This window comes from Echeneis naucrates, chromosome 4 (assembly GCF_900963305.1).
Source record: "Echeneis naucrates chromosome 4, fEcheNa1.1, whole genome shotgun sequence".
In the NCBI taxonomy this organism is placed as follows: Eukaryota; Metazoa; Chordata; class Actinopteri; order Carangiformes; family Echeneidae; genus Echeneis; species Echeneis naucrates.
This window is the reverse complement of record NC_042514.1, coordinates 3,724,216-3,863,916: the sequence shown is the minus strand read 5'-3', so window position 1 is coordinate 3,863,916 and position 139,701 is coordinate 3,724,216. Positions and strand designations below refer to the sequence as shown.

The window sequence follows — 139,701 nt, the reverse complement described above, 5'->3', positions numbered from 1 at the left end:
TTCCAATTTCAGTTCGAGTGACTTCTTCTATGCCCTGTCCTCACACACACACACACACACACACACATCTAGTAAGGGTGGAAGTGTCAAACTGATCGGTTTCAACAAAATGGCAGTCAAAAAGAAAGGCTGCATTTGATGAAGATACACATCACATTTACCTCTTTAACTGTCTCAGAGATTGTTCCTAACTTCTTCTTGAGAACCTCAGAGGTCTTCACTGTTTCAGACTCTATACTTTTCTGGGAAAGATAAAATAGGAGAGGACTGTTATAATGTGTAATTAAAACAAAGAAGCACAAACACAATGTTGTGTCTTCAGTGTGGTCATGTGCTCACATATTTTCGTCGTGCTTGTTTCAGCGCGTCTGACTCCTCCAGTTTTTTGGCCTCCTCACGGAACTTCTTGATGTTTTCTTTCATTTCCTTGTTCTTATTTAACTCGTGCCTAATGTTGTCCAAAAACTCCCCCAAGAAACCTTTTCTTCCGCCACCTCTCTCCCCTGACAAATACCTTTTTTGATGAGGGGATGGCCAAGGCACCTGGGTAATATGAAAAAAGAAAATCAAAGTATGTCTGGACCAGTGAAATATAGCTTGTTTTTATGTTCATAACGTTGGTTATGGGCTCAAGAAACCTAAATGTAATAACCATTAAAGAAAATGGGACCCACTTTGAATGACAAATATGCAGCATGGTTGACTTTATTCCAAGGTTTTCTGTTTACGCTAATAGGGCTGTACCATTTATTGAAAACTGCAATATGGCCAAGTGCACTATCCAAATCACAGGCGCTGCAATTTTTGATGAAGGCGAAATGTATCTCAACGTTGTTATGCATTCTGCACTACCATCATATTGTGGTACAACAGAAACACCCCAGCTACAAATCCTTCTCTCCAGAGGTGATGGGAAATGCTTGTTCGTTAGAATGCCCAATCATTGCAACTGAAAAGTAATCACATCATTCAGTCCTGTTTTCTGGATCAAAACAGAAAGGAACTCGACATGTCTTTTTAAAGCAGAACAAAACATAATGTGGTGCGCTTCGCCTCAGACAAAGGCAGACATTAATGGTCTTAAGTAATATATTTGTACCTGAAAAGAGCTTGCGAGGAAACTGTGTATCCTGAAGACATTGGGTCTATTGTAATGTAGGAGGTGAGAAGAAGGAAAGGCCACCAAGCCTCTTCTTACATTTATCTGGAAAGAGACACAAAAACTCATCTTCAAATTTACAGCCGGGTTTACAGAATCCCAGTCACCCTCATGACATTGATCATTTCTACAATGGGCCTTTTGTCATTTGTGGATTAAAGGCCAGCTGATAGTTGAGTTGCTTGTGAAGGAGCAAATTTATATGTTGTACGTGAAAACACAGCTCACAAGATGAAACACGTAGCTAAAGAGTTGAGGCTTTACGTGATAAAAATTCAGTTTGCCGTCGGTGTGTGGAGCCAGAGACCAAACACCATCTGGATGTGTTAACAGTCGGCTAACTTAGCTAGCCAACGTCACGTTAGTCGACTTGTTTGTGAAACCGTAAACGTCATTTTTCATTCAGCAAACACAAACGTATGAAATCCAGTTCGTGGATTAATTGTTTTGTTATTTCGTGTCTCTCTAAGCGCTGAAATTGAAAAGAAAATGTGTCAACCACTCACCCGGTAACACTGACGAAAGGGGGCCGCCATCTTGGATGTAGTGCCTGTGACCTTCTTCCGGTGGTGACCTCCATGTCCGTGAGGGGAGGGGTTTCAGGGTCACGTGACACCACACACACCTCCGCGTGTCTGAGTTTCAGTCATTTACATTTATTAAAAACTTTTTTTTTTTAACTGACGAGATCGGCGACCAAGAAAAGTGCAACGACACAAAAGTCAGAAAAGCGTTTCAAAGACTGAGGTTTATTTATCAAAACACCTTATAGAACAAAGGCAATGACAGGTGAAGGAACACAAAAGAAAATTTAAAATTTGGTCTCTAAAAAGAAAAAGAAAAAAGTAAAAATCTTCAAGAACTAAAACACTTTCACTGTTACAGATTACCAACTAAAAAGAAAAACATTTGTACTGTTACAAATACCTAACAATCCACATGTGTGTGATTCAGGACAAGCAGATGACATAGTGTGTGGACATGACTAAATGAAATGCCAGATGTAGTAGACAAATAACTTATGCATTCCTATCAATCCTAACATCAATCTCTCTTCCGTTCAGCCGGTAGCCGTTCATTGTCCGGCAGGCGCGCTCAGCAGTTTCAGGGTTGTCAAAGCGGACCACACCACAGCCCTTGGACTTGCCGTTCTCCATCTTAATATCAGCATACTGGACCATGCCTACAGCAGGAAGAATACAGGGTTAGAAGTTAGCTGGATATTAAATAAAAGACTCATTGTCTTATGTTTACAAACAACAACCAACCACTCTTACCGCATGTATTGAAAGTATCCTTCAGCATCTTCCAGGTGAAGTCAAATGGCAGCTAAAAACAAAATTGGAAAGGGATTTAAAAAAAAAAATAATAATCAAATCACATGAAAGATTTTAGGCTATATTCACAATATTACCTGTAAGTAAACACTTACATTTCTGACAAAGATCTGGCATCCCTTCCTGATATTGGTACCCCCGGTTCCAGGCCCTCCGGCTCCAGTTCCTCCAAAGGAATTACCACCAAATCCTCGATCCATGTCACCGGAGCGATCGAACTGGCCACCGACACCTCCAGATCCCATCCGGTCCATGCCAGAGGTCATGCGGTCAAGGCCACCTGAGGGGAAACGGTCGAGCCCTCCAGTGGAGCCCATGCGGTCAAAGCTGCTGGCCATTCTGTCAAGCCCGGTGTTGCCCATGCGCTCCATACTCATCGGGGAACTGAAGTCCATGCCAGAACCCATGCGATCCAAACCAGATGGACCTAAGCGATCAAACCCAGCTGGGCCGAGGCGGTCCATGTTGGAGCTCATACGGTCCAGGCCAGGCCCAAGCCTGTCCATACTGGGGCCCAGCCGGTCCATCCCTGAGCCCATCCGGTCGAAGCCAGAACCCAGCCTGTCCAGGTCAGACACGCGGTCCATCCTGTCCATGCCCATGCGATCCATCCCCGTCATGCGGTCCATGCTGCCTCCCAGCCGGTCCATTCCAGAGTTCATGCGGTCCATACCCAGCGAGTTTCCTGTAAGAGATAAAACACAAGAGGAAGTTAAGAAAGGTTACATTGAACGTTGCTGCTGAAACGGACATCAAAGCTGATGAGACTCATTGGAGTTCTTAGAGGAATTTCAAACAAAATCCTGAAAATACGAACCCATTCCTCTTTCAAAGGAGTCTCCAAAATTATTGCGAGACATTCCCATTTCATTTCGCCCAAACTCCCTGTCAAAAGCACCACCAATCCCACGGTCCATCTCTGACAACGCAAGAGATGAAACCATTAGAAGTGTCCAGCAAAACGTGAAAGGTATTCACGCTTGCTTTGGAGTGCTTCGCACATCTCAAAATATCTCCTTACCGTTCATTCTGCCCATCCCAGAAGATCCGAAACGCTCCATGTTGTTCATTCCTCCAAAGTTGTCCATTCCTATAAAACAGGAGGGGAAGTCTTAGTGCAAGAAGACGGCAGAACTGTAAGCTGCATGTAATGAGATTATTACATGGGAAAGGCAACAGCCACTTGTGAACATACCTCCTCCCATACGTCCTCCCATGTTGCCAAAGCCCATTCCCTCCATTCCTGGAAGTGAGAGGAGGGATGATAAATCCCTAGTTTCAATTTTGTCTTTTAATCATGCGTTTAATTATTATTATTATTATTTTTTTATTTTTTTTTTATAAACGGTAGCAGGGTACCTCCAGGGCCCATGTTGTTCATTCCTGCAGTGCCTCCTCTGTTGAGCTGGGTCGCATCAATGGGCTGGCCGCCAGGTCCCAGGCCCAGACCAACACCACTTAGACCACCTGGGAGAAAACAGATACAATACTTTGTGTTTCCAGAAACATACTTATTCAGAGCATTACTCTTCTTCAGTAAAGAGAGACTATGAAATATGTGATACTGAAGTTCTGCACTAAATTGATATTAATTTAACTGGCATAGGACGCTATGGTTGGTTCCATTAGCAGTGAAGGTGACTGTTAAATACAGACCCAGAACAAAAGTCATTTCAGGTACAATCTATTAATCTTTCCTTTTTTTTTTTTTTTTTTTTTTTAAATTGTACACTTACGGGGAAGAGCAGCTGCTCTGTCAGGTGGTCCAAAATCTTTGGGCAGAGACTTCTCATCCTGAGGAGGGGGAAGAGAAAAAAAAAAAAAGACATTCAGCATATACTCACGTGATAATGTGATATAATGTATAGAAAGGTTTAGACAACATACCAGCTTCACATGCATGACCCTGTTGAACAACAGCTGCCCGTTGAACATAGCTGTGAAATCATTAAGGAAATTGTACCAAGGCACTTTGAAACAATGTTATCATACCAACCAAACATTCAGTTTGTTTTCCTAATTAGCCAACATTTTTCAAAAAGATACAGACAGCTTGGACGGCTTCGATGGGCATATCAAAAGTTACTGTGCCCATGCCTCTGCTTTTCCCATCCTTGTCCTCCAGAATGTCAGCTCTCACCACCATACCCGCCATGCTGAACACTTCTTTCAGCTTCTTCCAGCCCACTTTGTAGTCAAGCTAGAAGCACAAGGAACAATGAGATTATATTGTCACTGACTCCCCACAGAAGAGGAAAATGTTCCAATAATTAATCTCTCAGGTGATTGTTATTCCACGAGGGGAAAAAACTAATAATCTGCTGATTACAGTTTGTTCCCTTTTCATACACCTGTTTTGAGACAATACAAACACCCAACAATGGCAAATATGCGAAAGCCTCACATTAGCCACAAAGACTGTACTGCCAATCCTGCCAGCCTGGAGTCCATGGATGATCTCATTGGGGATGTTGGGGTTATTCATCAGGCTGGGAGGAATGTTGACCATGGGGCCATTTGGTCCAGGGCCCATTCGATCCATGTTCATGCGATCCATTCCACCCATTCCCCCCATACCACCCATTCCTCCCATTCCTCCATGGCCTCCGGGAGGTCCTTGACCCTGAGCCTTGTTGATTTCCCTCTGAGCAATCACACCGTCGGGGTCCTAATGTAGCATATGAAAACACAACTTAAGCAACCTACAATCACATGAAGGGACACTGAGGGGAAAGTTCAGTATTCTTGCTGATGCCTACCTCCTTCACTTTAAGCGGCCGTCCATTGAGGTTATGCTTGTTTACTTTCTCCACAGCTTTTTTCATCAGCTCTTCAGTCCTAAACTCAACGACACTGACAAACATGTCCCATTAGTACAGGAACACTCCTTGGTCTGTCGATCTAAGAGGTATGATCAAATGTAAATACATGTAATACTTACGCACAACCCTTTGTTGATTGAAGACGACAGAACAGACCACACCGAAAGGAGTGAAGAACAACTCAAATTACTTTAGTTCAGATAGGCATTTTAGAAGTTATTAAATTTTATTCAAAGAAAACATTTTTCATGCACAATCAAAAGTCCAACACCACACAAGCCTAGAGCCTTGGCCACAGCCCTGTGCTTCCAAATAAAATTACATTAATTAAGTGTCACATTATTCCCCATCTCTAACACAATGCAGACAAGTCTGGTGAATATAAATTTTTTTTCCAACATCCAAAGGGCAGAAAATCCACAGTGAGATAGGATTCCCGACTAAGATATTGGAAGTGACTGTCCTGGTAAAGCAGTTCTACAAAATGAGTTTTAATTAACAACCATCTAACAGCCTGCTAACAACCTCTTTCAGACAAGATCCCTTTAGTTCACAAGGAGCAAATCCAGCAACCAAAAGGGACACTGTCAGCTACTTCGATCCCACAGGATTAGCTACAAAGAAAACTGAAGACCTGTTTTAAGAGCATCAACCCTCCGGATGGCCTCAAGACATTGCCACAGACGACAGAATAAAACATGCCTCTGGCATGTTACCATCTCACACACTCCACCAGATTTCTGAATCTGAACAATTCCCAACAATGAAAATAAAGAAACCAAAGCTGACAAACACAGGTTTGTCTAGGATTATTCATTTTTTTTTTATTTGTATGTATTTGCACTTACCCTCGATTTGCCTTCTGCGTCCATTAAGTGTTCCACGTACGTTACCTCACCCACTACAAATCAGATTCCAGAGACGACACACACCAAGGGGAGAGAAGCCGAGAGAACAATGGGGGTTTAGAGCAGACACACAAGTAGGGCGGCCGGTGGCAGTGAGCTCGGACTGCCAGTCCTGAGTCTTCCCCCAGCACCGCAGCAGCACAATATGGTACAGGTCTACAAAAAATAAGCTTGGGTCTTATTAGAAAAAAAAATATATAGATTCTTAGCCTGTCCTTGTTTGACTTCTCCCGAAACACCAAAAGCAATAGACTGAGGACAACAACTGTTGAAATGGCCTTCAGCCTTCCTATTTGGATATAACGGCATCACACCACCTTCTATATAAAGAGAATTAACCAAAGAATTCATCAAAACCCATTCAATGCCTCGGCTCATTTCATTGCAAACCTGCACATACTTGGTCAAATGTCGCCATTTTAAACCTCAGGCTAATGCATCTCTACATTTTCGCATCAACTGAGCCTAAGAAGAAACTCTACGACTAGAAAGGTAACCATAATGTGAATGATGACAAGCTCTTATTGGACAGAAACTTCTCTAACTACAAACATGTTTGTGAGGTGGACCTGTACCTAGGACTCACAATATCAGAATTTTGATTTAGCTTCGCTCACAGCCACGGTTTCATTTCAGGTCACGTTTCTGTTCAACGTATGGGCATCCGTGACGAAGCCTCTAGAGACAAGGACAGTGCATAAGAAGTTGCTTAATTTTGTAGACCTGTACCCCAAAGACATCCCCAACGCATAGCTGTGTTTGGCACAACATGGAGATCTTCTGAGAAAACATTTGCTTGTCAAGGTTAAACCTAAAAAAGAAAATGCAATTTAACTCCACAGTCAGTTGAGATAAAACAAACACCAGGCACTCAGAGAGGACTGCACCCGGCTTCACACATGCTTTGGCTTTAAATACCAATTTGGTTACTTATGATTCATCATAACCTTTCCAATGTCCCATCAAACAACCACTTTCACATGAATAACAGCACATTAAAATCCATAATGAACTTTTAAAGGAAAACATTAAGCTAATGCCAGCTGAAAGTTGCTGCATTACAGATGATTTTCTTGGACTCGGCTCCAAAATTTTGACCAAAATTTAAATTATGGTTTGATTTGTAACAGGTTGTAACTAAACAACTTGCTTCTAGGAAAAATAATTACACTGCAGCAAACTACAGTATAACCTGTCATGCATTTCTTGGAGAAACGCATCTCATTTTGCCCTTTATAATCACACCACTGGACTTTCACATTAGTGCACAGGCTTAACATGTGTACACGTGCAACCCTCACTTCACAGAACCCCCCCAACAAAAGGTTATAGTAGTCTCAAAGGAGAATAAATGTTCAGTATAACATCCAGGTTTGCAGCACTTACTCAAGTCTGCAGCAATTCCTTTGTTGGCGGACAAATGGGGGGGCCTCATCCAAAACCTTTTCCCAAATTACTACCACAAAATCTCAAGCAACTTTGTACAACTTATGTACCTGCACAAATTCCCAAAAGCCCTTCAAAGCTGCAGTGGTCAACAAAATGACCCAGGATCTATTTTGTAAAGTTGATTTAGTCAATCACCGATCCAGACACCTTACCTTTTTCTTTCATCAGGTCTTTGAGAGCTTGCCATTTCACATCATATGGGATGTTGCTAACAAAGACACGGTATCTTTTGTTTGCATTTCCGTAGGGTTCGTAGCGCCCGCCTCCCCCTCTCTTCTGGGGCCTCTCCTTCCTGCTTTGATTGGGCTCATGCTTAACTTTCCCATTCACCTCTCTGTGTAAAGAGATCGATACCATTAAAAGATGTGAGGAACAACAAAAAAATAAATAAAATAAAAATTCATGAGAGCATTTCCTATGAACCTGACTAAAACCATAACGACAAGATGAAAATTAAATTAATTATACTTTAAAAAAAAAAAAGGAAATTGCAGCAACAGAACACAATTGCTGATATGTGCAAACAAAGTTTGTTCACTCCTTGATGGCCTTTGTTCGTTAGTGGTGGCCAAAATGAGGCCACGATTGTACCTCAATCCAATTATGAAAGGCTCTTTGTTCTGCAAACGCTATAAACGTCCTGGCCTAGATTCACGGTTACAAAAAAAGAAAATAATAAATATCAGATAATTATTCAATATTAATAAAATGTGAGAAGTTTAATTTAGATGTGCTGCTGTTTGAACTGCTGGTCTAATCATTCAATACAAGCTCGCTTTAGCGACGAGGAAACTTGGGTCGCATGGCAAGGCCGCTGTTCAGGCGCACCGGGCCTTTGTTAGGCTAACGTTCACAAAATTTGCACGTCTGAAGAGAATTTGCGAAATCTTAATAAGGAGGAAATTGCATGATCAAACTGCTTTGTCAGCAAAAAGCTGAAGCGACCCTACTTTATGATTAAATGTTGTCGTTACGTAAAATGCGGCGCTCCCCCTCTTCGAAGAGACGGGCCGCCATAACTGCTGTAATCCGACGAAAATTGAAACGTAGCACGGTCGGTGACGTTTGTCTCCCGCCAATAAACACGGCTATTATAGCCTTTTTCGTCACATTATGGTTGGAGTAAGGGACTCCTGAGGGATTGGGGTATTTTTTAAGGCTGAAGAGCCAACAAAGGGCCTCTGATGAACGCACTTACCCCTGCTGCTGCTGCTGCGGTTGCTGTTGCTGCTGCTGCTGCGGCGGCGGCTGAGTCTGCGGTGGCGGCTGTTGCTGCTGCTGCTGCTGCTGGCCTGTTTTCTCGGTGGCAATTTCGGCCTGCTCGTTGGACATCTTTTCGCAGAATTCAGTATCTAGCCACCCCTCCAAAAAAAAACACCAAAAGAGTTTTAAGCTGCCTAAAAACCAGATATAAACAGCGATGTGAATGGCTGCGCCGACGACTCCTGCGACACAAGCTAACGAAAATGGCGGACGATGCGGCTCTGTCCGCCCAACGGATGATGGGAATTTGAAAAGTAGCTGTGACGCAACTGCCTACTTCCGATGTCGTCTTAGAAAATAAAGCTCATAAATAAAGGATTTTCAAAATAAGAATGCCTATGATGCAGACCGATATACAAAAAAAGAAGAAGAAAGAATATATAGTTGATCTATCTATTTATCAATTTGTCCTTTCAAATTCTGTTAAAAAATCAACATTCCTATGTTCACAATTCATATCAGTGTTGTCTAAAGCAGATAAAAAAAAAGTTAACAGGCTTGTAGATTTCACACCCCTCATGGCATGCATGGCAATCCCTTATAGCTGTATGTACATTATTTAAAAACAACAACAACAACAACAACTAACTCCAATCATTGTTTTGGGAGCACATCTTAATTTCTCTCCTTCCACCTGTTGCTACTTTCTTTCAGTTTTAGCACAATTATTTTGATCATAAAATATTATGACTTCGATTCCCTATGTTATCTATACCAATGGATGGTTGGAATTGATGAGGGAAAACATTGCTAAAGCTTTATAGTCCTTTGTGATCTAACATTTTCAGTTCTTCAAATGTATTTTTGTGTATTTGTTCATAATAACAATAATAAAATTAGGCGTTTTTTTTTTTTTTAATTTCCTCGGAACGGAAATAGATATTTTCTGCGGGGCGCTGCCGGACCGCACGGGGGCGACACACAGACGGCAGCTCGGCCGGAAATGGTCTCTGTTCCGGTGGCTAACGCTCCAGCTAGCCTTCACAATAGCTTGGGAACATTATTTAAAAACGTGTCCCGTTTGTTTTCAGCTGTAGTAAAGTCGTCCGCCGTAATGTTTCGTAAGAGTCATAGTAAGGTCTTTATGTGCCTGTTTGTCACTCTGTGAAAAGTAGGCGTAGTTTAAAAATGATAACGTTAGCGTTAGCCTGTAGCTAATTGTGTCTTCGCTGGCTAACACCGCGTTACTGAGTGAGCAGCTTTGAATGAACCAACAGTATTTTAGGTTAAAAGGCTGCAACAGTTAAATAACAAGTTATTGAGTCATGGCTACTGGTGCTGATGTTAGGGATATTCTGGAGTTGACCGGAGGAGACAATGATGGTCCCATCAGCAAGAAAGACCTCATCAATTCTGACAAGGTGGGCATGTATAAGAAAAGATATTCTGAAATGTATTGTTTGAATTTTCAATTTACCCAACGGATTTTCTTTTCAATACTTAGTTATCTTTGGATTAACGATGTCCCAAAAATTTAATGTGCTCTAAACATGTAATTATTGACCCTAAACTTTAAGGTGATATCGCATGTGAGAATAATATCACACTGTCATTTGCTTTCTGTAACTTTGATCCTGAATTTAAAGAGTCACGCCTGCTGAGTGTGTCAAAAACAAATCTGTGCCTGTCCCTAAGGAGGAAATTAAAAAAGAGTGTGTGAAGAAAAAATTTATTTTGTGCTGGAATAACCTTTTTCTTCATCACCTGTCTCAGAAAAAAAGCAAGAAAGCGGCAGAAACACTGACCTTCAAGAGACCAGAGGGAATGCACAGAGAGGTCTATGCTCTGCTCTACTCAGATAAAAAGTATGTGTTCTGGTTTAGATATTGTTACAGTTTTGCCTGGAACTAAATTCTTAAGTTTTGGATTCACATCATGTGTTAATCGATTGAGCCCTCCGATTTTGCATCTGGCAACGGTTTTTGCTATATGATGTCCTTTTGTCACTGTCTGTCTACTGAATATCCCTCATGATCCGGGTGGATTAGGAACAGATTAAAAAGATATTCTTTTGGGTACCAACTTGTTCTTCCTGTTGATTTCCAGAGATGCGCCACCTCTACTTCCGAGTGATACCACTCAAGGCTACAGGACAGTGAAAGCCAAACTGGGTTGTAAAAAGGTTCGTCCTTGGAAGTGGATGCCCTTCACTAATCCTGCTCGTAGGGATGGAGCCATATTTCACCACTGGAGGCGTGTGGCAGAGGAGGGCAAGGACTACCCTTTTGCTCGCTTCAACAAGGTTTGGATTCCTACAATGTCCCTCTCAATCTAATCTCTCATACATTCAAGCATAAACAACGGATGGATTTTCAGGGCTCTCATCACCTTTTCTTTGGATTTGCACTTTTCAGTTCTTCAGAATGATTTTGTGTGTTTTCTCTGTAATTTCATAGACAGTGCAGGTACCGGTGTACTCAGAGCAGGAGTATCAGATGCATTTGCATGACGACGGCTGGACTAAAGCAGAAACGGACCACCTGTTTGATCTCTGCAAGCGCTTTGACCTGCGCTTCATAGTTGTCCACGACCGTTATGACCACCAGCAATACAGAGTAATCAATTATTTACTTCCGGAGTATATTTTGCACAAAGCATTATGCTGAGAGTTGAAGCGTATATTAATCATAACATTCTTCTTTTTATGCTTTTCAGAAACGTTCTGTAGAGGATCTGAAAGAACGCTATTACAGTATTTGTGGTAAGCTCACAAAGGTCCGTGCACCTTCAGGGACAGAGCCCAAGATTTATATCTTTGATGCAGGCCATGAAAGGCGTCGCAAAGAGCAGCTGGAGAAGCTCTTCAACCGCACACCTGAACAAGTTAGTAATTGAATCATTTGATTTTGATTCTTAATGCAGTTCTTGAGGCTTGTTAACATAAATTGTACCCAGTCAAGCCATTAAAACACTACATATATTAACTCATTTATGGTTTTGTAAAAAATCACAGAATTCTAGATATATTTATATATAAAATGATTCTAGCCTTTTAACTATATTGCACTGCTTTCTTTTTATACTAGTACAGCTTTCTTTTCTTTAATGTTCAAAATAACCTTTTAAATCCAAATCAGATCAAAATTCAATCAACTATTAAGGTTGCACTTCCCTGGATTTTCCTGCAGGTGGCAGAAGAGGAATATCTTATACAGGAGCTGAGGAAGATCGAGACCAGGAAGAAAGAGCGAGAAAAGAAAGCTCAGGATCTGCAGAAACTCATTAAAGCAGCTGATACAACCACAGAATTGAGGCGAGCTGAAAAGAGGGTTTCCAAGAAGAAGCTCCCACAAAAAAGAGAAACAGAAAAACCCGTACGTTATCCCTTTGTACAAAAGGAGCAAAGTAAAGCATTAAGCAACCAAGTGTGTAGAGTAATGAAAACCATTAGGATTCTTTTGGTTTTTATTATAATTTTTTATAATTTTTATTTCTAATATAATTGCATGATATTGGTTATTTTAACATAGTGACACCTAAATAATTAAGATTAAGCTTGGTCTCAATTTTTTTTTTCTTACCTCAGAATAACTGGGAGCTCTTTGTCTTCATCTAAAATCAGTTATGACTTTTTCTTCAGGCTGTTCCAGAGACAGCCGGCATTAAGTTCCCTGACTTCAAATCAGCAGGAGTGACTCTGCGAAGTCAGAGGGTGAGTATAGCTGGTTCCTATTTGGCTCTGAAATGAACAAAAAGGATATTCTAAAACACACGTCCAACTTAAAACTGCACTCATACCCCCAAATTCTAGAAGGAAACTAAACACGGATCTGAAACAACAGCAGACAATACAATCTCATTAGTTATCAGGATATAATGATAGTCTATACTGTGCTGTGGAATTGATGTGAAAACATTAAAAAGCTTGAATTGGCTGAATTTTTTGGAACTATTAACATCAAAAGAATTCCAGCAAAGCCTGAACCTGCAGTTGATGGATGTGATAAACCCGAGACTCTGACTTGAGTTAGCTATCTCTCATTAGCACTGTGATGATTAATTCTGTTGGTGACTGGCTAATATCTGTAAGATCTATCCAGGGAACTCTTATTTATCTTCAAGACTGATGAGGAGCTGCAGCTCTCTATGGAAAATGCATTAGTGTGGCTAAAGAAGTGGAATGCCCCTCTAGCTAATCAGTCAGACAGAGTTCAGTGGATAAAGACATTTTGATCTGGCCTACTGAAGTGCATTTCATACGAATTAAAAGCCCTTAGGTGGAGCTGTTTATCCTAATATCCCCAGCACCTTATATCACACGTGTGTGTGTGTGTTCCCTTGTGTGTCTGTGTGTTATACAGATGAAACTGCCAAGCTCTGTGGGCCAGAAGAAGATCAAGGCCATTGAGCAGATCCTCATAGAGCAAGGAGTGGGTGAGTGTGAATAAGTATATGCTATCTGCTAAGATTTTAAAGTTGTTTTTTTGTTTTTGTTTTTTTTTTTTCTTTTTATGTTCAACTCTCCTCTGTACTGACTCACAATATATAGACCCTGAACTGTTTCTGTAAAATAGAGAAGTGTGTTCACAACAGTACATTTTTACTTGATTATTCCACTTGTACTAAGGAGTTGCAGAGAATTTGTTGTCAGGGATCTGATGACATAGGAGTGTCATTAAAGATATGGCTTCTCATTTGTATTAATCAGACCAAAGGTATGATTACCCACTGTACATCTACTGGGATAAGCTCACTAGTGTGATTTTATTTATTTATTTATTTTAATAAATAATCATCCTTACCCTTCTGTCTGTCTGTGGATCCAGATCTTAACCCCATGCCCACAGAGGAGATTGTACAGATGTTCAATGAGCTGCGCAGTGACCTGGTGCTGCTGTATGAGCTCAAGCAGGCCCACAGCAACTGTGAATATGAGCAACAGATGCTGCGTCATCGCTACGAGGCTCTACTGAAGGCCGGCAGCGGAGGAGGGTGTGGGACGACAGGGGCAGGGCTAGTTACCACACCGCACGGCGGGGAGCTCAATGCCACCAACAGCACTGCAGCATCTACCCCAGGGGGTGAAGTTCAGTCCTGGCCCAGTGTGGATGACATTAAGGTGGAAGCCAAGGAGCAGATCATTGATGTTGTAGGAGCACCCCTTACCCCAAACTCAGTAAGTCCACATAGCTTAGCTCCAAAACTCACCAAAGTTTATGTTGTACATCCATTTATCAATTATATTGTTTTAAACAGTTTTATTAAAGAAGCCACAATATTTATTTTTTACATGAGACAATCTAGCCTACAATTTTCAATTTGATTCAATTTGAAGGGCAGGACATGTTCACTGGGAAGACACAACCATGTATAACTACTCAAGTAACCTAGAATGCTGATAAAGGAAATCAGACACAGCATGGCTGTTCTCTAAAAGTGTAGGGGAGCACTACATTAACTATACTTGAATTATAACTAAAATTATTGGTCCATGAAGCCAGTTGATCGCTTGCATCACTTCACGTAAGTCATTTTACAAAGTACATTTAATGCAGATGAGGTACAAATATAAATAAAAATAGATTAATCAGGCAACTCTTGTCTGTACTTGATTCTCTTTCACATATCATCAAGCATTGTTAATGGAAGACACTTAAGTGATAGTTTTATTTTAAATTGCCTTTGGTTTGACAGTACGCTGTCATAATACAGATCTGTCTGCTAGATTAAAACAAGTAGCTGGTGACTTTAATTGTATTTGTTGAAGACAAACTATCAGAAACAAAATTTCCGCCACAAAACATAGTTACCTGATTTTTGTGAATTATGTTGCAGCGCAAACGGAGAGAATCAGCATCCAGTTCATCCTCAGTGAAAAAGGTGAAGAAGCCCTGATGACCATGTGAGTGGCAACTGGCACATGGTGGAGTTACTCTGATCACAGTGGAGATGCACAAGTTTTATGGTTGGACACAAAAGAGACATGGAAGTGGGACATCATATCTCTGTTCTTCCACTTAAAATCACCAGACTACTTACACAAACAAACATACACTCAGCTTTACACCTTCTAACCAGACCTCTTCCCCTCCCAATGTGGCTCGCCCACCATCTTTGTGACAAAGGCAACAACTGAGTGACATTTCATTACATTACTGCTTGTCTCCTTGCCTCGACCATTGCTCGGCTTTAGCTGAGGAAAGATCAACTGTAAATTGCTAGGCTGAGCTAATCAGGACATGGGGAAGAAGGTGGGAATAACTGGATAATTGAAATGAATTGGAATGAAAGAAGAGACTGCGAGTGGGAGGACCTCAACCCGCAATGCTCATTTGACCCATCTGAGGGTTTTTTGTAGCTTAATCATGCCGTAGTGTTTACTGGAAACGTGTTTTGCTTTAGCCTGTAGTACCAGCTCCCTGTTCACCCCAGGAAGAGCTGCCACTTCCATCTGCTGCCTGTGTTTTAGGTTGGACTCGCGGGACTGATTTGTGTTTGTGTGTCCTCAGGTGACCTTGAGGATGCATTAGTCAATGATTCAATAAACCTCTGTATTTTTTTTTTCCTACTCTGTTTCATCCATGTTTATGCCGTAGTTGTCCCTTTTACATTTCAAGCAGTTTCTCAGATGAGATCTTTACTTGGAGGTAATTAGTGATGAATACACATTTGCAGAGGAAATTGTAAGATCATGACATTCTTACCTGTCATTTAACTTAAGTGACAACTAATGACTTCATTAATATGATAATCAAGCAGTGATCATTCTTCGCTTGGCACAGCCACTGAAACTTCATTAGATCCCGTCCCTGTAATATTGCTAATTGCATGTCAATTATGTTGTTTAGCCTACTTAGTCATTAATTTCTATGCAAATTTTGAATAGTATTTCCCAGACAAGGGTTGCACTGTAGTCTGGGCATATAGATTTATGCTACACAAAATTTCATTTATTTATATATAAGTACTGCAATCTGTGAGAAAACACCCTCTTTCCAATGTTTTATATAAACGTTAATTTAGCAAAAAAGGAAGGAAAAAAAAACTGAAAATGGAAAGACTTTACTATGGTGTCTCACCTTTTTTTTAAGTCCTTCAGTTTTACAAGGGCTCTCATTTGCTCCTCGTTGTTGGAGGTGAAATCGCTGTACAACGCAGACTCTGAAAGTTATTCATCACATCACCACAATCAAAACCTCTTCATTATCAGCTCCAATCAGTGCTGCTAAGGTTACTGGAATGAACCTGTCTACACACTGTAGGCTGTTTGATTGAGAGAGAGTGAGTGTCTAAGAGAGAAAAAGTGAGAGAAGGCAAGTAAACATGGGTAAAATGGATTCTCCATGTCTATATTTCATGTTGAAAATTGGCTCATAAATCCAGTGGTTTGATCTATGGAACCCGTCGCTGCTTGAAAAAACCTCCGTAAATGTGTAATTTCTCCCTTGACAGAACACAGCCGAAAGGCTATCTTTCTTTTCCTTCCTCCTCCCCTCTCTCCTCCCTTTTTTCTCTGTCTCTCATTCTTGCTCCCTCTCCACCGGCCTGGTGTTGGATTAATGCTTTGCTCCCTTCCCCTCTCTCCTTTCATGCTCCTCTGATATCTTCTTTTCATCACTGCTCATCCATTTATCAAAACTGGGGCTCCGCTCTGCCTCTCGATCTCTCAGCATCTAAGTCAGTCTTAAGTTATATGGCAGGTATCTTGTAAGATTGGCTTCAAGAAGGCGGAGGTTATTAATAAATAATAATCCAAATTGAAAATAGGTAGGCCGGGATGCAACACCAGCCACGTGTGAATGATAAAGACCCCCAGCAGCCGCTTAGGGCCGTCTGCCATGAGCTCCACCCGGGCTACAGTGTACGTTCTGCAACACTGATGTGAAAAGCATGAAGCAGAACACCAGCATCTTGCAGTGTCTTATAATACGGTTGTGATGGCACCGAGATGGGATCTCTTTATCAAGGCGGGGCTCAGGCTTTAATCACGGCCTAAGAGGTGTGCTGGCTGTTTATCATAATTGAACTGTATCCAGGCTAATCGCTGGCATACGTCACTGTCGACAGGTCGCTTGGCCGGACCGGCAGGCGAGCTGGTGTTGGTGATTGAACACACAGTTAAGAGAAAAGATGTGTACTGAGGGACATAAGGCAGGAAGAGGCAGGTAATGGCAGATGTGATAGAACCCTCTTCAAATACATCACACCTTGAGGTAATCGCTGATGTGACAATGATTAGATTGGCGCTGCCTCCTTTATGTGGCAGAGTGCTTTATACCCATCATGTCACATACAATCACTGATTACTACAAGGGAAAGAGACAGGGATGGTGCAACGGGAGTGTGAGGAAAGGGTTTGGATAATTTCCTCTCTGGGCTCAGGAGTGAGTGCTTTCTATATGGACCATAGCAAATGTCCAAAACAGAGTTTCACCTCCATGTCCCTCTCTCAGCTCCATGTCTCTCTCTTTGACTTTTACCTCCTTCAGTATTTAGGTCACCTTGAGCCAGAAAAACTTTTAATCATTGTTCCACATCAAATTCACCTGTGCCCTCTGGGATGCTGAGCTGCAACAAAGAGGAGGAGAGTCAAAACCGCAGGTTGGCAAATCAGAAATGCCCACAGGCCCTGACAGTGGAAGTCATTTCCACTGGATTTTTTTGCTGTGGGGTTGGGGGGAGACCTGCTACGACACAAACCCAATCACTAGTGCCAAGCAGTGCTTACAGCTAGGCATTAACCCCACTGTCCACTCTTCACATTGAAGCCCCGGGGAGGCAGAAGAGAGTGGAGTGGAGTAGAGCACAGAGAGTGGGACTAAATCGGGAGTTCCTATTCACCCAGGACTGTGTTGCTCTCGGGAACATCTCCGGTCAGGTTTCTTTTCCTTTCAAGGTGTCCTACCTTGAAAGGGAGGAACAGTGATGTCTAAAGATGGAAGTCATTTCAGGAGGAGAGCAGCCCCCATATATCATCGCATGCGCAGATAAAATATCCAATTCATAGTTCCAGTCCATATTGCAGCTACAACTACAACTACTACTAAGCTGTATTTACACATACTTAACAAAGACATTGTTTAGATATAATCTTGGCTATGTTGTTAGATGACAATGTTTATCTATTACAAGAGCTCAGCACACTGCAGCTTAGGAAAACACACACACATACACAAAACACCATCATTTTGACAACACATGCTACAAATACAGGTGTTTCCAGGAGACGCTAAGAAGAGACGAACCTGGTTGAGACGCTGTTGTTCAACTATTTGTGACTTTTAAAGGTAAAAAATTTAACATGATTATGCTAAGATACATCCATACAAGTGTTTCCCAGCTGGGTTCACCACCATTTTGAAATTTTTGTCCAAATAGTATCAGTAAAGTCAGTGAGAAGGAGGAAGACCAGCCCCTTCAGGTCGGACTCTTCTTCAGTTAGCAGATGAACCCCACTTCTTGCCTGTTCTGTTTCCTCTGCTGGTAACACTTCTGTTGTTTTGTGTTTTTGCAGCAGCTCTGTTGTCGGTATTGTTGTGAATATTTGCAGCATGAGTTGTGAGTTTGTTGTGTTTTTTTTTTCTTTTTTCTTTTTTTTATTTGCTCGCATTTTGTCCATTTATTGAGCTCTCAGGGCCTGGACTGTTAATTATGTCAACATTCACGGTCTCCGAAAAGGAAAACCACATTCTATGTTCTTATTAATTTGAACACAGAAGGTGCATATGTGCAGGGTTATATACGTTTTAATGTGTGTTATACGTCACTGTCTGCCTCTGTGCATGAACAGGGTGAGCAGAGTGCGGCCTGTTTAGGTCAGAGCGGTGATTGCATGTTGACAGGACCGAGTTGGACAGATCAGCCTCACTCTGTTCTGCCACCAGGCCTCAGAAACAAAGTGCTTTGATTTGATTTGTCAATGAGAGATAGAGTCGCCCCTGGACAATATGTGACAGAGTTACCTCACCAAAGCAGAGCGGCGAATGTCTCTCCCTCTCTTTACCTGGCCAAGCACAATTCTAACAAAGCAGGGAAAAATCCAATTTACCATGCGGATCCACAGCTGTCACGGCAAGGGAATTAAACATTACCCATAACTCACTGGGGGTTGCAGTGCAGGTCAGCGGATGGCAGGGATGGTAACATCACTCTGGGGTGCAATAACAAAGGATTTTAACCTCTGACTCCTTCACTTGGGCTGCAGGCTGATCATCCTCCTCACCAACAACAGCTTTCATTAAGATAGTTAACAATCTGTTCGAGCTGACAGCCCAACTTACCAACACACGCCTTACTACTCAATTTTATTGCTCAGTTTTATACCCAACAATAACAGGGAGACGTGGGGAAATGTCAGCATAAATGCAATGTTTTTTTTCCACCCTGCTGGGTCCTAGAGAAGTTCCCGTAACGCTCCATAGAGGGTTGCTGGGATCCTGGAGCTGCAAGAGTCCTGGTGTCATCACCCGCGCAGGCTGACTGCTTGCCTGGCTGGCCCGCCACCACCAGAGCCTCAATTACCTGACTGACGTTTCATTAGCGCCTGCAGCTGATCCCATGGCTGGGAGGCAGTGGGGCGCAGAGGAGCATAGAGTGAGCAAGAGAAGGAGGCTTCAACGGATTACATTCTCCTGCGCTGTCAGTGTCAGCTCCGACTACAGCCACACCACCACTCATTACATTGCAGTCATTTAGTACATGCTCTTATTGGGCTGGACTGTGTATACTAAAATAGAGCCAGCTGGGTTTTATCAGGTGACAACAGCTCTGAGCTGAGACTCGCATACCTGACATGGATTGTTGGAGCAGCTGAGAAGTGTGAGAGATTGTAGGTTGATGAGTGTGGGCACTTTGATACGAGGTTGCAGCTCAGGGCCAAATCAGTCCAATGCAGTGCACTGATCAGAGGTTTGTATCTTCTCTGTGTTGCTCTGTGTGTAATCTCACATCTGTGGCGCCATATATTTCTGGTTACGTGTCCTGTATACATACCTGGGTTTTGATGTGTGTGGCCTCTCCATCCTAGGGGTTAGTGCAGGCCATGTCAGAGATGATCCAGGGCGGAGCTGAGGGGGCTTAGCGAGGGCCCCGGCCTGAGCCTCTCCACAGAGCCCACGCTTGGCTGGCCTCTCCTTCCCATTTGTCATCCTGGGCCAGTAAGACCCCCGGAGAGATTAGGGCAGAGCAGAGAGACTGGAGGAGTAGCAGGAATAAGAGGATCAGTTAAGCTATAAACACAGACAAGTTTGTGCCTCTCACCCACTGTGGCGCAGTGACAGTTTGTAATGGATGTCAAAAGTTGGTTCTGTGCTGTACATCTTCCCTTAAAGGACAGTGCAGTGCCTGAATGTCACATAGCTCTTGCTTGGGCAAACAGAGCAAGCATAGCAGCTCCTGTCAGTTTGGCCAAATGCAGTGCGCGGGCCCAACTTGGACATGAAACTGAAGAGTTAACTGTATTGACCCGTAATGACCCAAACTAATGAACCTCGACCCAATGCAGAACAAAAAATGCAAAGGTTTGCCTATAATTAGAATTACGTGGCACAAAGACCATTAGTCAAATCCTGAAAGCTCCTTCATTTCCATATTTTTGAATATTCTACTTAATTATGCAAAGGGTAGAGTGAGGTAGATGAGAAGTTTTAAGAAAGCCTCATAAAGTCCTTATTAAGAGCAGAGGGGATTAATGACAGTTAATATGAGGGCAATCAAACATTTAATGCAAGGCTCTCCTGCAGGCAAACAGTATTTAAATGAGTCAATTAGACATTCATTATCTACAAGCCTATAAGTGGAGTCAGATCTGCATAAATGTTGGTGCAGAGAATCACTCCCCTCTAAAAGGGAACTAATGAAATATTAAAAAAGTTAACAAGTTAGACATGAGGAATGCACAAATATTTATTGCTGGAGGGCTGGTTACATGTTGTCGTCAAATCAGGGCGAATGTGCGATATCCACTGGAGATTATCTCATAAATCATAATTATTGAGTTAGCATGATCTCTCCTCCCAATTAGCCGTGTAGCATTGTTGAAGTAGAATGAAAGAGGGGAAAAGGGAAAGCCCTCCAATTGTCCATTTAAAAAAATAAATAAATAAAAGACAACCCACCAAATCCGGCATGTGAATTTCTGCACTTTTAACTGCAACTGCCGCGAAGTTATTGTCATGCTAACAAACTACCTTAAAATAAGAGGACATAGACAAAAACATACATATTCTGCAGAGGATGGCTTGAATAATGTACCAAACTATGCAGATATATCATTGTCAGGACCTCCTCCCTCCTCCTCCTCCTTATCCTTCTTTCTTTCCCTCTCTCCATGTCTGAGCCACCACTCTTGTCAGTTGCTCCAGCACACAATTACTGTGTGTGATTGCTATCAGGCGGGACGGTTGGGGAGGCTCCCAAATTAGGGACTAAATAGGATTTCCTACATGGCGAAGGGCACAGGCCTGGACATGGTAATGAAAGCCTATACATCACAATCAGGCCGACAATCCTATTCATACTGCAACACATTACTCTCACTCCTCATAATTATAGAGGGGTGACAGACGGGCCTGTGAGGCATGGTGGAGGAGGCGCAAGAGTGAGGAGGAGGAGGAGGCGATGGCGGGGAGTGGGGGATCTGGGAAGGGGTCTGAGGTGACTGTCAGTTAGTTTCAAGTGGTTTCTTCTCGCCACTTATGTGATCTCTTGATACCAAGTATGACCAGATTAGGTGGGAGTCCACTGGATGCAATTCTACATAGTTCCAGCGTGGGATCCCGCCACCTATAGATCTGTGTAATTACAGAAAAGAGCTCTAATTTGGGGCATTTCGTCCCGGTTGGAAGATTCTTCCAATGGGACACTGACCACGTCTTCCATCAGACTGACTGACACAGGCACCACCTCACACACAAACACAAAGAAACAAACGCACTCCCCCACACAGAGCAATGTGATGAGATGTGAGGGGGACAGCTTTGCGATCAATACCATGAGCAGGAATCAGCGATGGGGAGAATAAGACAATGGCCTATCAGATTGAGGTTGACTTCTCCTTGTATGTGCGGTAGGGCTGTGACAATAGATTGGCCCAGAAATCCGATGGCACTCGCCGAAAGAGGAGGGAAAAAAAAAAGAGGAGACAGATGAAAAGAAAGATTGCTAATGCTCTCCAAGCAGGCATTTTAATCTGTGACAGAGGAGGGATTTGGTGAAAGCCATTATCACACAGCAACCCCCCTCCAACCTCTCTTCCTCCCTCCCCATTCGTTTCTGATAAGACAACCTTATCAGACTGCTCGTGGGGAGAATGTGTGTGTGTGTGAATGTGTCCTCACCTTTGCATGTGTTTGTGTTGCAAAATGGGATATTCCAAATGCGATTGAGCGGACTCGAGGAAGCCCGACTAACAATGTAAATCACCTTAAGAGCTCAGTCGGACTGCAACCAACGCAGAGTGGATTGCGATCACAATAACCCACTTCACCGGGCAAAGAAACACCCCCGACAAGGAGGCTACACGAGGCACATCGTTACGTCTGTATGCCGCCGAGCCTCTGGGGAAACAACCACCTTCATTTTGTGTGTGTTTTTGTGTGTCTCAGTTCCAGCTGTCGAGACGACTCTCATCTCGTGATCGCATCACAAGAGAGATGAGATGATGATGGTGTCTGCCCACTCAGGTCACATATTCACCTCTGTTCTGTCAGATAGGCCAGGTGCTGGAGGTTCAGAAGTGCATGTGTGTGTGCATGCACTTGAGGCAGCAGATGGAGAGATGTCTTCGCGATGACTCCTCCTGATGTAATGGACTGACAGAGGTTAACTGCATGTCGCCGAGATGACAGCGTGTCTGAATGAACATAACTGTGCTGTATATGCGTTTCCGTGTCTGTGAATGTCTGTGTTTGTGTGCATGCACACATTTGCATGTCTTTGTGCATGTAGGACAGCAGACTCTATCACCACTTAATGTGTGTACGTGTGCGTGTGTGTGTGTCAACATAGTGTCCCTTCTGTGATCAGGACAATCCATCAGACCTTGATGCTCATTAATCACCAGACAGACACACACATGCACTTACACACCCAGACAGACACACACATGCACACCTTTGGGATCAGGGCAGGCAGTGATGAACAGTAGCGTTAGTTTAGTGCAGCACTAACAGCTGCACCACAGAGAGCTGAAACATGAGTCTTTAGACTTGACCATGACCTCAGAGAGTTTCCCAAAGACCATAATTTTTTATCCCAATTCATCTGTTTTTAATTTCAGTCATTTTTTTTTCTCCTATGTCAGCATATGATGGAACACGTGCTTTGCTTCTTCAACGGACGGTACTCGTCATTCCCTCAGACTTCACAGGTGCCGTGCTTTGTCACTGGAATCTGTACATATTATGATTTAGGGGATTTGCTGGAAGGACTTGTCAATTTTCTTGTGAGAAAAAAAGTCATGGTGCTCTATATACAAAGTTTCTTGAGGGGATCAATATGAGCGGGTGCCACCCTTCTGACCCTGAAGTCCTTTTTTTTTGCCTCTGCACTCGTGTCGAGTGTCCACTCACAGCCTTTTACTATGGATCATCAGATCAGAGCAGAGTGGGCCTCCATAGAAGCAGCGTACTGGCTAATTCACTATTGATCCTATCCTATAGACCAATTTCCACTTGTGTTTGGTTTGGGACTACAGTTTCGGTCACGCTCTGTCTCTCCCTTAGGGGCCAGGGAGGAGCCCCTGCCACTCTCTTATCAAGCAGAGAGCACACACACAGTGTGTGGGATGGAGAGACGGGGAATGAAAGGCGAGAGCGGGAGCGTTACTCGCTTGCAGAGAAACGGAGAGAGGTCATTAGTGGATGGTGATGAGTTCCAGAGTTTGAGAGAAAGCAGAAAGGCACTGGCTTTGTGCGAGGTTGCAGTGGGTTCTGTAGCTGTGTGACTTTTCGAGGACTGGCCACCTCTGATTTCTTTCTGAGAGGATCTTTGTGCCGGGAAAAATAGGAACGAGTCGAAATTCAAGACAAAGATAAATGAGGAATACGGAGCTGTCCATGGTGCTGAAAAGCATTCACATGTTTAAAGGCGGTCTTTTTCTATTTCTTTCCTTCACCATTCTATATTCAAGATTTCTTTATTTGTCACTGTCAGTGTTTTGCATACACAAGAGAATAACATATTATTTCTCAAGCAGCATCTGCAGTGCAAATAAAAAAATGTCTCACTGAAAACAATAGATAAACAGGTAGAAACTGAATAAAGCAGCGTAGATAAAAACATTTAAAGTTACTCAGCCACTCTTACTCAGGTGCTTAGGTAGAGCATACACTAACGACTTTGTTCCCTTTCTCTACTCTCTCTGCTCTCCAGACACTGAGGGCAGTTATACCACGAGGTCACTTGCGGTGGGTGTGTGTGTGATGGGGTGATATGACTGGGGAGATTCATTACGATTGTGTCACTAAGTAAATGTGTGTTGACCCAGGCCACTGACAGACAGACGAGCCCTCCCCCCAACAATACGACGCTACAAGCCAATCTCCTGAACACACACGCACACACACACACCAAGGGGATCCTTCAGAGATCAAACCTGTCCGTGCCTCACATTCCTCTTTTACCTTCCTCCATCTACTCACCCTTCACTCTCCATTGCTGCTGTCTCCACATCTCTTCCCACATCCCCGCAAACACACCTCTGTTCTTTATCTACCCACCTCTCACTCTCCATCTATCCACCCTTTCCCTCCCTCTTTTCCCATACCTGTCCATCGCACCTCCCCCCCGGTTCCCCGCTGTCTCTCTTTTCCTTTCTCCCAGTAACAACATTCCCAGGACTAATTGCAATTCTGTCAGCAGGTAAATGCTTTGTGACCAGTCACTGACAGTCACACCAGCCAGCCCCTGACAGTCATTGTGGGGCAGCCAGGACAGCTTCGGCAGCGCTGGCAGTCAGTTAGCAGGCAGTGTATATGGCTGTAGCCTCTTAGCTGAACACTGAGACTCCAACTGTCTGCTAGTGTGTGACACTCCCATTACCCCTCCACAGAAAAGGTAGACAGCCCCAGAACAGCTGGATAATGGTGTCTGGCTGACGATACACTCTAGCTCTCACACACTGCTTCTCACCTCGTCTGCAGGCCTATGACAATGCCATCTTGATACTGTCAAGTAAGGAGGCAGCAAGTGTGACATGTCAACGCTCACACAGGTGACTCCTGATGTACAATATTAAAGCAAGCACAAAGGAGGCTGGCTCTGTGGGGGAGAGGATTGATGATGAATGATGGATACAGCTGTAACACTCATTTTTCTGCACACAGTTGCAACATCTGTCATGATTGAATTATATTGTATCATCACATTGTGCACAGCGTGTTTCTAATAAACAGCTTTTTGAATGTGGACTCAGCCTGAACGTAGCTCCCTGATGACCAGGCTTAGCTAATTAAAGGAGGCTGCTGACAGTTGTCACAGTGACCCTTTGCACAGTGCCCCCCTCCCCGGGCGGCCTGTTAGCATGCTAATGCTAATCCCCAGTGACGGGGGACAGGGCAGGGCTGTCCCCTGCAGCTCCTGCTGTTGTGACCATAGGATGTGTCAGGACAGGCACAGTGATGTGCTAACATGGAGACGTCCCCATGTGCATGTCACACATCTGTAATTAGAAAAGAGGCAGGCAGCGGGAGGGCTGCAGGGGACAGATGTTGTGGGATCACTTGATCTATGTTTGCGACACGGCTTGGAAAAGAGCAGTCTGCGCCTAAAACGGGCTTACGAAAGAGCAACTGGTTTCACAGGCTTTAATGCGACAATTTGCCCCGTGCGAGCTCGGGAGGCATGTTTGAGATTTGATGTGAACGTATTCAGAGAGAAGAGTACAACGTGAAGGAACGCAAGGGTGCACAAAACACAGCCACAAACCAGTTAGCGTTACTGCTGAGAGAGAGGGGGGGGGGCACTTGTCTGTCAGTCTAACTGTCTTTCTCTCCCTTCTCCTCTCCAAGGGAAGGTCAAGGACACATGCATATTCATGGAGGAGCCTGGCACAGGATCGATGGCTTTTAATTGTTTTCTCTTGGTTGGTGGAGGGATGTGCCAGTGTCTATTGATCTGTTTGAGCAGAGGCCACTCACAGTGCACGACTGGGAGACCTTTACCTGACTGAACACCAATAGACTGTGTGTGTGTGTGTGTGTGTGTGGAGAGAAAGACTGAGGACTATGTGGTGATTAGGATTTTGACACACAAAACCACAGGCAGCATGAAAAGGCCCCGTGGGGCTCGGAGGCAGATAGACATGCACAAAGGTGACACACCACAGCAGAGGTGGTAAAGAATAGGGAGACATACTTCTCGGTTTGGTAGCTGGGGGAGTGAAAGATGCTCTGACAACAACTGAAAAAATGCAGAGGAGGAATGAATGAGTACATTTTAAGTCATGTATTTTTCTACCTTTACTGCAAACTGAGAGCTGTAGGACTCAAACATGGGACGTGGCACTTCATGGTTGTCATCCAAACTCCCAAACCACAGGGACTTTATTTTATAGGAAATGTACTGATACTGTAAAACATTATTTCGTTTTCAGGAGAAGATTTGACTTTAAACATGCTCAATCTATAAAATATAATCCATTGTAACAGATTGAACAAACCAACAGTGCATAAAATTCATTAAATTATCTTTACCTTAACCAGCTACTTACAAACTGAAGCATTAATTTGATTTATATATTCATCTATGATTTATATTTATTAATATCTCTGGAGCCATGTCTACAATAAGATTTTACACCCATTTTCAGGAAAACCATGACTTAATTAATCATTAATCATGACTTAATTTAAAGTACAATATGGGGGGGGGGGGACTGACCTTGTGAAAAGCCTAATCAAAAACTCCAGTCTGTATCGTGAATGTTTGAGGCCGGAGCATGAATACGCCGCTGTCCTTCATATTTTTCTACCAATATTGGCGCAGTTTTGACTTGCATATGATATTTTTTCATGCTTTTGAAAAACATTTACATCCGAGTGTTTGTATTGTGAATAGCAGATGAATGTGTTCACCTGTCTGTCTCCCAGTCAGCCAGATCTTTCCCTCCCGCAAAGATTATCCCCTTCAGAGGTCTCTTCGCGCTCTTTCATTTATTCTTTTGTAGCTGGTTGAATTTGTCAATTTGAACAGGCAAAGTTGGGAGATTGGCAGCAAGTGTGGAGTAAAAAAAGGTGGGTGCACGGAGTGGAATAGAGAGAGCAGGGGGGAGGAGAGAGGAAGATAAAAAGATTGTGACAGTCATCCATTTGACCCAGGCTGTTGAGTGAGAGCAGTCTGGCTTGTCAAATCTCTGTGCTAACAGTGAATAGCCATATCTGTGCAGAGCATAGAAGGGTGTCATGCACTATGGTTTCATGGTTCAGGATAAGGCTGGATAAAGCCATTGGCTGGATGACACACAGACAGACACATTTTCACTTTCCCTCTAACTCCCTGTCTTGCGCTCTCTACTACCGTCTTGACCTAAGAACGAGGAGCGGGAAGACTTATTTCAATCAAGTCCGCCTATTTATGTGAAATGAAAACCCTGCGCTGTATGTCTCAACAGAGGAAACAGTTTCTTGCTCACAGATTAAACCTTGCACCCTCTGATTATTGAACAATGAGAAACCTCAACCCCCCCGCCCCACTCCACCCGTGCCCTCCTACTCTTCTCGCCACTACACTGTAATATCCTCCTCATCCGCACACACACACACACACACACACACACACACGTGCATGCACACAGGACCTATTACTGGCTCATTAGCCTGAATCATACAAGAATTAGACTGCAGCCGGCTGACAATAGCTCAGAGAACGGGCCGTTTTTTGCTCAGGAGTCAGGGGTTAAGTTACCAATCAAAATAGCCAGGCAGATGTATTCAGACATTTTAATATTGGCCATTGTGGAAGCTCTAAAAATTTTAATCTCTCACTGGCACGGCTGCCCCCCAAGGCAACTCTAATAACAGTCTTCAGGAGGGGGGTTGGTGTTCGAAGAATTGATGTACCCTGTGGCATTTGGATAATTGTGTTGGAATTGCTGCCAGCTTGAACAGTTTTCATCCTTGCCGCCTCGTCGTCGTCGTCTTCTTCTCGTCTCATCGCTTATCTGGACCATCTGATGTATTCACTTCCTCCTCAGTGTCAGTCCAGCATCTGCTCTGCTTTAAATCCCTTCAAACCACCAAGCAGCTTCTGATAGAAATCCGAAGGACAGTTAGAGAGAGCCCTTACACAGACTGTGTCAGCACTCTCCGTGTGTTGGTTCCTGGACCAATTGGGCCAGATGTTGCTGCTGTCCCACAGTTAATATAACGTAAACCACCAGAGGGGGCCAATGATGAAGATCGGCCCCAAAGAATCAGCTCCAGCACAGTTTGGCACGTGAGCCCAGCAGCACTGTTTTACATGTTTTACAACTGCTAAGCTGATTATTCACATCTCACCTGTCAGGTCCCCCTTCCTCCTCTTCATTTCCTTCCCTCTACACATGATATGGCCTTCCTCACCACCCCCCCCCCCCCACCCCCCCTCGGTGGTCCTGTCCTCTCCCAGGGTTCAGACTAATGACTAGTGACAGTCCACTGAGGGGAGCGAGCTGTTTGCAGTCAGCAGTGCGTTTGTTGGTAATTATTTTCCAGGGTGTCACATTAGTGTCAGCCTCATGGCGGTGAGAGAGGAGAGAGGACGGGGGCCTCGGCTGGCTGGATGGGTGAGGCGGGGAGCGAGGGGGAGGGGAGGGGAGGGGACGGGGTGTGATGTTCGGTGGTGGGGAGTGTTGTGTTTGTGTGTGTGTGTATGCATGTGTGTGGATTGAAGTGGGTGCAGTGGGTTGAGGACACAGGCTGTCACTGCTCTTTACTGACTGTTCGCCTCGTGGCTACACAAGACTAAAGATTAAGGAAGAAAAGGAAGTGTTGTACAGTTTTCCTGCTTGTTTTCACATCTGTGTCTGTCTCTCATAGACACTGCAGGCTTCGGCGTCTGACTTAGACAATAAGTCTGGGCAATAAGGCCAACATTTTTCTGAATGTTAACACATTCTAAATGAAAAGGACAAAACCAACGATGAGAACCATGAAATTATTCTAACAAGTATATTTTATTCAAAAAGTTAAAAATCTCAAGTGAGCCAGAACTTTTGAATTGAAATGAATTTTTAGTCAGTCCAACACACAACATAAATGTCACTCTTTAGAGTATCAGGTGGGCACTAATGCAGGACTGGCAATAGTCACATAGTGACCCAATACAATGAAAAAAATCTACATCACTGTGAGCAAGTCAGCGCTCACATGAGTAGCTTGCACTTCAACATATTTTATTTCTTTCCTTTATTTTTTGTATCAGTATCATCTGAAAGTAGCCTTGCTTCTTACACCCCACAGAAAACAGTAGTCCCTCACCCTCACCATCCTCAGAGCTGTGCTGCATGAGCCAATGTCCTTAACCTCCTGCAAATGTGAAGAATGCACTTTTATGATGCCCATTCATGTCTTCGGGAGGAGCAAATAGATTTGGAGCTGAGAGCCTCAGACAGGAGTTGGAAAGTGTTGTAAAAGAGCTAATGTAACCGGACAGTATGTTCCCTGAACTCACGCGCTCTGCGACGCTTGTTCTTGTTCCCCCGTTAAATAGTTTGCCTCTCGTAAAACCACTTAAATCCACAGCGTTCTCATTAAAGGACCTCTAGTTCTTCAAATAACTTCAGCAGTTTAGAAACAAAGTTGAGTACATGCAAACTGTATTGGCCCGTTGACGTGGGGTGTGCGTTGAATGTGAAAACATACCAGGTGTGTGTGTGTGTGTGTGTGTGCAGTGAAGGGGGGGGGGCAGTCACTGGTCCCCTCGGGAGGAAGCGATCAATGATTGAGACCATAATGCACCTCTCTGTATTCCTCCTCACATTCACGCTCTCTGGCTGCTTTGGGGAGCTGTCACACACACACACATTGTCACATGTTCGACAGCTCATCTCTCACACGTTCCCTTCCACTCCATCTTGTAGCTGTCTGGTCGATGGGCTCTCCCTCTGTCTCACTTCCACTGCTCAGTCTTTGGCAGACTGCTCTGCTCTGGCGCTGCCTCTCCCTATGTTAATATAGTAGCTAACCTCTCTCTCCATAGCACTGCTACCAGACAGTCTCTATGTTGATATACTGAGGCGAGGGTAGCACTCCGCCGTGCAGCTACTACCCAACTGACTCCAGAGAACTGAGCACTCTTCATCTCCCCCACTGTTACTGCCACGGCGAGGGATCTGCAGGGGCAGCCCGCCGTCCCGTGCGCTTACTGTCGTAACTGCAGAGTCTGACGCGCCTCACTTTAGCTTTACCAGCATGTGCAGTCATTTAAAAGAAGAGACAGAAAACAATTTTCAGTTGTGCCTGTCTTTTTGCTTTTGATTAGGGAAAATTGTCAGAATTTTGAAGGCAATTTAGAGTTAGTGGAGTTTGTGTGTCTCACAGCAAAAAGGTAATTATCACTAATTGGTCTGTGGAAATGATTGCAGCAGTAACTTAGTTTAAACCTCCCCCACCCCCCGCAAAAAAAAAAACAAGATCTGGGAATACAGGCGAAGAGTACAAAATAAAGGCATGACTATTTACTGCTCAACACTCCAATTACACACACAGAAAGTTAAAAGACTCCGCCGATGACCTCTGGCATCGTAATAAAAGAAGTGGAGGACTCTCATCACGTTGATTTCATTTGCTTCAACTCATCTCTTATTTGTTGGAGAATTGCAGAGCACAGAAACCGCGCTGCAAATCTTACAAGTTATTATGATTGCATGAAAATGATTCCAAACTGTATTTAACGTCAAAAAAAAAAAAAAAAACAACCAATCCTGAGAGACGAGACGTGCGGAAGATGTGCAGCAGACGCAGAAAGAGCCTCAATCAAAGCCTGAACTGTGCGCATTAAGACGTTGATGCTGTGTGTGTGAACATTTGTGTGTGTGTGTGTGTGTGTGTGTGTGTGGCAGTCAAGAAGACGACCAAGTGACTCACCTCCTGCCAGAAAATGAACACATACAATTAACATCACATCCCATCATCCTCAGCTGAGCGAGCAGGCCTGTAATTGGCTGGCTGACCAGCCTGCGTGGCTCCGGGTGGCAATTTATTCTAGGAGCCATGCAGTTTACCCAGGGCGGCTAACGGCCCCTGTGCCATAACCTGGCTGAGGCAGCGGGCACATCATTAACACTTCACTGGGCCTGCAGGACACACACCCATCATCCACTATACACCACCCACAGCCACTAGCACACGGGGCAAATTGGAGGAACAGGGTAGAAATAATAATCATGATGTCAACCGAGCCACTCCAAGTCAGGTTGTTCACTGATCAGTTGGAAAATCTGGATATTTTTGGCGCTTCCCGGTAAAATAATAGAATATAAGTTACCCAAAAGACCTGAGAGACCGTCGATGACCTTTGATCGTTGATGTGTAGTGAAACAAAGCTTTTTCTCCCCCGTGAGCGGATTGGATTTGGGAATCTCAGTCCAGTCTTGTCCAACCCTGACCTGTCAGATTAGCTGGTTTGACTGTGTGCCTGCATCTGTGTGTGTGTGTGTGTGTGTGTGTGTGTGTGTGTGTGTGTGTGTGTGTGGTGGCATGCGGTTGTCTAACCCCAAAACAATGCGTGAGGGAGTGGGTGCTCCCTAAATGGAGTAATGACCTTGCCTTGTCACACTTCCGTATTGGTCTGATAGCAGGACTGTTAGTCAGTCTGGACTCTGGTTTATGTGTCCTTTAAAGGTCTACATCTGCTGTCTGGCCCTCCACCTCCCCAACAACTGGCCGCCTTTCAGCGTGAGAGCAGCATGGAGGTCTCCATCTCAGGGACCACTTAAAGGATGTGACGGACAAATCAACTGTCTGGGCTAAATCATGGTCCTTCTCCGTCGCAGAGAAACTAGACACGAGAGTCAATATTTATTTTTATTTTCCAATTATCCGGTGTGTTTTCAGGCGAGTTAGCACCCACTGATATCCAGCTACGTCTCCCCACAAGCCTCCTGTGGAGGCTGTGTCTTGGCTGTGATATTCCCCATTCGCTCATTTCCTATTTCAGGACTCTCTCTCACTCTGATTACACACACACACACACACACACACACAGGCTCACAGCCAAATGGCTGTTCATTAAAGACAGGGACCTGAGGGGAAGCAATCGTCTGAGAGACGGAAATTGCGTGTCACATTAGATTAGCGGTGTAAAGCCTCTGGATTGGCTCCGGGGAATAAGGAATTATTTCAATTACATTATTTCAAAAAGTCTTTAAGCAATACCAATACCGATAAAAACAAATTAAGAGTGATTTGGGCTGATTTGTGGCGCTCTGAGCTGTGCTTTCTGACAATGTGCTGGAAATCAGATATGAATAATGTAGATATTACGCTGGGTGTAATGTGTGGAAGTTGAAAGCAGATTATCTGTGACAAATAACACCGTTGGTTTGCATTGTGTCTCATCAAAAGGGAATGTCTCCAAGTGTCAGTCACACAGAGCAGAGACTGTGTGTAGAAGGAGAGGACGAATCCCATCACCTGCCATTCACAGGCATGACACCAACACACACACACACACACACACAAAAGTGACTCCACTGGGAGAACTTATTTAACTAATGCACTGAATTCAGGCTTTAAATGTGAAAAAATGTAGAGTGTGTGTGTGTGTGTGTGTTGTTGGGGGGGGGCTCCACATCTGCAGGTGTAAAGTTTATCACTGGAGACCAAAAAGGTTTTGAAGGATTTAGTTTCTTTTACAGATTCAGATTTTCTGTTTTGTGATCTGCCACAAGGTTGTCTTCACTTTTTTTTTTTTGTTTTTTTTTGTTTGTTTTTGTTTGTTTACTTTTGTTCTGCGACCAAACTGAAAACTGAATTTTTCTCTTGACTCAGTTTCATTCTTTACCGAGGGGCAAGAATTTGAATGTGTCCACCTCAGGCAGCGCGTCGCAAAGGAAGGATGGAGGTGGAGGAGGTGGAGGAGGTGGAGAGGAGGGGGCAACAGAGAAAGAGGGCAGGGGGTGGGGGGACTGTCACACGGAGCGCATGAAGGGAAGACCAACAGAGGCAGCTAGTCCAGTCCCCGATGCCCCCCGATCCTGCCCACAACACAACACAACACAACACAACACACCACCTGGAGAGGCTGCACAAACCTCAACACATCTGGAGGAGAAACCGGCCGAAGGCTGCTCGCTCCGCAGCTGCGCGTCTTTTCCCTTTTCTCCCTTCCTTCTTCTTTTCCTCCTCCTCTTCCTCCTTCTTCTGCGCCACCAGGAGAAAGTGTCCGCTTCCTTGAAATCAGAAGTTGGAGGAGAGGAAGAAAGAAAGAGGGAGAGAGAGAGAGAGAGAGAGTTGCTTCGCGGCGGAATAAATCTCGCTCCGAGTCCTTCATCACGGTAAGTGGCGGCTGATGCTGCTGATGATCGGGCTTTCATTTGTTTTAATTGGTTTAATTGCTTGTGTGATTGCCGTGTGCTCCTTTGGGTGCCAGGCTTGTTTCTAGTTTTTTTTTCTTCTTCTTGTTATTTCCTGCGGGGTGAAGGGAAAACTTGTTCGCCGACGCTTTTTTTTTTTTTTGAGAAAAGGTTGTTTCTTTACGCACGAATGCGTCAAATGTTGACTTTCTTTTCCCCTTTGCGCTTTTAAGATGTGCGCCAAAGAAAGTCTCTTGATTGTCACCGAGTAGCAAAAGTAGAAGGCATAAATATAGATGTATACAGTTTATTGATTGAAAAAGGGTCGATTAAAGTCTGTCGGAGCTGCAGAAACTTTCATTCTCACTCCTTTGAGTTATTCAGCTGGAGATGTTTAGGTTTATAGACCGAGAAAAAAAAATCCTGATGCAACTTTTAAAAAAGTGAATCAATGAACCAAAACATGACTTTCATATTTTGTCCTCCTTTTTTTCTGGATGAATTTCACGTGTTTGTGTTCAGATAAAAAAAAAAATTGCAACGGTGCGATCGCAAACGAGATTCCGCCTTTTTTCCGATTGAAAAATATAATTGTTTAGCTTATAATTAGAAAAAAATGCAATTACTTTCGTTGAACTCGTGGAGCGGGTTTTAACAGACTGTTGTTTCCGATTTTTGGAGCTGAAATGTTGAGAAACTTTTACACCGAGATCGTTATTCTGCTTTAAAAAAGACCCACGATTGAATTTATTTTTATTGGCCACAATCAGCACCATTTACATCTTTATTGATTTACCGAGACAATTAATTCTTTGTATAGGGGGGAAAAAAAAGCAACAACAAAAAACAAATAAAAAAGGAGAAAAAAAACAACCAAACAAAAAAGATTAGATTAGAAGATTAAAAGATTTTCCCCTAATCCAATTTCTTATACCTCACTATTAAATTTCTCTTTCGCAGGCTTTGCCTACATGTGTGTTTTATTGCCAATTTATTCCGTTGTAATTATTTACAGGCACAGTAGGCCTCCTCCAACTCTTTCAAATGCAATGAAATTAGTCCAAAACTTTAATTGTAAAAATGCCTCTGGAGTTTTAACTGGGTGTGTTTTGATGAAATGAAGAGATGAAGATTTTTTGGCTTTGGGATCATAAAACAAATTTCCTTTGAAGTGAACAAAATGTATGGAATATTCTCTTTCAGCTGAAGTGATCTTATTTCTTCGTGTAAAAAGCTGAATTAATTTAAGTAACGGTGAGAGGGAAATCGCTGCTTCTTGTTTGTCACCTAAATAGAGGAAGAAGATTCTTTCGTGTCCTGTTGTGGCTCCACCTCATCGCTCCTCTCCCTCTCCCTCTCCTCAGGACCGCTAACAGGGAGGTGAATGGACCTTCACCGCCCCTTCAAGATGGACAGCCCCTCCTACCTGCCAGCTCCACTGGCCTCCCCCGCCCTGATGGTCCTCGCCACCACCGCCGAGGCCGGCCGAGACGCCTCCGTCCCCTGCCAGGCGCCCCGGCCCTTCGGCGTCCCTGCTTCTGTGGAGAAGGACCTCCACCTTCCCTTCCCCTCGGCCTCCTACTCCTTCACCTCCATGTATCAGCGGCAGGGCCCCATGTCAGGCACCTTCCCCTCCCGAGACTTCCCAGCATCCCTGCTCCACCTGCACCCCCAGTTCACGCCACCCAACCTGGACTGCTCCACCCTTGGTATGCTCAACCACAGCGGCGTGGGCGCCTTTCGGCCTTTCTCCTCCCCGCCAGAGGAGAGGGAGTCCGGGGGCTACCAGTCGGCTTTTACCCCCGCCAAGAGGCTGAAAAACTGCTTCCCAGAGGTGGAGGGGAAGGAGTTTGACTTTGGCCCCTCAGGAGGCTCCCTCAAAGCAGGGGAGGACTCGGGGAGGAAGCTGTTCTCCATGTCCGGCCTGCTGTCCGACGGCGAGGCTTCGTCCAGCCCGGAGGAGCGCAAAGAGCACAGTGAGTATTCACCCAGCTCCGCAGAAACCACGACTTCCTCAGATGCATGTTCTGGTATGTGAACGCACGCACACATCTGAAGCTCAGAGTCGCTCATCTCACCTCTTTTTATGCATATTTCACATATGCAGAGTTTAATTGAGCACATCAGGAGCTCGCTCACGCCGACATGACAGGGCAGATGAGTTTACATACCATCCACAGCTGCATCGACTAAAAGGTTACAAATTGAAAGGAGCCTTTATGACTGAAGACGCAGCTGAAAATATTTTCCTTTCTTCCCTCTAGTCTTTATCGTCTAGTTGGGCAAAGTGTTTACTGCGGCTGGCTGTGACTGACTTTGACACAAATAAATTGAACAGTGTCACTTATTCATCTTAGTGATCATTAGCCACATATGACCAGTAGGCCTATTGGAAGTGAGACTTTTCTTGGCGGCTGAGAAACACAAATACACGGGAGCGTATGGAGGGTTGACACAGGAGGAGTAAGAGTTGGAACGAATGACACCCTGTCAGAGATAACGAGGTGGCAGAGATAGAGAGGAAAGGATGGAGGAGGAGAGAGAAAGAGAGAGAGAGACGTGGCGATGCGTCTCAGCCTGAGCTTCCCAGCGACAACCCTCAGCTCAATATGGCCGCCCACACCAGCCGTCTGATTTGTTGACAAATGAGTGGGAGAGGTGTCAGTCAGCTCGCCGCGGAGGGAGAGACGCTCCTCATTACTCCCGGGGATAATTGCCCAACGACGCGGGGGCACAACACTCGCCTCACAGGGAGAGGAGAAAGGGAGGGGGAGTCAGGGAGGCAATGCTAGGCATGATGGGAAATCAAACCTCCTCAGCAGCGGCCGCCAAGGGGAGCGCCTGACAGATGAAAGGGACCAGACAAAGACAGAGAGAGAGAGAGAGAGAGAAGGAGAGAGGAGAGAGAGCACCCAAAGGCTCGGCAGATCAGAGAGGGACACCATCGAAAATAATGACAATGAGAAGGGAGGGGGGGCAGAGAAGAGATGGAGAGAGGCGAAGGCAAGAGGGGGAGACGCCGATACACGCTCTCATACATATCACCTAAAGAAAACTTTCATCCCACACATAAAGGGCGGGAGCAGGGACGAGTTGTCTTAAGAAAAGTTTGGAATTGTGTGCCGTGTGTGCCTCTTGTGCATATGTGTGTGTCTTTGTTGAAACTTCCTGATTTTGTCGCCGGTTGGTGGCTGAGTGACAGGGCCAGGGAGGCGGAGTGGCAGGAAGGAATCTCAATATGGGATTTTAATAAGGACGGGAAAGGGAGAGACGGCAGCCATCCACAGTGGTGTGAGAGGTGTGTCTGTCTGACAATGTTTGCTCTGTGCACTCGTGCGTGCGTGCACCCCTCACCTCCTGATTTTGGGAATCTCATTTGGGGAATGTTGACAAGGACAAAAGACGAGATGGAACAGAACATGGGGAACATCTCTCCTCCCTCCATTTCGCCCTCCCCAACCCCGTGTAAAAAAAAAAAAAATGGGGGGTAAGAAATGAATTCGAACACACTGGCACATTGGAAGCTGCTTTCCCAGCTTTATCCAATTAGATTGGAGCTCAGGCAAACTAAGAGCTTTAATGCAATTGAGCTACCAGCACTTTTCTAAGTCTGACATACACTTGTTCCTCTTGACTGGCCAACAGACAGTCACTTTAGGACCAGAAGTCTTAAGCTTGAAATCTTCTCGGGGTTTGAGAGCGCCGGCTGCTCTCAGACTGCAGCGGCGACGTCAATGCAAATTGTCACTGAGCCACAAAGTAGACCATAAAAATCCTACTTTCATACTTTTTGAGTTTTCTTCATTAGTATTTGTCTAATGCTTTGGAGGGCCATGCCCCCCCCCCCCCCCCCAAACCCCACCACCACCACCACCTCCAGGTCAGCAGCGAACTTTCCTCCACCTGAGAGTGGAGTGATAATGCTTTTCTCAGCTTTCCTCTGAATAAATAAAAAAGACTTTGTAGAAAAATTAAGACAATCTTCATTTTCTGTTGAGGACGTTTAGGAGATCACTGCTGTCTAGTGTTAGCAAAAGACAGCGGGATGCGTAGGAATGTGAGTGTACTCACAGTAGCACACACTGCGGTATGAAGAGCGCAGATGACCGAGCGCTGGACGTCAGCTTTTGTCTGTTTTGCTTTTTTCTCCCCCCCCCCCCCAGACTTGCTTCTGTTTTATCAGAGAAGGTCTGAGACACACGGTGTACTCTGACAGCTGTTCAAACAGCCATGCTCGCTTTCAAAGGGCAGATGTCTTCACTGGAGCGAGTCATGCTTATTTTCCTCGGGGAGATGCTTTCCGCTGCAGGCCCGAGCTGGAACTGAAACGGCCTTTTACCAGAAACTCCAGTTGGAGGAAACCAGAGGAGCGGAGTGGCAAAACACACCATCATGGCCAAACGCTGACAGGGTGGTGTGTATGTGCTGAGTGAGACCTGTGATAACTGGAGGCAGATGTTTGAGAGCCCCTGTGTTGTGGTACTTGTAACATGTCAAACAAACTGGATGTGGCTGTCAGAAAACTGAAAATTGTCTCCTGCACAGTGGACAAGAAAACGATGAAGGCCAACAAAACAACAGCTCAGCGGATTGATCTGTACATCAGCTCCTCTTACACTCAGAGTGCAAACGCTGACAGCTTGTCATGGTTTTTTTTTTTTTTTTTTTTTTGGCCCCCTGTAAACTGACATCCACTCGTGCACAGGCCATTGGAAGCTTGGCATTTGTTGTGGCACAGCAGTATGAACAGGGAAGGACGCGAGTAGCTTTTCACGAGTCGCAACTCGCGGCCGTTGGCAGCACATCCACATGTGTAAGTTGACTGTATCGCCTGTAAGAGTCAGTCTGCGTATTTTCCCTCCAACAAACTCATCAATTCATAATGTGCTGAATCTGGATGAAAATGTGAACATCAGGCCTTCAAATCAGACACAGGCTGTCGAAGTCCTCTCCTCTCGGGACGAGGAGGCAGCGAGAGACTCGTCGAATCTTCACCTGAGTGAAAAGAAATCCCAAAGGAAGTTAATAGAGGGCAAACATTTAAGCGTAACACACACTTAGGGTTCTCTGCCAGATGCGCTCAGTGTGTAAGTGTCCTCCACGGTCGGTTATTCATGGGTTGTTAGCGGACTAGTGCAGCGCCCGGACAGAATCAATATTACATAGATTCATCATAGATTTGGCACATGGATTATCTTGGCGGTGAAGTTTGATGGGTTTCAGCGTGTTCCTCACACAGCTTGCATGCTCTGTGTATAAAGATGCGACTCTGATTCTTAGAATACCGCTGTTGTCAGGTGAAAGCCATTTATCTCCAAATGATCTATTTTTCCTTTTAAGGGAAGCCGTGTTGTTCTCATCTGAGCCGCCGTAACAGTTTTAATCTCCCCAAATTGCTTATTCATTAGGCCAAATATTGCAGAACGACCTTCAGGAGAAGCTTGTGGCCGCTCGGTCATTAAATTCTAAAACAGTAATTAAACATATTCACACCAATAACTGTTTGTGTATATTTTACATACATTTACTAGCACACACAAGTTTGTGGTGTAACTTGACACCTCCCTCTTTCATACAACACACACGCACACACACACAGGCAACAGACTCTGGCTGTGTGTGCAGATTTGATCAGTGTCCGCTCGCTGTGTTTTCTGTGAAGCAGTTGTTGACGGCTGCTCGTATCGAGCGGCGCTTCCTGTTGAAAGACACAGTGTTTACATCCCACTGGCAGACCGCAGGAGATCAATAGCAACCACTCGATGCTCATGCATACACATATAGTATCTGCTGCCCATTATTATTCCCAGGGTTCATACGCCTTTTCAGGTGGGCTTGCGTGTGCATGAACAGTTGTACTAACCATATGCTTGCATGTAGTTGGTTGTTGGTTTTTTTTTTTTTTTTTTTTTTTTGGTCATGCATTTCTACGTTGTTGTCGTGATTCGTCTCAAACAGGCTCCAACAGTAAGAAGACTGCTGTAAAGTAGCAATAAGAAGATGTAAAGAGGCTGAACACAAAGAAAAAATTGTCACGATGTGTAAAATCTGCTCGCTACAGATCTTGGTCTCGAGCTTTGAGACATACATCAGCGTCTTTTCCAATAAAGCATCATCCCCAAATAGAGTGACATCTGCTGCCGGCTCCATAACTGACCACACCGGCTGTCTTGATTCGAAACACCCAGAGAGGAAGCATTTCAATATTAATGGTGGTTGTGTTTGATGTGAGTGCACGCCGCGGTTGACTGTTCCCCCTCCTGTTGTGATGGTAGTTTGTCCTCCTAATGTTCTCCCAAGTAAAAGAGGCTTTCATCCTGGCAGGAGGGAAAACTCCTCTTGGATTTTTTTACGTCCTTCCCTTCATCTTATGAGGACTGGAGAGAGGGAATGTGGAAGGTTTTTCGCTCACGTATTTTGATTCAGGCGTTGTCTGTGTGGTCCGATATGTGTCTGTGTGTGTCTGTGTGATGTAGTTCCCATACAGGCATCTTCAGAGCTTTCAGACTGGACCACACGGCTTGTTGGAGACAGACAGGATTTCTATAAGTCTGGCACTGGGCTTTTACAGTAGCAGGGGGAAATCTGTGTGTGTGTGTGCATGAAACCTTTTTTTTTTTTTTTTTGTAATGACCATCAGCACCTGTTAGATGGCCGACATGAGTCATATCTCCTCCATCTCTGACTGTGACTGGCCGACACGCACAGCGCTGCTTCAGTGTAGAGAGGACGGCTGGTGTAGACAAGAGAGCCGGAGGAAAAGGGAAAGAAAGAAAGAGACAGAGATGGAGGGGGGGGGTCATAATGAGTTGCAGGGCCCAGGGGTCGTTAAAACAACAGCCATGTTTTAACAGAGGCCATCTTTCCTTCTGCCCTGCTCTCCGTTTTTTCCCTCTTTCTGCTTCTCTGTCGGTGCACCTGATCGACCTGCATCTCGGCTGCCTCTGATCTCACATCAAAGACCGTGTGTGTGTGTGTGTGTGTGTGTGTGTGGAGAAGCTTGGGGTAAAGGCAGAGGGGGTTTTTTCTGTAGATTGGATTGCATATGCGTAAGAAGTAAAACGCACACACACACACACACACACACACACACACACACACACATGCACAGGCATGCACACGCGCAGGCAAACTCACATCCTCCGTCCTCTCCCCAGAGTCTAACAAATCAGTCAGGCAGATAGCGGGGGCACAAAGGCCAAATGCTGGGGTTAAACACATGCTGCTGAGGAGACAGACAGCCAGACCACACCAACCCTGCACGCCTGGAAGGCAGCCAAAACCATCCACACATCAGAAATGTATACATGCACAATATATATACGCACATATTCAAGATGTGTGTGTGATTGCCGGGTGCCACACATAGATCTCATTACAGCATGTCACTGGTGCTCGTTGCGGCTCCCCCAGCTGTGGAGAAGCTTGACAAAAGCCAATACGTGGAAGACAGGCGTGATCGCTTCCGTTCCCAAATACATGACGGCCTGACATCATTCAGCAGCTTTATAAGCAGGAATCTCTGCCATTGTAGCTAATGTGCATAAAGATTGTTTTTTTTTTTTTTGCCTCTCTTTTCGCAAAGTTTGACTGAGAGTGAGACACTTCAGGGAGCAGCATAATGTCGTGGTGTCGATATAAGAGTTTCCTCTATAGTGAGCTGTAAATTTTTGATTTAAGTAGTGTACATGCTACGGACACTTCTGTTTCCATTCCACTGTGGGAATATTTTAGGGGCCCATAAATGTCAATGTCAGAATTCAGACACTCAGGACGGTGGAATATATATAGTGCGCTACATGGCGGCCTTACAGAGAAAGTTAATATTTGCTGGGTTATATAACCATGTCCATGTGACAGTTTAAACACAGATTACTTACACATGCATCCTAAAGACCCTCTGATTGATTGATTCACATCTAGTGCTGCTGAGCTGTTTGCCAAACTCCCATCAGCGCCATCACACCCCTGCCTTAAAGGTCAAAGTTTGCCGGGATTGACCTCTCACCCCTCTGTGTAGGGGTGTAAACACTCCCCCAATTCTCCTCAGAGAATAGCATTGAGTCTGGGCCATAAATCACAGGCCTGATAATTGGTAGGAAAACAGCAGTCCAGCAGTATATAACCTTTTACGTGTCGTCTCAACTCTTTATTATGGTGCTAATGAGTGGCCGTGGATCAGGGTTAGAACCGCAAGCAGAGCGGGTGGAGGGGCCTCGGCAAAATGCAGGCTACCGGCTACTTACACACTCACACACACACACACACACACACACACACACACACACACACAAGAAGTCAGTGTGTACACACATGCAGCCACACAGCCGAAGGCAGGCATATTCTCAGCTACACACAGGAAGGCACTTGCGCGGAAGAATATGCGCGTATGCAAACATTCCCTCACACACATGCATATGCAAACACACACACACACACACACACACACAGTGGCTGGCAGGCTCAGCAGTGTCCATTACTGACTACCATTAGTATGGAGATTGTGCTAATTGTCCCCACGGACCACACAGGCAGGGCTCGGCAGGCCTCGCCGTCAGTCTGTGAGGCTGAGTAAGAGCAGGGACTCCTCTTTACACATCCTATTGTCTCGGTCGTGACCCTATTAGTGCAATTACAAATCAATCACTGAATGATTGTGGGATACTTGCTGTGGATTGTTTCCATGCAAATGACTCCATAATAGAGCGTGAGGTGGCTCCGCTACTGTACTGAGCCGAGCTTCACTTCAGAGAAGTCGCGCAGCTCAGAGCAAGTCCAGATATCGTCCACTGGGGTCAGGCCACCGTTGTAACCTTTGTGAGGGCAGCAGGTGCAGTCACAGAAACTCTGAAATGGTTTCAATACAACAACTGTTTGTAATTGTTGATTGAGTTGTGTTAAGGCTTATATTTCAAAGGTCAGACCTCGACTTGTTTATCATCGTCTGCGGCGCTGACACCCATTCTGATCCGAACATACATTCATGTGTATCTGCTTTTTAAAGCGTGTCAGATGTATCTCTCTCTTTATTCTGTAACTCTTCACCGTATTGTCTCCGAGCAATTATGGCTTTTGATTAGACTTGACCTGAATTCCAATTGGAAATAGCAGCGTGGACTTTGTGGACTCCTCTGCTCTGGGTGAGCTGGTTCAGGGTCCTGCAGCCTGGAGAGGGTCCATTCTCATTAGCAGCGGCTCAAAGCTCCCGATCAGTCAAGTAGAGGACATTGAACCGTGAGCGGCTCCTGTGTGACCCTGCTGAGCGAGAACACAGGGGAGAAGATCTATACCCACTGGCGCTGCCACAGGCCTCTTTGTTCTCCTGTGTCTCCTGTGTTTGCTGGGGGGGGGGCGGGCGTATCGATGTGGGCTCACACTGTGCTGCGCTCACCAGGGCTGCACAGCAGTGTGTGTGTAGATGACGCACACACATTTCTGCACCTCTTTCTCACACACTAAACCATTGCAATGTGTGCTTATTCACACACACACACACACACACACTTATACACAACTGAACCATCAGCTAAAAGCAAATTTACAGGCTGTTGTCGAAGGTCATCTGTCCACTTAGTGTTACATTAAATCTCAATGCATCTTTTTCTCAACAAGGTATTAAAGTTAGGAGCGACACGTCTGCCTGGTGCTGGGAAACCAGACACAGCACACAGGGATTTATTTTATCCTCCAAAGAGAGCAACAACTTTAAAGGCGTTATTTATCGCTGACATTTATTTGCAGTTTAATGCTCGAACCGCAACAGATTTCAACAGTTTGGCAAAACATGCGCTAATTAGATTTGTCATGCAAAATTGCAGAGAGGGAATTTCGCTGAATGTGAACAAATGTGCAACAAATGTTTACACATTTATATTTCTAGCAGTCGACCAAAATGAAAAAATATGCAAAGTATAATGAGAATGAATTGTATTTACGCAGGTAATTAACTGCATATTGAAAAGTTTTCTTCACCCTTACAAGGATTATTCCTGTTTTTTTGCTTTGAGTGTGAGTCATTGAAGATTGGCTGCTCAAATCACCTCGATCTCTGTCTATTTGAAGATAAAACCGTCATCATCTGCCGTAATTGTTTGCTCATCCAGGCAGACACAATAACATCCTTTAGGAAGTGTGACTAACCCAAACACAGATGTATCACATAGCGCCAGGTGCTTGTGTTCTTTTCATACCAGCGGCAGTCAACACCGTGTTTCTGACAGTATCAGATGTTATCTGGAGGTGGGATGGGCTTGTCTCTAATAACGCCCCGCTGATGTGGGTCAAAGGAGGGATGCTGTGGAGGTGCTACAAAAACTCTGAGCAAGTTCTGACTGGCGACCTACTAAGACTGTGTCCGAGGCCCGATGTGGGAGTTTTTCTTTTGGGTTTGTTTGTTTTGTTGTTTTTTTGCAGTGTAGAAGGATTTCTGCTGCTCGCCCGAACAAAGTGTGAAACAAAGTGTTTGGTCAGAAATGACCACCTGAAAAGGAAAAGCTAACAAACATGTTCACTGCTCAATAACAGCGGTGAATTCTTTGCATTATTTGACTTATTGCCTTTGTCTTCTTTTTTTTTTTTTAATGATGTAATAATAATCCGTAGCTGAACATCTGTATCTCAGATTCAGGAAATTTGCATTCCCGCTGTATCGGTGGCCTCAAAGTTTCTTTAACTTTATGAGCTCTTCCTATCTTCCCTTCATCGTTCTGCGTCTTTAAAGGAAGCTTGTTTGTTTTGGTTTTTTTTTAAACTTGCTTCAGTCGCTCTGTGGAAAGTGCTGGGTCACATTTAGGAAGTGCCCCAAAATAACTTCTGCTGTAAACAAATAAAAACTTTCTCAGGGTCTTATCAGATTAGCTATGATTGCTTTCTACCATCTCTTCTTAGTTTTCCTTCCATCCATCCATCGTCCTTGTCCAAATGGGGTCGCTGTGGGGTGATCACAGCCCGGACAGTTCAGCCGTCAATCACGCGGAAACAAATAACCATTCACACTCAGGAAATTTTAGATTCACCAATGAAACATGCAAACCTCGACACAGAAAGGTCCTGGGTCTGAACCTAGGACCCTCATGCTGAGGTGACAGACTAACCACGGCCTCGCCATGCCGCCCGCTGTTCAGCCTTCTCATTAGTCATGTCGCTCTTGTATATCTAGACGCTGCGATACAGCATGTGGCAGCTTTTACCTAGCTGGTTTGGAACCCACCAATAAAGAGGAAGAAAAGAAAAAAAAGAAGAAAAATACAACTCGCGTCGTGAACTGCAGGACATCTGTTCGGCGTGACTGTACGCATGCATGTGATTGTTTTTGCCATTTGCCCCCCCCCCCCCCCCATTATGCATTAAACTCTTACACAACTCCTGCCTCAGTTTTCCATGACACACAGTCAACAGAACGCACAACATAGCGAAATGAACACAACGCATTCTTCTACTCAGCTTAGTATAATATCTTTTTCTTTTTTCTTTTTTTTTTTTTGGCTACATGTTACAGCTATGCTGATAGCTATGTTTTAAATCTGTCACCACCATCTGGAAGCCCCATCTAGATCTCTGAGTAATAATATAGAAAATCCACGGTACGCAGCTGCTGAAAAACCAGTGTCGGAGAATGATCGTGTTGGGTGGATGTGTCACTTCACTACAGCTGCCTCCTTTGGGGAAATATTTATTTTAAAAAAAGCATCAAGTTTACCCCCTGTGGCGGCTCCTGTGATGAAAACGCTGAAAGCCGGTTTGAGCCTTTGGGAAGAAGCTCGCTTTAATGGCCTCTTTGGTTGTTGTTCATTCCTGGCATAATTAAACTCTTCAGTGAGTTTTACACGCACTGACACAGTGTTTGTCCGGCACTATTTAGGAAAGTTGATGTGAGTAACAGCGCGATCCTCTCATTTTCTCCCTATTAACCACTAATTGAGAGAAAGAGCGAGGGGGGAGAAAAGAAAATGAGGGAAATGATGAGGAGACAATGGAATAATAATAGAGAGAGAGAGAGTATTAATGTGTATTAACCAGTGGTGCAAGTTACAGTGATCTGTAGTTTTAGGGCCAATCTAATTACCCCATAACGAGGGATTGTGATCGTCTATTTGTTTCTTCGTTTTCTCACACACACGCTGCGATGGTCATGGCAAGCTATCGATTTGAATGAATGGCTTCGAATCACAGTAAAAAGGAAATAAAATATACTGCAGCAATCACACCAGTACATAAAATATAAATACCTCACAGCGGGTTTTCACATTTTCCAGAGTTACTCACTAACTTAATGTTTTTGCTGCCAATTTCTTCCATTGCTGCTAAAAAAATGCCAACAAGCATGGCGCTGCAGTTTCTTTGAGCTGCAGAACGGCGACGTTTTTGGCAGGATAACCAGTCCGCAGACGCAGCCTTCAACGGTGTCGTCATTTTCTAGGTGAAAGGTGTTTATTTGTCCCACTTAGATTAAGTTGAACAGAATCCTGACGGTTGGATCTTCGCCTGGTGCAGAATGAGTGACAGGCCGCCGGTGAGCCGCTCTGTATCGGTGTCCGCTGTCAGCGGCTTCTTGATCCAGTGCGACTGCTCTGACTTTGACGGACAGCAGTCAGCAGCTGGATCTGGCATTTTGCCGCTCCCAGTATGACCTCGAATACATCTGCAGTCTTGGATTGCGGATCATAAACTTTGAGTTTCACATCTGCCTTTTCTTTTTTGGACGTTTTTGGCTTTGAAGAGGTCCTGACAGCAGATAGACCTGAATTGAGGGGGATTTTGGGCCTGATTTGGCTAGACATGGTGACCTTATCCAAAATGCTCAAAGTTAACGGGGAGAAAACAATAATTTTGTCACTGCTGTGAAATTACTTGCATGAAATACGCTTGTAAATTTTTTATGCATGCATTTCTTTTCATCTTCCTCATTTTTCATGATCTCCCTTTTAGGAACTTATTCATTTTTTTTATCTATTTTCTTTCTGATTTTCCAGTTTGCCTAGATCTGCTCTAGAGGCAGAAATATTGACACAGAGATCCCCAACTTATAGGAAAAGAACTGAACCTTTTATTATAAAAGCAGTTTTTCCTACGAGCTGGCTTGTAAGTAGCCTCATATGGGCACAAGGACAGGCCGAACCCCCTCCTCCCCCCATTCGACTTCCATTCCCTCTTTCTAATCTGTAAGTCACTATCAAAGATCATTGGGCCATGCATCTCAATGAGGATCAGATTGATTGGTAGAAGCGGAGCAGAGGCAGGGTTCGATCTTTGCCCTCAGGTCCTGAAGAGGGAAATATGGTCACAGGGACGCCGTCGCACATCCACCCGGTCCGCTCTCCATCAATGACATGATTGGACACAGACATGCTGAGCCACGCCTGCACCTGATGGAGCAATTGCAGTGACTAATGGAGACAATGAGAGAGAGAAAGAGCGAGTAGGTAGAGGAATTGGGGGTTTGTGTGCTGATTGACTTGTGGTCAGAGAGGTTATGTCCATTGATCCGCAGGGCAGAAGAAAAGGGCTTCGGCCTGAGGTGCTTCAGAATGAGTCTATTTGGAGTTTAGGATTCCTGTCCATTCCCGACAGGAGCTTTTTCATCATCTGACTCCCCGGGACTCACAGCTGCCGTCTCCTGTTGTCCACGTAATGCACCGAGCACTGCAGAGGCCAAAGGCCAATCAATGTTCTACAAGAGGTTGATACAGATCTTATTAGTCAATGAATGATCATTAGCAGTCTAACGAGGCATTGATTTGTGCAAGGGCCTAAGGTTGCGGTGGTTGTGGTGAGTGTCTTTAATACATTAAACACAATTGATTGCAGAGTAGGGAAGGATATTTTTGAAGGATGCTAGAATTGGATCGGACAGCGAGAGATTTGAGGTCAAGCCAGGAGAGGAAGTGTACCTTCATCAGCCACTGAATGTGGTTAGAATCGAATGCGGGGTCTTGCAGCAGATTTGTCTTTTTGTATATTACCGGTGTAGCAATTCTTCAATTAATAAAAAGCAGATATCTATAAGTACTCAGTCAAAGGCAACTGGACTTGCTGTTTCAAAGGGTGGAGCAGCAGCCTTTGAAAGCTGAGGAAATGACTCTGCTCATAGCAGATGTGTTACTACAGGGCCTATTATGTTGCTCATTAAATACCCAACCTCTCAATAGGCCATTATTTCCCCAATAAAAAACAAACGGCGGCCTGCATACTTTCCCCTCTCCCCCCTCTGCTTCAGAGGTTAGCTCTACCTCACAGACGGCGAAAAACCCTGACTAATATCCTGCATGTGACGCTTTTAAATAGGAAGCAGGCCGCGGGATAGGGTGGGGTACAGGTGTGGCAGGAGCCAATGGCTTTTATGGCCCTCCATCTCCTCTGAAAGTGTGCCAAGGACCTGCCTGCACAACCCACCGCTGCAGCGTTAGCCGCCAAGCGTTAACTTTACTCCCCCCGCCAATCTCTACATGCCCACTGGTTATATAGAGTCTGTGCTTGTTATGGCTTTATAGAGGGATTTCTGATGTGCTTAGAGAATTGTTTGATGATTGGGATAATGATGCCAGTTGGAGTGAGTTGTCTCAGCACTTTATCGCCAATGAACGCAGAATAAGAAAGGAAGGGGGGAAAAATTACAGACAAACAGACCCAAACCGACCTCCACATCCTCCCCTGGATGCTCGCTCATATGTCCCCTGCCATTCAAAGCCGTCCAGTCCTCCTCACGTCAATCAGAATTATACCACGTCCACAGGTTTGTCACCGGGGGGACATTCGTCACCACGTCTCCCCCTGCAGAACAGCCTTTTCATGCCCCGGCATAATGTCAGCGGGTGACATCCAGGCCTGATGTGATGTGGCATTCACTAAAGGTCACGTTAGGCATCTCCGCTCCGTCTGCATCAGCAGAACTGGCAGCCGTCATATGGGCGCTGGCATCGGCCATTACCCGAGCCCTCGGGGGAGCTCCACGCTTTTGAGGATTTGTCAGCGGGATTCTGATCTCTCTGTTTCTGTGCCGAGCGCTGAAGCCAGGACAGTCACAGTCCACGTCTTGATGCAGAACAACAGAAACCGGACTCGACCATCAATCGCACAAGGGGAGAATGATGACACACACACATATAAAATGAACTTCACAATGTCACGACGGTCGTGGTAGTGAGGAGAGTGCAGAGACTTCAATTTGTGCCGAGATGAGATTATATTCACGTGTGTTTGCCCTCGCTTATTTTTCTGATTCTTTCCTGCGCTAATTGTCCAAAAAAGGATTTACTATCCATGCCAGTCCACATGTAAACTAATTACCGAAATAGCCCAGTCTATTTTAAAGTGACCACAAAGTAGGGTTAAAAATGAAACTGTGTCATTCCCATCCTCGCGTTTTGTTTCATAGGAACACAGCTTAAATATATCCATATCTGGGAGTAGAGCAAATGGCAGCTGGCTAAAAAAACCAAGCGGTCAGGAAAAGGAGGTCGAGACACAAAGAGAGAGAAAGAGGAGACAATCAGAGACAGAGACACGGTGAATCCATTAGGAGATGGGCCAGTCCGGTTCAGCGCAGGCCGGTGAGAGAAGGCCAATCCCTGTGAGCCAGTTGCCGTAGTGAGCGAACAGTTAACAAGCCCCACAGGCAGGTTTTACAGCCCCCTGTTGTTTGTCTGAGACCCCCCAGGGTGAAAAGGGGCTGACGCTGACTGATACTGACAGGGTTTATGTGGGCAGGGGGCGGAGAGCAGCGGGGGGATGGAGATGTGTTTAAAAAAAAAAAAAAAAAAGGTGGTCATGAACCAACAACTGTCACTTACGAGAGCTCAGCGCAAGCTCTGAGACAGGCCGCCAACAAACACGCACAAAGACACAACACGGCCGTGCATGCAACCACATCCATTAAATCTGATGTTTGTCTGGAGCAGAGGTGAACGGTGGGGGCAAGGCTGCAGTCAGAAGAGCATGTGAGGGGTGGGGGGGGGGGCGCTTATCCCAAAAAAGTGGACCAATAAAACACCTGAAAATCAAATCCCATTGCTCTTATCGCGGCGCCATTCAGAGACGCTATCTGTGCAGGTAATGTAGTTATAAATTCAATTTCAGCCCAGAGATTTCATTGTTTACTGACGCCTGCATGTTCCGGGCGGCAGAGCGCCGAAAGCTCAGGAACGCTCGATGCGTGTCGAGAAAAGTCATTTAGGCCTCCGCGAGGGGATGCAAAAAAGGCGGGAGAGAGAAAGAAGGCGGGGAGGGGAGTCGGGTTGAAACCAGTAGAGCTGTCACTCTCCCAAGGACACCTGACTCCACTTTCTATTTTCCACCCCATGTTTTATTTAGAGGCCATTTTGTCCTATTTGGTTTCTCATTAGGTGGGCTCATAGCTCGACTGATGTCAGCGGCGGCGGCCAGCGGTGGACGATCTTGTCGTGTCGCCGGACATGTGGAGCGGAGTCGGCTTTGTGTAAAAGGAACTTCAGTCCGCTGAGCTCAGATACTGCCAGAGACATTAACCTGTTTGTGATGTTCTGCCACTTGTTTTCTCTCCACTGTGGTGATGGCAAATTAGGTGCGTCTTGCCTACTAGCTCTCTGCGCGTGATTGATGGCTTTCAGGAGTAAATCACCTCATCTACTAGGTAAAATCTTGATATAGTAGAGCTCCTCGGGCTCCCAGCTGGCTGCTTATGGCAGTAATCCATCAGTGGGGCCCAATGGGCCGAGTGGCCCTCCTGGGTAATGTTCCTATTGACAGCCTATGATGTCAACACACTGACAGCAGGGGGCCGGTGCAGTGTGTCGTGTGTTTATATATATATATGTGTGTGTGTGTGTGTGTGTGTGTGTGTGTGTGTGTAACCTCACTCACACTCCTACTGTCGGTCAATTATACAGAGAGGTCTACTGAACACACACTCACAAAGACACAGCTACACAATTTAGAGCGTTTGCATTTTCACAAATGGTGGAGTGAAATCTCACCGCAGGTGTGTTTACTTTATTTTCTATTTAATGGGAGTTTTTTTTTTTTTTTTTTTTTAATTCCATCTAAAAGCTTTGCTGTCATTACTTTTTGGTAACTATTTAGCGGTGCGATTGCAACAGTAAACACTGGATTGTCAAAAAGTCCACAAAGCTCAGAAACGATCAACGTTTGTCCGACAGCTTTTCCAGGATCCCTTAAAGTCTTTCATTTCCCTTAAAAACCTTTTTAATGCTGCTATTTGTTTTAATATGATGTCCTGGTTTACTGATTGAATCTAATTCTTGACGATTCCTGCCCTTGATTAGCATTTTGTGACTGATTTTGAAAAACGCTCGTGAAAAAAATTGTTCCAATACATGATTATAGAATATATATTTATAAAACACTGTTTACATTTTACAGGTAATACAGAAGTTTGACTCAAGGAAAAAAAATAAAAACTTTCATTCCTGATAGTTATAACCTTTTTCAGTGAAGTTTCTGCAAACCTCTCACTGTCAACAGTCTCTTCTACTTCTTCTTCTACTCTTGTTTTGTAAATTTGTCCAGATATCTGCAGAACAATGTTTGTTGGGAAAAAAAAACAAAACAGCCGGTACATTTTTGTGCTGTAAGAGCCGGGGAGACCAAAGCGATCTGAATCTGATCCCGACACATCTTCAGTCAGCTCCTGTAAAAGTTTCATTCCTCCTCCGTCCAGTTAAGGTGAAGAGCCTCTACGACGCTCAGGCGCCGATGTGCCCGGTCTGCCAGGCCGTTCTGAGACCAGGAGAGCTTCAGGAGCACATGGAGCAGGAGTTAACCAAACTGGCCCAGCTGCAAATCAGGTATCCGCCTCACATCTTCCACTCCTCCCATTTATCCACGTGTCACTTTCTTCCCGTTTCGCACTCCAGATTTTCTATTCTGTTCAGCTCTTGGAAGAAAATGAATGTTGACCGTCTTCTCTGTCACCTGCGTGCAGTGTTTACACGCTGCATCATCCTTCCATACATATTTCATATTGCAGCCTGCAGCCTCAAGGCAACAGCTCAAACAGCGGGGGAATAATGTCCCACTAATGGCTGCTTTGAGGCCGACACACGCACAACACACATTCACAGTCTGCAACATACACAGAAAGAGCAGTTGTGCGCGCGCACACAGACACACACCCACACACACATTACCTGCTGCTTAGACCAGAAGAATGATTCCTCCAATAAAGACATTACACTCCAAATCTGCTTAACGACCGCTCCGTGGACAGTAATGGTTTCAAATTGAACTTGGCCCACGGGGACACAGTGTGTGTGTGTGTGTGTGTGTGTGTGTGTGTGTAAGTGTAACAGTTACATGAAGTGAGGAGTGAAATGTGGTTATACCTTGTCTCCCTTACAAATTCACACGAGGTAAAAGCAAAATTGATTTACAAGGTAACATTTAAAACATAAAATTCTGTTTGCATGTTGCAGAAGAACATGTGCAGCTGATTTATGTGTGTGCGTGTGTTCTTCTTGTTGTTGTTTGTCTGTGTTACTGTCGATCTCATTTGACACACAAGCCTCTTTTCTCGACAGTGCCGCTCCGGTTCAGCATGATCACCTCATAAGGACGCCAAAGGTAAACACAACTGTCACATGCAGCAAAAAGAAAACACAAAAAATATACGCACCATCATCATCATCCTGCATCTGACTCTTCTCTCTCTCTCTCGTTGTCCAGTCTCTCTCTCTTTCTCTGCACATAAAGCGTGAAGGGGGTTCTCCCTCTTCGCCCCCTCGACCTGCTGAGGACGCCCACTCTGACCGATATCAGGTGGGATTCATATTTAGTCTCATATTTATCAAGAGATTCACAGAGAAACATTTAAAATTCGTACAAATTTCGAGTTTAGACTTGAATGTAATGAAAAAATAACATTTTCTTACTCCCGTGATTCAGAAAAGAAAAAAGTAACAGAGGAGCAATTACATTATGAAGAAGTGGATTAAGAAAATGAAATGTGAACTAAAAACCACATGTAATATGAAGATGGTGTCAGTTTGGCAGTCACTTCTTCTTCTTTGGTCAAATAGTGAAGATTACTGTGTTACATCCATAAATCACACTTTACATTTACTGACACATCGACCAAACTGTTGTTTTTTTTTTTCTTGTGTTTCAATAAAAATAGCATTAAAAGAAATGCAAAAGTGTACAAACTGACCAAAATCTGAAAAACGTCCTGATGTCAATCTTCTGTTTGCTTACAGACGTTCCTCCGTGTGCGGGCCAACAGACACACACGACTAAACGGTACGTTGACGCACGCAGAGCGAGCATGTTGTGTTTGGTTGCTGCTGACTCAGTTCGGTACAGTCCAGTCAGTCACGTCTGCAGTTTTAAATGAAAAACAAATAAGAAGGCGGCAGAAGTAAAAGAAATAAAAAAAATAAATAAATAACGTTCTAGTCTCCTTTGTTCACACTGATGCGCCCAAGTTGTGTGTTTCATCCAACCACCCCTCCTTCCCTCCCCTCCCCCACCAGCCGTTTGGATATCACCCTTTTTCCCACACCATCTCCACCGGCCTAGCGCCCACACGAGCAGAGGAGCTATTAACCTTTCAACTTTGACCTCTTGATATGTTAACAGTCGATGACCTCTGCTGGTGCAGGTGCTACGTCAAATCTGCCCCATTACGCCCCCACAGCGCAGGAGCGCACCTAGACTGCACACAAGCCGGTAAGCTGGTTTTTTTCATCCCCACACTCTGATGCACGAGGAGACACGGTTGTCTCGCGAATCACGAAAGTGACGCTTCGCTGTTTTTAATAAGGAAAATGATTCATAAATATTAGTGAGCAATGTTTTTTAATGACACGTTTAATTATTCAGTGTGTGATATTTTATACGCCGTCAGATATTATACTTTATATTAATATTTATCTAATCTTTCATCGTTACAGTAATATAAGTCTTATCCATCAGTTAGGAGCCACTAATAACTTTGAATATTCCACCTGTGCCCCCGTGGATCTAAAATAAGTCTCTGCCGTTACGTCGCAGTTGGTTGTTGTGATCACCTGACAGTGTCCCTGCGCTGACGTACAGAACGCTGCTGTTATTATTGCTGCAGAGACTCTCTGGCTCTTAGCTGCCTCTTGAAACTGCCACTGCTGTCGAGGTCTGTTAGCCTTTATTGGGCCCTATAACAGGACAGCATAATGAGCTTCTAAATACACGTCAGGAAGGAAAAAGAAGAAGAGGACGGGGGGGGGGTCCTCTGTTGATTAATCAACCTCTCTCTCTCTCTCTCTCTCTCTGTTTGATGAGGTCTTCCTCATCTATGACCGTCTCTTTAACCCTCATTATGTTCGCTGGGATGGCAGCGATCGGGTCACGGCCACCAGCTATCTGAGTCCCCCCACTCCCTCCTTCCTCCTCCCCTCACCACCACCACCTGGGGGCCACTGTCATCCACCAGGAATTAGAGGGCCCTAAAACTTAATGTCCCCTTATGCAATCTGCAGTCAGTCAGGTCAGAGTGGGAGAAGAGGTGCAGTTAGTGTTCTGCCATGTTAACTTTTATATTAGGGAGGAAAGTGAGGGGCAGGGGCGGGGGCGTGACAGGATGGAGATGGGAGGAAGGTTTTGCCCCAAATCCTGCAGTTGTTGTGTATATGGAGCCTCATGCTTCGGTGTCATTGTCCACATACACACTAAAAAGAGCTGCGGCTGTGCCGTACATCAGCGGTCATCCTCCACAGTCCTGTCAGACAAACTCAAGCTTCATTAACACCCACAAATGTGTCCTCCTACTATAATTATTATTATTGTACCAGTATTATATTATCCTATAAGATATATTGGTCCTGGGGGTCAGTGTTGGTGCTTTTTTTTTTTTCTAAACGACATAAAAAGTGAATTTTTGGAAAACACGGCAGATCTTGAATGTAGATCAGACGCCCACTGCAGGGGTGTTAATATTATCTTTGAACCGTCTTCATGGATGAAAAACTACAGAACCTTTCCCGGAGTGTTTTAAAATAAAACTGGTACAACTTTAATTGAATTTAAAATCTTGACACGGACATTAAAGTGAGTTTTGCACAGAGACAAAAGTGCCATCTCCTGCACCTTTTGATGCATCTATTAAATAAGCTATCTTAAATATTTTAGAGTGAGAAAAGCATAAAAGACCTTTTCCCTCATAAATAAAGTCAAACTGAAAGGGAAATGTCAGCAATGTCTATTTTTTTTTTTCTTAGTTTTATCTGTGTGACAGACGGACAGAAAAAAAAAACAGCTGCTCATGATGTGATTTTAAAAAGGAAGTGACTGCGGCCTTTCAGTAACTGTATCACTGTCTTGTGCTTTTCTTCTGTCTGTTCTCAGTCCGGATCGGGAAGCTGAAGAGGAGGAAACCGGAGGAGGGACAGGTGTGTGTTTGTCTCCCCGACATTTGTCCTGTAATCAGAACTGAAAAACATAAAAAGGCGGAGGGCAGGTTGTGAGAATGTTGGCGGTCTGAATCTCCCCGACGCCGCTGACTGCCGTCGTTCACGTAGCATCAGGATCACTGTCGGTCCGGAGTGTGTATCCGTGTGAACGCGCTGCAGGCGACGGTTCACAGCTGTGACAACACAGAAGCAGATATACAGCTCAGGGCTACAGCAGGCGTACAGACATATTCATCCAGACAGCCAACTTGTGTTCTTAATGTGTACATATATATGTGTGTGTCTGTGTGTTTTAGGAGGGTTCAGCGGACTTGGTGCCATTAGAGGACGAGTGGAACGAGAGGAGAAGGATACAGATGACGTCTATAGTCGGGGGGTTTAAAGGTAATCATAAATCTGTGTGTGCGTTTGTGTGTGTGTGTGTGCGCCATCGAGGTACCCATGTGTGTGATCTTTTTCAGTGGAGTGTGAATAATGTGACTGAGTGGCAGTTGAAAACCACTGAACTTTTCAGTCCAGATTACGGCGGGGCAGGATGCCTTCAAGGTTAGCTCAAAAGTACCAGTTTAGTTTACCCAAGGAGAAGAAGAAGAAGAACTGCAGCTTGGTTCATTCGTTGCACTGACAGGAATTTTCATTCATTCATTCATTCATTCATTCATTCATCTTCTTCCTCTCACTCGTTTTTCCGGGTTGTGGGGGAGACCAACAACCACTCACACTCAGACCTACGGACAGATTAGAGACACCTATCAACCCAAACATGATGTCACTGGACGGTGGGAGGAAACCCACGCAGGCACGGGGAGAACATGCTAACTGCAGACAGGAAGGCCCCAGGCTGGGAATCAAACCTGTGACCTTCTTGTTGTTGTGAAGCAACAGCGCTAACCACTATCCTGCCGTGCCGCCCACCTGATACGAGCAAACAATCTTAAATTTCAGCCTCATAATGACCTTAGAAATAAGAATCTCTGCCTCATCCAGCGTCTTCATGCAGTTTAGTAGTTGTTTTATATTTTTTTATCCTTCAGGTGCGATGCTGGTGAGCACGACTTCTAAGGATTGTCGAGACAGCGACGCCGACCTGGACGTGGACGGAGACGACACTCTGGAGTACGGCAGAGCACAGTATCCTTCAACAACACAACGTTTACGCTGTCAGGTGATAGATAAGAAATCCTAATTAACGTTTAGTAATCCATCATGATGTCTCGAAATGCCGAGCTTAAAGAGACGTTTCAGGTCAGACTTTAGGTTGTCCGCTCCCTCCGTAATGTTTCTCCTTAGTTTTACTCTCAGATACACGGAGACAGATGTGATTCCCTGCTCGGGAGAAAGCTCCAAGGAAACGACTGTGAAGTAGGCGTCACATCGGAAATCGTTAATCGGTTAACTCTGCACAGATCTTTGAAATTTTCTCGCCTCTCTGACCGTTTTCTTTCCTTATTCTGCAGCAGCAGCAGCACGTTGACTGACTCCAGAGTAACCCTCGACTTTTCCAAATGGGTAAATGATGGTGAGTGAAGTGAACTCTGTATGAATGAAGTGATGAAATAAGGAAGAAGGGAGGAAATTGCTTTGGAGAATTGATAAGAACGTTTGTTTTTTTCTTTTTGTGTGTTTGGTTTTTTTTTTTTTTTTTTTCAGGTAGATCTTTCTGAGCTTTTTCAGTTTATTCCATTATTTGTCATTTGTTCGCTCACTCAGGGAGTCCATCAACCAGCAGTGGAGAAAAAGTGGACGGCAACGTAGCTGCTCTGCCCAAAACCTGCAAAAACACCGAGATTGAGACGTAAGTTTCCGGTTTTATCCAGTTTTATCTGAAGTGAAACCCAAAATAAGGAGGTGATTCTGTTTTTTCATGTTTCAAAGAAGCAGCTCAAACCTTCCTGATGTGTTTGCTTTGAATTTGTTATATTAAGGCAACACAAAACTAAGACGCTCCATTGGTCAGCCAGTTAGACTTGGCATGTTGTGTTTGAGATGAAGCGTTTTTACGGTTGTTACCTGTAAAATGAGACTATTTGGCCCTCAGAAGTAAAAATTTGAGGACGAGACGGGAGCGTCTTTCCTGAGCCCACAAATAAAAAAGGCCAGAAAAAATGAAAAGTCAGTCATATCACTGGTGTGGAGAATTGTTTGTCCAAGGATACCCCCCCACCAGGCTACCTGCCCCGGCTCCCACCAGCATGATACACAACACTATATCAATGTGATGATCTCATCAATCAAGGTCGTAGCAGGCGACGCAGCCTTAATGTGCTGTGGCCCGTCGGCCTCCATGTACAGTATGTTTGCACGTGAAGTCTGTCCGGTAATCGTGAGAGTGTGTGTCTGTGTATATCTCTGTGAGGATCCTGACACCTCACCCAAACCCCGGCTCCCTCCTCCCGCTGCCTCACCTCGACCCCCCCCCCCCACACACACACACACACACACGCACACTTATGATAAATGAGACAGCGAATGCAGGCAATGTGATTGCTGCTAAATTTCATGCTCAGTGTCCATGTTGGCCAGCGAATAATTTAATCTGTCTTCGATTTATAAATGACTCTCCAGTGTCTGCCTAACTCACGCGTCCTCCCCCCTCCCCTCCTGTTTCCATCCATCCGTGTGTGTGTGTGTGTGTGTGTGTGTGTGTGTGTGTGCATGCGCAGACTCTCAGAGGACTCCGCACTGACAACTCTGGATGCACTTAAAGCCCGGATACGGGATTTGGAGAAACAGTTGTCTAAAGGAGACAGATTTAAATGTCTCATCTGCATGGTGAGTACGAAGGCAAATTAAAGCGACAGAGCGGACACACAAAATGGAGATAACAGCGCAGTAATGCAGAGACGGATGATATTCCTTCAGGGATCTGTGTTTCGAGCAGGGCAATAAGTCAGGATCTTTTTTTTTTTTTTCACGGGAATATGAGAGTGACGTTATTCAAAATCGTCCCAAAATGGAGACCCTCAGCAGGATTGCAGTTGACTTGAATTGTGATTTTTGTGGTTTCAAATTATTAACGCGTGCAAGACAAATCTTGATCTTTAAATCTGGCTCTGACTTTTCCCTCCCAGTTGGTCAATCAATCAAACAGTTACTCTCCAGAAAATGTATCTTCACCTTCACTTAATCACTTAAATAATTTAATAACAGAAATGTCGCTCACGTAATCCTTTAATCTTCTAATGCGAGAAAATTAACAGTTTTCCTTTTGTTAAAAAAAAAAAAAACTATCCAAAGACATTTAAATATTTTCACTGGCCTTTTTTTTTTTGCACTTTATAGTTTTATTTAGAATGAATTTAAACTGAAAAAGGTCTATAATTTATGTTTTTATGATTATTTATTATTTTATCTGCTGATGTACGGGTACGTCACTTCAGGGACAGTTGATTCGTTTTCGTTTGTGATTCGTTTCACATGAACGTCTAGCAACTTTTCGTACTGCAGGAAGGAAATCCTCACCCGCATCATCTCGTTCATCTCTCTGCAGGACACGTACACGACGCCGCTCACTTCCATCCAGTGCTGGCACGTCCACTGTGAGGAGTGTTGGCTGCGAACGCTGGTAAAACATCAGAAACAAGTCTGAAGTGATGAAAATGAGGCAAAAACACTTTTTTTTTTTTTATAAACGTGACTTTGTGTTTGTTTTTATCTCCACAGGGAGCAAAGAAGTTGTGTCCTCAGTGCAACACCATCACCTCACCTGGAGACCTGAGGCGGGTTTACCTGTGACCCGTGGGAGGGGCTTCTCCCTTTTTAGCCAATCAGGGGTGGACTTGTGGGCAGCTGGCCTGTCATAGACTCCCACCCTCCCTTTCCTCCTCACGGCTTCCTGGTTCGTTCTTAACGTCAGTGCACTCCCAAGCTCCACGTTGAAACAGACAGCAAACGTGACCTTTGACCTTCCTTTAACAGCCCTGTACAAAATCTGCGTTCCTGCTGCAACCGGAGCTGAAGAAACATTTAATCCAACCGAGAGCTCAGGCACTCAAAAACACAAATATTGGGACTATATTATCCATTTTGTGACCCCTTTGGTCCGCTTTACGAGGGAAGAACAGTAATGTGTACATACTTTTGTGTATGTTTGGATCGGTGTGTGTATATGATGGTGACTAGCAGAACAACTTGACTGTATTTACTGTACAGAGTCTTTGATCAGGCCATTTATTATTTAGTTTGGCTCCAGCCGGTTCATCAGCGGTAATCTCATAACATTCAGGCTCATTTTTTTTGTCTCTGTCATTGACGTCTTTCTTTGTACAGTAAATCTAATTTTATCAATGTTACTAAAATAAAACGTTCGTCTAAAAACGTGGTGTGATGCCGATATTCACCTGTTGAATGTGCAGCTCTCGGGCAGAAAGCGAGCATCCGGCCTTGTTGTATCACCCGTACGTGCTGCGTTCACACTTTAAGAAGTGGGTCGCTGCAGGATTAGCCAGGCAGAGCCCAATCGCAGCTCATCTGGAGCGGAGGGACGCTAAACCCTGCTATTCTGAGCTCAACCCGGACTGTGTGAATCGTAAAATGCAGAACAGATGCTCCCTTTGTTTCCACCCCCTGTGTGCTCTTGAACAAGCACTCTAACCTTTAACTGACAGGCAGCTCCCATCTTTGAAAGTGTGCAACCTCCCGAGAGATAACAGGCGTCATGGAAACGGTCCTGGATAAATAAAGAGTTTCCTTCACTTCTAATTAAGGTGTAAAAAAAAAAAATGTTCTTTGGGTTTTTTAAATCGTACAACAAAGAAATATCTGTGGTAATAATTTACTTCCCAAAGTTTTGGAAGCGTGTCTCCGGAGGCGCGGTGGAAGTTACCTCACAGGGTGAATCTGTCTCAGTCTTTCAAACAGTGACACAATCGTTTGTTGATGAAGATCTTCTCATCTTGTGACGTGCACAAGGTGAGGCCTGCGTGGAGGGAGTGGAGGAAAACAAGCCAGCGTGCTCATGTGTGATTGGTCGCTGAGCTGAAGGGAGGCGGTGATAATTCAGATTGACAGTGAGCTGCTTCAGTGAATCACTGTGACTGACACACACACACACACACACACACACACACACACACACACACACACACACACACAGCCCATTAAGGAGCCCTGCTGCAGAATCATCTGTTATTGAACGCCTCCCAGACACAGACGAAACAGGCTCAGGGAGAAAAGGTAAGGCGGAGTTTTGACCTGTTATATATTATATATATTAAATATATTCATTGACAGAATAATTTCTCATTAGTTTAGGAAACTTAGTTGAGTTCTGGTGCAAACCTCAACTAAAAACTTAAAGAAAGGTCTGTTGCACTGTACAGAGCTCCGCTACACTATTTTTTATCTCATTAGGGAGAGGAGAAAACGTCTGTTGAAGATCAGAACTTGTATAATTTTAATAGAATATATTCTTAAATGATTAATTTAAAAGCCATCTTTAACTTTATTATTGTACATATCAGTATATTATTTGTGTACTAGCATTTTCTAACGTTAACAAACAATAAGATTTCAGACTCAGTTTTTCTGTGATCAGTACGACGAGGAGCAAATATAAACTGTTACCTGCCACAGTTTGTGTGCTTCTGCTTCCCTCGTACAGACTCTTGTGTTGATGAGAGATTTTAAAACATCCCTGAAACATGTCGGATGTTCAGGCGCAGCCGGGAACTGGGCCACCTGTCCAGGACTCCGTGTGCTGCCTGGCCCACATCCAATTAATCCTGCTGACTGACCTGCCACGACTTCATTAGGAGGCGTTCTTAACATTAACCCCGGGGCCTCTGGCTGTCCAACAAGTCAGCAATTAGGACGTGGATGTGTTTTAATATTTTAATTAAGGAAGTAGAAAGTATGAGTGGAAATGAAGGCCACGTTAATACGGGAGCAAAGGCCTGCTGTTAACCCTCCACAGCGCGGGCCTGTCGGGAGCCTTCTCCCGGTTTAGAGGATCAGGATCAGGATCAGGATCTTCTTTTAATCCGCTCTCTCCCTGTCTGTCTCCGTCAGGACGATGTCAGGACTGAGGCCCGTGGTGCTGAGCGGCCCCTCCGGAGCCGGGAAGAGCACTCTGATGAAGAGGCTGATGGAGGATCACCAGGGCGTCTTTGGGTTCAGCGTGTCACGTACGTTGGCGTGCCAACTCCTCCGAGGATGAGGCGCCACATTTCATGCCGCTCTGGCCTTCAGATCTGTGTTACATCAGGAAAACTCTGTACTTTATCTCTGGATTGGTTTTAATGTGGAAATCCTTCTTCTTACAGATACAACAAGAAACCCTCGACCAGGAGAGGAAGATGGCAAAGGTACAGCAGCTCCGTCTCAGAACAGAGAGGTGGCCTTCCCCGAGCTTGGATTTTAAAGCGTATTTTATGAACTAGAGTGTTTGTTTCCTTTTACTTCCCCTACCTGCTTGGTCCGCAGTAACACCCGCAGCACTTTACTCCCAAGTTTACTCCCAAGTGAACTGCACAAATGGTTTTGTCCCCGCTGTACAGCTCCTTCGATGCGAAGGGATCAACCTTCTGTCTGTGCCTGTTTTGCTTTCTCCGTAGGGCTGAACAAACTCCCCATGCTTCTGGGGGCTACTTTACTGCCCGTAGCAGACGTCTTTTCCTCTGAGGACTTAGAAATGTCCAGCTCATTTTCGTGTCCAAACGAATCAGAAACCACAGATGAAGGTGACCTCAAGTGTGATTCCTGATCACAGTTGTTTATTTTATTTTATTTCATTTTATTTTTAAGACAGAGGGAAGGGGGTTACTTTCATCATCCTGGCACGCTCTTATTGGATCCATAGGAATAAGTTTAAAAAAAAATAATAATGATAATCGAAACAATATTACAAAAAAAAAAAAAAAAAAAAATCTCAGGAATTAGGATCAGTACGGTTTACACTTTGGAGTAAAAAGCTTTTTGAAAATAGCCCCCTGTGGTGCCTCAGTAGTGTCCCCATCTCCTGTCCAGTGATGTCCCGTTTCCCACTGCGGCCAGCAGAGCACTGATGATTAGCATCCAGCCATGAGCATCACAGCACGATGACTCATTTATAGATGAATACATGTATTTAAATATCTACAGGGTCCATCTGACCTTTTCAAACGTTGCTGTCAGAACCGTTTGATGTGTTCAGTCGTTATTTAATATCTGTGTTTCTGGTAATCCATAATCCACATTATGTCTCAGGATTTGAGGAACACAATAATGAATCTCTCACACTTTTGAGACCAAAATGAAGTTCTGATCTCGATCGTGTGCTCATGACTGTTGCTCTCACGGTGGCTGCTCCTGGTTTTAGTGGCAGAAGGAACCTGTTCGTTTCTCGAGTTTTCCATGTTGGTAACATTCTGGCCTGTAGATGTGGTTCGGATAATAAGATTTGACTTTTCTTCAGAAAATATCTGACAAACATGTCTGTTGTTCTCACTGCCTGTGCTCGCCCCTTCTGCTGTCCAAACTTTAATATCAGAGGTAGCTTTTATTCTTAACTGCTTCTTACAGACTACCACTTCACAACAAGAGAGGCCATAGAGGAAGGAATCAGCAAGGGCGAATTCATTGAGAATGCAGAGTTTTCCGGCAACATGTACGGAACAAGGTAAATATTTGCATCTCTGTGTGAATGTCACATTAATATCCATGTAATCAATCAATGGCATCTACATTGGCCAAACATGAATTAGATGAACATTTCCATACAAAATCAGCTGCGTATTTGATTGTTTCTTAAATATTCAATTTAAGCGTCTCAGTTCCAAACGTATCTGATTCTATGATTTAATTTCTCGGTTTTTTTAAAGGCCTAAATGTTTTCCATCCAACTGCTGTTACAACGGAAAAACAATATACAGCTATCACTCAAACTTGACTTAAAAGTTTGTAAGAGAAGACTCAGGCTGGGCCAGAAGGATGAAGAGGCTATATAACAGCCTGGTGACAGACAGAGCTTTAACGGCCATTAGGTCAGAAAGAGCAGCGTCGCAGCTCAGCACCTCGTGTGTCACATTTAATCTCTTGTTCTTATTCTGAAGATAAGACGCTCGCTGCAGAGCGGCCCGGATCAATGCAGCGATCCTCTTACCTCAGCCACTACGTGTGGGGGAGCGCTAAGATGAACTGGTTGCTCTTTCAGTTGTGGGACTCACCTCTGGGTGCTGTAACGCTGCTCTGCTTGTTGTGTAGTAAAGCCGCCGTTGAAGACGTTCTGGCCAAGAACCTGATCTGCATCCTGGATGTGGACATCCAGGGAGTGAAGAGGATTAAAGAGACTGACCTGAACCCCATCTACATCTCCATCCAGCCTCCTTCCATGGAGATCCTGGTAACTGGTTTAGATATTGGACTAACATGTGCTCTGTTTTTCATTTCATTTCAAACAGCAACAGTCTTGGCATTATTTCAGATTACTGCTGCTTTGTCGAAGTTGACATCTTGTGTTGTTTTTTTGTTTTTGCAGGAAAAACGTCTGAGGGACCGGCAGACAGAAACAGAGGAGAGCTTACAGAAACGTCTGGAGGCAGCACGCATCGATATGGAGCTCAGTAAGTTTCTCTGACATTCTGCTGCAACGCGACGCTGGAATAAAGACGGACGTCGCAGCTGATTTGTGCCTTTGTTCTTCCCAGGCAAGGAGCCGGGAGTGTTCGACATTGTCATCGTCAACGATGACTTAGATAAGGCCTACGAGCAACTCAAAGATATCCTAAATGAGGTGAGTGAGAAGAATAGAGTTTTATTCAAACAAATACTTTCCTTTCACCGTCTGTCGAACACTTATGCTCATTGTTCCTCATTTTGGTTTTCTGCAGGAAATCAAAAAAGTTGAAGAGTCCAAATCATAAGATGGAACCAGGAAAAGGGTTTTCTTCTTTAACCCTCCGTGGGATTAATATGCTCAGACAGGAGCGACTGAGTTGAAAGGTTTTGTTTTCTCACCTCAGAAAACAAGGAGGAGGGGGTGTTGTGTTAGATTTAGATGAATTAACGGTCAGTATCTAGGTAAGAAAATCCTTCCCCATATTATTTCTGCCTACAGACTGAGCTACATGTAAAAGACAAACAATAGAAACAACCTGCCAAAGCCACAACAGCATCAGCAGCTGTTAGACAGTGGATGGAAAACTATGACACTTTTTATTTGTTCTTTTAAATTCTAACATAGTGGAAAGAAATTGACTAATAATGTAGTGTAAAACAGAAATCTTGATTTATATTGAACCATTTAACTATTTAAAAAGTCGATGTTGTGTATTACTCAAACTTTACCTGAAGAGAATCACGGTGTGTAATTTGTGTATATATTTAGGGAATGATGAACACATTCAAAGCATGCGTGTGTGTGTGTGTGTGTGTGTGTGTGAGAGAGAGAGATCGAATAAAGAATTTGAGGACAATCATCAACCACTTTTGTGCCATTTAATTAAACTTTCAGTCACTAACTCATTCAGGCGGGTTGCCGACCCAACACATTATTAATATGAAACTCATCAAGCAGCCAATAAAACCTTTCAAACTAATCAATTTCCCCATTTATACATTTCATTCTAAAGGTAGAACAATGAGATACTGTCTATAACTCTGAAATATGCTTTCTGTTTGGAGCAAAAAAAGGTACAGGAGAGACTTTTTTTAGTAATGTCAGACCAAACATGTACAACTGTGTGATACTGAGGCGACAAACAGTGAACACTGGAAGCGTAGACCATATCCCTGATCTGTTTCAAACAAAATGCACCGCACTCTCATGTACAAGCTAAAAGACAAAAGTACAATTTGGATACTCTTTAAGACGCATCAAATTTTTTCATCTTTGGAGGACAAAGTGGTTTCATAAAATCTAACCACACAGCTGAAATGTGCTGGGTGTAAAGCGGCGAAAGGTAAAAAAAAAAAACAAAACAAAAACCTGCTGGTGAAAAGAAAATCCTTTTTTTTTTTTTCTTCTTCTTCCCCCGACCTTACTGGAAGAAGGGACTCTGCAGCTTGGTGTGGACCAGCTCTCGCTTCTCCTCCTTCTGCTTGAGAAAAGCTTTCAGCTTGTCTGTGGAGAAACACACTTTGGACGGTCGGGCTTTGTGCGCCCCACGATGAGCTCGCAGCCACGGATTCTGGAGACACTCGGCCGCAGTCGGTCTCCCCCTGGAAATTTTCATTTTTAACATTTTATCATATTTGAATATACACATATCTGTTAATGCAACTTTCAACCTTAGTAATTCTTGTCTTGAACTTAAAAGCGTGGACGGTAAGTTTTCGGTTTGTATGTTGTACACTGACCAGGATTTATGGTTCAGGCTGCTCTTCATGAAGTTTAAGGCTCCTTCTGACAAACCGGGGTAACAGCGTCCAAACTGGATCTTCCCTTTCTTGATATTTTTGTCTTGTTCCCAGCCGAGCTCTGCGTGGAACGGGCTGTCAGCACTCAACCTGGTCAGGAAATCAACCATCCAAATAAATACACAGTACTATAAATAAATTATAGTATTGTTTCACATCAAATAACTATAAACATTCTTGTTCACAAGAAAGTCATCAGTTCTCATCACTTATGGCTTCTGCTGACACTTTCCATTGTGCTGTATTTGTGAAATATGCTGTCACACTGATGAAGATACACAACACCGCTATTTCTCCTGCACACACGTACTTACATGATGAACGACAGAAATCCAATAGCCCAAATATCAGTTTCGGGTCCGACACCCTGACCCTCCAGGATTTCCGGAGCTTTAGGAAGGACAATATAAACTGACAAAATAGACAAACAAGGGACAAACAATTGTTCATAAAGAGTTGTGCTCTTACTGTGGCTGTGCCACATTCAATCACATGCACAATTCCACATTAGAAAAATGAAAATGATTAAAAATGAGAAAAAATATTAAAAAAGATACTAAATGGACTTTGGTTTGTTAGGTTATGGTAGCTAGGATCAGCTGAGGTTATTTCCATCCGTGAGTCCGTCCTCCTTTAAAGAAAATGTACCTTTGCCACGGCAGTCTGTTGAAGGCCACGACAGTCAAAAGTTTAGTTCATTAGAAGGATGGAAAACAAGGCAAGCTTCATTTCAGTTTTGCCCTTTAAACGGGAAGTAAAACAGTACCTTTGCTCTCCGACAGGCCCTGGATGTGCTCGATGGTGAGCGGCTGTCCGGGTGTGTAGGACTGAGCTGAACCGAAGTCTACGATCTTCACGTGGTCTCCATCATCCACCAGCATGTTGTCGGACTTCAGGTCCAGGTGGATGACTCGACGGCTGTGAAGGTAGTCGACTGCACTCAGGATCTGGACCAGCAGCTCTGTGACGTGAGTCTCTGCGTACAGATCTCTAAGAGGACGAAGACGTCTTAAAGTTAATGACAGTATTTACATATTATAGTGCATTATAGCACACCTTCAGGTCTTATTAGCAGAATCTTTAGACTCATGACAAACATTAATAACAAATGCATAAATCTTTGCATTCTGCTTGTGAGCCTTCTCGCACCTCGCAGCCAAACTGTAGAGCAGCTCCTTTCCGGGACAGAGCTCCTCCACTAACACCAGGTAGCAGGAGGTGAGGTAGACTGTGTGCAGCTGCACCAGGTGCGGATGATGGAGCCTCCTCAGCAGCTGGTACTCCCTGAGCACCAGCTGCCTTTGCTCCGGCTGGTAAGGGGTGATCTTGGCTGCAAACACTTGGCTGGTCTCGACATCTCTGCACAGGGTTATTACGCTGAAACGGCCCCTGAGAGAGGAGAGAACATATCGTAACATGATCATGTGCCATTGACATGAATTGAAATAAATATACTAAAGTTTCACAGGCTCAACGAGATGAATGCTCTTCTTACAAGATATTTACTTTTTCTCCTTTCTTCAAATTTTAGATATTAGTTTTTAAATTTGATTTCCAAATTGGCTACAGAAAAAAAGCTGTATTAGTATATTTGTATGATTATGACTCACATGCATTTAATTCAGAATCCCACCTGTTGATCTCAGAGAGGAATCTGAAATTCCTTTGTCTTGGTTGTTGTTCTGATCCGGTGACCTTTGACCCCGGTGTCTCCGTCAGGATGAGGGAGACGTGAGTCTCTATACAACAAAGTAAACAGAGACGAAAAATGTGAAAATTTAACTCTTCACTGCTGGATATCTTATCGCTGTCGCTATCGTCCTCAAACAGCTCAACAAATGAACCCATGAAGTCACACGCTTGAGTCCTTGTCTCACCTTCAGGGTGCGTTGCCATCACAACAGGTGGCGAGGCGTCGCTGAAGGGGCCTGCTCCCGCCTTGGTGATGCAGCCCACCCTGAACACGTAGGACGCTCCTGTCGGTAGGTCCTTCACCTCATAGCAGCTGTCAGTCACACTCTCAGACAGGACCGTCCACTCCCCACCTGCAGAGACACCGACATTAGAAATCAACTCCTATTGCGTGTTTAAATGTTTCTGCCAGGTAGTTATCACTTCTAACATTGAACAGCCAGCACTAAGTTTTTGTCTTTAACTGGCTGTCAGCTGAACCTGAATTTAAATGCTCGAAGCAGCTCACAAACCAGTGGATGACATCACGGTGGGCTGACACCTGAAACATTTGGATTACATACATTACGTATTCTTTTGTGTTTCAGCCATAAATTGTCTTTCCTTTCCTTTTACACCAATCACTGATAATCACTGATTCACTGATTTCCATGCTGCTGTAGATTCGGTATAAACTCACCATCTGTGCAGTACTGCACACAGTAAGTCACAACATCACTAGACTGGACCGGTCTCCACACCAGCAGGACCCCTCCACCGTCTAACTGGAGCACTTCAGGCTTGTTGGGACAGACTGACAGAAGTGATTATTATAGACAATTAGGCCCACGAAAATGACGAACTTGTAGCTATTTCAGATCGTCAATACAGAATCCACAGAATGGAGCTTATTCACCACCTTTCGTCTTTCTGAAGGCAGGTATTTTGAAGGAGGGCAGGAGTTTGGAGGTCCTTTTCTTTGGACTCTCAAGACCGACGCCACGGTGCCTTTCAGGTGGGATGGGATCTGATTCTTTCACTATTGGTCCTGTTAGAATGGACACACAAAATCCAATGGAAGAACACTTCAGGTTGGATAGTATGTCAGGATGTACAGTATAATGTAGAGACATTCAGAATATTACCGCTGAAACTAAGGAGGAATCAGATGGATAAAAATGAAGGAACAATGCATTTATCCACCTGTATTTTAGATTTTTTGTTTATATGAATTTAGCTTAACACCCAATTCCAGTTTATAATTAAAATAAAATGTCTCACCGGCTTTGCTCACGTCCTCCTTACTGAAAGATCTAGAGAACAGTTTGGTCAGGCTGGACGCAGAAGCTCTCATTTTCTTTCTCAGCGACATGGTGGGTGTGTCAGGCTTCATTATCTCCCCTAACGTGGGTCCTAACTCCGGGTCCTCCAGCTGGGAGTAGGAGTGGCTGGTCCAAGACTGCCTGCGGAAGATCTTCAACAGTCCCAGCTTGGGTGACTTTCCTGTGGGCGGTCGGGCTTCCAGGGCAGGAGCGGAGGCGTGCCTCTGGAGACCGTGACCCTCCTTCTTGTCTCTGGCCCTGGGAGGCCTCTCCGGGGCCTGGAGAGAAGAGAGGCTGGGGCTTGGGCTGGGTGTCAGCGAAGCCCCTGCTGGACCAGATAAGTTGGGGTTGGAGCGGGTGCGGTTTCGTGGCGGTGCCCGAGGGAACGAGCTTCTGGGTTTAACTTCATGAAATGAGCAAGGGGACGATGAAATGTGAGGACGACTCAGCTCCTCACAGGAGCCCAATCTGCTTGAAGACTCGGAGCCAACATGCTCCAAAATAGATGACTCAGCCAGGGACCCCAGGGATCCCGCAAAGGTGTCTCTTCCCTCCGTTTGCTCCTGATCCACCCTGGTGCTCATTTTGTTTCTGGGAAGGAAGTCTGAGGGAACCGTAGTCCCACCCAGCATGCGAGTCCCGTGCACAGGAGCCACGTCTCCACGTCTTCTCGTGGCCTGCCGTGTGCTTGGGATGGCCAGCAACTGTCTCCCTGCCACCTCATCATCTGTGGTAAAATCTTCCTTCAGACTTTGGGAGCCTTCCTCCTCACCTGGCGTTGTGCGCTTGGGAGAGCTGGGAGACCGACGTGAGTACTCATCAAGGGACCTGCTCCGTCTGTGTGGGGGTACGTTGCCGTGGGCCAGGCCAACTCCACTGTCCAACGAGCAGGATTTCTGCATCGTGGTCTGGGTGGATCCTCTTCTCTGGCCGCGGTTAGTTTCCGTCTCATCCTCGACATACTCAATAAGAGGTTCATTTAGGCGTCCCGAAAAGCTTCTCCGAAGTGGTTTTCGGCCTCGCTCCTGTTTTTTGGCCTGGAATTTGTCCCGTAATGTCATGTGTCTGGCGGACATGGGCGAGAGCTGATGAGAGGTGTTATAGAAAGTGCTTCGGATGACGCTTCCCCGAGGGATACGACCTCCGTCACTTCCTGAACCATCATCCCAGTCAGATAGGTGGAGCGAGCCGCTGCTGTCCCTGCTGAACCGACGCTCCCTCTGAGGCGTCCGTTGGATCGACACGTCCGACGATGCCACCGACTGCCTGCTCATGCTGCGCTCTAATGCACTCCTCCTTCCTACCGTCTCCCCGTCTTCTTCCTCCACTAATGTAACTTCCATCTCCTCCTCCTCCTCCAAATCCTGGTGGAGTTTGGCAAAAGGCTCTGGGATGCGTGCTCGCTCCATTAGAGGATCATAATCGTCCTCCGTTTCTTCCTCCTCCTCTTCCTCAGTCGGGCTATAGTGCCGGAAAAAGTCAAAGGAGTCTGATTCGTCGTACTCAGACGAGGAGCCGCTGCTCAGAGAGGTGCTGCTGTGTTCCTGCAGCTCACGAGGGACCGTCACAGCAGTCTCTCTGAGGGGAGCGTCCAGCAGCTCGGGGACCGGCCTCAGTGTGAGAACTGAACCGATGCAAGTTAAAGATCGCTGGGAAGATACAAGAATACAAAGAAGAGGCTAAATACACACGTGACATTAGATTGATTACAGACAGATGTAGGTTTATTTGTTCATCATTCGTTTGGGGAGGACTTTTTTTCTCCATGCAACAAAAAATACACATAACGACAATCAACACACAAGAGGGAACTCACCTGCCATTTATTTTTGGAGATAAATGCTTTCAAACTTTTCATGTTGATCTCTTCGGTATCTTCTCCTGCGTGTTCGTCCTGAACAAAAATATGAGTTATTTGCAGTTGAGGTTTTCAAATTCAACAAAGCTTGACTACAAAACCTTTTGTGCGATATCTCCTCTCACCTGGAACCATTCGTGGCTCAAGCACTCAAAAGCAGACGGTCGCTTCCTGGACAAAGAAAAAAGGTGCTCAGGCATCAAATCATGTGGTTTTATGCAACTGCCAGACACGTTATAACTCAATTACCTTTTTGAATTTGGCAAACAGTAATACAAATTTTATTCCATTTTTTTTATTTCACTTAACTTTTTTTTTTTATTTGTTTAATTTAAGAAATCTGAACTGGCATTGATATCACTGCTGCTCCTTTGTGCTGACTTGTCACAATATTTCCACAAACTTTACTATAAAATATATTGCATTAATATTATTATTTGCTGTGTGACTAGATTGATAAATGGTGGGAAAAAATATGTATAATCGAGATCCCGTACTCTGGATCAGGCTGAAGGACCAGGCGGAGGAAGTTCTGGGCCTCTGGGCTCCTGAATGTGACATCTGGGGGGTCCCAGTTCAGGGTCCCCTCCCCCACCCTCAGCAGGGTTGCCCGGTCTGTCTCCCCGACAAAAGGGCATCGACACACCAGACTGTGAAGATAGAGATTTAATCTGATTTAAATAAACGCAAATTGATCAAGTGTTTATGATTTGGATAATATTATCAAAAGTGCAGCCCACCAGAGGTAGGCCATGACACCCACAGCCCTGACAAAGAGAAGAAGAAATATTCGTGTTATTATTATGTTATTGCTGGTCACAGCATCAGTAGCAGAGAAATGCACTATATATAAATATAATGACGTGACAAAAACACATGGATCACTTGGATCAACTGTGTGACTCACCAAATATCAGTGGCCACAGTGACGGGCTCTTGATGAACAATCTCGGGTGCGACAAACTCGGGTGTACCAAACATGCTGTACTGGTGTCTGGATGCGTCTATTTCTTGACAAAAGCCAAAGTCACAGATCTTAATCTCGTCTCTGGGCGGATACACCATCAGGATGTTATCAGGCTGAGGAACGTATATTAAAATGAAGTGTTAAGAAACACATAAAAAATAACGTCCCAGTGAATAATGTCAATGTCGACCGGACTGGGAATCTCACTTTAATGTCTAGATGCAGGATGTTCATGCTGTGAATGTGACCAACTCCTTCCAGGATTTGTTGGATGTACAACTGAATCTGAAATAAGATGAAGGATATAAGTCAAACTCCACAAATAACATTTAAAAAAAAAAAAAAAAAAAAATATATATATATATATATATATATATATATATATATATATAGATTTTGTAATTGTAAAATTTGTACTTCTCTCTCTGAGACTGATCCTCTGAGTAACAGATGGTCCAGAAGTCCATGAGAACAGCAGCTACGAACAGTGTTAAAGAACTCTGGACTAAACTGAAATCACAGTTAACAAGCTGAAAAAAAAAAAAAAAAAAGAACTAATCATATGAAACAAGGAGGATACATTTCTGTGATCAGCACCAGCGTGCGTCTGGTGCAGAAGAAGTCCAGCAGACAGGCCACTCTGGGATGAGCCAGACGGGAGAGTAGATCTCTCTCCTGGAAGGCCCTCGTCCGAGTGCTGCTCCGCAGAGGCAGGAACTTTGCGGCAAAGACTTCACCCGTCCTTCTGTGGACTACACGCTTCACTACGCCAAACGTTCCCCTGAAACACAGACGGAGACGGCGCTCAGGTCGAACCTCAGCGGAACACACGGGCAGCTCGGACTGTCTCAGTATAACACAGAAGTTCACCTTCCGATCTCCTCGTGAACATCGTAGACAGAGAATAACTTCCGTCTCTTCCCCAGCTCCACCTCTCTCTCCTGACACTCCAGGGGGCCTGTCCAAAAAAAAAAAAATCGGTCAGCCACACAGACAAACAAAATAAACATCTAATATTAATCAGATCTTATTTATCTCAGTCTAAAACAAAAACTGGCACCGTCTCACCTTCCTCCACTGTGAGCTGAGCCTCGCACGAGTCATGGCCAGAGTCGTTGAAGGCGAAGCAGGTGTAGATGCCGCTGTCTTCCCCTTCAGGGCACAAGATGGTCACCGAGCAGCGGGCACCGTGCTGTACAATCTGGACGTTCTCATTGGCCACAAGCTCATCATCATCCTCCAATCACAGAAGGGAAGTGACGTTTTTCCTCTTATTGTCTCTTTCCGCGGTAAACATTGGCTGAACATTTCGCACTTCATTAATCATTCGTGTGAAATAATTCCTGTGTGTGAACGCCTCAGTAATGGACAAAAAAGCATTTTGCTCACGCTAACCTTAACCTTTGACCTTTTACTATCTGAGGTCACCACCAGAATCTATTCAGTTCAACTTGGACTCCAAGAGGACCAAAATGGTCGAAGTTCCTCCGAGATGTTGTGTTCATGAGGACTTTGACCTTTGACCCTTTGGCCATGTAAGTCTAATCGGCTCCTCCTGGAGACCAAGTGGACATTTAGGCCAAATTTACATTACCACAGTACCTCATCCGTGAGAATGTGGTGTACGGACATATGCAGGGACAGACTACCTAAAAACAACATGACAGTGAATTGTAATCAGTCCGGTTTAAAAGTCGCTGACCTACACTGCTCCTACCTTGTACCACTGTATCATCGGGGCAGGTCTTCCTGTGATGATGGCAGTAAATGTAGCTGTTTGGCCCGGCTCCACACACAGGTCCTCGGTGGGCACCTGGATGGAGGGCGGAGCTGAACAGGAAATTGGATCACTTAGTGAGCATATTAGATTTGATAGCAGCCGTAATCTTCTGTATACTCTTATGCCCAGAAATACCATCTGCAATTTCCTGCATTGGCTCTGAGATGTAAATCTCCTCCTCTTCTTCTAGATAATACAGCGGCTGCTGAACCGCCTGATCTGTGGAGGGAGCAGCAGGAACGGTCTCCTCAGTGCCACTCTCCGCTCTGGACGCAGAAAAGGTCATTATTAAATGCTGTTGATCAGTAATAATGATGCATAGTAATATTTCAACATAAAACAGAAATTTACTCCTTTTGCTTTTGATCAACTAGTACAAATTGTAAAAATTTTGCTATTTTCTATTAAAGGAGGACTTATTTTATACAACCAAATTCAATGTTTGTTTTCTAAGGTTGTCTGAAAATGATTATGTCAGAGGTGGGAATGTAAAATATTTAATTTCCTAAATGCTTGACCTCGAAGGAATAGATCATGAGGTCAGGGCCAGATGTGACGCAGACTACATAACGATCTAGTGTGCTTTTTTTTTTTGTACATTGGGGGAGTTGAATTGTTTCATATGCTAAAGGAGATAATAAAGGAAGCATTAGAGCTTGTTTTTTCATAATTTATTGAATTTAACCAGCTCTTATTCTGGCTGCAGCTTTGACAGCTCCAGATTCTTTCTCTCAGTTTAGGACCTTGCTAAGCAAAAAGACATTTTTTGTCTGCAGCTTTATTTAACTTACTGTTCAGGGTACCCAGGAGGGAAAACCTTCTTGGCAATAGACGTGGGGCTGAAATCAGTCTGTAGCCATTTCTTCACAAAGGCAGTGGACCAGCCTTCAGAATCTGCATCTATGAAAGCCAAAATGTCTCAGCAGGATTCTGAGCATCCCAGACATAAAATAATGACATATATATTTAAATATATTTTAATGAATGACCATTTTTGCCTTGTATGTAAGGCATGTTTACTGAAAAAGAGGAAAAGTGAAGAGAGTACTTTACCTTATGTACCCACCAGCGGTAATACTGTGTTTCTTACCTCTGGCCTTGAGGGTTTAAACCCACTAACCCGCCACACCAACAGGACATGGGTGCATGCCCACTCCTGCGTGGGCGCAAAGGGACCTACCGCCCAGCACATGACCATCATGTGTTCGTTGGAGTGAAGAGTTAGCCGGGCATGCGTTGGCGAGAGGAAGAAGGGGAATGTCAAGTGGTTATTTGTTATCATGACAATGATGACTTACATGGAACAGTCCATGTGAGGAACTTCCTTCCTTTAAGACTAGTAGAGGGAAGATGGAGAAACATGTAGGTTATGGACAATGGAAGGGAAAACTCAGTGAACCGGAGTCCAAAAGCCATTAAAAATACCATGAGACAACATCATAGCCCATATAAAGTATATCATATGTCAAACTTAGAGCATGTTTTTCATATTGAAATTGGTTTAATTCTATTATTGACTCTGGTATACTATTATTATTTCTGACCCTGTGTGATAGTAATGGTAACTGTAAATGAAAGGATGAACAGTTAAAATCACTACATAATACAGGACAGCAATAGCCGTAGATGCTATATTTAATTGTCTGCTGTTGGTTCCTGGGAGCTGGGCTGACTTTTGGATGATAACATGAGTCTAATGGAGGAAAATGATCGAGTCTGTTTCACGCCATGCCCTGTGTGGAGAGTGGAAACATGATGAAAAACACAAAATCATTCCATTCAATAAATGCGTCATCGTTGTTTCATGAGTGACAGGGATGCTTGGAAATACAGAATGGTGTTTATTTTGAATGAGACTCACTAGATCACACTGGGTTTATGGCAAATGAAAGCTTCTTCTGACATTTTCAGAAATAGTTTTTGTTCTGAGTTTGTTAGTACTATAGAACAGATGGAGTGAGTAGTGACACAGATTCATGACCAAGAGCAAAGATTTACTGTCAGAGTTATTGGGAACCTGTTTGACTGTAGTTATATGGTAATTTATTCTCTGTGTGTGTGTTTTGTATGTACATCTGATCTACATCTCATCATCACCACCACCTCCTACTGTGTAATATAAAGACCCGGTTGTTCCATCACTGATTGTGAACAAGAACTTCACTTTATGTTGTACTTTGTGGTTCCAGATTTAATTCTATAAATAAGTGTTTGGTTATCGATGGTTATCTTTAAGTAGGTTTAGTGTCACTCTGGAGTCTGGATTAATCACTGGCACATTTAGTAAGTTCGAATGAAGTACGCATTAGCTTTCACCCACTTAACTCAAATGGCAACAGTAAAATGAAGAAATGACAATGTGCGTCTACGTCGGCATATCACTACACAACACAGTCAATAGTGGTGCCATGCAGATGGAAACTAGTGTCTGTTTTCTGTTTTAGCGTTCATCTACAGGCTGCACTCGCTGCCATAAACCCAAGAGATCTAGTGATGAGCGTGATGGTAGTTGGAGCTACTTATGATGGAGAAAAAAAAAAGTAAAAAGTGAGTAAAACCTCAAAATGGTGTAAACTTGATCGAATGGATGAATGGTAATGGCTGGAAGTGAAAATCAATGCGGATTGTTGTTTGTTGGAAAGTGAAGGTGTCACATGACTTGATGCAGAGATGGTGACGGGATCTGAAGTGAAATCGGACAATGGCATGTGCTTCATCCTTTCTGAGAAGACAGCTGAACTGCTGAACATGTGGGAACCCCGCCGCTGCTTCCCATCGTGTGTGGAGGATATTTACCTGCAGCGGCTCTGCCAATCCTACCTTTAGGAGGCAAGTCCTGCGGCTGGTCGTCCTCGATGTCGGCCGGTGGGATGTAAGCCGGGCAGAGGCCTGCCTTGCACTTGACGCAGCCAAATTCATTCCAAAGCTGAACATTTGAAATCAGAAATACTTTTTAAACTTCAGGGGAAATTCTATTGGTTACAATTGCTCCAGTTTAAAAGTATAAAAGGAAAATCGAAATACTGCCACTGATAAATATCAGAAAAGCAAACAGTATCTGAAAAGGAGATGGTGCTAATTATCTTTATACACTGAAATGGCTTTTATACCTCACACTCATACTGTCCGATATCTGCCTCTGTTGCTCCGATGACCGTCAGACACAAGATGCCACTCCGAGCGTCGTTCTGGATCCAATATTTTTGCTGGTCGGTCAACTCCCGGCCATCTTTGAACCACCTGCCAAACCCATAGTGTGAAATGTTTGTCATTTTCATAGTGAACCGTTTTTTGTTGTTGCCTGCTTGTATTTTTTCCCCACACCTGATTCGTGGTAACGGAGTGCTGAGTGTGGAGCAAGAAAACTGGATGTCTTCTCCCTCAATCAGACAAGCACTCTCCAGCCGACTCACAAATCTGGGTGGAGCTAAAGAGCAGAACAAACACATTACGCCGTCGTCTGTGTACCTATAATTAAAAACAGGCCATTCATGGCAGTTATGGTTGTCGGGTAATGGGTGTGTTAGTCTGTGTGTGGAGCCACTGGTGTTGCAGCCTGTATGTAAAAGTATTGTTTAAAGTCTTTCTTTTAGTTTGATTTTATGTCAAATTATAAATTTTTGTTTCTTTTCCTGATTGATTGAGATGATACATTTTCATTTTGTATTGTTCCCCCCTCTTTCAGCTTTTCCCCATTTGGTGCTGCCACAGCAAGTCAGCTCCGTGACTTTCACAGTTAATGTGGCCACAACTCCCCATTTATCTGTTCTTGGGACTGACAAAAGCCTACCACTGGCTTGCCTTGTGGATGGGGTTTGAACCCGCAGCCTCTGCATGCAAAGCATGTAGCTCTACCACTGACCCACGTACCCGTGCATTGATTGAGATGACAATATGGTAACAGTAGGAATAAAAGTTTCTCAACAGCAGCTTTACCAGTATTTGTTTTTGTATTAGTTCATCTACTAATGGTGAAATTAACTCTGAGGCCCCTTATCTGCCTAAGTTCACCCATGCTGGCGTTTACAAAATGCGTCACAGTCATGTTGCTCTGCAGTATCAGACAACTCAAGCGGTGCATCCACAGACTCACCCTGCACCACAACCTTCGCCAAAGTCCCAGCAGCACCCATGGAACTGGTAGCGTAGCACATGTACTGCCCAGAGTCTTCTGCGGTCAGGCTGTCCAGAATGAGGCTGCAGGTGCCAGACCGGTCAGCGGTGATGATGTGATGAGGGTCGTCCTCCAAGGGGAGGCCGTCTGAGAAGCAGAAATCAGATTCAAGGTGTGAAATCACGTGCTCAGTAAATAAAACATTAAATATATAAATCTCTATTTATATTTAACATTTTCCTGACCTTTGAGCCAGCTGACTTCTGGTTTGGGGGATCCTGAGACCTTGCACGTCAGTTTAATTGTCTGACCGAGCTTTGTTATGAAGTCAGACAGCAGTGACTCAAACACTGGTGGGCCTGTTGGTTCATACACAAATACAGAAATTACACACAAAGCAATTGGAGAAAGCACACATCACACCATAAAAAACATTGTGACCCTCTGTGACAGTGCTGTCAAACTTTTCCTTTGCTTACTGTTGGTGGGCAGACTGGAGCGCTGCTGCAGCTCCCTCAGGTCCTTGAGCCAGGGGAGCTTTGCCAGCGTGGAGCGGCCCTGCAGCGTGTACCTCCGCATTGAGCCCCGGTGCTCATGCCACAAGCCCCAGGACTTTTCATCTCCACCCACGGTCTCCTTTATTTCCACATCATTCAGCTGGGCAGATCACAAAAGCAAAGACGGAGAGACAAGTGAGAAAAATGGTGAAATCAAAATGTGCAAAGCTTAAAGTAATTACAACTGTGCATAGATTTAATGAGAAAACAGGCACACAGATGCTACCTTCATTTTGTTCTTAAAGGTGTAGGTGTCACTGCTCATGCGGGCGTCTCTTCTTAGTTTACACAGCACAATGGATTCCCTGAAGAGAAAGACTTGTCTCTGATGCCCTCTTGTGGCCGTCTTAATTTCTGGGGATTCCTCCCACACTGTGAAGACTCCCTAAGGGGGAAGGGACACCTTTAGACTTCGTGTCTTACCTGAAAAACACTGTCCGTCCACACTGTGGTTACCTGTCGCACAGGTTCGCCCAGCGCACTTAAAGGAGCCGGATAGTTCTCGATGAGAGACACTTGGTGCAGGTTGTCAGACCTCCAGGGGAGACAGGACACCACGGAGAAGGCGTCCTCTAACAGACAGCAGCTCTGACCGCCCTTGGCCTTGTTCTTAATAAACTCCTGCCATAAAATATTTCGTTTACGTTGCTGGTGAACAGCTGATGTGTTTTTGAAAAGAAACTGCAACATGCTCAGTGGAAATAAATATCCAAGAAAAGGATATTTGCTTCTATCTACAATATCCATTTTTGATAGTCAGTGGTAAGACAACGAAACAACAAAAAATTTGACAAAGGACTGAAACTGACCTTGAGTAAGGCCGTGTAGGTTTGAATCCTCTCCACTGGTCGCTGGAGGAAGGTAAGGACATCCATGACGGGATCGTCAGGTTTACCAGATTGTGTCAGCTCCTGATGTGTGATGAGCAACGCATTAAAGAAACAAAGAACATCAGATCAGTACAACAACGCTGGCTGCTGCTGCTCAGCATGGTGACGTGAAAGGTTTAAGTTTGAACAGATTTCGTGAATACTTTGAAATACTGTTGCATGGCCTTGTCAGTGACGCAGGCTTCTGCTTGTGCTTGTCCTGCCATGTAGTGAAGATACTTCTCAAAGTCCTCGGTGTGTTTGATCAGATGCATGGCCACATCATCATCCGTGGCACAGCCTCTCAGACCGGGGAGGACAGACCTGGAGGCAGAGTTAAAATAAAATAAAAATTATATATCAAGAAATAAACAGGAAAACTAAGAATTCTTTCAACTATGTATAATAATTTGTGTAAAAAGCACAACACTGTTCATATGTGTGCGTCTGAATTACCTCTCATGCAGGGAGACAATTTCTTTGATATTCCTGAAAATGATTTCTTTCTGGTTGAGGATGCCAATTGGGACGTGACGACTGGTGTCAAGATAGTTTAATTGGTGAGAAGCGAACATCTTCATCTCCTTCACAAACTCCTCCTCTCCATCAACCAGGCCTTGGATCAATTGGCTAAAAAAAAAAAAAAAAGATTGATAAAAATTCAAAAAGGAGGGGCTCTAATTCAGAGTGGAGATGACTGAGAAGTAACTGATTCTCTATAACAAACACATCTTCCATCCGTCTTCTGTCAAAAAACATCAGCAACCAGGAACCAGTCATAAATTTCTAAAAGATTTAATTACTCCTGAATCAGAAGTGACGTTCGTCCTATTTTTTTTAACTCACTATGAAGTTTAAAACATACCTGAGCGCTCTCCTGTACTCTTCTCCAGTAGATCCTATTCCATCGAGATCCTCCTGAGGAGCTCTTATTTGTGGGAATGTCTCCTGGCCAAAACAAAACGGAATTGCTTCTATTGTTAAAAATCATTTTCATTACATAAAGAATATAACGACTCTCTTGAGAGCAGAAAATTGTAGTTGGTTCGTGTTAGACGTTTACTCAGCAGCATTTATTATCCGTACCTTTCTCTTCTTTTCCAGGTAGGCTGGACAGACCCATCCCTGGCGAGCAGGGTTGGTCTTGGTGGGTTTGGTCCTCACTAGCCATCTGTCAGGATGAACAGAATCCAGGACCTCCACAAACTGACCTTCCTTCAGAATAAAACTGTCCTTATTTCCACTGTCAGGGCTGCAGTCAGCTCGAGCCACGTACATTTCAAATGTCTGAGGGGGGACAAAAACCAAAGAGATCACAGAATTTATGATTTAGAGAAGGGAAATTTCTGCTAACTCAACATGTTTATCACATTTATGTTTACAAACCAAACAGGATAGCTCCATAAATACACAAAAAGTACCTCTCGACTGTCCTGTTCCCCTTCGGACTCTGATCCAGATACTGTACTAGTCAGGGGTGTGATGGCACGATGGTGCAACGGCGAAGGAGTCCTCAGCCTGCTGTCATGGGCCCCTATAGATTATAGATTGAAACAGCTGTCGTAGACCTGACAGGAAACTAAAGAAGTAATCATGAAAATATATATAAAAAAAACAACAACAATTAGCTGACCTTTGACCTTTAACAGTTTCAAAGGAGGTTGCGGAGGAGCTATCTCGTCTTTGTCGTCCTTCGCAGATACTTTGTCCTCCGGTTTTGGCGGCTCCCTGTGGCAACACAAAAAGGTATTCTGGGTATTTTATTCAGCTTAGCAATCAAACAAAACTCATGTTTTCTTCTGCGCTCTGACCTCGGAGCAGCAGGGCCAGTTTCAACAGGTTCCATGATGTCGGGAGCGGTGTCGTAATCAGAGGGACTTGACACTGTTGAAAGCAGAAAATTATACGAGGCACGCTTTAAATTTACAGCCACAAACGACGTCCATATTTTTCTGAGTCACTCACTCGAGCTGGCAGCAATGAGTGATGATCCTCTCCTCTCTTGTAAACTCGCTGGGACAGCCTGCTCCGTCAGGTTGTAGGCCTCCCACAGGGAGACGCTCACACTTTCTACATAGTTTGCAGCATCGGGAGCTGAAGCGGGTATCTGTTCTTCAGTCGGAGTCTCGGTTTCGGCCGGAACCTCAGGCCTTTGTGGGGCAAGTTGCAAAGGAGTGATGGCCGCGAGAGGTGGATGCAAAGGCCTCTGTGCCGTCGGAGCGGGCTGCTGAGGCTGCACAACTGTTACGTTTCCATTGTAGGAGGTCACGCCAAACTTATTCACCACCTCGCAGGTGTAGATCCCGCTGTCATTGGTTGTCAGGTTTTTGATCACAAGTGTGCACACACCTTTGTCTGAAGTCTCAACACGGCAGCGGTGGTCATTGGTGATTTGTTGGCCGTTTTTCAGCCAGCGCACAGTGCTGGGTTTTCCCTCCACAACGCACACCAGAGTGACTGTACCATGAAGATCTGCACTCTGGTTCTTAAACACCTCTTTGAAGACAGGTCGCATGTCTTTGCGGGCCTTGTAGCCTTTGAAGGCAGCTTGGATCTTCACCGCAGCCTCTTGCATTTGCGGTTCATCCTCGATGTTGATGTCAACCTCTGGTGGAGGACCGCAGGGTTCATTTGGCCTCTCGGTACAGGAGCCGTTGGGCTGGATGGTCACGGGTATCTCAGTCAAAGCCTCTGAGAAAGTTTCGTCTTCAGACGTATGCAGAAGGGGAGCGTCATCTATCAACTTAACTGTCTGATTGTCTGCCTTCCTTCTCATCGGCTCAACTGCAGATTTAACTTCCTGGTTTCTTTCGGACTCTTTCCTCATGGGCTTGACTGGTTGCTTGATCGGCTGTTTGGGGAGCGAATCTTTCTCTGTTGTGTTTACAGGCTGCCTTATTTTCTCTGACACCTCAGTGTCTGTTGTTAATGACTGTTTCCTCTCCAGTCCAGGTTTCTCTCCCTCCTCTTTTCCCACAGGGCTTACTGACCGTTTCACTAGCTGATCTACACTGCCTGTCAGCTCTGGTCCTTCCTGATCTGTCTCTGTGTCCCTTGATAATTCTCTTTCCATAACCCCCTTTGTTTTGCCTTTTATCCTGGCAGGTGGCCTCGGTGGGACTAATTCAGCCACTCTTTCTGAGGGCTTTTCTGGTTGTTCGACAGACGGCACTTGCTTCAGTGGCTTTATGTCTCCATCCGCCTCAGCTGACACTTGTTTCCGTTTAACATCTTCCTCAGAACCGTTTAGTAGATTCTTTAATGCCTGGGGAATCAATTCCTCAGTTTCTCTTAAAATATATTTGCTTGGTTGCTTTCCCTCTATTGTCTTTCCTTTAGCTCTCGCTGGTGCTTTTAAAAGTTCCTCTTCTGTCTTGTCTTCTGCAGCTTCCTTGACTGCTGGCTTCATGTGTTCCTTTATTATTTCTTTTCCAGTTAACCTGCCCAGTTCCTCCATGGGTTGTTTTTCAGCCTCATTCTTCTTCTTCAGTAGAGTCCCTGCACGTTCCGCCTCCTTCTGAACTTCACTCTGTGCCTCTGACGGCTTTCCTGCTTGTTTTAAGCTTCGTTCGACTTCACTTGGCTCTTTGTGCTCGACCACATTGTCACGCAGACTCTTCTCTGACCGACTCACTTTAAGGTCAGTTGTAACTGATTCCTCCCAATTCCTTCCTGGTTGTCGCTTGTCCAGGAAAACTTCATTTTCTCTTTCCAAAGACCTACTTGGATCTTTGACCTTCCCATCCATTCTGTCACCTGTCTTCTCCGCTAAATTCACTGAAGGAGCAGCCTTCTTGTAATCCTCGCTGTCTTCCTCTTTAAATTGTGCGACAGTCTTTACAGCATCGTCGTTATTTAACATCTGCTTCAAAGTTTGGATTTCCTTTTGGTCTTCACTATCCTCCTTCAGCTCTGCATCTTTCTCTGATATTGTAATAGATGCCTTCCTATGAATTCTCTTTTTGGGCTCTGGAGGAACAGGCTTGGCCTCAGGAAATCCAGGCTTCTCATTCTCTGGAACAGGAGTTGTGGCCCTCGATCGGGGTAATACTGAGGGAGGCTCTTTTGTTGATGGGGCAGATTGTAGCGCTAGCAACAGGGTGAAGAAAAAAAAAGGAAAGGTTTGCATCTTATTCATGAATAATGGAAGTTATCAGACATTCAGAATCACACACACCTTTCACTGTCACGGTCGCACTGGTCTCTGCACTTCCAGCCTGACAGGTGTAGCTGCTGCTGTCTTCATGTTTCAGCTCCTTGATGTGCAGCTGGAGGAGGCAGCCATCTTGTTTCATATCGTACTTTTTGTTTGGTTTTAGCGGCAGCTTGTTCTTCTTCCACACCACCAACATTCCAGGTTTAGACAGCTCACAGGTCAACAATGCTGCTCCTGCTTCCTCAGCCTCAACATTTTGTAATAGTTTGGTAAAGAATGGGGGGAGCTCTGAATGTGCAGGGAAAAAAAATGAAATGATTTTGCCTTTATGTGGAAATACAATGTGTAGAAAACCATTTAAAATCTTGGAAATCCAAAGTAAGATCATTCCCCATGTATATTGACTTAACACACACCTTTCACAGCCACGGTTGCACTGGTCTCTGCGCTTCCTGCTTGGCACGTGTAGCAGCCGCTGTCTTCAGGTTTCAGCTCCTTGATGTGTAGCTGGAAGACGCAGCCATCTTGTTTCATTTCGTACTTCCTGTTTGCTCTCAGCGGCAGCCTGTTCTTCTTCCACTGAACTGACACTCCAGCTTTCGACAGCTCACAGCGCAGAGAGGCTGTAGCTCCCTCTTCACCCTCCACACTTTTTAATTCTTTTTGGAAGAACGGAATTAGTTCTGCAAAAAGAAAAAAAAGGAAAAAAAAAGGTTTGGATTGGGGAAAAAAATTCTACATCTTAAGTGGAACTAGACCGGAGATCTATCAAATGTATGCGTTTATGAAGATCCATCCAACTTGCAGTGAACACTTAATTTTAGTCCAAGCGAATGAACACACCTTTCACTGTCACAGTCGCACTGCTCTCTGCTCCTCCTGCCTGACAGGTGTAGCTGCCGCTGTCCTCGGGTTTCAGCTCCTTGATGAGGAGCTGGAGGAAACAGCCGTCCTGCTTCATCTCGTACTTCCTGCTGGGTCTCAGTTGCAGTCTGTTCTTCTTCCATTGGACAGACAGACCAGGTTTGGACACCTCACAGGACAGAGAGACGACACCTCCCTCCTCAGCCTCCACATTCTGCAAGTCCTTCTTGAAAAATGGCGGGGTCTCTGTGAAGCATTCACATAATGTGAAGGCAAAATGTCTTTACCATCATTACTTAAATGTCCTTTTAATGGAGGTTCAACCAATCACAAAACAGCCCACAAATTAATTTATATCATAAACTTTTCATTCCACATTTCAAACTTCACACCTTTCACTGTCACGGTCGCACTGGTCTCTGCACTTCCTGCCTGACAGGTGTAGCTGCCGCTGTCTTCAGGTTTCAGCTCCTTGATGTGCAGCTGGAGGAGGCAGCCATCTTGTTTCATTTCGTACTTCCTGTTTGCTCTCAGCGGCAACTTGTTCTTCCTCCATTGGACCGATACTCCAGGTTTAGACAGCTCACAGGTCAAGGATGCTGCTGCTCCCTCATCAGCTTCCACATTTATAAGGTCTTTCTTGAAGAATGGAGGGAGCTCTGGGAAAATAGCCAAGAAAAACCAGCATCATATGTCCATAATATAAAGGGAATGTTGTTGGAAGTGTCATCAGATCAGAACTGTAACTACATCATATACTATTTTTTATAACAAAATGACTTCCAGATAGATCAGAGTCAACAGGAAAATGTTGTACAACTTTAACAGCAAAATTTTTTCTGATACAGTCAGATTTATCCAAATGTACTCACCATTCACTTTCACATTCGCTGTTGTTTCTGCTCCTCCTGCCTGACAGGTGTAGCTGTCGCTGTCCTCAGGTTTCAGCTCCTTGATGAGGAGCTGGAGGAAACAGCCATCCTGCTTCATTTCGTACTTCCTGCTGGGTCTCAGTTGCAGTCTGTTCTTCTTCCATTGGATGGACAGACCAGGTTTGGACACCTCACAGGACAGGGAGACGACACCTCCCTCCTCAGCCTCCACACTTTGTAAGTCCTTCTTGAAGAATGGTGGGATCTCTGGGAAGCATTCACAAAAAGAGGAGGTGAAATGTGTTTACCATCAGAGAAATGGTGCATGAGTCATTACCTAAATGTCTTTTCATGGTCCCAGGAGGTTCAGCCAATCACAAAACAGCATACAAACAAAATCATAAACTTTGCCTTGTACATTTCAAACTTCACACACCTTTCACTGTCACAGTTGCACTGGTCTCTGTACTTCCTGCCTGACAGGTGTAGCTGCCACTGTCTTCAGGTTTCAGCTCCTTGATGTGCAGCTGGAGGAGGCAGCCATCTTGTTTCATTTCATACTTCTTGTTTGCTCTCAGTGGCGTCTTGTTCTTCTTCCAGTGCACCGATACTCCAGGTTTAGACAGTTCACAGGACAAGGAGGCTGCCCCCCCCTCCTCAGCCTCCACACTTTGTAATTCCTTGTGGAAGAATGGAGCGAGCTCTAGGTAGGTGGTACAGAGCAAACCAGAATATTATTTAAGAAAATAAGATCAACAAATATATTCAGTTAGCTTTAGATTATATCTACTTGATATTTGAGTTTGCAGAAATGTATCCCCTCTTGTAATTAAGAACCTGAGAGGTAAAAAACAACAGACTTCAGTTCATACACCACAGTCTCAACAAGAACACACCTTTCACAGCCACGGTCGCACTGGTCTCTGCAGTTCCTGCCTGACAGGTGTAGCAGCCGCTGTCTTCAGGTTTCAGCTCCTTAATGTGTAGCTGGAAGACGCAGCCATCTTGTTTCATTTCGTACTTCCTGTTTGCTCTCAGCGGCAGCCTGTTCTTCTTCCACTGAACTGACACTCCAGCTTTAGACAGCTCACAGCACAGAGAGGCTGTAGCTCCCTCTTCACCCTCCACACTTTTTAATTCTTTGTGGAAGAACGGAATGAGTTCTGCAAAAAAAAAAAAAAGTTTGGATTGGGGAAAGAAATTATACATCTTAAGTGGAACTGGACCGGAGATCTATCAAATGTATTTGTTTATGAAGATCCATCCAACTTGCAGTGAACACTTAATTTTAGTAGCACACCTTTCACTGTCACGGTCGCACTGGTCTCTGTACTTCCTGCCTGACAGGTGTAGCTGCCACTGTCTTCAGGTTTCAGCTCCTTGATGTGCAGCTGGAGGAGGCAGCCATCTTGTTTAATTTCATACTTCTTGTTTGCTCTCAGTGGCATCTTGTTCTTCATCCAGTGCACCGATACTCCAGGTTTAGACAGTTCACAGGACAAGGAGGCTGCCCCCCCCTCCTCAGCCTCCACATTTTGTAATTCCTTGTGGAAGAATGGAGCGAGCTCTAGGTAGGTGGTACAGAGCAGACCAGAATATTATTTAAGAGAATATATTCAGTTATTTTTAGATTATCTCTACTTGATATTTGAGTTTGCAGAAATGTATCCCCTCCTGTCATTAAGAACCTGAGAGGTAAAAAACAACAGACTTCAGTTCATACACCACAGTGTCAACAAGAACACACCTTTCACAGCCACGGTTGCACTTGTCTCTGCACTTCCTGCCTGACAGGTGTAGCTGCCGCTGTCTTCAGGTTTCAGCTCCTTGATGTGCAGCTGGAGGAGGCAGCCATCTTGTTTCATTTCGTACTTCCTGTTTGCTCTCAGTGGCAGCTTGTTCTTCCTCCATTGGACCGATACTCCAGGTTTAGACAGCTCACAGGTCAAGGATGCTGCTGCTCCCTCATCAGCTTCCACATTTATAAGGTCTTTCTTGAAGAATGGAGGGAGCTCTGGGAAAATAGCCAAGAAAAACCAGCATTATATGTCCATAATATAAAGGGAATGTTGTTGGAAGCATCATCAGATCAGAACTGTAACTACATCATATTACATATACTATTTTTTATAACAAAATGACTTCCAGATAGATCAGAGACAACAGGAAAATGCTGTACAACTTTAAGAGCAAAATATTTCTGATACAGTCAGATTTATCCAAATGTACTCACCATTCACTGTCACATTCGCCGTTGTTTCTGCTCCTCCTGCCTGACAGGTGTAGTTGCCGCTGTCCTCGGGTTTCAGCTCCTTGATGAGGAGCTGGAGGAAACAGCTGTCCTGCTTCATCTCGTACTTCCTGCTGGGTCTCAGTTGCAGTCTGTTCTTCTTCCATTGGATGGACAGACCAGGTTTGGACACCTCACAGGACAGAGAGACGACACCTCCCTCCTCAGCCTCCATATTCTGCATTTCGTCTTTGAAAAATGGCGGGAGCTCTGGGAACCATCAAGCATATCTTGCTGTGATATTTAAGCAATCCAGAAATAGCAGGAGACGTAAAATGCAGAAATTATAAATGAAAGACAATTGACTTTTGCTCTATTCTGAGTGTTGGCCATTTCAGATTTTGGTTACTCCGTCTTCCATCATTTAGGGTTTGCTGACACTCTAAAACCTCCAGATTTCCACCTTCACACACCTTTCACTGTCACAGTGGCACCGGTCTCTGCACTTCCGGCCTGACAGGTGTAGCTGCCGCTGTCTTCAGGTTTCAGCTCCTTGATGAGGAGCTGGAGGAAACAGCCATCCTGCTTCATCTCGTACTTCCTGCTGGCTCTCAGAGGTAGCTTATTCTTCTTCCATTGGACTGGCAGGACAGGTTTGGACACCTCACAGGCCAACGAGGCTGAACCTCCTTCCTCTGCCTTTACGTTCTGCAACTCCTCTTTGAAAAATGGTGGGAGCTCTAGGAAAGACAGGAAAGTTGCAACAGCCAGTTGCAAGTGTTAGACATTATGTTGCTGTTTTCATATATTGTCTTATTGTATGTGTTCTATATTTATGAGACAGACGATTGTTGATTTTAAGATGAAATCATGCTGATTTTCAGCAGGGAGTTTCAATTGAGATAAGAAAGCGTGTTGCATTTGCAATGTAAACCTTCACATTTACTCACCTTTCACCGTCACAGTCGCACTGGTCTCTGCGCTTCCTGCTTGGCACGTGTAGCAGCCGCTGTCCTCAGGTATGAGCTGCTTGATGTGCAGCTGGAGGAGGCAGCCATCTTGTTTCATCTCATACTTCCCGCTGGCTCTGAGCGGCAGCCTATTCCTCTTCCACTGCACCGACGCTCCAGGCTTAGACAGCTCACAGGACAGGGAGACGGCCCCTCCCTCCTCGGCCTCCGTACGTCTTAATTCTTTCTTGAAGTATGGAGGGAGCTCTGTAGAAAAGGGAGACATCACCATCAAATTATGCATGACAGAACATGCACTGTTTGCATGTTAGGCAGGCTCAGATGATCATAGGAAAGTTGCTATACTTGATGTGAGTATGTTAGCTTGAATTAATGCACTAAGATGTGTTAATAAACTTACAACTGCTGTGTTGGAAACTGACAAACTGATAAATACATCCATTTTCTGTCTTTTCTAAGTTTGCTCATGAAGCCAAATTCTCTGTACGAATACGCAACTTTGCTCACCTTTCACTGTCACGGTCGCAGTGGTCTCTGCGATCCCTGCCTGACAGGTGTAGCTGCCACTGTCGTCTAGTTTCAGCTCCCTGATGTGCAGCTGGAAGAAGCAGCCATCCTGCCTCATCTCATGCTTTCTGCTGGCTCTTAGCACGACTCTGTTCTTCTTCCATTGCACTGGCACTCCAAGTTTAGACAGCTCACAGTACAGCGACGCCGAACTTCCCTCCTCAACTTCCACACTCTGCAGCTCTTCTTGGAAGAACGGAGGAAGCTCTGAGATAACAGGAAAAAGCAGAATTGGAGAATTCAGCTCAGTAAGAATGTTTTAGCTTACAGCAAATAAACTTACTGCATCTTCATAAGAAACTTATTAATCCACCTCAATTTTACCTGTTACAGTAACTTTGGCAGTGCTCTGAACATCTCCGGTATCACAGGAGTATATCCCAGTATCCAGGGAGTCCACATCATGGATGAGCAGTTGGTGGACTTTCCCCTCCTTACGCAGCTCATATTTATCACCATTGCAAAGGGGGATGTGGTTGCGTCTCCACGTCACCCGCGAGGTGAAGTCCGAGATGGTGCAGGACAAAGTGGCCATCTCTCCCTCCACAATCACAACATCTTTGGGATGTTCCTCGAATAAAACTAAGATTTGGAATCACAGTACCAAAAATGAAGAACATCCGCTGTTTGGTTTGACATACTAAATGTATTCCTACACCATATGTCTGATGTTTCTGCTCACCTTTGGCCTTAGGCACCACTAGGAGGCACGCAGAAGTCCTCTCATCCCCAATCACAAATGCCACCGTGCCCGTTTCCTCAGGAGTCGTCATGGTGAGGACCAGTCGGTGCTGGCGGCCCTCACATGTCATTTGGTTCATCTCGTTCCTTTGCAGAGGGCTGGATCCGAGCCACCAGACCCCTTCGCTCACGTCTGCGTGGCTCAGCTCACACACAAACACCGCATCCTCTCCTGCTGTCACTGTTATGTCATGGAGCTCTGTAACAATCCGCACGCGCTCTGTGGAGAAGGAAGGAGCTAGATACAGCTGGATTTTTAGAGATGGAAAGTGATATATGCATATGAACTTTGCTGAAAACGGCCTGCCAGGTTATTTTCATGCCACAGTTCCTCTTAGGTAAACAAATTTGTAAAATCTATCAGTAAATGGCGGGATGAGATTCCATTCTAATGTCAACATACCCCTCACAGTCAGCTTGGCCGTGGTCTTCTTCCCCCTGGTAATACAGCAGTACTCTCCAACATCCTCTAAATGTAATTTCTCTATTTCCAGAGAGTGCACAGGGCCTTTCTTCTTTAAAATGATTCGTCCTCCTGCTTCCACCACAATGTTGTCCTTCTTCCAAGTTACAGGGACGTTAGCGCTGGAAACTTCACATGACAGCAGCACAGATTTTCCTTCCATCACCACTTTGTTCTCCAGTTCCTTCTCGAAGAAAACAGAGGCTGCCGCTGATTAAAGAGAGACAGGAGGTGGGTTTAACTGAAGTGAAACAGAAACACTGGGATCATCTGCTAATGGAGGACATGATCCAGAACAGCGCCAACACTTTTGATTGATAAATTCAATAAGCAGAGACAGAGAGGAGCAGGGGAGAAGCCAGACGATGGTGCTTTAAATGTCATTGTTGCAAAAGAAGTGCCAACCGGCTGCCACTTGAAATTGCCCACCCAATGAATAGATAGATTGCAAAACAAGATTAGCAGCAATAAAGAGATTAGATGAGGGTTGTTGACATCAGAAAGAGAAGGTTAAATAAATACCTCTCACGTTCACTTCAGCCGTTGTCCGCTGCTCTCCAAACACACAGCTGTACTCTCCTACGTCCTCAGGCTGGATATTTTTGATTTGCATCTCTGCTATGTTCCCTCTCAGCATCATCTGATACCTCCCTCCGTGGTAGAGCTGGTCGTCCGACTTCCACCACTGCACAGGCACCCCGGCCTTGGACAGCTCACAGCGAAGGATCACAATGCCTCCTTCAGGAGCCTCCTGGTTCTTCAGACCCATTTTAAAGGTGAGGGGGATAGCTGTGGATTTGGGGTAAAACATCAATGTTGGTGTTGTGTTTTGAGAGCAGATGAAGAAGTTGAAGGCTACATAACAAATGAAGGACTTCAGGGAAATTCCTTTTGTCCTACTTTTGCTCATTTTAAATACAAATGCATCATTTAAAAATTTGCAAAAAAAACACCCAATCATGCTGGTCTTCATTAACAGCCTTCCCTTACGTGTGATGGTGACGTAGGCTGTGGTTTTGGCATCGCCGTAGGTACAGCTGTACAGACCGCTGTCCTCCAGCTGTGCGTTTTTGATGGTCAGCTCCATGACGCCGTTTCGGTTTTTAATCTGGTACTTGAAATTATTCTTCAGAAGCTCATCTCCTTTCCTCCACTCCACAGAGAGGCCAGGCTTGGACAACTCGCAGCTCAAAGTCATGCTGTTCTCCTCCTCTACCTGCAGGTTCCTTAATTTCGTCTTGAACATGATGGGTGGAGCTGCAAGGGTTGAGACCAGAACAGAGCTGTTTTATTTGAAATGTCATTGCTGTCATATTTTTAATCGTGGACTCAATGCAAGATCTCCACCTTACCCTTGACGGTGAGCTCAGCGGTTGATTGGCAGTCGTTGGTCTTGCAGGTGTATTTCCCAGCATCAATCTCCTCCACATTGTTGATGATCAGTTTTGTGAGATGTCCTTCCTGTTTCATCTCATATTTGTATCCAGGTTTGAGGATGACTCTGCCTTTCCTCCAGTCCACCGGAGCTCCAGGTTTGGAGAGCTTGCAGCAGAAAACCCCACTGTCCCCTTCCTTCACCTCCAAATTCTCCACCTCTTGTTGAAATGTTACAGGGAGGGCTGAGAAAAACCAACAAGACAGGCAACAAATGAAGAAGATTTCTCACAACATCAGCTGTTTTTACTCTATAAGAAAGACCAAACTGGAAAAGACACAATAATCTCCAGATGAAAATCCTTCTTCTGGATCAGGTGCAGCGAAGCGTACCTCTTACTTTGATCTCAGCTGAAGTGACAGCAGTGTCTGCGAAACAGCAGTACTCCCCAGCATCGGTGAGACGTAAATTTCTGATCAACATCTCGGCCACCCGGCCCTCTTGTTTCATCTGATATTTGTCTCCCTCCTTGAGGAGTTGGGCGTCTCTCCTCCACTCCACCGGGACTCCGGACTTGGACAGCTCACAGCGCAGCGTCACCCCTCCCTCCTCCACAGCCTCCTGGTTCTTCAGCTTCTGCTTGAACGACACCGGGATCGCTGAGGAATGAGAGGCAGCACACAATGAAATCTGCAACTTAACGAAACATAATTATGTTTTGGTGTAATGGCGTCTGAGGACTCTAACCGGTGACAATGATGGTGGCGCTAGTTTTGATGTCTTCACACGTGCAGCTGTACGTGCCGCTGTCCTCAGGCTGGCTCTTCCTGATGAGGAGCTCCAGAGTGGCTCCGCTCTGCTTTATCTGGTATCTCTCTCCACTGGTCAACACTACGTCTCCCTTCCTCCACTGCACGGGAGCGTCTGGTCTGGAGAGCTCGCAGCAGAGAGCCACAACATTTCCCTCCTGCACCTGAACATTTTTCAGCTCTTGAAGGAATTTGATGGGCCGTTCTGGAGAGGACCAGCAGAGCAGCAATTAAAATTATCTTAACAACTGTTTGTTTGTTGGTTGTTGTTGTTTTTTTTTTTTTTTTTTTTTTTCCATTTTCCGCCAAGCAAAACCAAGAATGGTTGTAACGTGGGTCATATGATCATTTCAGTGTTTGACCTCTTCATCCCCAAACTCACATGGTGGTTGGCAAAGCTGGAAGATTTTAATGAAAAACAAAAAACTAAGTTTGAGGTAAGAAAGTACATTTTTTACCAAAACTAAACCTGCAGATTCAATCGTGACTTACAGCAGAGTAACTTGTATCTTCTCCCCCAGCACAAGAGTTATGGTCACACTTTGTCCTGGATTGTGACGAAAAAACTTCGGACTCGTGAACAATCATCATGTTTTCTTTTTCTGTCGTATCGACATCGAGGAAACGTTGAAACGCCCGGCGAGTTTGACGTCACTTCCTGCTTTTTGGCACGGTGATGACCACATCAGGTATCGGGTGAGCGCCTCGCGCACTCGCACCTCAGACGTCGGTAGCTATGGCGACCGGCGCCTCAAGTTAACGTCACCATTTGTTTGGTTTGAAAAACCTCAAAAAAAAAAAAAAAAAAAAGATGGTGTGTGTGTGTCCCCCCAAATTCCTGTTCGCCTTTACGCTGATTTACTGCTGAGTCGTGCGTACTTAAAGTAGAAACACAAATAGAAACACAGCTGGTTGCACGGAAAGCGCAATGGAACAAGCCAATGTGTAGGTTACTGGTATGGTATTTATTAGATAACAAAATAAATTGAGAATGCATTTGTTCGGCCATTCTTTGTCAATTTTTGTGTAAATGGATGCCAGCTAGCATATCTGTGCGAGAGTAGCCTACGTTAAGTAAACCTCACTGCCGGATCACTTACACTAGTTAGTCGTTTCGAAATGGACTGCTAGCTAACTGGTTAGCTAACTGGTTAGCATATTCGGCTGACGAACTGATGACATAATTTTTGACGTATAACGTTCCTATAGCTTACAGTTCATTTGGAAACGGGCAGAGCACCTGCGAATGACATATTTCTGCTCCTCGGAAACACCCACCGGATAGTGTCCGTATGTTTCATAATTCACGAACTCGTTGAACACAAGTTTACCATTTTAAGAACATACACTCACATGACAAACGCTCATCCTGGCCGCCCTTTGGGAAACTGGGTTGGGAATTAGTTTATGTCCTGGGTTAGTTCAAAGTAAGGGCATGATTTATACGAAAGTCAATGATCCGTTCACTGAACACTTTAAATATTTTCTCCCTGAAAGCCTACACATGATCTGTTATGTCTTGCACGACATGCCCATAAAATAGGCTATAGGTCTACATAATTATCACTGATCGATCAACCAATTAAACTGTAGCATATATACAAGAAAAATTCAGCAACAAAGCCTGGTATTTATTTACTCATAAAAATTATAAACAAGTCAACAGGCGTGGACTCGGAGCTAAGAAGAAGAGGTCACGTGGGAGCCAATCGCAGCCCACTCTGGGTGGCACGTCATCACGGTTAGGTCAGGTGACGTAAATGTGAAATGGTGAAGTAGCGCAAATGTAGGGTAGGTGTAAATGTTAAGTGATGACAAAGTTAATATGTATACATGATGAAATGTAATGGTGATTGTATGACTTACTGTAACCCTAAATGTATGTAATGTTGAATATGAATGCAAATGTATGTAAAGGTCCATTCCCGGTGTGGGCACCTGAACGTGTCTACGGAGTTAATTGGTTGCGTTAAATAAATTCCTCTGCCCCCCCATGTCACTTTCTCTGTTACTTGACTGCAGCTACAGCCTCTCCGTCTCTTTCTTTCTAATGGAGCTCCCAAACTCAGCTGTTTCTGTCCAAGATAACGTTTTGTGTTGGGCTTTAATACAAGCTAGGCTAACGGACGTTAGCATTAAAGCTGGCCAGTTAGCTTACGTTACAAGCTAACGACCCTGTTTCTTACCTTGCTCTACGTTTCCCGTCCCAAATTCACCGCCACAACCTTTTAAAAAACATTTGTATAGAAAACTTCTCAACCCTTTATTTTCTTATTCTTCTTTCTTTTCCTTTCTGATCACTGGAGTGATGCTGACTGGACATTTTCCTACCGAACTTTAGTCAACAGGCTAGCATAGCAACAGTATGGGGGCGGGGCTTAGAGAAGGCTCGGTGGCCAGACCATTTGTTGTGGGGGGGGTGGTTACAATTAGGAAGAAAAAAAGAAAATATACTGAAATATTACATAATCTTTCACTAAAATAATTCATGACTTGTGTGCTTTACTGGTCTAGTCTGTCTCCGGTCTGGTCTTGGTCCGTTCCTGGAGGGGTGCCGTCACCCATCTGGTCTGGTTCGGCCTAGGTCCTGGGGGGGGCGCCGTATCTGCATTAGCCCAGTCCATTACTCGCAACCAATTAACTCCGTAGACACGTTCAGGTGCCCACACCGGGAATGGACCTTTACATATCATATATATTACATTACATGCATTTACATTCAAACTCAACATTACAGTCATACAATCACCATTACATTACATATACATATTAACATTGTCATCACTTAACCCCGGTGTTACATTACATTATATACATTACATTTACATTACCCTAGCCGATTCCTAGCCGGGAATCGAACCCCTCCCACCTAGGTGCGGGGCGGCAGCATTACCGCTGCGCCACAGCGCTGCTCGAGTAGTAGCAAACATTTGCGCTACTTCACCATTTCACATTTACGTCACATGACCTAACCGTGATGACGTGCCACCCAGAGTGGGCTGCTATTGGCTCCAGCATCCCACGTGACCCCTTCTTCTTAGCTCCGAGTCCACGCCTGTTGACTTGTTTATAATTTTTATGAGTAAATAAATACCAGGCTTTGTTGCTGAATTTTTCTTGTGTATATGCTACAGTTTAACTGGTTGATGATAATTATGTAGACCTATAGCCTATTTTATGGGCATGTCGTGCAAGACATAACAGATCATGTGTAGGCTTTCAGGGAGAAAATATTTAAAGTGTTCAGTGAACGGATCATTGACTTTCGTATAAATCATGCCCTTACTTTGAACTAACCCAGGACATAAACTAATTCCCAACCCAGTTTCCCAAAGGGCGGCCAGGATGAGCGTTTGTCATGTGAGTGTATGCTCTTAAAATGGTAAACTTGTGTTCAACAAGTTCGTGAATTATGAAACATACGGACACTATCCGGTGGGTGTTTCCGAGGAGCAGAAATATGTCATTCGGAGGCGCTCTGCCCGTTTCCAAATGAACTGTAAGCTATAGGAACGTTATACGTCAAAAATTATGTCAGTTCGTCAGCCGAGCATGCTAACCAGTTAGCTAACCAGTTAGCTAGCAGTCCATTTCGAAACGACTAACTAGTGTAAGTGATCCGGCAGTGAGGTTTACTTAACGTAGGCTACTCTCGCACAGATATGCTAGCTGGCATTCATTTACACAAAGATTGACAAAGAATGGCCGAACAAATGCATTCTCAATTTATTTTGTTATATAATAAATACCATACCAGTAACCTACACATTGGCTTGTTCCATTTCGCTTTCCGTACACCCAGCTGTGTTTCTATTTGTGTTTCTACTTTAAGTACGCACGACTCGGCAGTAAAGGCGAACAGGAATTTGGGAGGAACCAAATCGGTTGACACAATGGCGTCAAGAAACAAGAAGTCTGCAAAGTCTGTGGTGACAACAGTAAGGACGCTGGATCGACGACCTGAAAACTCACCCGGACTTACGTTGAGTCACATTAATGGGCGGTTAGCAAAATGTTTAGCTTAGCATGTATGTGCGATAAAGGCATGGTTGGAATAACGGGGGAGCTAAAGCCTGCTGAGACATTCAGGGGCAGCTGTATTTTATTTTCCCTACATTGAGGTTCTTTTCATGGCTTTGTGTCTTTATTTGCTCACTAATGATCAATAGTTCTAAATATTTGTCTCAGCTAATTAACACAATTCCATATATTCTTGCTGTGGCTGAACATCTTATTACAGTAACCGGGCAGGTTAATTGGTTAATTGGTGACGAGTCATGGACCTGGCTACAGCAAGGAACAGGACCTAGACCGGACCGGACCAGACTAGCCCACAGATGGGACCCTCCTGGAGACTAGACCGGACCAGGCCAGAACCATCCAGAGTCCGGACCCCCCAGCCATAGCGAGTCTCCCCTGCATCTGACTGTCCTGGCTGCAGTACTCACCATTCACCACAATCCTTGACGTTGTCCTCTCTTCTCCACATACGCAGGTATAATCTCCACCGTCCTCCAGGGTCAGGTCCATGATCTTCATCTCCACCTGGAGGTCCTTCTTCCTCATCTGATATTTGTCTCCATTCCTCAGCTGTTCACCTCCTCTCCTCCACTCCACCGATGGTGCCAGTTTGTTGAGCTCACAGCGAAGAACCACACTGTTCCCCTCCATCGCCTCCTGGTTCACCAACGGCAGCTTGAAACTTGGTGGTAAAGCTGTCGACAGCCAAGAACCAGAAAGTGAGTGCTCACATTCGTGTGTGTCAAAAGTGAAACCCTCCTGAAAAAAAGCTTAAACAAGTAAACTGTATGGATTTAATTATTTACCACAACTACCCAAATTATAGAGTTATTTTGTATTGCACACCTCAAACAAGGACAGAATTTACAGACAAATGTGGAGAACAAAATATTAATTTCCTTCACTTCAAAATGACCAAAGTAAATGATGACGTCTTCTTTGACTGTCCGCTACAATAAATATCCCGCTGACATGTTGCAGCAATGATGGCAGCAACATGTCCAGGTTTGTTTACAAGGTAAGTCATGCTGAATAAAACTATATATTAAACTGTGAAAACTGATAACGGATTACAATACAATCCCTTATAGATTACAGTATAATGAGGATATTGTAATCAATTATCAGTGATTAGATATTTTTTATCATGTAATACGACTTACATGAAAATCACTACATGGAAAGTGCTGGAGTTTAGTTACACATCTACTGAGGATGGAGCTACAAGCTATTGTCTAAATGGCCAGTATGATGTGACTCAGCCGTAATCAGGCTGATGAGCAGATGAGTGAGAACAGACTCTCCATTAAGGTTTAAGTTCATAATGGAGGTGACAGAGTGCTACTGGGCCTGCTTTGTTTTTATTGTCCTGCTTTGACGCTGACCTTTTTGACGCCGGCGCTCAGGTGATGCTGTTGGATACACGGGAAAGATTTACAAAAGGAGGAAACAAAAATGATTCGCAAAATCAAGCGTCAAATGAGCATTTTCAGACTGGCCCCCATCTCACCTTGGACGGTGAGCTCAGCGGTCGACTGGCTGTCTTTGGTCTTGCAGGTGTATTTCCCGGCGTCGCTCTCCTCCACGTTGCTGATGACCAGTTTGGTGAGACGTCCCTCCTGCTTCATGTCGTACTTCTCTCCGTGCTTCAGGATGACCCGGCCTTTCCTCCACTCCACCGGAGCTCCAGGTTTGGAGAGCTCGCAGGAGAAAACTCCACTATGGCCTTCCTTCGCCACCAGGTGCTGGATCTCTCGTCTGAATGTCACAGGAAGTGCTGATGTGGGCACAGCAGACATTCCTTCATTCATCAGTACGACAAGGCCAGGCAGCATCTTTGTCCTAACCTGAAAATTCATATTCCCTCCAGAGACTGATGGCTTTAGACTTTGTATGTGGATGTATCCCAATAGATTCAATTGAGCCCAATATGTACAAAACTACTGCACCGGACATATTTCCTCAATGCCTCCTTGTGCAAATAATGAGCTGCAATGCGCCTCAAACTTACGTTTTACTTTGATTTCAGCTGTGGTTTTCTCATCCCCTGCGATGCAGCTGTACTTTCCTGTGTCTTCTTGTTGGACACTGATAACGGTCATCAGAGCTGTCTTTCCTTCCACCTTCATCAGATACTTTCCTTGCGATAGCTCCCCAGAAAGCACCTTGTTCTCTCTGAGCCACTGCACTGGGACACCCTTCTTCGACAGCTCGCAGCGTAACGTCACACTCGTCCCCTCCTCGGCCTCCTGGTTCTTCAGGCTCACTTTAAATGTGGCGGGAACGGCTGTTCAAGCGAATACAGACATGGGTTTCACTGAAGAGGTGCCTGTTTAGAGCAGATCACCACCACCACATGTATCACACACATTTAACATACCAATAACTTTAACTGTGGCCTTTGTCTTCTGCTCTCTGCACACACAGGTGTAAACGCCGCTGTCTTCTGGCACCGCATCTCTGATGATCAGCTCCACGGCAGAGTCTCTCTGCCTAATCTGGTACTTCTCATTGTCCTCCAGCAGATCTCCTGCCAGGCTCCACTCCACCGGGACTCCAGGTTTAGAGATCTCACAATGCAACGTGATGTTGTGGCCTTCCTCAACTTGGATGTTTTTCAGCTTTTGCTTGAAGGTGATTGGAAGGGCTAAAATGTGGCATTATAGTGACAAGGGAACAGAATCATTTCTGCCCTTCAGATCAGGTAACTGTGTGCACATACTTGTGGTACTTTGTATCACTCACAGTCCACCACAAATACACAACCAGTGACAATCGCTACCTACACCTACAGGCTCGGGGTTCAAAGGTGACAGTGCAAACTTCTGCTCTAACAAAGGCAAACCTTCAATAATTCACATCTGTAGAAAAAAACACCCACCATTTACAGTCAGAGTTGCAGTGGTCTCAATGTTTCCACAGACACACGTGTAGATGTCGCTGTCCTCTGGAGTCACATCAGAGAGCCGCAATTCAATCAGCATGTCTCTCTGCCGCATGTGATATTTCTCTCCGTTTCTGATGAGCGTGTCCCCCCCCTTCATCCACTCCACTGTGTACCCAGGCTTGGACAGCTCGCAGCGTAACGTCGCTGTGTTTCCCTCCTCGATCTGCACATTCCTCAGCTTCTGCTTGAAGGTGACTGGAAGAGCTGGGGAGTCCAGAGTTAGATGTATAATTATCTATGATTGGAAACTTTATTTCTGTCTGTTGATGAGTGACTTCCTACCTGTGATTTTGACCGCGGCGGACGTCACCTGATCGGCACACAAACAGCTGTAGACCCCGCTGTCCTTAGGCGCAGGCTTCCATATCAGAAGCTCCAACGTGGTTTCCCGTTTCCTTATCTGGTACTTGACTCCGTTCTTCAGCAGCTCGTCGTCCTTCCTCCATTCCACTGGTATTCCAGGTTTGGAGAGTTCACAGCGCAACATGACACTGGTGCCTTCTTCTGCTTGGGTGTTCTTCAGTTGTTGTATGAAGGAAATAGGAATAGCTATAGAAAAGGAAGAGGTGAGATAACAAACATTTGGTGTATAATTAACAGGCAAATCCAGTTCAGAAGCTGACGTGGTCCGTGATGGAAAGTCTGGTTCTTTTAAACAGTATTTAGTGAAATATTTAAAAGCACCGGTAAAAAGAGGCAAGTCCGATGATGCTACTGTGATTTCAGTGCAACTTAAACTGGCTATATTCACTGTTTGAATGAATCATCATTTATTATTATTGTTACTACAAAGCTTGTAATTGTGAAAGTTATCAGTCACAGAGAAAAAACTTTATTGCAGGTAATGTACTCAATGTGATGATAAATGAATGATAAGGGTCTCACCGTGCACTTTGAGATTTGCTGTTGTGCGGTGATCTCGACACTGGCAGGTATATTCTCCTGAGTCCTCGGGCTTCAGGCCTTTGATGATTAGAGAGTTGATTGTCTTCCTCTGTTTTATCACGTACTTGTCTCCAGGTCTGAGACTCTCAAAGCCTTTCCTCCAATGGTATTGGACCCCAGGCAACGAGTACTCACAGGTCAGGGTCACAGTCTCTCCTTCTTTGGCCTCCACAGTTTTCAGAGGCTGAGTGAACTCAGCTGGGATTGCTGAAAAAGATGGGAACAACCTTATGCTGTGTATTACACATTTTACTAATTTTAACAGAGTGGGGTCATCCGGTGCTGAGTAAGAGTAAGCAATGAAAGACTTTTGGATCTCTGTTCAGACCTTTGACTGTTACAACAGCCCTCGTTGATACAGATCCGGCGCTGCACTCGTAGATCCCAGCATCAGTGCTGCAGACCTCCCGGATTGTCAGTCGAGCCTCGCAGCCGGAGCGGCTGGTGAAATATCTGGAGGAGCTCCACATCAGACAGCCATCTTTGTACCAGAGGATGTGGCACGGCTTGGAGGTCACACAGGATAAAACCAAACCGCCTCTTTCAATCGCCTCACAGTCCTCCAGCGCCTTAATGATAGTGGGACGCCTCTCTGGGGGCACAAAGAGAGGAGACCAAATCAGGGCAAAAAGCAACGTGATATAAAACATCATGTTCAGCGCTCCGCTCTCAGTCTCACCTCGAACCAGCAGCGAAGCGTACGACCTTTTGTCTCCTGCTGAGAATGAAATGGTGCCAGTGTCTTTGCGGGCGAGCTGCTTAAACGTGAGGGTGTGGTAGCCTCCGGGAACCATCTGGATCTCATTGAGCTCATTGGTGTAGAGCAGAGTCTCATCCAGGTACCATCGGACTCCGATGTAGTCGCTGGGACAGATTCGACACCTGAATATGACCGTGTCTCCTTCCAGACACTCAACATCCTCCAGTTCATCCAGAATCATCACCTTCTGGCCTGAATGAAGGGCCATACGGAAAATAACACCAATCATACAGACGGTTTGATCGACATCCTCAGTATGTTACTCAGTAAGAATAAAACTAAATAATTTAAATTGACTGCTGGTCTGGGTAGATGACACACATCACAGATTTTACGATTTTACGATTCATGTGCAGTAACCTAAAACACACTTTTTCTGTGTTATATTATGAGATTATTACTTTTAATTTACTTTTCCAATTTGTTTCGTACAAACATTTTACCATTTATTTGTCTTGTTTTCATCAATTTGCTGCAATGATAAAGCAAATTCCCCCACTGACGGATCATAAAAGAAAGATTTGATATATATCAATAGTAAGGAAATATCTCTTTTATTCCTCTAATCTATAATTCAGTTGAAGGGAGTAACCTATCCCAGATTCTTTTTAAGCACTGAGCTGCAGGGCCTGGTGTTGCCCGTTGGTCTCACCCTGCACTGTCAGTTGTGCCCGGCTCTGCATGGTGCCGACATCACAAGTGTAAACGTCGGTGTCCGATTTCTCTAGAGAGGAGATTGTCAGCGACAGCACCACGCCCTTCTGCCTGATGAGGTACTTCCTGCCGGACCTCAGCTCCATCATTCCCTTCAGCCATTTGACACGCTTGGCTGGGCGCCTGGTCTCGCACTCCAGAGTCACTTTGCCCTTCTCCTCCGCCTTCGTGTCCTTCAGCTCCCTTGCAAACGTGTGCTGGAGCTCTGAGAGGGAAAGTCAGAAAGTTGAGTCAACCTGGACACTAAGTATAGTCCTCACCGGCCTATATTGCAAAATGGAACAAGATGTAGCAGCACCAGTTTGCATGATAAACAATTCTTTGTTTTGTTATCAGATAACATTTATATGAAACTCTCACCTACCTCTGATGTTCAGTTTGGCACGAGAGGCAACACCTTCAGCCTCACAGCAGTACTCCCCGGAGTCTCTGGTGGTGGTATTCCTGATGATCAGCCGAGCCAGTTTCTTCTCCACGCTCATCTCATACTTAGGGCTCTCTCTGATTAGGTGGCCGTTTTTCAGCCAACGGATGGTGACCTCTGGTTTGGTGATTTCACAGCTCAGCTCAGCATCCTCACCTGGCACCGCCTTGACATTCAGCAGGTCCCTAAAAATGTGAACCGGCTTCTCTAAAAGAAGAGGAAATGCATTCGGCGACATTACACAAGCTGTATAAATGCACACACCAAGTGGTTCTTTTCAAAATAAAACAAAAAAACAGCTATCTTCATGCCCACAAGCAGATTTAACCTCTGACGGCTGGCTAATCACCTTTAACAAAAAGCATGGTCCTACAGCTGAGGTCTTTGATAGTGAAGACCACGTCTCCAGAGTCAGCCAGGATGGCATCTTTGATGGCCATCCTATACTTGCGGCCATTTTTGAAAACTTGGGTACGGCTGTTGGTGACCACCATCTGACCGTTGATTGTCCAGGATGGCTCATCATCGAGATCGTGAGAGAGGAGACACTCGAAGCTGCAATTGTCGCCCTCCAGCACAGAGGTTGTCTTCATACGCTGGAGAATCGTGATGTGTAAATCTGGAGATAAACAACAACAAAGGATCCTCCGTTACGGTTAAAAATGTTTACAGTGCAGCTTATATTGGACTCAAAACCAGATTTCAAAGTTGCAGGAAGAGAAGCACCACAGTCACTTAACAGAAAATATCGGATGCACAGCTCTTCCCATTTTCCTCACCGTGTACTGTAACTTTGGCCTTGGTCTGGCTGGTGCCCAGATCACAGGTGTACTGTCCAGAGTCCTCATTGCTCAGTGAATGGATGATCAGTGCCATGGACTTCCCAAACTGGAGTATTTCGTATTTGTCATCGGCCGTCAGGATCGTACCGTCCTTCCTCCAAACGGGGGTCGCCGCCTCTTTGGAAATTTCGCACTGCAGACAGACCTCCCCCTCCTCTTCTCCCACAACGTCCTCCAGAGACCTCAGGAACACTGCCGGACGCTCTGTGGATGGAAGGCAGTGTCACCTCATTCATGGTGTTTGGATGTTTTTCAGAAATGAACCACTTAACTTATTCCCATGGCTGACCTTTGACCTTCAAGGTTGTGCTCTCAGACAGGAGACCGGCTTTGAAGGTGAGCCTGCTGTGCTGAGGCCGCAGCTTTTTGATTACGAGGCTGTGCATCGTGCCCATGTGCTGGATCCTGTTGATGGCGTTGGAATAGAGGCGGACATTGTTGAGGAGCCACTCCACGTTGGCGACCACATAGTTGAGCTCACATGAAAAAGTGGCAACGCCGTCCTCCTCGATTTCCACTGGCTCGAGGTGTTTGACCAACTTAAGGGCTCGTGCTAGAACACAAAGGCGCAAGTGATTATATAAAGGAAACAGGTGAAGTGTGAAAACACTGAATAGCCAAAACATAACAAGATTTGTCCCACCTTGTACTCTAACATGTGCTGTGCTCTGTGAACCTCCAGCCATGCAGTGGTACTGCCCCGAATCCATCCCCGCCAGGCCGTGAATGGTCAGCTCGGCTCGTTTCCCCTCTCTTCTCATGCTGTACTTGTGTGAAGTCTTTAAAGCTGTGCGACCTTTGAACCAGCGCACCAGCCGGGGAGAAGGGGAAAACTGACAGCTCAGAGTCACCGAGCTGCTCTCCTTCGCCTCCACGTCGTCCAAGTGACGAACAACCTGAAGAGGTCGCTCTACGGGGGAAAAATAGAAAGAGATCTTAAAGAGGCATCTCTAAAAAAACCCACCCTCAGTCACCTCATCCATCTAATCCTGTTCAGGATTAGTCAAAGGATACAATCCTCCTCAGCACTGATGAGACATGCAGGAAATCTTTCCAGTAATTTGTAGGATAACACAGAGAGAAAGAGGTGATAGACGATAATTAAATTTCACTGGGCTTTTTTCCAATTAAGTCCAAACTATTAATGTCATACTAAATTTAATTTCTGTCCCGCTGCAATAATATAAGATAAGCATGTATATAAAAAGATATGTGATGGATGTGTTTGTAGGCCGGGGGGGGTGATTTTTCTTTTAATACTTGTCCACAACAATCACACTGGAACACCACGGAACACAACATTACATCAGTAAAAGTTTAACCAAAATAAGATGGTCGGTGGAGTAAATATCTGCCAAACAATAAATAAAACAGATTGATGAAAAATAAATAAATATAGCGAAAAACAAACCATACCCAACTTTTAAATTGTTAAAATGTGCGATAAGAACATGAGCAGACTCACCTTTGACAGTAAGCTGAGCGGTGGAGCGACTCTTGCCGGCTACAAACAGCACGGGGCCGGACATGGAGCTGTCTGTGGAGGTGAGGCAGAGACTATGGAGGGTTCCCTCCCTGTCGATGTTCACCGTGGCACACTGCTCCAGGACCTCGCCGTTTAAGGTCCACTTAGGAGGCCTCCCGGACTTCAGGCTGGTCTCCACCTGGAAAAGTGCCAGCTCCGGCTCCATCACCTCCACTGAGCTCATCCCCCGCACTATGCTGATGGCCTGCTCTGCAAGTGCAGCCACAAAATGTTGTTGATGCATTGAAACGTGAAACTTTAACTCAGCACAATGTTAACTTGTCACTGAGGCAGCAAGCGGCTCACCCTCTACCAGGAGCTGGCATGAGGTTTCGTCATCTCCTGCATCGCAAGTATAGGTGTCCTCGTCTGAGGAGCAAACGTTATCGATGGTCAGCTGCCTGTAGACATCCTGGCTGATTAGCTGGTACTTGGTACCGGGCAGGAGCTCCTTCCCGTTCTTGTACCACCTGACCTGAGCATTAGGCCGTGACACCTGGCACTCCAGCAGACCCCGGTGGTGATACATAGCTATCTTGACTCTTAGAGGACGCACTATTTGGACGGGGAGTTCTAAAGGAGGGAAGACATTCAGGTCAGACTTCATTTCCTCCACTAATTCTTCTTCTTTTGTGTTTTCCACAGCCAGCTTGGCTCACCTTGTACTGTGAGAGTTGCGTAAGATGACACGCGCTCTGCGGTGAACCTGATCTCACCAGCATGCATCGGCCTGACTGACTTGAAGATCAGGGTGTGAGTTTTACCTGTAATCAGACCAAAGCTAATTGTTTCTACCGTTAAATGTAATTTCTCTCTTGTACATTTACACCTACAAGCTGCCCATGACATTACTACTCAATCTGTTTCTTTGTAAGGTTGAATTTATATGAGGCCAACATTCAGCATTTCTGTGCAGCCTGTGTGTTTGGCCACTTGCCCTGGTGTCTGATCTTGATGTTGTCTCCTCCTCGGATCCTGCTGTCGTCTCTGTACCACCGACCGTCCACGTCCACGTGGTTGACCTCACACAGGAAGGCCACGGTTTGGCGCTCCATCGTGTCTACGTCCTCGAGCTCTTTCAGTATGTGGATGTCTTTAGCTGGCAGACGATATCCAATTCACAGCTATACACTTTGAAAGAAATTGTAGCTTTTTCTGCAAGTTTGAGTGCTGACAGTTTATTTGTGAAGAGATGTGGCTGCCTGATATACCAACTTCAGAAATGGAGTTATCAAATCAGATTAGTTTCTTTTGTTGTTTGTAGGCAGAGAAAAGGTGGCGTGTTCATAACGGGGAAGGAGACCGTGTAATTAGGATTCAACCAAGCTTGGAAAAAGCTTGTTTTTATTTTGATGTGATTTAAATCATTAGGCCTTTGGTCAGGTTTTACCTTTGACCTGGCCTCGACTTGACCCTAAATAGTAAAATAAGTCCAGCCCATGATTGGTCTCCATTCTATGGCCCAGATGGAGCCGGATTGTAAGATGCTACTGTCACATATGGACTAAATCCACCTGTGAGTCCGTACATGACCCAGCCAGGCTGCCTACATGTGGAAATATACAGGGCCTTCCTTTGGCTGAGGCATACACTGGGCCTGAACTTTTATTTCAGTCTGCTCAGTCTGCTGTGTTGCCTTACCTCTGACGCTGAGTTGGCCTGAGGTCTGGATGCCATCAGCCTGAAAGGAGAAAAGGCCGGCGTCTCCCAGAGCCACCCGTCTCAGCGTGAGGGAGTGTTTCTTTCCGTGCATGCTGATGCGACAGTTGGGCTTAGACTTGAGTTGCAGCCCGTCCCTGGTCCAAATACCCTCGATGTAGGCCAGGTTGAGGGTCACCTCAAAGCTGCAGCTCTCACACTCAGACACCTCCACATCTTCCAAACCTTTCACCACCTGCAGCCGGTTCTCTGGCAAACAAGCACACACACGCACACACAGAGAACATAGCGACCTCAAAGCTCATTTGCTGTAAAATAAGCTAACTGAAAAGTACAGCTGTACATGACAAGCCAACTTACTTGCTGCTGCTATTATTCCTCCTGGTTTGCTGTCTCCCATGTTTCCTGCTTTTACCACAGAAGGTCTAGAAATATAGTGTGATTTCACATGTCAGGTAATGTCACTAACTACAGTAATAGTCTGTTTTACTGCTATGATAAAGAATATTCATGAAGCTTCAACCAACAGATTCACTTCTTTCAGGTAAATATAAATAACTTACGTTTTTAACAGAACGTTTCAAATTCAATCTCTTTGAATTTGGCCTATCAAAATGGATACAATGCTGTCGTACGGTTGATCCCTGTGATGGCGTTCCAGCCCCTCTCAGTAACGAAGAGCAGAGGAATCTCTGTCACCTCACTCGGCTGAGCTCAGCAGCACCAATATAGACTCAGCTGTGATGCCTTTTCTATCACATGCATGCACTCAGAGAAAAGGTAAATTTCAGTAAAGGAACACGACAGGTGCCGATTACCAAACTGGCTGATATATTTGAGATGATAGAGCACTTTGCAGGGCCTGAAGTGCAGCATCATTCCATCTCACCTACCAGTTAAAATGACTTTTCATAGTACGTCACAGTGACCATCACCTCATAATCTCTTGGGGCTTAGTATGAGATTTTCATTGCAGATGCGTTGTAAACAAAGTGGAAGACAGCTTGATATCTACAAAATTCAGTATTCACCTATTAAGACTTTTCCTAATATAACTGTGCAGTATATGGCTCAACCATTAAAACCACGTTCAGTATCAAAGTGTGCAAACAAGCCTAAAAACTAAACCAGAAGATATCGGATGACTCGAAGGGATGCACTCACCTTTTCTACAGAGAAATTATCCTTGCATACTCTCTCCTGTTGAGCCAATAATAACGTCCTCTTTAAAAAAAACAGCTGATTAAAATATCCACCATGTCCAGGTCTTGTGTAGTTCGTCACAAAGCCTTTAAGATTAACAACAAACCGCTCAGCCAAAGGAGAACACAGCCAGGTTTACAAACGGTGTCCAAGTCCCCAAAGCAGACAGCCTATAGCGTTTTCCCTTTCTCTTCCCCCTTTTTTTTTTTTTTTTCCGCTATGATGGAGCGTAGTGTTGAACAGCTGACATATCTCTCCCCACATACTAACTTCCAAAATAGCCGTCTGTCAGTATGAGGGTAAAGATAGCTTTGGCTTTAATGATGTGAAGCCACTCATGTCGGACATCAATGGAACCATGAAAAACAATCAAAATATATATGAGAGGATTAGTGTGTATGATGGTTTTGTTGTGTTTATGAGTCAGAGTCACGGGGTCACAAGTGAAAATTACAAGAGCGATGTTTAAGTAGCCTTCATGTAGGAAGAAGATGTTGGTCAGCGGTCTGTATATGAATGTTATTTTCCACACAGTCACTGAGATCTAAAGTCTTTTCCTCCAAAAGTACCGCACAGCTCCACACTGTATGACTGATGCAGCTTAATGACGTGCTTTACAATGCTGACCCACATCCGTCAGTATCCTAAACCTCATGTCAGACTGATAAAAGTCTGCAGATCTCCACGGGGAGTTTCCACCACAGAGGAAAGGTCACAAAAGATTAAGCTCCAATTTCAGCCGGCCATCACTGGTCTGTGCACACATGGAGGTCCTTTAACACAGACCTGTCCTTAGACATATACAAATAAATTAGAGAAATTGGCAAACTGGTTGATCCTCTGTGTGGCCAAGCCCTGTGTAACGGGGTTCAAAGGTTATCAGACTGAAAGCCATTCAGAACACCAACAGTCGTCTTCCCCTGCCTAAGATCTGTGGGGCTGAGGTGTTCAGTTTGTGGGATGTTCCCTCATCCGGCCGTTCAGACAGAACAAAGGTGGCATTGTGTTCCTCTCCGTTTGACAGGCAGCTCCATGTGTCGCTGAGCACTCCCACGTCCAGTGAAACTCTATCGACGGCCCACACAAAACAACCTGTCGTCATCGAGGGGGGAATTGGAGGCCACCAGAAGAAAACAAGTCCCCCTTTTCAAGTCCTCAGCAGCCCAAACACCAGCAAGACTTAAACAGCTTTGGTACAACATTATGGGATTACATTTTTTGATGCTTATTTCTGAATAGGATGTTACATTCTTTAAAGGATGTCTAAGAAAGGTCCTCGAATCACGACCTGTGGCATTGGAGATGTGCAGCAGCTCAACATGTCGTCTTGAAATGTGGGCCTTCACGTGTGCAGCATCCTACTGATGGTGCACACAGACTAAAAATAGTCATGTTAAAAGAACCAAGGCAATGTGAGGATGTGTCGAGTGAATTTAGAACTTGACAAAACAGCTGAACACTCCACTTAATCCTCTGAATCCATGTATGGGACCCCTCTCACATTTCCTCTGGTCCACAGTCTCTCCACCTGACAGCGGTCACAATGAAGGAACACAGTGAGATTCAACACACACTCAAACAGTCGTCATTCGACCGTAGACCCAGACTGCCTGACCCACAAAAACATTTCATCCAGGGGTCACGTATGAAATATGTTAGCGCTACTTCTGTCAGTGACAGCTATATCCATACAGTAAAAACTCAGGCTGCCCTTGAATGAAGCCGATACGACGACGTCTAATTACAGCGTGGCCTTGAGTCTGAGAACTAAAGCTATAGGAGTCTGTCCTCCAGAGCTGCACCCCTGAATTATTTTAGATCACAATCACATTAAGTATGCAGTGTGGTCGGTGACATCTGAACAGCTTCGATCCGTTTTGTCATTGATGGACTAACAATCAGTCATCAAAATACACAAAACCATGTGCAGGAAGTAGGTCCAGGAAAGTTCGAAGTATCACTCAAACTAAGATATATTAGTAATGATGGAGAACAGCATGCTGAGATTCAATTAATTAACAGCAGAAATAGAAGTGTTGTTCTCATTGGAAGAAAGTTTAACTTTCCTCACGCAGCGTGTTAGCACCTTTCTGAATGAACTGTTCAGAATGCTCTGAGCTGTGATGTTCTGTTCAACAACAGAAGAGATTTTATTATGTGAACTCCATCTTATCTACCATCGCAGGAGAAGCAGACATTTCCCTGCATCATGAAATAAATAAATTGCCTGCCGGCCAATTGACTTTTTTATTACATTTTGATGTGATTTTTGGGGTAGTGTTGATCTCATCAGAAGTTGTTTCACATACAAGCTTCTAAAAATTTAAACTACACTCAGCTTCACATAAAGGAGTGTGACAAACTTATTTTTTCCCTTTTTTCTTTGCATCTTTGCCTTTAACTGGGGCTTCTTCCTCCTTTCCTGTGGCGGCCTTGGTCCTCTTTTTCCCCAGTGGGGTCTTTGCATACCAGTTCTGAAATTTAAATAAACATGCCAACATTACAAAACAGCAACAATAAGAAAATGTAATGATGAATAAATCAAACATGAGCTGCTGTACTTTAAGGGCCTCTTCCTCTTCTTGAAACACAGGGTCAAACTTGGCTAAAGGGGCAACAAACTCGGCGGCAGTCAGGGGTCTGTTTGCCTGTTGCAGGATGCGACGCTTCGTGACAACGGCCTGGATCACCTGGACCATGTGACCTGGAGTGTAGCCATCAGAAATCTTGGCAAGAGAGCTGATGTCCAGGGACTCGGTTATCTCCCCTCCCTGCTTTTGGATCAGCTGCATCCACAAGACTGAAGCCACACAGTCAGGTAAGTCATTTTTTAAAACATACCAACATCATTCATTTCAAAATCAGAATTTCTCTTGTGTTATGCGTTGTCTTACTGTATCGTGAGCCGTAGTCAGGCCTTGGGATAAGAATGATTTTGCTGTACATTTTACACAGTGATTTAATTTCAGCACTCAGAGGGTCACTAGTTGTTCCTATTATCAAAACACGATCTTCCCCTTTGATCAGCTTGAGGCACTTGGGCAAATCTTTCTTCAACCGCTTGGGGTCTAACTGTTTACACACACAAAACAGTTCAAATTAGCATGAAACACTGCTACAACATAATGACGCCTCAGCGTGTTCGTATTGCTCAGGGGTACCTACATCTTTTTCTTCCTTGGGAACTTTCTTATAGAACATTTTCTCTGCATCTCCAATCCATATCACTGAAGGCTGCAAAAGTCTTGCAACCTGCATGGAGATGATTATGAAGAGCAGAATTTTTCCTTTCCCAATGAATCAAAATGTAAATACCTGTGAGGAATTCCTAATGTTGTGTTAAGATCACTGTTGAATATTAAACTTAGTAGGTATTACATGTAAAGATGGGGTAAAGCTTACACTTGAACTTCTGAGAACAAAAATGCTTTTTATGGTTTGACAGTGGTTATTTTAGAAACTTTCTGCTTTCTATCATTAAAAACGTGCTCAGATACAATAGCACTGGGTTCTTTTGAAAAGTGTCTCGCCTTGAAGACGATGTGAAGCATCATGGCGAGGCCGCTCTTGCCCGGGTACTTTCCCGCTGTGTTCAGAGGTGACAGATCGAACAGGTTGGCCCTCGTCTCACGGCAGATCGCATGGACCAGCATCTTCTTACCTACACCTCCTGGGCCTGTCAGTAGGATGGCCTTTATCAGAGGAGCCTTCTCATGTACCACCTGAGAGCCTGCCAACAACACACACCTCATTTTCAAACAGCAAATGATTTCAGACGTATTTATTTTAAATGTGAAGAATAACTTACATACCTAATGGTAAAATTGCATATAGAGTTAAGACTTGACGCACATCTGACAGTGATGGCATGGGCTCGATGTCATTTTGCCTCAGTGTTGTCCCAAGGTAGCTGTAGTCGCCTAGAACCAAAAGTGACGACTGTCACACATAATTACTCATCTGCACAACTGATCCCAGTGAAGAAAAACCTAAATACATTTTTACCACAAAGATTATTGTGCTTTGAGATTCACATTCACTGTGATCATAGTGTTTTGCCAATCACAAACCAGAAGAGGGCAGCACTACACTACATAATTTTCAGATACTGGTCATGCTATAAAGTGAGTCCTATTGTATGGTGACAGCAAAGCCATTGTTATCGCATTACAAGCTCAGATATCATTTTTATCATAAAGAAAAAAATATGAGAATGAGATGACACACCATTCAACAAAAATAATAAAGTAAATAATGTCTTACCCAAGTAATCCTGCAGCCTGACATCATTTGCTTTTTTCAACAAGCCCTGTTCAACCAGCTCCTGACAGAGAGACTCAAGAGTCCTAGAATATGTGAAAAAAGTGCACAGTTTTTTCAGCATTTGTACTTTATCCTTAATTTATCCACATCACACAATTAGACTCTGTATCAAAAATCATATAACTCATTCAATTCACGAGCTATTGGCTCTGTGAGATCTCACCTATCAGCTGTTAGATCTTTCTCCTTTTTCTTCTTCTTTCCACTTTTAGATCCTTTCTTTTTCTGTGGAAAAACAGTATTATTAGGAAACAGCTGTAGGAAATAAATGCAGACTATGAGCAATGTCTCTCAATTTCAGTACCTTTGCATTTCCTTTGCCTTTACCTCCCTTTTCTTTGTCCACAGCTAGCTTCCAGTCAGCCAACTCTTGTCTCATCTGCTCATCTACCTGGCACAAGCAAAACAGACCACTGAGTGTAACGAGATGTGGTGCTGTTTAATTATGACTTTGCCACGCAACTTGCACACACCCCCCTGCAGTTTTATCAGCCTGTAAATTTGAGGTTTTTTGGACTCTCCCATCATCACCTGTGCTCGGATGTCTGCCTCAATGACTTTCCTCTTTTCTTCCTTGATCAGCTCCACCTCGTGCCTCTGGCTGAAGTTTTTCGATTCATTGCGGTTTTTCCAAACATCTAAGGGCGACATTCACTTCAGGCTTCATCATGGATTAGCTGATTATTAGTTAGTATACACTGAGCAGGGACAACTGGCTACCATCTTAACCAATCTGTCTAAACAACCTATTATCATTAAACTGGCAATCACAGGAAAGTTTCACCTTCTTTAATTTAAACATACCTATATAGATTTTGTTTCCCAGTTCCAAGTCTGATAGAAAAGCAGAAGGTAGCATCTTCAATCCTGCTTCCTCTTCCTGCAGTTCAATATTTAAGTTAATAAGTTTTATTGGTTAATTTATTCTACTTATCGTGCTTATTATCTTACTTACTATATACTTTTATGCATTTAGGAAAAATCTGATGGCACCAGAATTTCCACAGTGTTGAACTGGATCATTCAAAATTTATTCAGTGATATTGCGTTCTTACAGTTTCGTCTTCCTTTTTCCCCTTGTCCTTTTTCCCCTTCTCTTTCTTTTCCTCCTTCCCTTTTGGTTTATTGTTTGTATCCTCCTCTTCCTTTGCAGCAATTTCTTCCACTAACTGAAAAAAAAAAATCAGCGTACAAATAACATTCTTCCTCAGCATGATACTGGAAAAAAATATTGTTTAGTATCTTTGACAGAGGGCAAAGTTTACCTGCTGAGGGTTCTTTTCTGCAAATATGAGCGCTGAGCCACCGTCCTCTTCATCAGGGTAGTCTGGAAATGATCCAGTAGCATCGCTGTTTCAAAACACACACACACACAGACTATTACATGATTATAGTAAAAATCATACAACCACCTCTGTTGCATCTTACCGGCATTCAATGAACCACTGCCGGATTTGGTCTTTCATTGTCTTGCTGATGTCATGACCTTCCACATCCCGGAGTTGTCTTGTGATAGCTTCCATTGACTTTTGATAGTCTTCCTCATATTCCGTCTGTTTCGTCCTTGTGTGAACTTCATTGGCCTGGGCAGTGATTTCTGCAGGGCAGGGGACCCGGTATTTTGGATCCATGATCTTCGATGAAAGTGACCAAAACATATTGTACATGTCAAAAAACTAAACTAATGAAATATGGTTATATAGTGCGATGTTTCTCTTTTTTAATAATAAAACTAGACAAACTAGTGTTTGTTTTTTATTTTAAACAATTTTTAAACTAATCCAGTTTAAGCCTAACAAAGAATGACACAGCACAGATACGTATATGTTGTACATTCAACATTTACATAATGCTTTGGTGGTTTTTGTTGGAAAAAAGAATATCCAGTCTAAGACAATTAGAAAAACTGATGATACAAACCATTCCTAGAAAAATCATTTCTTCATCCCGAGCAATTTTTGTCTTCTTCCTCGCTATGTAGCCCTTCCAAACCTGAAAATCACATTCAGCCAAATCTTTGAGTGTGAAATCCAACTCATATCAGCAACAAAGTGAAAAAAGCGTACGCCACGATGATAATAGATGACCTTCTGAATGCAGACTGCAGCCACGTCAGCGCTAAGTGTTTCAGTGTCCTTTGTGCTGAACATCCTGTTCATATTTCTACTCTCTTTATTCAATTTTGCCCTCAGACGTCCTTGGCGGGCCCTCTCCACCACTTGGATGATCTTAATGGCCTCATCCTGACTCATGTCTTTGATCATTACAGGCTGTAAGGACAATGAAAATCAGGAGGCAAAAGAACTATTAACAATAATATTAACATTTCAATCATTTTCAGATCGCTAAGTAATCATCTATGAAATGTAACAAAGTTATTTTTAGCTTGTTCTAATATATAACACATACAGACTTTATTTAAAATGGTGCTGGTTTTTAACTCACCTCTGGGCTTTCAGTAAATTCCACCATCTTAAGGATATTTGTGAGCATAACCTTTTGTTCTTGGAGTTCTTTGTTGCATTCAGTTAGAAAATACCGAGGTATAGGAATTTCAAGGTCTGCCTAAAGTGACAAAAAAAAAAAATAAATCAATAATACTAATAAAAATAGGTGTAAAGCCAAAGTCTGGTGTAGACAATTTAATGTAACGTCATTCAGATCTGAAAAATCCAATACAGTAAAATATGACTCACAGGTCTGAGTTTCAAGTCATGAAGGACATCATCCATGTAGTGGTACTCTGAAAACTCTTTTTCCACCATTTCATTCTTCAGCTCCAGCACCCTGCCTATCACTCCATCGAGAATTACCCGAATCACTTGTCTCTTCTGAGGGTGGACCAACTGGTCGTAGACCCTCTCCAGCTGTCTGAAGATTTGGATGTAGCGCACATAAAGCATGGTGAGACGTTGGAAGAACACAACCCTGTCTTTCTCTGGACGAGGGGGCTCAGCGGGCAGGTCCTCAATTAGCAGACGGCTCAACTCTACCTGGGCCTCTGCCCACAGTTCATTATATGTCCTGGAAAAGTAAAAACAAGCTTTTTATTTGTGGTTCATACACAATATTCCAAGCCTATCTTGAGAAAACATTACTGAACGATTGTATTGTATGCACTCTTCTTGCTGATTGTGGTCATTGTAATATTTCTAAATTCCACATACAATCTCATGTTCACAAGCATATCCAAATTCTCAGGCGGCTTTGGCTGTCTGCCTTCCAAAGCTACAGTCATTTTTGTGTAATATTATCTGTTCATGTATCCACACTGTTCCCTTTACAGACAATATCAAAACCTGGGAATCTGGTTTTCTGAAGCTTTCCAGTGGATTTGATTACTTCAAACTGTTAGTCTCATATAAACTTCAGATAAACTTTGCAGGGCATTTTTACACTGTGTCAGAGCTTGTCTGCCTTCCATTTACACTGAGAGCACATTAGGAAACACTGTATCGGTGGTCAAGTATGACCAGGAGGAGTGTTAGAGCAAAGTAACCCTGTTTCAGTATCAGTGACATGACAACATCACATGTCACTAACTTTTTCTTCCTGTAGTTTTATGTTTCTCCCTTTTTGCTCTCTCTCTCTCCCTGTCCCCATCCTAATAGGTGCTGAATCATCTCTGCTCCACGTTCCTTCTCCTACAACAGCTGCCATTAATTATCATCAGACACTATTAATTATTTCTTCTGATAGAAACCTTAATTTTAATATTCACTAATGCGGGCTTCAATCACTCCTTACATCTGTATGTTTGGCTTGCATTTTTATTATTATTATCATTATTTTTATTCCCTCCTGCTGAGCCTGGTTCAGCCTGAGGTTTCTGCCCCCTTAAAGGAAGTGTCACCAAGTGGTTTCACCTTGAGGGGATTTGTTGGGTCTCAACAAAGAGTTTGGTCCAAAGTTTGTATGAATGGATTTAAAGGGGGAAGAAGACGAGTCCTCTCAGAGTCACGTGTGCTCCTCCTCTGGTTGAAGTTAGACACTGCTAACAACACGCTGCCGAAAATGAGGTAAGGAAAATAAACTTCATTTTACGGGTCATTACTCTGATTATTTAAAATAAAGATAAACATAATTGTCATAAAATTTCTGTGTTTTAACACACAGCGCGACTTCACAACTTTTTCTTCTGAATTTGTTTTTGCGTGAAAAGCGGCTAACTAGCTAAAACTACGCACAGTCGAGCTCACGAAGTTAAAGTACGGTGGCCGCTGAGGGCGTTTTAACCGTCCGGCCGCCTGGAAGTTTACCTCTGTGACATGTTTCGGCCTCCGAGGAGAGTGAGAAATAGATTCCCGGTGTGTTTTGTCAAATTAAAAGCTCGTTGAAGTGGAGTTTTACGGTTAAATTGGTCCGAAATGAGCCGCAGAGTCTCCGGTCCGGCTCAGTTGACGCCGGTCTCCATGGCAACGGTGTTTCCGGAAGTTACTCCGCTGTTGTTGTTGTATTTATTATTTATTTATTTTAAACACGTGGAAAACAATACCTAGCTTTAACTGTGTTTAAACTCACTACAATAAAATAATGCATACTAAAACAACGACTTCTATTACTACTGCAATTATTATAGTTAATACTGCCAGCCTAAAGCTTCTCCTACCTAAAATAATAATAATAATACACACATTTCCTCTGCCTTTCTAATTTAAATAGTTGGTTACTGAGTTAAGAACATTACGAAATTAGTAAATTCAGTTTAAAAAAAGGTGGCTTTTTGAACCTCATCAAGGCACAACAAGTGAGACACCAGCAGGTGACGCCCTTCACAAAATAGTAATAATAATAATAACAGGATGGGAGAAAAGTGCACATTTCCGCAAAAGCTGAATGAAAAGGCACATATATCTGAATCCATGTCTAAAAAAATATGAGCCAGTCTTTCGTTACTAAGTGTTATTTTCATAATGGTGGTTCATCTTTTAAAGGAGTCATTTATCATCTCAGTCAACAAGCCACCAACTTTTTATTTATTTATTTATTTATTTTTAAGAACTTCTTCTAATGCAACTTTTAAATATAGACTGCCCCGAAGTGTGTTGTCTTTTTTTTTTTTTCTTTTCTTCAAAGCTCTATTACAATTATAGGTTTGTGTTCAAGGGTGGAAAACAGCAGGATGGCTGCTGCTGCTGCTGCTGCTGGAGGCGCATTCTCCGCAGCGCTTACGCGGTCACAAAACTTGGACACTGGTGAACCAAAATATCCTCCCGCTGACAGGTCAACTAAAGCTTACAGGCCCACACTTTCTCCTCTTCTTTACGTTCAACATCCAACAAGTTGCTCCGTTTGGGAAAACTACTTCCATGCGCACCGCCGCGCCACCGTCTTTGCCTTTATTTTTATTTATTTTTTTTATATCACACTCCCCCTTTCCCTTCCAATGGGAAATTTCAGTACATCTTAGGCGTTAAATATTTTCTCTCTCTGTAAAAAGGGGGATGTTTTTATATCTGAAGTTTTATAGCCCGTTTAAAACTATCACTGGTGGTGATTTTTGTGCGTAAAGGAGGGGCGCATGCCAAAAGTGAGCGAATGCCACTGAAGACATTTGCCCTGAAGATGTCAACATTGCTTTGCCACCCACTCGAAATCGATTGTATTACCTCCAAGAAGGTGGCTCCTCGTATAAATAGGGACGCATTATTTCAAGAAAGACAGCGGTGAGCACAATCTGTTGGCTGTTCTCTCTCTCTCTCTCTCTCTCTCTCTCCCATCGGAACTACAGACAACGCCTGGAAGCTTTTGCTCAAGACAACTGTGTCCACTCTGCGGGACATAAGCATCTTTAACGCCCAAACTAGTAAGTGTAAAGTTAGATTAACTGCATTTGTTTGTTTTGGCTTTTTTTTTTCTCCCCTCAGATATTAATCTGCATGAAATTCGACTCCTTCTTAGACTGTTTTCTGATAACTGATTACACTTTTAGAAGCCATGCATGGAGGTTATCTCTGACAGAATTATTATTATTTAATTTTATTTTATTTTTTATTTTATTATTTATTTATTTTTTTTTATTTTGTCTAATCTGGAGGACCTTAGATATAAATGACAAAGCTGAGATATCAGTTTAGGTTCAGCATGATGCAAAGTGTTTAGTTGTGTTGTAGGCGAGAATAAAAGTGTTTTTTCTTGTGATTGTCTGACTTAACAGACAGCATGCAACTCCCGTGTGACAAAACTTATTTGCACGTTTTCAGACAGAAGTTATGCAGGTGGAGAGGAAATGGCACATACTTTTGACTATCTTCTTTCTGCTCATCACCTCGGGCCAGTGTATGGACAGCAAAGAGGTCAAGCAGAAAGAGAGAAGGACCCTTTTGGATCTAATCTTACAGGTTATCAGAGACAGCCAGCAACGGGACAAACCCGTTCCCAGGCGGTGTAGCAGTGGATTCTTCACTTCAGCCCAAGACATGAAGTTCTCCTCCCATGAAAAGCCTTTCTATGTTCCGAGGCTGGATAACAGTAGACTCAAAGGTAAGCTGATAAGATTTATTTTTAGGCCTTGATGATGAAGGCATAATCCCCCTTTTACTGTTGGGGACAGCTGTCAATGTTTATTTAGTTGGCTGAATAGAAGAATAGAAGCTGGTGTACGCATGATAATCAATGAAATATGGAAAAGAAAATCAAAGTTTTATTTCTGTCCTCAAAAGTCCAAGTGGTTATTTGAGATGTCTGCTTTGCATGAGGACGAAGAGGTTAATGTCACATGTATTGTGTTTGGTGTTCCTCTTTCATAGCGGTACCTTTTCCCCACGTGTCTTCACTAAATCGCTCAACCTGTGATTGACTGATGCGTTGAGACGTCAATAGGTGCTATGAATTCTTGTAGGAGGGGCAACGTCACATCAGACTTGTGAATGATTCATTCAGTGTGATTCATTGGGAAATCTTCAACATGAACGGCGGCCCCCTCCCCCTCCACACACACACACACACACACACACAGTGAACATATTGTGGGATCCCCAGAAAGCATCTCTCACCATAATTATGAAACAATGAGCCGAGCGTCAGTCTCACTGAAACTCATCTTCCATTATTTAATTCCTCAAACTAAATTGTGCTGAGATGTAGGATATGGTTGCTGTAGCTCTAGATTAATTTACTTAAATAAAACATTATGTCCAGATTTAAGCCAGTTAACGCCACATCTTTTCAATTATCAGTGATCTGGGACAGAAAAATTTTCCAGGTCAGACTTGATTAACGAAAAGGTATCCAGAAATCCCTTTCATGTATTGTGGCTGTTTTTTATCGCAGCATCCAATAGATTTTCCTTAGAGTGCAGTACAGGATTGGTACATGCATAGGAGTTTATGAAGATGATGTGTTGGATGCTGTGATGTCAGGTCCTCTCCCCTATCACGATTAATATATCGTGCTTTAAAGTTGTTGTCCGGGCATCATGCAGCTCAAAGTCTCAGCCTAAGTTTATGCAATTGGAAAAGTACCTTTCCCGGACCACTGCCTGGATGGAATTTATCTTTTTGAGGATATTAAAAGCAGCATGTTAGCAACTGGTGCGTGTGACACTACCAGAGATCCATGGTCATGCAAGGATAGATGCTTCAGATGCAGTGAGCAGGAAGGTAGAAGGAAGATACAGCCGTAAGCTCGCTGATGCATTCAACCTAAAGTTGGCACTGTGTTTTTCTTCCAAAAGACACAGCGACGGTAACACAGAAGTGAAGTGAGATGTATCTGTACCAGGCTTTTTCTGTTTATATGAAAGCCACAAGAAGTAACTTTCCACATCCAGGTTTTGGTCAGATGGCACATCTGCATGCCCATAACTCTTTTAACAATACAAATGATAAATTCTTGTGTTTATCCTTGCGGTTGGTGTGTTTTCAATTTAAATCTGGACCCTAACAGTATTTAAAATAACTTCCTGTGATGACTTGTGAATTAAGTTGTTGTCTTTCGTCTTCCTGCGTTAATGAGGCACTGTGGCGTTACATGTTGCTGCAGGGTTGGGGTGTAACGTAATGTTAGCCCTGTAACGACTTGCATGGATTTATTCTGATGAGCATTAAACCCCCATACAATAATCTCTTTAGCCTGTTAGCATGCTCAGTGTTCTATCAGACAGCTGCATGTGTTGCTTGTGTGGATACTGAAGAGTTACCTGACGTCTGTCTAGACCTTACAAAATGCCTCCAGTGTCATCACATCTCCATAAAGGATGGATGTAAAACACAGCAGAAATACTGACTGTATGATGTTTCCTTAAGCGTGCTCTATGTAAAGATTATTTTTATAATAACAGCCTCACATGCTGTGAAGTCGTTTTTTGCTCATTACCTTTGGCTGCTTCTGATAATGAACATGTAAGATGCCGTGAGTGCATGTTATTTTCTTTGATGTTCAAGCCTTCGAGGACATTAAAGCTGTATATTTTACTATAATGTGGTTATACAGAACATTTTCCTGCACCATAATGAAAGCTGCAGGAGAGACTTTATCATTGGCAATCACACCCATTACGGTTTCTTTGTAACTTCTGTTGTCGTGAAATGATTGTTGATTCACAAGCTAACAGTGATTTTTTTTTTTTTTTTTTTTCACTCTCTCTTCCAGAAATTGTTCCTAGAGATGTAAACCTGAAAGGCAAATTCATTCAGCATTTCACAGGTAAGCCCCCCCCCCCAACTTTCTTCTGCTGCTGTTTTATCCAGACATCTTTTAGAGCATATTCGGCACTTTCCCCACGTTTTGGCTGGAAGTCTCCAGTTGACCCAAGGCGAAAATCATTTTCATTCCTGTAAGCCAGGATACGGTATGATTAAGGCATAAAAAGCTCTCTAAACACTGGTGCTGCTGTGGGCCAGAAGCTTAGCTGTAGGGCTGCCAGTGCAGGGTTAAGCTTATTATTTGTCTCAGGACCAACGAGTAGACTTCATTATGGGTGTGAAAATCTGGAAGCTTAAACTTTGGTGATTATGAGTGAAAACTCTCTTCCGTTCACAGAGGCCAGCTGAACCCCGACTCTCTGATCATGTCTGTCACACTTTGTCCATTTCCATCAGTTGGTTACTGATGTTACACACTTGCTGTGCTTGTCAACAGACTAAGACAAAATAAAGAATCAATTAAAATCTTTCCTAATTTTGACTTCTGATCTTTCCTATTTAGCGGGACCAGTCAAGTTCTCGTCGGAGTGCAGAACACACTTTCATAGACTTTATCACAACACGAGGGATTGCTCAACACCAGCATGTACGTATGACTGCTTCATCCCATGATGCTCCTATTTTGAAATGCTCACTGTCTTATCTGTCACCCCAAGATTTGGGCTTGTGTGAATGCATTTCCAGCGACGCTTCATCGGCCGTTCGACCCGGTCGATCAGTGTGGTCACATGCCCAGTGCTTAACTTAAGTGATAAAACATAACTATGCCATAATGTTCCTCCCACATTTGAACTCCTGATGACGCGTATTTAACCAGTTAAACATTTTTTTTATTGCAATTTCATGTTATATAAGGACATGTAGGGTTCAACGAGTGTATATTCAGGATTTGACAGAGATAAGAACTAATGATAACTCCCTTTTGTAGCTGATAAAAAAAAAAAAAGAGCAGTGGTTTCCAAATAGTTTGATATACCAGCTAATATTATGAAAAATGTGTGCAGTGGGATGTATTTATTTATTTTCTCCATTCTTGTTAATTTGCTCTCCCATATTTGTGAGCACTGATTGAGAGGTCCTGAACTTCAGGGTGGGAACTGCTGACAGAGAAACACACAGTCCGCCCAAGTCTTTTGAATGTTTACGTTTGGGAATTAAAAGCACAACGGGAAACAGACATTGAAGAATGGTTGCAGACAAGTTTAACTTGTTTCAGATGAATATCTGTCTTAGAAGAGTTGCCTTTACCATGGAAAGAGTGAATACGATGCAGAGCCTCCACGCTTTTGGTTCTGCCTGCTGTATCTTTGATGCTGTTAATGAGGCATCACAACCCCAGCACTGAGCTAAAGCAGTTTTATTGCTGTCTGGCTGTGATATTAATAGGCAGGTTGATTTAAACCAGGAGACATGATGGACAGATACAGATAACAGCTGGGTCAGAGCAGACTTCAAACATCTGTTTGAGATGATGCAATAATTGTTGACTGGAATATTTATTGCTCGTTTCTCGTTCTAATTTTTTAACTTGATGATATCAGAGAGCATGATTGATTGTATGGGATGGGATGGTACGAGGGAGAAGGTGGCAGACAAAGGCAAGAGACTAGCTGTGGCTGGAGAAGGTAAAGAGGAAGGCCACCAGAAATGTTCTTCATTGAAGGTCAAGGTGTGTCAGAAAAGTAGTGGTTGGTATGTTTGGAGGAACCCCCCCCCCACTTCAGACTTTTTTGGCTACGCCTCCTTCACATGGGACTTCACTTCCCAGGCTGCAGATAGATGGGAGAGGTACTTCAGGCAGAGTGCTCGGTTTCTCGGTGGACGGACAGGGCATTTGGTTAAATGTACCTAGACCAGAGGTCTCCAGAGTCCTGGACAGCTACCGTCCTGCATGTTTTCGAGGTTTCCTGCTCCAACACACCTGATTCAAATGAGTGGCTCCTGATCAGACTTCAGCTGATCATTTGAATCAGGTGTGTTGGAGCAGGAAACATCTAAAACATGCCGGACTCCAGACTGGAGCCAGAGACCTCTGACCTCGACAGTGTAAAAGCAAAATTAAATTTATCCAAGAACAAAGTCCGCTGAGTGTAGAGAGCGTAGAGAGAATGGAGTCTTTTGGCTGAGATGATGGTAACAGGAGGAGAGATTAATAATAGTATATATTTTTCCATGGCCACTCTTTCAGTTGTTGTCTGTTCCTGCATCCATCAGAGCTTGAAGGGTAAAGTAAGAGGGGACACTTTAGGAGCAGAGGATTTGGAGGTGCAGCTTGTGATGACCTCCCCTCATCATGATGGAGCAGATGAGCCTGACATTTTGGAAGAAGGGTTAGGGTTGACAAGCAGCAATAAGTTGACCATAAATGTGCTAATGGAAGGATTTTTAGTAGACTTTTAGAACTGGGGCTGGCCTGGATTGGAAATGGGAGTGGAGGACTCGGAGGCAGTCAGAGATCATATTTGTCTCACTGACTGGAAAGGAAATGAGAAGTTCTGTCTCATCTCAACCAACAAAGTCATCATTTAAAACTTATCTGCCATTCCCACAGGAAAAGATATAGCTGTAATCTCACAAATGCTCTCTGGTGCCAAAATCATGAACTCAACAGCGCTTTGTCAAACTGATTAAGCGGCCAAGTAATCTCTCAGCTGCCTCTTTTCTCTGAACACGATCATCACATTTTCTTCTCATCCCAACAACCTGGACATGAGAAATAAAAGGTGGGGAATCCCTTTCCCATGCCTGCCATTCGATCAGCAAGAAAAGCTATGCGTGATTAAACGGAGTTGGTTGTTGGCTGCTGCTGAACTCTGCCCTGTGATTGACATCAGGGTCCACCAGGGGTCAGGAAGTCAGGAGATAAATAAGATAGTACTCTTTTTATTTGTCCCACAACAGAGAAATTTGCATGTTCCAGCAACATTAGACATATAAGGCCATAGCTGAAAAATGTAGAATGACAAAGTGGAAATCTGACCAGCGTCTGCCACTTAAACTGTGGCTGTCAGAAGTGAACAACTGCAAATGCAATTGGAAAAGTCTTCCACAATATATGTCAACCTTCTGTCAATTACACATGATTGAATGAAGATTCAAACCACTCTTCACGGTTTTTGGTTATATATTGTAAAATACCTCATTACCACGATCAGAAATCATGTTATTGTAACTGTATTTTGTAATGTCATGTTCATCTTTTTATCTATTTTTTGTTTTGTATTGCCAGTCTGTCTGTCTGTTAAACTTGACAAATCCAAATTAAAAAAAAAAAAAAAGACAAATAAAAGATGAAAACACAAGAATGAACTCGAGCATTTGAAAAAGAGGAGCTGGTCCACTTGAACGATAAGGTCTCGGTAGAATGAACGTGGCCCGATTGTTTTGTGTTGACGTTTTGTTGCTTTGGCATTAAAAGAGAAGGCGGCCGCGGCTGCTGGAGGTTGTGAAACCTGAGTGCAGGTGGCTCACAGGAATCCCTGCCACATTCAGACTTTAACTCAAACTAAATCAACCGAAGCACTACAAGAATTAAGCAGCCAAGAATATATCCGTGACAGCAATCTGGCAACGAGTCGAAGGAGGACTGTGAGGTGATGAGATGACTAGCAAGAGGTGCAGGGGAGAGCGAATGAGTGCTCCCAGACACACTCACACCCACACACAAAGGCGAACAAGAGGAGGAGGCGCAGAGGAAATTCAGGGAAACACAGAGAAATGCAGAGAAATAGGAGGGAGGGAGCTCGATCCGTGTGAAATACCATTCAGCGTTCAGTGCGTGTTGGAGTACCAGTCAACCTGACATTGAACCAGATGTGTTACTTCAAAAGTTCATTTTTCACTGTCATGATGTTAATGGCTTATTTCTGTCTTCTTTTTTTTTTTCCAGATTACAAAAGATGTGCAAGATTGCTAACACGATTAGCAATGAGTCCACTGTGCATGCAATCGTAGATATTGTATGTGAGTAAAAGTGTTTTGGTTTTTTTTGTTTGGTTTTTTTTTTTCTGAATTTGCTGTTCATACACAAACAGAGACTGTGTCCTCAGCCTCCTCCAATGTCTCGATGTCGGTGTGGGACTAGTTTTGTGCAGACACATTTATTGGGGGGAAAAAAGGAATTTGTTTCATACGCTTGGTTGGATTTATCCGTCTCTGAAGTACAGATAAAGAATGAGACTTGTATAATCAGGAACAGTTGTTAATCTAGAGTGGTTGCACAGAAACGTGTCTTTGCTTCAATCACGATAAAAGGAAGATCTATATAATCTAAGATAAGATGAGACACGGCTTCACCCTTCAAGAAAAATAAGACAAAAACTCAAATTTAAAATCAAATATATCCACACACAAAATAACGTAAGTACTCAAAATGAAACATACATTACACGACCTCAGGAAACTACACAGCACAACATTCAGCTGTCAGCAGCACACTGACTGTGTTTAACATTGGTCATTTCACCCCGCCATCAGAACTTCTCACTGTCAGTTTTCTTTGTTATCCTGCAGAGCACTTAGCACAGAGTTAGTCACATAGACTGTTTAATAAAATGGGCATTAACACCACGGCTGGAAATTTCAACCAGCCATGAAAGCATTTTATCTGATGACCATCAGGTTGTAAAAAGACGTCAGATTGAAGTTGTATTTTGAGCACAGTGTTGGCTGAAGGTCTTGGCAAGCGAGACACAACCACAACTATTTCCCAGGGAGTTTTGGAGAAAGACTAAATGAATGGCCTCTTTAAGGCAAAGCATTGCGTATCAAACGATGCACATTCAGCCATAAAGTAGGAAAAGGAACACAAATTTGTCAGTAACAGATCGTGGTGTTGTGTTAACGGAGCTGAGACACTTTACTGTACGCACAGCTACATATAATCGCTCTGAAGACAAAGGAGAAATGTGGACTATCGTCAGTAGAGTGATTTTGGACATAGTCATTCCTTTGTTCAGATTATCTCAGATGACAGCAGGCCTGAAGTGTTCACTGCCGTCTGATCCGAAATCCAACAAGCGTAAAAGCACGCGCTCTCAATCCAAGCAATTAGGTAAATGATGGCTGTGAAAAGAGCGTGTCCACACAAGTGGCTATTCTGTGCAGGAAGACTGATGGTGATTAGAAAATTGAGGGGGCTGACACATTCTCAGGTAGTCCATTCCTCAAGTGAATCACATAATAAGATCCTTGTTCGCGCTGTTCTGAGAATTACGATGGATGTATATCAAAGAGATTCAGATTCATAACTTAGTCACTCTGACATCGTGGAATTAACGGCCATCTTTAGAAGATGGAAAAAGAATTCTCTAAAATATCCAAATTGTTCTCATTTAACTCGTTTTTCTTCCTTCCAGGTTCCGATACAATGGAAGAGAGATCAATGTGTTGCCAAGGAAGTGCCTTCAAATCCACAACAGTCCATATGAACATTGATGTGTTTATAGTGTTTCTATTTTTGTTGTACTTGTTGTCATTACTGAAAATGATGATGGACGTTGCTGGTTGTTTTTGAATGGATTTTCCTTTTTATTTCAATGTATCTGTATTTACCTTATATTTGTAAGGACACATTAATTTAATATTAAATACACCTATTTATTGAAAGGGTATGTATATAACTACGCAATCATCAAAAAAAATCTGATTGTTTTGGTTAGAAAAGTTATATTTGAAAGAGGGGAAGGTTTTTTTTTTCTCCTCTCTCCTCACATATGACGTCATATGATGCCAATATTAAATTGTGAAGCTGGTCTGAAAGATTTTTTTTTTTCCCCCACACTCCATAAATGTATTCATTACAGTTAATTTGGCACTTGAGTGATTGTTGACAATGAGACATATGGAATGGTAACAGTGGTGATGACACACTGGCATTATTGAACAATAAAGATTATTGAAGCAGAGCGTATTTTAGTCTTATTTGAAACAAGGCGGGGGGGGGGGGGGGGGGGATATAAGGGAATATAAAGGGATATAAAGCCAAAATGGGCGTGACAACAGATGCATTCTGGGTAACGGACTGCTACCTCAAAATTCCCTTTTGTTGGGTGCAACATGCATTTGGATGTTCGGTGGCTTTTAGTCGACTTCCCTCAGAAGGAATACATTTTTCTTGCCTTTCTGGGCACACGCATCAAAGTTTTTCAGCACCTTACAGATATAATGGCTTCTCTCCCTTCTCCCTGCAAGTGGTAACATTTATGATTCCGGTTTGTTGCAAAATTTCTGGCCGAGTTTGTGGATGTTTGTCTCTGGCAGTCGCACACTGAGTCACAGCTGTCAGATTCCTTCGACTCTTGGACTTTTTAGATGGTTGAGCAATTGAAGCTCAGCAGAATTGAATATAGTCTACTTTGGATAAGACCTGTAAGCACTTAGTGGAATCCTGAAGTAATAACACATGGGTTAAGGTTCTGAAATGTTTGTAGTTCTTTGTTCCTTCCTAATTGCCTTAATCTAAGCAGTAATCCCAGTTTTATTTCCCTCGTGAAAGCATCTTTCTGCCTTTGGAGAGGCTCAGTAAAATTGTTTTGGAAGGATGTTTCTTAAAGGACTAACAAATTTAGTCAAGGAAGAATAACTTTTACACAACAATCCAACATCTGAAATGTGCTTGGTGCAACACATCTTGAGCTTCATCCCACGTGCTACAAGTCTGAGTCAACTGGCTGAAATCTGATACGCAGCCTGTCATGTATCCACAGCAGACAAGAAAGGTTTTTGCTTTCTCTCCAAAGATTTTACATGTTCTCCGTTTGGTCTTTGTAAATGGAGCAGAGCAGACACTGCGTGTGAGAATTTGAAGGGATCAAAACAGGCAGAGCTGTCGTTTCCTCGGCGTTGATTTCTAACGGCAAATAATGGCATGGGTCAGTGTTGTGTGTTTCTGTAAAGGCTCTAAATTAAATACCGTTACACAAACATCACAGCCTAAACTCCTGACAAAATAAACGGGATCTAACATTCCTCTCGTTGTATCATCTCATATGAAGATATGTCCCTGAGGAATGCTCGTCTTGCTGTTTTTATTTGGGTAGTGAAAGAAATATTGAGCCAGGCACGCCAAGGGTCACTGAGAGACTAGGTTCTGAAGAAAGTACACGCTAAGCCAAAGATTACAACAGCTCAGTTCTCACACCAGCATGTCTCTGCGGATTCAGCAGGAACATTTTGTTACACTGGATTGTGCATTTTTCAAGAAAGTTTGGCTTGTTGCAGTGTCATCATTAGCGGGGGCCCGCCGGTTCAGCAGGCCCTGAACTGAAATTGGATCAAAGGTGTGTGTTTTGTCTCGTCTCAGATGTGGGCCATAAAATGTTCGATTTCCTCTGCCCCACAAATCCCCCCTTCATCTGGAGCCTGTAAACAGAGCGCTTGTTAGAAATTTACACTCCGTCCGAACCCTGAAAAACGTCAAACATGCCAACGTGAAAACAACAGCAGCTGAAGACGCCAACTGCGATCACGATTACATGCGGCGATTAATGCAAAGGGCTGATGTTTTCTGCTCGAGCTATAAAAGGATTAGGCGGCTAAAAATACGGCTGACACCTCATGGGGACGTACCGGGGATCCCTTTCCCCTTCGGCTGGGCAGGGCAGGGACACTAGATCCTAATCTGAAGAGGATATCACTTATCTGGAGACAAACAGCACAGATTAGGAGAGGAGACAGAAGATGCACTGGGGACGGCGTGTGGGAGGGCTCTAACACAATTACACACAAGCACCAAATCCCTCCTCTGATACCTCTGAGAGATGCTGCTGCATTAAATAGTAAATAGAGACCAAAGCCGTGCCATTTCCTTCCTGTCAGACTGCACCCTGCTGCACTAAACCTCACCCACAGTGAGAGGAAACCCCTTAAAGTCTCAACCACAAGCTCATCAAAGCTCTTTAAAAACAGACGGAGTCAGGGACAGACACAAATTTCCTTCTTTATCTATCCTTTATTCCCCACGAGGAAGCTGTGAGTAAGAACGGCCAGTCTTTGTGAGCAAACACCTCTTATGACTGAGCAATTTCGTTAGCTTCTCGGAACATATTAAAATATTTCATGCACTAACTATTCAGGGTGAATTGTGACTAGCATATAACCTAAAACCTAAACATGGTTCCTTGTGACGTTTATCGAGTTCCCTCCATCCACGGAAGAATTTTGTGGCAAAAGAAAACACTTTAATCCGATTTCTTGGACCCCAAGGCCTCTTTAAAGCGAGCCACCTTATTTATAGTGTTCGCAGTAGCCTTGATGGCTGTAAAATTGTTGCAGAAGGTTCATTGATTCACTCCATGTCTGATGATTAATTCATGGATCCTCCGGTGTCTTTTTTAAAATAAATCCCTCTATGAGTCAACAGCAATATACATTGAGCGAGCACAGCCTCCATTAGGAATTTGACAGCCGAAAGATGAATGAATTGTTGGCAACACAGCGAGGTTCCTGCAGCATCTCTAACATGCCAGAATGAAAACCAAACAGATGCGAGCGACTTTGACGGATCAAACACAGAGAGCAGCATCTCTTGTTTCATCACGTGCAGTTGCTAAGATGTCGTAGATGCACGTCGGGCCCTCCAACCGCACCTTCCAATCCGTTATACGGACTCCTGGTTGACGTTACTCAGGGGAAGTGAAGCTCCAGCTCTGTCTGCACGCCAGCTGCTGCGTCTTTGATCCCGTGTGCTGGAGGTGTTGGCAAAAGTCTGCCTGCCACCCCCTCTGCATGCCCCACACTGTGTTCACGGCTAACAATGAAGGCTGATAACTGCAAGGCATCGCTCAAATGAATCTGTTTTGGCTCCCTGATATGTCACATAGTTGGGTTAAATCGCTATTAGCTAAAATTTTTTTTTGTATCTAAGGATTATGTAAATGTTCATTTATCATGTGGTAAAAATAAATGCCTCAAATATTCGTCGCAGCGCAAAGAAAGTTACTTTTTACGGGTGTTTTATACGTCCGTATCAACAGGCATTTCTCGTGAATTATACATCGAGATCTGCTCTATTCATTATTTAGTAATTCATGCTTTAAAGCATTAACATTTACTCAATTACATTCAACTCTTTTTTTTTTTTAAACATACAGTGAACGACTTAATGCAAGGCCATCCTTGAAATTTTCTACCTGTTACATTTATTATTTATTTGGGGTTTCTTTTGCTTTCAGATAATTGCAATTTTAGTTTGTGCGATTTTCGCTTGTGAAGACGTTTTGGTGGACAGTGTGTGTGTGCAGAGTAAAACCTGTGGGATTGATAACCAACTAAGCAGCACCAGTTTGCCAGGTCAACCCCAAATACATTAACATGGTTTGGCTGAAAAATCAAAAAGACTGATCTGAATAATGCAACAGAATTCTACGGACGCAGGCTGCAGCTCTGAAAACGATCAGAGAAACCTGGAGGATTTACTGCAGGACGACTTCAGCTTAAATAATAACGGCTGCAGAAGCACAAATGTTTTCAGCCTTTTAATAAGTCAACCATGATTACAATTATTTACAATGGAGTCATTACATTTTCTATATGTTTTCTTTGGCAGGTAAAAGCAGCTTTGTTGTGTTTTTAAAGCCACAGAGATGCAGAGATGCCAGCGGCACACAGAAGAACCATCACGATGTCGACACAGTGGAGATATGGCTTTATTTTATTATCTTTTCCGGCTGAGCAGTTTGTCAAGTGAAAATTTGTGAAGGCAGTGATTTAGTGTCAGTAATATTCAGTGTCACCCCCACTAACACATGCAGCCTTCATCAGGTCTGCCTCTCACTGACACTGACACACAGAATTTAAGTAAACTTCATAGCCGCTGAATTATAATTGGAGCAATGCAAACAAGTACAATCCAACAGATTACCTCGTTTCAGGAGCGCACATGCTGTTTGCAAATTGCTTTTTGGCAGTTTCCAAACCAAACTGTACAAGAATCTAAAGAGCACATGAAATTTGTTAAGACAGGATGTGAAAATATTTAACAAAAATAACGTGTTTTGTACATTTTTTTAACATGAAAATAAAAAAAGCATATCTTTTTCCACTTATAGCAAGCAATAGGCAGGAAAATCATTTTTAAAGTAAAATGAAGACAGCGTACAGGTAGAGAATAAAAAGGCCTCTGAGGTCTTTTAGCCAGTTTACATTTCAGTTGCAACAGCGTTTTCATCCAAGTCTGCTGCTAAAGCAAAGCTATTGCATGCTCTCATGTATGATTGGCAACAGCAGAAGACTTGACAGACAGCGATATGTGAAATCGTAATTTTTCCAACACTGCGCCTCACGTGCAAGAGAAAACAAGCGTAATGCTGAACGGCTGTATCGTAGATAAAGATGAACATCAAATGATAGGAAGAAAAATATGTCAGAATCAGAGAATCGGTTCTGTGTCATTCCAGTTGACAAATGCATCCGTCCACCTGATTAAAAAAAAAACAAAACAAAAAAAACCATCATGTTTAATGTGTCAAACACAACAAGCATTAAAAAAAAAAAAAAAAAAAAAAAAAAAGATCTTCCCCTGATCTGCAGATACCACTGAGTGTGGGAAGATGTCCATATGTTACCTTGTTCTGATACAGAGCTCCAGAGGAGGAATGAGAACAGTGTCAACATCCTGGCAGCTCATGTCCAGTTTGCCAACAGCTGCGGGAGAAAAAACAACATTTTCAGTTTAGACATCCTTACAGCTAAACGCTCCAGTCCAGATGGCTGTGAAAAGGAGAAATGTATATTTCCATGACTGACCGTAAACGTGAAAAATAAGAATGAAAATTACCCAAACTAAAGTTTGGTGTTCTGGGTCCAGTTGCTGTTGAGGGTCAGCCAAAGTCTTCCCAAACAGTGTGAGCTGTACAGTATACGCAGCCCGCACAAATGTTGATCAAACGTTTCCCCACCTTACGCTGCACTAGCTTCAACCTGACAACCTGGATGGATATTTTTGCATATGTAAAATAAAACCCTACTTGGTAGGTAGTTGGATAAATTATATGATGTATGAAGAAAGCAACAAGTGTGCGCGGTCTCGTCTCCTTCGCAGCCCATAATTCATCTGTATTTGTCTAGAACTTGCATGAGAGGAAACCTGGTGCCTTGCAAGAATATTGAGCTGATGAATTGCTCAAAAAGTACAAAAGGCTTATCGCCTATAGAGACTTATGGAGCAATTATGGAAAAGCAAAGACAACCTTCTTTCAGCACCACGACGGCCAACATCTGATGATGCTGAAGCTCAGCTGACCAGACATTTCAGAAGATGCTGGATAAGATAGAGAGATCACCAATATAAAAAGGAGGTAGCCTAATGCCATGGCTGGTTTACTCCATAAAAGCAGATGTCACAAAAATGCACTCACTCAAGGGTTCCGCAGCTGGAAGTATTTAGGTTGTCAGCTTAAAGGCCATACATTCTCAAAACCACATGCAAACTATATGAGATAGACACATTGAAAAAAAAAAAGAGGGTCAGAGGACAGTGATGAATCAAATCCAACAAGACTGGAAGCAGCCTGAGGTGGGGCACTGCTAGGATATCGTCAAAAGAATCATTACCATCATAAGGCGACTAGTCGAGCCAAGCCGGGCTTGAAGGACCCATACAAATGTTCTGCTTGGCAGAAATGATGGAAACTTCTTAGCACAGATTGGATTAATGGAAAATGTAATCCAATCATAAAGGAGGCATGTCCAATCCAAAGTGCATTACATCGACACTAATATCTAAAATGAGAATATTGGCCATTGTATTGCTCTTGAAATACAAATCAGGCCTTAATGTTTTGCTTCTGGAAAAACTAGAAAAATACAACTTAAATAATTCTGACTGTTGAGGCCAGTCCTATGACAACAGAAGCAACAATCACGCCCAGCCCAAGTCGGTTTGTGCTCCCTGCAGGATTCACACCCTGAACCCTCTCTGGCAGAACCAACGTTTTATTTTCACAACAACATGCAAAGGACATGACAGCGGAATCAGCGTCAGCAGCAGGTTGGTGCTTAGGCAGCACCAGAGACGGTCGAGACTTTAAATTTGTACCACACAGAAACGAGACAATTGGACAAGAAACTCATCAGGGCAGTTTCAATATGAGGACGGAGAAGAAAAGTTTACCAGATGACCTCTATAGTTAGGATTTCTTTTCTTCTGCGGGTGCATTTATCCATGAGCACCACCAATATCATGTTCTCAAAGAAGCAGTATATTTACGACCTGTGTGGTTTTATTTTCTCCAGACAGGAAATGACAGATTATGTCTGGAAGGTGGAAAAGCTGTGCCTAAATCTTGAAAGAATTACAGTCAGCGCAGCTATCCACAGATTCTCTTCAAATGTGTCTCCCAAAGAGATGTTGGACTATCTTCACCGGTCTAACAATTTGGTTACGATTATCATGTCAACAACTCAATATCATGATCAATCATAGTTTTGTTTTTATTGAGAAATACAATGAAATAAAACTTGGGTGTGAACACAGCAGATAACATTATTTATGCAGCACAATTATTTTGTCAACCAATCAGTGTGTATGGCAGACTCACAGTGAATCTGGAACCCCTAAAGACAACAAGTGACACTGATTTATTTATTTATGTGGTGTTACTTTACTTCATATAATCAAAATGAATTGCTGTGCAGTGTCTGTTCACTCATCCTGTCACTGTTGCCTCTGGTGAGAGGAGCTTGTTGAACCTGGACTTACCTGAGGTCCACCATGAGCCAGGAAAGGCTTTCAGGGTTGGCTCAGATCTCTGTAAAAGACCAGGTCAGAAGGTCTTTGGCCCTTGAAGATCTAATGGCATGAAGCGGTGCTTCTAAAAACTTAGGTCAGGGTTCAGGGATCACAGTAAGGTAACCTCACCTTACTTGTTGGTCCTACTTTAATTACTCAGACAGTGCGTTAGTACTTCTCATTATTCCTACAAATCATGAGCCAGTTACGATTACTGTTATTATGAGTCCATCAAGTAAGTTATGCATTGGGGAGAAGAAAAGCCGGAGCCCGTTTGGCCACTTGGTGTAAAAGGCAGGTCCGTATTGGCTTAACGGTCAAACTGAAACAAGTGCTCATGAATTACACAGATGGAACTGGTAAAAATGAACCTTAATCGTGTTTACAATGACAATTGATAACGTGCATTATGTCATAGATTTAATGGACAGTCCTCATTTTAAATGTCAAGGGTCCTGGTCTTTCTCAAGCCATGTCTTTTTCTTATCAAAGTGGAATCAGACGTTATTAAATCTTTTCCTGGTACTTTGCTAATTTAGATCTCATCAAAGCACAGACTGCAGCTCAGATCACAGTTAGCCATGACACCACACAGAACAACATAACGTCATGAGTCGTGACTGATTTCCATTCATTTCCAAACATTTAAGTTTTGTTGAACCAATGTAGATTCAACTTTCTCCATCACGACAACTGTACTGAAATTAATTACTATATCACTCACCTGTTTAAATTTTAGTGAGGCTTAAAGTTATAAATGAGGATGTGCTGCTTTGGGAAACTGGTGGGCGAGCATAAGGTTCCCACAAACTGTTAAGCACTTTTACGTTAGCTGGTATTCGACCAAGGCAGGCTGAGGAGCAGCCCACTCATAACCATATCACATCTACAGGTATTCGCGAAGCATGACTTAAAACTTCTTACATTTTTCCAAAACTTCTCCATAAATTGCAATTGGAATTTAATATTTTCAAATTCCATTGTTTTTCCAAATATTTCATAAAAACCCTCTATTACTTATTTTTTCTGAATGGTCATTGATTGGATTAGAGGATTATCAGAAACAACATAAAAAAAAAAAAACTAACCTCACATGCTGAGAGTTCAAGACAAGTGATGCTACTTACAGACAGTGAGGCGGATCTCCTCCTGTTGATTGGCCAGACCGTCATAATAGTAGAGGTCGAACTGCAGACTTCTGTCTGGATTGGTCAACAGCTCCCTCTGCAGGCCAAACAGCACACTGAAGTGGCTTTCGCTGCACACCACCCAGATGGGGTAACGGGGAGTCTTCAGGTAAGCTCCTACCTTAGATAGAATAAAACACAACAAAGAAGTATGTCGTTTCATTGCAAATTAAGTAAAGTCTTAAATTTAATCTACTCACATCAGTCGTATAGTTTCGTGAAGTTATGCTGTACATGTGAGTTGGTGTTCAAATTACACGAATCCTGAAAATGCCACAGCTCAGTGGAATTGAAGAATCATCAGTTTTCACAAAGACCAGTTAGGGGGATCCCTTCCTACTGTTCTGTATCTAGTGTGATAAATGATTGTGGTTGGCATAATGCAAGGTTGGAATTCAACACTGTTAAAAAAAAAGCCCAGCGTCTTCCAGGGTGGGGGCGGAATGGAGGAAAAAGAAAAGTATTTCCACGCTCAATAGCCCGTCTGCTATTAAACTACTCGGTTTAACTCCATTTCCTCTTTATTACAGTTTCTGGTAAACACCACCAAATATCTAGTTGCTCAGAGTTGGTGGGGTTCTTTTTAACCTTCTGTGTTTTATCCAGTTCCAATTGAACAACTTACTGGACTGAATTACTGGACATGTTGGGACAAAAATGTGCAATTAATCAGTGTTTCCTGAAGACAGATATATTCTTCCGCAAATGAAACTCACAGGACATTCACATGTGATCATAATGCACTTTATTTGGTAAATATACTTTGTAACTTTGCCTCAATTTGAGACAGCCAGAGTCATCTTAAGTGATCTTTTTCTAGTTCATGTGAACCACTTTGAAGTAGGTACTCACAGGATGTGTATGTGTTCTTAACTAGCTGTTAAAACCCCGTTCTTAAGAACATTCTTCTCTGTCATTATGGGCATATTAAGGCCATTAGCTGAACAGATGTGCTGACAATAAACATCAAGAATGTCCCATAAGGACTTGCGTTTCGACCTCAGTCGGACTACTATCCAGTTGGTCAGTGGTGGGCAGATTTTGCTCACCTTACAGATGTTATAATGTTCAAACAAGGACAACAGGCCGACGTCACAGTGTCCTTTGATTCCCTTCAGTAGAGTCATGGTGCTGTTGCCCGAGTCTAACTCCATGTCATTGTCAAAGACGTTGGAAACCGCTCTGCCACAGAGCAGCAGGTTGACCAGCTCCTGGTGAAAGCATACCAACATTACCACAAGAAAAGGTTGTGTCAGTGCTAGAGCACGATTTTTACATAGTTTAGGAACAATACAAAAATATTTGTGTGTGTCTCACTAAGATTCATATGTCATGTGCAATCAAAAACTCTTCATTCGACGGGCACATCTGTCGTGTAACCACAGCAGATTTTAAAATGCTTGGTTTGTTTTTTCAGGGACAATTACTTGCAGTTGTTGAATTATAGAGATGACATGGCTGTGAGGCAACTGTTGAAAACTTTGAAAGCAGACTTGGGAGAGCATGTAGTACAACTATTTCAGTATGATGAAGTTCTTATGCCGGTGTCACCAGAGAAATTTCAACAGCTTTATTATTATCTGAGTCACAAACAAACACAATACCCAGTTCCTCAAGCCTATTTGGATGAAATCAAACCTGAGTGCAGTAACCATGGGCTCCAATGAGTGTGGTGGTGGGCATGTCCATATCCTCTTTCACTCTTCAAAAAAATACACAAGTAAATAAAAAAAGAAGGAAGCACATTTGTTTACTTTGGATTGTCAGGATTTACACTCCTCAATTTGTTGAGTAATGTTTTTAAAAAGGCTCCACATACTTTTCAATAGATCGAGAGAGAATGGCAGATATGGTCATCAGAATACATCCTAACATACTTGTCTCAAACTGGGCAAAAAAAGAAAGAAACAAACAAACCCCTGCATTGGAACAGAAAACTTTTTCTTTGTCAATTTACAATGTGGCAAAGTAAAAGACAACAGCGAGTCTCTCACCTGATCAATATGCTGCTCTAGAAGCAGCTGCAGGTCCATGATGTTATCCACAGTGAAGTATGTTAACTGCAACAAACAAATGTGCACAAAATATAACTTACATTGCATTGAAAATAGAAGCTTTATTCTAAATTGAATACCACCAGCAATAATAATAATAATGATCTGATGAAGATTTTTAAAATGCTACTTATTGATATAACATTTTAATTTTATTGTTCATTTTAATCTGAATTAAAGCAGCACAGAGTACTTAATTCTTACCACAGATGGTAATAATGAAGAAAAACTAAAATTATCAATGTGCAATATGATTTTTGTTAAATATTCAACTACGTTTTCCAAAATTGTAACTTAAGCTGAATTAAAGAACAGTATCTATACCTTTTCGAGCACTCCTTCAGATTTGTAGTGTCCTCTTGGGGTGAAATTATTTCTTCCTGAACTTCTGTTAATAAGAAGAGATGGGTTTAGTCAGGGCTACAGCTGCAGCAGAAGGTTGACCAGGTATTTCTGAGATTAATGATTCTTGCAGGTACAGATAGAGATAAAAAGGGTGATTGATCACTTGGCTTCTAAATGCAACCTAAACCCAGTTTAATGATGGTGGATGGCAGTGACTGCCCCAAGTATGAGGTATTTAAACCCTCTTGACTGGTAATGAGGTTCTACTCTACATCTGCGTGGAACGGATGAAGATCTTACATTGCAACAGTGGCTTGTTTTTCCTCACCAGCTCGCCATAAGATCTCAGCCATGGCTAAAACGAGACACTGTCTTCTGGTGTTGCTGAAAGGCCTTAACCTCCTGAGTACAAAGCGACAATTTAGTGAAAAGTTGGTTGTATGGGGTTATGATGCAGTTAATTCCAAAAAGCAGGAGTCAACACATAGCAGTAGCTACAATACCCCCCTTGATGTGAACTGACAGCTGTGAAAGCATTCAGATAACTAAAGTAGCCCCGAGCTCTGAAGGATAACATACGCAAGGCCCTCATTAGTGTTTTCCGTGTTTTCAAACAGTAGTTTCTTTAGGACAAAGGCTTGGATGGATGCCAAAACGCCACATGGACCACCCTAAAAAATTAAGAAATATACAAAGAACATAAAACACAATAGTACAACACATGATACGGTATGAAAATCAGTGTGCTGGATTCGTGGATTTCCGGAAGCTGGGTGAGACAACCTTTTTCTGCACAATTCCGTATCTCAGGTCATGCGCTTCCGAGAATGTAAAGCCCTGATTCCTCCACTCAACGCTGAAACAATTTAGACTGGAACCAAGAAGAAGCACTTTCAGTTCCTGGAGAAAAACAAAAATAACGGCCACACAAAATGAAATGCAACTGAACAAAAACTGTCCCCAGCATTGGTGCACATCACTAACCATGGCAGTGTGTTGGTCCATCTGGTGGCCTGTATAGCTGTACTCGGCCATGGTTTTTGGGAGGGCCACTTTGGTGAGATCTTGCAGATCCCCCTCATCATCAATATCATCTGGAAAGATTTTCACACAGAATCATCTTTGACAAAACAAAGGAAAGGAGACAACTGCCAAGCGAAGGAAAAGATGAAGACTCTTTTAGTATTTTCTGCATTATGACATATAAAGCTCCTACCTAAAACCAGCTCAGACACACCCAACTCAGCTACATTTGATCTGGTCTTTTTTCTAAGAAGACGACACAACATACAAAAAGTTAGGAGCAAACTCCTGAGATCAGTAGAAAGACACGGTCAGTGGAATATGGTGTGTAACATTTCACAGCTCCTTACTTTCCTGTCTTTTGGGAATGCTGTCGTACTGTTTCAAAGCTGTTTCCACTCTGCATTCTCGCTGGTGCGCTTTTAAACTCTTGTTCTCCTCCCACACAGTCACTTTCAGTTACACTAATTTCCAAGCTGTTTGCATGAAAGCCAGTTGAACTACGTCCATCCCAAGAATCCTTGTGATGATGTTCTTTTCTGAGCGGCGGCCAGAGCACTTCTTCACATCGACTCTGCCTTTTTTTGTTTGATTCCTAAAGAGAGAAAGAAAAAAAAGTCTAAAATCAATGGAGGACAAGAACGTCATAATACAGGATCGCTATGTTTTTAAGAACTGCTTTAGAAGTTCAGTACCTGAAGTGTACTTGCTATCGGTCCAGCCATCATTCCGCGTCTAATCCTATTAGTTCTGTTCCTTTGAGTGCTCTCAGAGATGGATGTCTTTTTTTCTGGCTCTCTTCTCTTGAAGTTGTCATTGTCCTGGACAGGAGCCAATGCTGGATTGCCTTTAGGGTCTCCTGGCTGAAAGGCCCAGCAACCTGTTTTATTATAGCTGGACAGATTGTCTGTTTCTGGCACTGATGAGGCATACGTAAGGTGACAAGGGGAAGCTTCTTCTACATCAGACCTGTGAGAAGGAAAAATACTGTGTACGTGTGGACCAGTTTCAAAAGGTCCAAACAGCAAGAGGTGTCTGGCAGTGAATGCTTGTGAATTACCTCGATTTGCTGTGTTTGCTACTAACAAAGGCTGCTGTGCCACCTCCTGTCTTAGAGGCGTTCATAGCTGTTGGTGTCACTGCAGGAGAAGCAGGTGGGCTGGTAGCCGGAGCAGATTGCAGAGATCTGCTAGTTATCTTGTCTTTCTTCGGGCCTGCCATGTGATGCTTTACAATCATCTCCAGCAATGTTTTAAGGGGGGAGCTCTGGACCTGGAATGACAAAGAGGCTCGGCTGCAGACCGTCTGCGTTACCTTCCCACACAGAGGCCAAACTCCAGCTGATGACACTGACCTTATTCTCTCTGTAGAGACCCTCCATGTTGAGGATGTGCCTCAGCCGTGATCTGTTGTTGATGCTCTCCTCTGTGCGGGGACTCTCCTCATCCATACAGGCGATGGTCCTCTTGAATCCCTGCACATCAACATCACCGAGATCAGCCTTACAGATGAGAGCTGCCCGAGCTTGGGACGAGGGAGTAAGTTGTTGTTGTTGTTTTCCTGGTCATACTGTAACTAAACGTGATGCTCCTCCCGGCTAACACTAACCCTAAAGCTATCGTTTTCTGCTCGAATCCTGGCTAGCGTGGCTAAACGGGAGCTAAAGCTAGCGGTGTTAGCGGTTAGCCGCTGACCAACAGACTATCCAGCACTTAGCATGTCGGCGTTAGCTGCCGTTAGCTAACTTACCTTCCGACTCAGGTACTCCCTCACCAGGGAGGAAGAGACCTCCTCCACGGAGACCACCATGACCGTAACCGGCTGACCGAGTTCAGGCTCGGTGCAAACCCCGGCTCTACACCGGGTTCCAGGACTTGTTGGAGCCGGTCCCTGCGGACTACAGATCGGAGTAACTGCGGAGATTCGTCGGCTTCGCTGCTTCGCAACCTGCGTTTCCATGGTGACGCCTGTCGCTCCGGTTACTCGCTACGTAGGCGCTCGGTGGATGACGTATTCCAAGATGGCGGCCTGTACTTTCTAATGTGAGTAGAAACATTTCATCCAGTAAATTTACTGTTATTGTATATAATCTATAACACGCTCCATGCTTAAATTCTTGTATATGTGTGTTTGAATTTTCTGTATTTAAAGTTTAGTAAGATTGACATGTTTGTTAAATTTAAACATTTCCAATCCGTCGTATGATCATTCAAGTAAAGTTTAGTTTTTGTACTTCTTTGTTTACTTCTGTGCACAGAGAGTAAACCTGAGCTGGACTCAAATTCATTGTTTGTCCATGCACAGGAAGCTGATTCTTATTTTAATATTTGTTTTATTAAAGAATTTCTCTGCCTATTGTTTTTTTCAATTATTATTTTTTTTTTTTACTGGAGGGAAGAAGGGAAGTTCCGTTTTGGTTGAATTGCTAACAAAAAGGAATTTATGCAACCTGACGTCGCCAGGAACAGCATTAACTCTTGGATGGGATTTTGGCTGAAACCAAATCTCACACACTTCATCATGTCGATAAAGAGCCTCAGGGAGATTTTCAGAGAACCAGCTTGGGGTTCAGAATTCACTTGGCTTTGCAAGGCAATATGAATGAAATGACGTGAAAAGTAATAAATTAATGGTGGACATTTGGATTTTGCTGTTGCTGATCCTTACAACATGTCATGCATAAATGGTGCAGTTATTTTGCACCAATTTTATTTTATGCAACTCAGGCAGAAAAATGCACAATCTGAAATAAAATAAAACACTACGAGATAAGAATGGCAAAAACTAATTATTAATGCAGCAAAAGTCTAAAGAGGCATTCTTTGGAGATGAAAGCATTCCCAACAAATTTCTATTTCCAATTGTTTAAACAATTCTGCAATAGGAAACATCACAAAATGCTGTCATTTGTTCTTTTTATTAAAACATTTTTATTTATAATATGTGACAAATATTCAGGCTAGCCTATGTTTTTATTCTCATTATCAAACCATAAAACGGCTACCTACAGTTCAGCACAAATTAATGAACACAACTGTATCAAGAGTATTACATTCAACTCAAAGACAAAAGGGGGGTTGGTGCAA

At 43.8% G+C, this 139,701-nt stretch overlaps 9 protein-coding genes across 18 annotated transcripts in view; 4 read left to right on the top strand and 5 right to left on the bottom strand.

Annotated features, from left to right (window-relative positions):
- The window catches only part of timm44 (translocase of inner mitochondrial membrane 44 homolog (yeast)), a 6,291-nt gene extending 4,586 nt beyond the window's left edge, over positions 1-1,705 (bottom strand). Inside the window, exons 1-5 of the mRNA XM_029500490.1 lie at positions 1,666-1,705; positions 1,100-1,204; positions 340-543; positions 162-242; positions 1-34 (exon numbers count right to left, since the gene is read on the bottom strand). The exon at positions 1-34 is cut by the window's left edge and continues 116 nt beyond it. Coding sequence (XP_029356350.1) covers positions 1-34; positions 162-242; positions 340-543; positions 1,100-1,204; positions 1,666-1,695 — 454 coding nt within the window. The 5' untranslated portion in view covers positions 1,696-1,705. The remainder of the gene's footprint in view (positions 35-161; positions 243-339; positions 544-1,099; positions 1,205-1,665) is intronic.
- A 183-nt stretch (positions 1,706-1,888) lies between these two features.
- hnrnpm (heterogeneous nuclear ribonucleoprotein M) lies at positions 1,889-9,157 on the bottom strand. 5 transcript variants are annotated; one of them, XM_029500462.1, is made up of 16 exons: positions 8,874-9,157; positions 7,828-8,009; positions 6,167-6,219; positions 5,438-5,445; positions 5,256-5,349; positions 4,901-5,164; positions 4,543-4,696; positions 4,384-4,433; positions 4,233-4,290; positions 3,856-3,963; positions 3,692-3,739; positions 3,518-3,586; positions 3,314-3,415; positions 2,592-3,181; positions 2,437-2,488; positions 2,179-2,342 (listed from the first exon to the last, which is right to left on the bottom strand). In XM_029500462.1, exons 1-16 carry the CDS (start codon positions 9,005-9,007, stop codon positions 2,179-2,181), a joined length of 2,130 nt encoding a protein of 709 aa, XP_029356322.1. In that variant the 5' UTR covers positions 9,008-9,157. The 5 variants fall into 5 exon arrangements, with proteins under 5 accessions (XP_029356324.1, XP_029356322.1, XP_029356323.1 ...); XM_029500463.1 differs by having other exon boundaries at positions 8,898-9,007; XM_029500465.1 differs by having other exon boundaries at positions 8,961-9,007.
- A 725-nt stretch (positions 9,158-9,882) lies between these two features.
- dmap1 (DNA methyltransferase 1 associated protein 1) lies at positions 9,883-15,458 on the top strand. Of its 2 annotated transcripts, XM_029500489.1 has the most exons (11): positions 9,883-10,299; positions 10,652-10,743; positions 10,985-11,180; positions 11,335-11,493; positions 11,594-11,761; positions 12,067-12,252; positions 12,519-12,590; positions 13,240-13,312; positions 13,705-13,872; positions 13,945-14,054; positions 14,714-15,458. In XM_029500489.1, the coding sequence occupies exons 1-11, from the start codon at positions 10,204-10,206 to the stop codon at positions 14,771-14,773; spliced, it is 1,380 nt and encodes a 459-aa protein (XP_029356349.1). In that variant the 5' UTR covers positions 9,883-10,203; the 3' UTR covers positions 14,774-15,458. The 2 variants fall into 2 exon arrangements, with proteins under 2 accessions (XP_029356349.1, XP_029356348.1); XM_029500488.1 differs by having other exon boundaries at positions 13,705-14,054; positions 14,714-15,457.
- Positions 15,459-33,329: 17,871 nt separating this feature from the next.
- Positions 33,330-58,967, top strand: rnf220b (ring finger protein 220b). Its single transcript, XM_029500713.1, has 16 exons — positions 33,330-33,353; positions 34,736-35,347; positions 51,025-51,151; positions 51,884-51,926; positions 52,029-52,121; positions 52,559-52,601; positions 52,941-53,030; positions 54,684-54,727; positions 55,045-55,132; positions 55,783-55,879; positions 56,051-56,110; positions 56,206-56,267; positions 56,459-56,543; positions 57,412-57,520; positions 58,239-58,313; positions 58,412-58,967. The coding sequence occupies exons 2-16, from the start codon at positions 34,756-34,758 to the stop codon at positions 58,481-58,483; spliced, it is 1,680 nt and encodes a 559-aa protein (XP_029356573.1). The 5' UTR covers positions 33,330-33,353; positions 34,736-34,755; the 3' UTR covers positions 58,484-58,967.
- Positions 58,968-60,761: 1,794 nt separating this feature from the next.
- guk1b (guanylate kinase 1b) lies at positions 60,762-63,588 on the top strand. The gene is made up of 8 exons (XM_029500747.1): positions 60,762-60,873; positions 61,012-61,053; positions 61,303-61,428; positions 62,249-62,345; positions 62,930-63,068; positions 63,204-63,288; positions 63,373-63,458; positions 63,556-63,588. The coding sequence occupies exons 1-8, from the start codon at positions 60,762-60,764 to the stop codon at positions 63,586-63,588; spliced, it is 720 nt and encodes a 239-aa protein (XP_029356607.1).
- Positions 63,589-64,643: 1,055 nt separating this feature from the next.
- obscna (obscurin, cytoskeletal calmodulin and titin-interacting RhoGEF a) lies at positions 64,644-106,401 on the bottom strand. Of its 2 annotated transcripts, XM_029499441.1 has the most exons (84): positions 106,270-106,401; positions 105,466-105,530; positions 105,088-105,354; positions 104,384-104,545; positions 104,106-104,210; positions 103,753-104,019; positions 103,387-103,656; positions 102,565-102,831; positions 102,211-102,474; positions 101,859-102,125; positions 101,429-101,698; positions 101,020-101,286; positions 100,594-100,860; positions 99,861-100,133; positions 99,510-99,773; positions 99,122-99,388; positions 98,519-98,785; positions 98,171-98,440; positions 97,670-97,936; positions 97,301-97,576; positions 96,800-97,066; positions 95,718-95,984; positions 91,208-91,474; positions 90,853-91,119; positions 90,438-90,704; positions 90,076-90,342; positions 89,608-89,874; positions 89,026-89,295; positions 88,564-88,842; positions 88,206-88,463; positions 87,822-88,088; positions 87,294-87,560; positions 86,817-87,083; positions 86,347-86,613; positions 85,861-86,127; positions 85,414-85,680; positions 85,010-85,276; positions 84,550-84,816; positions 84,114-84,380; positions 83,634-83,900; positions 83,221-83,487; positions 82,794-83,060; positions 82,399-82,665; positions 80,187-82,310; positions 80,033-80,105; positions 79,855-79,949; positions 79,643-79,755; positions 79,308-79,508; positions 79,087-79,169; positions 78,678-78,851; positions 78,386-78,545; positions 78,162-78,263; positions 77,809-77,973; positions 77,579-77,737; positions 77,275-77,452; positions 77,041-77,154; positions 76,775-76,942; positions 76,006-76,108; positions 75,792-75,921; positions 75,502-75,607; positions 73,473-73,581; positions 72,817-72,947; positions 72,619-72,731; positions 71,970-72,138; positions 71,772-71,859; positions 71,482-71,682; positions 71,319-71,379; positions 71,109-71,186; positions 70,842-71,014; positions 70,675-70,701; positions 70,432-70,584; positions 70,060-70,105; positions 69,893-69,970; positions 68,036-69,725; positions 67,674-67,802; positions 67,455-67,568; positions 66,961-67,128; positions 66,717-66,822; positions 66,233-66,472; positions 65,850-66,073; positions 65,732-65,746; positions 65,398-65,494; positions 65,024-65,173; positions 64,644-64,885 (listed from the first exon to the last, which is right to left on the bottom strand). In XM_029499441.1, the coding sequence occupies exons 2-84, from the start codon at positions 105,503-105,505 to the stop codon at positions 64,705-64,707; spliced, it is 19,533 nt and encodes a 6,510-aa protein (XP_029355301.1). In that variant the 5' UTR covers positions 105,506-105,530; positions 106,270-106,401; the 3' UTR covers positions 64,644-64,704. The 2 variants fall into 2 exon arrangements, with proteins under 2 accessions (XP_029355301.1, XP_029355302.1); XM_029499442.1 differs by lacking the exons at positions 101,859-102,125; positions 102,211-102,474; positions 102,565-102,831; ... (5 more) ...; positions 105,466-105,530; positions 106,270-106,401 and having other exon boundaries at positions 101,020-101,281; positions 101,429-101,535.
- Positions 106,402-108,671: 2,270 nt separating this feature from the next.
- LOC115041732 (dynein regulatory complex protein 11) lies at positions 108,672-114,901 on the bottom strand. Its single transcript, XM_029499444.1, has 19 exons — positions 114,891-114,901; positions 113,328-113,655; positions 113,077-113,196; positions 112,719-112,901; positions 112,552-112,623; positions 112,060-112,265; positions 111,897-111,981; positions 111,687-111,800; positions 111,436-111,505; positions 111,163-111,269; positions 110,936-111,022; positions 110,795-110,856; positions 110,572-110,654; positions 110,121-110,228; positions 109,839-110,038; positions 109,474-109,560; positions 109,203-109,380; positions 108,870-109,108; positions 108,672-108,782 (listed from the first exon to the last, which is right to left on the bottom strand). Exons 1-19 carry the CDS (start codon positions 114,899-114,901, stop codon positions 108,672-108,674), a joined length of 2,451 nt encoding a protein of 816 aa, XP_029355304.1.
- Positions 114,902-116,301: 1,400 nt separating this feature from the next.
- On the top strand, positions 116,302-125,182 carry alkal1 (ALK and LTK ligand 1). 2 transcript variants are annotated; one of them, XM_029500678.1, is made up of 6 exons: positions 116,302-116,437; positions 116,835-117,114; positions 119,224-119,277; positions 119,779-119,862; positions 123,166-123,235; positions 124,634-125,182. In XM_029500678.1, the coding sequence occupies exons 2-5, from the start codon at positions 116,844-116,846 to the stop codon at positions 123,228-123,230; spliced, it is 474 nt and encodes a 157-aa protein (XP_029356538.1). In that variant the 5' UTR covers positions 116,302-116,437; positions 116,835-116,843; the 3' UTR covers positions 123,231-123,235; positions 124,634-125,182. The 2 variants fall into 2 exon arrangements, with proteins under 2 accessions (XP_029356538.1, XP_029356537.1); XM_029500677.1 differs by having other exon boundaries at positions 123,166-123,239.
- A 3,597-nt stretch (positions 125,183-128,779) lies between these two features.
- Positions 128,780-138,556, bottom strand: mindy4 (MINDY lysine 48 deubiquitinase 4). 3 transcript variants are annotated; one of them, XM_029500955.1, is made up of 18 exons: positions 138,365-138,556; positions 137,970-138,089; positions 137,676-137,887; positions 137,311-137,584; positions 136,966-137,210; positions 136,809-136,861; positions 136,577-136,686; positions 136,376-136,492; positions 136,172-136,263; positions 135,893-135,994; positions 135,572-135,635; positions 135,188-135,253; positions 135,013-135,080; positions 134,832-134,895; positions 134,243-134,404; positions 133,134-133,314; positions 129,842-129,920; positions 128,780-129,694 (listed from the first exon to the last, which is right to left on the bottom strand). In XM_029500955.1, the coding sequence occupies exons 1-18, from the start codon at positions 138,422-138,424 to the stop codon at positions 129,646-129,648; spliced, it is 2,118 nt and encodes a 705-aa protein (XP_029356815.1). In that variant the 5' UTR covers positions 138,425-138,556; the 3' UTR covers positions 128,780-129,645. The 3 variants fall into 3 exon arrangements, 2 of the variants coding, with proteins under 2 accessions (XP_029356815.1, XP_029356817.1); XR_003840687.1 differs by having other exon boundaries at positions 129,630-129,694; positions 129,842-132,025; XM_029500957.1 differs by lacking the exons at positions 128,780-129,694; positions 129,842-129,920 and having other exon boundaries at positions 133,172-133,310.
- Between the last annotated feature and the right edge of the window lie 1,145 nt (positions 138,557-139,701).

Bases quoted from the DNA above. Each gene is read 5' to 3' on its own strand.
- hnrnpm (XM_029500462.1), bottom strand. From the start codon at position 9,007: ATGTCCAACGAGCAGGCCGAAATTGCCACCGAGAAAACAGGCCAGCAG. The intron at 6,220-7,827 runs GTAAGGTGTCTG...TCTGATTTGTAG, and splicing joins AGACCTGATGAAAGAAAAAG to TGGGTGAGGTAACGTACGTG. The intron at 5,165-5,255 runs GTAGGCATCAGC...ATGCTACATTAG, and splicing joins GGCCGCTTAAAGTGAAGGAG to GACCCCGACGGTGTGATTGC.
- dmap1 (XM_029500488.1), top strand. From the start codon at position 10,204: ATGGCTACTGGTGCTGATGTTAGGGATATTCTGGAGTTGACCGGAGGA. The intron at 12,591-13,239 runs GTGAGTATAGCT...TGTGTTATACAG, and splicing joins TGACTCTGCGAAGTCAGAGG to ATGAAACTGCCAAGCTCTGT. The intron at 14,055-14,713 runs GTAAGTCCACAT...ATTATGTTGCAG, and splicing joins CACCCCTTACCCCAAACTCA to CGCAAACGGAGAGAATCAGC.
- rnf220b (XM_029500713.1), top strand. From the start codon at position 34,756: ATGGACCTTCACCGCCCCTTCAAGATGGACAGCCCCTCCTACCTGCCA. The intron at 52,122-52,558 runs GTGGGATTCATA...GTTTGCTTACAG, and splicing joins CCCACTCTGACCGATATCAG to ACGTTCCTCCGTGTGCGGGC. The intron at 55,880-56,050 runs GTATCCTTCAAC...TTTTACTCTCAG, and splicing joins CTGGAGTACGGCAGAGCACA to ATACACGGAGACAGATGTGA.
- guk1b (XM_029500747.1), top strand. From the start codon at position 60,762: ATGTCAGGACTGAGGCCCGTGGTGCTGAGCGGCCCCTCCGGAGCCGGG. The intron at 60,874-61,011 runs GTACGTTGGCGT...TTCTTCTTACAG, and splicing joins CTTTGGGTTCAGCGTGTCAC to ATACAACAAGAAACCCTCGA. The intron at 63,289-63,372 runs GTAAGTTTCTCT...TGTTCTTCCCAG, and splicing joins ACGCATCGATATGGAGCTCA to GCAAGGAGCCGGGAGTGTTC.
- obscna (XM_029499441.1), bottom strand. From the start codon at position 105,505: ATGGGAGACAGCAAACCAGGAGGAATAATAGCAGCAGCAA. The intron at 98,786-99,121 runs GTGAGACCCTTA...CCTTTTCTATAG, and splicing joins AGCAAATCTCAAAGTGCACG to CTATTCCTATTTCCTTCATA. The intron at 76,109-76,774 runs GTGAGTCTGTGG...TCTGCTCTTTAG, and splicing joins GGCGAAGGTTGTGGTGCAGG to CTCCACCCAGATTTGTGAGT.
- LOC115041732 (XM_029499444.1), bottom strand. The intron at 111,982-112,059 runs GTAAGATGCAAC...GTTTTGAAACAG, and splicing joins CAGTGGTTCATTGAATGCCG to CGATGCTACTGGATCATTTC. The intron at 111,023-111,162 runs GTGATGATGGGA...TGCTTGTGCCAG, and splicing joins AGGCAGACATCCGAGCACAG to GTAGATGAGCAGATGAGACA.
- alkal1 (XM_029500678.1), top strand. From the start codon at position 116,844: ATGCAGGTGGAGAGGAAATGGCACATACTTTTGACTATCTTCTTTCTG. The intron at 117,115-119,223 runs GTAAGCTGATAA...TCTCTCTTCCAG, and splicing joins GGATAACAGTAGACTCAAAG to AAATTGTTCCTAGAGATGTA. The intron at 119,863-123,165 runs GTACGTATGACT...TTTTTTTTCCAG, and splicing joins GGATTGCTCAACACCAGCAT to ATTACAAAAGATGTGCAAGA.
- mindy4 (XM_029500955.1), bottom strand. From the start codon at position 138,424: ATGGTGGTCTCCGTGGAGGAGGTCTCTTCCTCCCTGGTGAGGGAGTAC. The intron at 137,585-137,675 runs GTAATTCACAAG...TCCTTCTCACAG, and splicing joins AGCAAACACAGCAAATCGAG to GTCTGATGTAGAAGAAGCTT. The intron at 135,254-135,571 runs GTATAGATACTG...TGTTTGTTGCAG, and splicing joins CTGAAGGAGTGCTCGAAAAG to TTAACATACTTCACTGTGGA.